General features: G+C 40.3%; 4 protein-coding genes across 8 annotated transcripts; 3 read left to right on the top strand and 1 right to left on the bottom strand.

The window, feature by feature from the left end:
* The first annotated feature begins 15,885 nt into the window (after positions 1–15,885).
* On the top strand, positions 15,886–33,443 carry ednraa (endothelin receptor type Aa). The gene is made up of 8 exons (XM_049571545.1): positions 15,886–16,153; positions 17,121–17,636; positions 19,395–19,522; positions 22,132–22,330; positions 25,780–25,932; positions 26,190–26,323; positions 26,510–26,618; positions 28,789–33,443. Exons 2-8 carry the CDS (start codon positions 17,166–17,168, stop codon positions 28,924–28,926), a joined length of 1,332 nt encoding a protein of 443 aa, XP_049427502.1. The 5' UTR covers positions 15,886–16,153; positions 17,121–17,165; the 3' UTR covers positions 28,927–33,443.
* A 4,894-nt stretch (positions 33,444–38,337) lies between these two features.
* Positions 38,338–44,707, top strand: tmem184c (transmembrane protein 184C). The gene is made up of 10 exons (XM_049571617.1): positions 38,338–38,925; positions 39,908–40,038; positions 40,122–40,158; positions 40,384–40,589; positions 41,489–41,563; positions 41,648–41,741; positions 41,874–41,986; positions 42,272–42,371; positions 42,551–42,722; positions 42,816–44,707. Exons 1-10 carry the CDS (start codon positions 38,809–38,811, stop codon positions 43,124–43,126), a joined length of 1,356 nt encoding a protein of 451 aa, XP_049427574.1. The 5' UTR covers positions 38,338–38,808; the 3' UTR covers positions 43,127–44,707.
* A 45-nt stretch (positions 44,708–44,752) lies between these two features.
* prmt9 (protein arginine methyltransferase 9) lies at positions 44,753–57,936 on the bottom strand. 2 transcript variants are annotated; one of them, XM_049571615.1, is made up of 13 exons: positions 57,524–57,936; positions 56,669–56,868; positions 56,384–56,532; positions 56,039–56,275; positions 55,683–55,850; positions 55,451–55,553; positions 54,851–54,960; positions 54,529–54,721; positions 52,479–52,662; positions 49,966–50,665; positions 49,610–49,763; positions 46,237–46,359; positions 44,753–45,419 (listed from the first exon to the last, which is right to left on the bottom strand). In XM_049571615.1, exons 2-13 carry the CDS (start codon positions 56,864–56,866, stop codon positions 45,177–45,179), a joined length of 2,562 nt encoding a protein of 853 aa, XP_049427572.1. In that variant the 5' UTR covers positions 56,867–56,868; positions 57,524–57,936; the 3' UTR covers positions 44,753–45,176. The 2 variants fall into 2 exon arrangements, with proteins under 2 accessions (XP_049427572.1, XP_049427573.1); XM_049571616.1 differs by lacking the exons at positions 56,384–56,532; positions 56,669–56,868; positions 57,524–57,936 and having other exon boundaries at positions 56,061–56,180.
* A 2,297-nt stretch (positions 57,937–60,233) lies between these two features.
* On the top strand, positions 60,234–120,735 carry arhgap10 (Rho GTPase activating protein 10). 4 transcript variants are annotated; one of them, XM_049571229.1, is made up of 23 exons: positions 60,234–60,840; positions 78,930–79,025; positions 79,300–79,361; positions 81,883–81,954; positions 82,190–82,291; positions 83,712–83,822; positions 84,009–84,113; positions 85,457–85,586; positions 86,077–86,183; positions 86,299–86,393; positions 87,513–87,594; positions 87,799–87,841; positions 87,951–88,019; positions 88,574–88,648; positions 93,199–93,283; positions 96,879–96,937; positions 98,558–98,663; positions 101,111–101,270; positions 103,764–103,905; positions 107,978–108,137; positions 115,158–115,259; positions 116,694–116,785; positions 119,112–120,734. In XM_049571229.1, the coding sequence occupies exons 1-23, from the start codon at positions 60,687–60,689 to the stop codon at positions 119,198–119,200; spliced, it is 2,298 nt and encodes a 765-aa protein (XP_049427186.1). In that variant the 5' UTR covers positions 60,234–60,686; the 3' UTR covers positions 119,201–120,734. The 4 variants fall into 4 exon arrangements, with proteins under 4 accessions (XP_049427186.1, XP_049427184.1, XP_049427188.1 ...); XM_049571227.1 differs by having other exon boundaries at positions 107,972–108,137; positions 119,112–120,733; XM_049571231.1 differs by lacking the exon at positions 116,694–116,785 and having other exon boundaries at positions 107,972–108,137; positions 119,112–120,735.
* The last annotated feature ends 6,517 nt before the right edge of the window (positions 120,736–127,252 follow it).

Raw genomic sequence — 127,252 nt, forward strand, 5'->3', positions numbered from 1 at the left:
TTTGATGTTGTTAGTTCAACAAGAAAAGATATAATCCAATTGTCTTCACTGGGACTATGTAACATGAGAGATTAACGAGGTTAAGAGTATCTTTGAAAAGTGTTATCTCAATTGTAAACCAGACTTTTAGAGAACAATTAGCTCCAAAGGGCAGTTATTACGTGGCTGTTCAGGTACTCCTTTGTTGTCACAGAGTTCTTTCTGCAATATATGCTTTGATGTTGATGAAATCCTGGTAGCTGATGATTGTGAGGATGTATTTTAGGTTTTAGGTGGTGCTGTGACTTGATGTACGTTGTATTTCATGCGAGATCATGTGGTAGGTTTTAGGGCTTTAACATATAATATTAGCACATTTATATTATTCTTTTTCATGTATTTCATTATGTTTTAAGTATCCTATGTTATTTTTGTGTGCTCTGTATTTCACCTCACTGCAAAATGGATTTTTTTTTCTATTATTGTTATCATTACTAATTTTTATTTATATTATTTTATCTTATTGTTTTTTATTATTTTTATTTAACAGATTTCTGGGTATTGTGCATCTTTTAGGAAATACTGTATCATTGCTACTGAACACTGAAAGATTTAAAATAAGATATATATTTTTTGCAATTACAAAAAAATATGTATTGTGTTGTGTGCCATATGTGTGTGAAGACTGTGTATACATTGTTTTAGCATTCACTAGCTGTTAATTCTTGCAATGACTCTCGTATGTTCTCTAATTTAAAACTGTGGTAGGCCAAAATCTGGAGGAGCAAAATTTAAAAAAAAAAACAACAGAATTTGAAAATACATCCTCCTCCTGCAGCTCTCCCCCTCCTCTGTCCTAAGCCCCTCACACCAGATGCCTCATACAGCACACACTTCATATAGTAACCCAGTGTTTCCTGTAAGGGACCGAGCTGGCAGACAAGAGGAGACTCAGGTGGTTTTCAAAAAAAAGGTTTTTATTTCACCCAAATACTGCAAAAAAAAAGGTACAAATGATAAATATATAACTAAAGTTCTGGGCCCATAAAAGAGGTCAAATAAACAAAACTCAACTGAAGCAACCTTAACACCACCAACAGACCTTACGAAGTGGACACAGTGGGGAACATATATACTGGCTGATCAGACCATTAAGACACAAGAGGGATGACAGACAGACAAACACTACCAACTAAGCAATAAATAACAAAACAGAATAATTCCCCCCAAAAAAGGTTAACTCAACTAAATTAACCAAACCAAAAATACCAAAACTAAATTTATAATAAAGAGAAACAAACAATATAACTAAACGGAAAAATAACAGTTTCTCCCTATGAGGTGGCAGGAATTGGTACGGCCCAATTGGCCACTTCCTGTATTTAATAGTTTCAGTTTCTGGGGCACATCCTTTGCTCAGGCGTGGCCAGATGTCCTTCAGGAGCAGCACCTCCACACTGGTAACTCAAGAAATGAAAATTAGAACAACTTAAAGAAACTAATGACTGTACAATAGTTAACCAAATGTGCGTGCTACAAATAGAAACTAATGTACTGTCAAAACTGTAAAATAAAATGAGTATGATGTATGAAACAAAATCCAATGTGTTGTCATTTATTTGTTTGTCATGTGAGATGTAATTAAGATTAGCTAAATGAGAGAAAAATGAACTACAAATGTAAAAGAAACCAAAGTGTGGGTGCCACCAGGGGACAGACCTTAACGCAGCTGTGTGGCTGCAAGTGCGGCCATCACATTTCCCATACACTGACTTATTTGATTTTATCTAACTGTAGAGTTACACACAGCGCATTCACTCAGCCCCTCCTTGCTCCGCTCTATCTCTCCACATTTATCAGACCATACATGAGACAGCTCAGATAGCAGCAGCTCGAATTCATTGCTGGATGTTACAGCAGGCTGGTGGCCAGTGGCAGCACCGGGTCTAACCTGTGTATTGGCAGCAATAGAAAGTTTGCTGATCCAGCGATGACTCTGGGCTGTCCAGTCCCTCAGTGCTGGAGCTTGGCTAATTGCGGTTGCTGACTGGGGGTCAGTCTCTAGAACTGTAGCCTGCTCTCCTCTCAGCACTGGCTAACTTCAGCTAGGCCTACATATATATGAACATGAAGCTGAAGCCTTTGGCTCTGGTTAGCAGCACCATCTCTGACATGATTCACCAACACTGACATGGGTTTTGTTTGTTTATTGTACTTTTTTGATAAGTCCGTCTTCCTGTTTTATGGATGCTTTGCAGCATAGGGGGTTGTTTCCAATGCCAGAATAGTAACTTTCTCTGCAGGATTCTCCATCACTGAATCAGGCTTTCACAGAAGGGATGTGCACACACATCTGTATTTGTAAAACAGCCAACAGGAGCATCCTCTCTCTGAAATAACCTGTGATTAGTGTTCTCTCAGACCACTCAAATTGCAATAAGCAGTTTACTATGGGATTTTTGCACAATGACGTCTAAAATTAGACTGCCTTCTCCAGCTTTGATGTCTTCCAAGTTTTGGGCTGCTTACACTATACTGCATGTATACTCTAAATCAGCTATAGCTGGCAGACTCATTAAATGGTTTATTTCACTTCAGGCTTGTCTTGGCACAGCGTTGTGTAAAATTAAGGCCATTAACAGACATTTTTGATAGTCTTTGACATTTCTGATAATCACAGTTTCACACACAGCAGCCCCTTCTTCTGGAAGAACAGCTAGTGTAAACAAACACAGGAAATGATGATGATGTCCGAGTATGCAGATGGTTTTCTGGAAGTCTGTTTCTGGCAGTCAGCTGGTTTTATGTCAGCAAAGTTGGCCTTTACAAGTCATTTGGGTGCTGACACACTGGTTGTCTGATGATACCTAATTCTTGTGTGAATATTCATAGATGGAAAAAAAAATTCTCAAGCTTGCTGCCGTCAGAATATTGTGAAACACTGATCATCAAGATACACATGCTACTCTATTATCAACCCCCCCCCCCCCCCCCCCCAATATGTGTTTGTTCACATATGAGCATGGTTTATGCTGTGTACACTTATCCATCATCGGTCTCTATCAACCCAGTAACCTCAACAAACATCTCTCAGAGAAACACACCCAGCAAAAGCACGGAGCCTGCTGTTAATAACCCGTGTCTGTAAACATACAGTAAGTCACTTGGTAGCCCTGCCCTGGCAAGCCTGGCAGTGCCCATTTCCTCAGCTTTGATCATCAAGAGCAGGAAACACAAGCCAATGTGGGAGGCATGGTCAGTGTTACTCTGAGACTACACTAAAACGGATTGCATGAGCGATACGTAAATAAGAAGGGAACCAACTCTTAGAAATTTTGGTACATAGCACAGCATGAAAACAGTGGAGGCAAAGGACAGAGTAGAAAATGAAGTATATACATTTTTACATTTTTACAATAGGCAACATCTTACAAAATATTTACAACATTTTTGCCACTAATGATTCATTTAAGGCTTGATAAATCATTTGTTAATGCTGCTTGAATCAATCATGATCAAAACTGTTCTTGCATTAACGGAGAACTTGCCAGGTTGTGAGCTCACATTTACAGTAAGAGGGAAACCCTATTGGTTGGTAAGTGTGTGATATTGTCTTGAGTTGGGTTGCGCCTAGTGATGAACCCACAGAAAACATTTACCATCATAGTTTCTTTTGTCACAAGTAAATGTTGTAGGGTCTTTCAGCTTGCTGTTTTGGTTTTCCACACTGCAACTTTACTGCTTTGGTAGTAAAGCTGCTTTTTGGAAGGGGAAGAGACCTCTGCAGATAATTTAGCTCCCAGTAAAAATCACCTGAATGTCTGGATCTTAAGTTACCAGGAAAAAAGTGATCAGCTTTTCAGTAATGTTTTTGGGTCATGAATATTCATATGTTTTAAGGTTTGTGAAACCTAATGCAGGCAATAAGGCTTTCATCCAAACCTGGCAATGCAAACGTTTTTATTTATGCATTGTAACATCTTATTGCAGATCTGGAAAGCATTATGAATGATTCAATAACTGCTAACTCAAGTCAGCAGAGAGGCAATTAAACCATTTCAAAGTATGCTATATTGAATCAAATAAATATACAAGCAATAATGTCAGATTTTCCCATCAGCTGCTGCTGCACATTAAAATGATCTTTTAGGTGTTGCGTTTCAGTTTGAAAACAAGCTTCCTGTTTTAATTGTCCACACAGGTGGGCCTCTGAGTATCCTTTGACCCTCAGGGCCGAATGAGGGTCCCATTATACAAGTCAAAGGTCAGTTTAGTGCTCGAGGCTAATTGATCTGAGCGGTGCTTAGATATGCATATCCCATGAATCACAGCAGTCACACCTAATCAGTCTGATTATCTGTGTATTTGAACATGCAGGGCCATCAGGGATTAACGTTTCTTTAGCGTTATAGATTTTGTGTTAAGTGTTTCTTAGCCTCATGCTTACGAATTAAACTGTGGGGCATTAAAAAATGTCACTTTGTTTAAGTCAGTGTGCGTAAAATGGTTAAACTGACATTTTTCTAAGCACAGGCCGGTACTAATAATTAGAAATATGTTTTACAAGGTATTCTGCACACACACACACACACACACACACACACACACAGATCACAAACACACAAATACACATTCAAGGCACATCTCATATGATATCTCAGCTTCTCATCAGAGACATAATCACTGCCAGATGGTGTCAGTCGTCTCCCCTCTAACCTTTGACTGCCCCTTCTCTTAGGCTCTTGCTCATGAACACAGGGGGAAAGATAAGGTCTGCGGAGTTTCTGTCCAGCCTGCTGGAGGAGTAAAACTCAGAAGGAGGTCATACAGTATGAAGGGCCAGATGAGGCCAGGAAATCCCTGTGGTCTGTTAATCAACATGGAGGGAAAAACAAAACAGAAAAACCAAAAGCAATGTATCATGCATGAAGGTCTTGCGAGATAACTACAGTTTGCAACACTGCAGCTGTTTGACAGCTTGATGACATGAGATGTCAATAAACATTTAGAAACACTGATTATCATCACAACACCGTCTGTGTATTCATTTCTGGTGTTTTCATCAAGAAAATTGTGATGAATCTGTGCTACAGTTCAACAGACCCAGACACACCAAACCGACTTCAGAGAACTAACTGCGATGAAAGTTACCTCACATTGCCTGTGTTTCAGCCAGAGAGTTGCACATGAACGCATCATAAAGACTTCAATCAATGTGCAACCAGCAGTTATATTCTGCACCAGCATGAGAGAAAATATCTCTACACACCAGCAGCTGCCATAGTCTGTAATCGTCATTCAAAAAGGGAAACAGGAAGACTGTTATGACACTAGTTAGCCAGTTAGCACATTAACAACATCATTCAATGTTGAAAGGACAGAGCATATTTAGCGTGCATCACTTAACAATAACACCAACCATTGGGAAACATTTCTGCTAAAGAGCTCAGTGGCTAAAGAAAAATAATCTTACCTTATGTAACAAGTTTGTTTTGGTCTCACTCCCTCTTGAGTTTAGCACTTTGTTTACTTTCCTCACTTTCATTTCCCTTCACTCATGCTAAGATGAACGGCCAATCAGAGTGATTTCATTCACCAATGGATTCTGCAGTCACATACACCAACTCAACATGCTAAATCAGTGGGTGGAAAAAAAGCAGACTTGTGCTACAGTGTGGGATGTACTGCAGCAACAAGGGCCGTGGATGTTCACCGACGGCCCAGCATCGACCAGTGGCTGACCGTTAGCTTGGTGTGTCCGGGCCTTTAAAGGATGGGTTTACATTATTCCATATTTTTTAAAGTTGTTAAAAAAATAAAATTGAAGTTCCATATAACAACAATATTTTTCTGATTTCTACACCCCTGTTTGTGGCACTCAAGCCCATTGGTTTATTGTTATCACAAATAGTTTTTTTTTTTTTTTAAAGCAAATGTATTGTACAGGTTATATGAGAGAAAAAACTAATTACTGCATGCAAATTGCAAAATATTTCAGTGGCTTTCTTTGCCAAAAAATTGAGACCACAAACAAGCAGTATATCCTTTAATTGTGTCTGACTACTTCTGACAGGTGCAAGCTATACAATGAGCATGTGCGTGCATGTGTGCATGTGTTAAAATTAGACTTTCCTGAATAGCTCAATTTGTATTGTAACACAACACAAAAATTTGATTACCATGTGGCGGGACTGTAGTGGCACTATTTCTGGCAGACCTTATCCTGAGGGGCGGCCTTAAGCATCTGGGGGTCCATTTCAAGATCTAATTCGGGGCCTTTGTAGGACTGTCATTGTCTGGTGCTTGTTCATCAGGAGGGTGTTACTGGCATGGAGACTTTAAGGGGTGGCCGAAATATATACTGTATAAGATTATTTAAATGCAAGAAATCACTTTAACTTCAATTTTTATTCGATTGAAAAAGCCCCCATGTTAAGGCATTTATATTTTAAAAAGCACATTATTGTGGCACATAAGTAAAGCATTGAACTGAAATACCAAAAGGTGGCATCACGTAGCCTAACATTTGGCCATGACAGATCATTAAATTATAGGCTATACATTACTATAAGTTATTCTAAAAACTAATCTAATGAGTTCAATTTGACAGCCCTAATATATATATATATGTATATATATATCTTCCCTACACTCCCCACACACACATTTAGCAAGGAAAAAAAGCCATCAGCAGTTTTTGTTTGTGGCCAGGAGAGGCTGTCGAGAAAGCTCAGAGCTGCTGTCTAGCGTTATCTCTTGCTGCATTCGCTTGCACTCAAACATCTAAGTTTAACTCTCGTAAATTTCTAAGGACCCAAGAAAGTGCAGTATTAAGTGCGAACTTTTGAGATCTGCAGGACATATTTATTAATAGTGCATTACAACTGCCAGAAGTTCGCATTGTATAGTGCATTGAGGGGGGACCCCTATTAACTGTCACACTATGGGATAATATGCTGGGTACAGCTCGCTCTGTCGCTCGCTTTAGTACATCCAAGAACAGATGAAGAAAGACAGACTGGAGATGTTGCATTGTAGCAAACTCAAAGATTTCAAGCATCAGCCCTTAATTTTGGAATAAACAATTTTGTTCCTGGATAGCTTTGATTCCATAAAATGTCTTTGCACCCAAATAATATGTATTCTCTAGCATTGCTTGGGGATGCAATGACAAATGTATTGTTCACATGTAAGTGCAGTGTCGAGCGTAAATTTGTTTGGATGAGCGATTCTTGCGAAAGCTGCAAGCAGCAATACTGGAGGCCAAGCAGTCAACCTATTCCAAACAGGCACGTTTTGACCTGTAATATATATCCAGCTGGCTGATGCAGCCTTAATATGGAGGGTTTTGAGCCCAAAGCATTTTGGCTGATGTGAACCATAGCAGTGTTAGTTCTGCTTCAGAACTTAAGTAATCTGGTATTTAACGTTATAATTTGAGGTCAAAAATAAAAGTTGTTCTAAGTGAAGCCCCATTAGTTTCAATTTACTCTTTAATGCTAAGAGGCATCACCTTGACTTTAACAGACTAATCTCAGTTCATTAGCTTTTACAACTGTTAAGTATTCATGTAAAGAAAAAGCATTGTATTCAGTAGTTGTATAAAGCAGCCTCAGTGAGTAATGCATATGGGCTGAATGCCCTACATCAAAGCAGAAAACAACACTGCAAGCAATCAAGGGGAATAAGTGGAGGGATTAAGTGTTCTGCAGCAGGGGGGGGGGGGGGGGGGGTTGGGAGTAAGGCAGGAGGCTGGTCCAATTAAAATAGCAACTGGTTATGATGGACAGTTGGGAACAGACTGGGAGGGAAGCATGCAGAGAGTAAGCGGACAGGAGGGCACCTTTTGACAAACTGCCATCACATGCTACATACACGTCAACTTAGTTGCCAATGTTGGACGAGAAAGCATTTTGTAAATCCCTCGGCCAACAGCAGCTAAAAACAGAGACATTCCAACTAACATTCATGTTTAATGTCCATGTTTCCTTTTCTGACAAAATTGCTTCCTAAAAACACTGCTCCAACCAAGCAGACGGATGCAATTATAAGGTGAAATACATTCAAACTGTTGCCTGATATCAGATCTTTATCAGGTAACAACCTCGAACAGAGCAACGTCTGGAAGTTCAAGGAAACCCCATCAGTCTCTCTTGACAGAGGTTTGTTATCTTCAGTATTTGGTCACTGGGTTTTCACAGCTGTGTTTACAAGTAGCATGCCACGTTCAAATTGTCCGCAGATGTTATTTAAATGCAACCTACCTGACGTAAAGGCTGCAAAGTGTTGACCATGGCTTCAGTGGCAGTTTGTGTTTTGGCGAGGCTCACAACGCAACATCCTCACACTTATTGGAAGTTTATACTGGACATACACAGAGATATCAGTGTTTAAAAAATACCACAGAAACATCCAAAACAGTCCTGCTTGCTGGTCTGACAGACATGGAGTTATAATTATGCTCCAGACATTTGGAGCATGCACTCATGGGCTCCCTGATAGGGGCAAGCAAAGTACGATGGGCTCAGACTCTTGCATTTATCAGCACATTTAGGGTCTGTCAGACAAGAGCCAGATTGTAAGCAGGAATGTGTCTCGGCTGTAAGTGCCATGTCAAAGACTGCACAAGCAGTTACCCTGTTGTCTGAGAGCTCTGTGAAAAGCGTGTGGATACTATACGCACTGGGTCTGTGTATTATAGCTACAGCTGTCAAAATAAATCATAATTCATCATTTTTGCAGGATGGATCACAAGGATTTTGCTCAGTAGAAATTGTTTTGCAATCATTATCCTCCCAGATGACAGCTTTTCACTTTACAGTTTTTAACTGATGCCATTGTGTCGCATCGCTGTATATTAAAGCTTCACCTTAAAGACTTGGTCACGTGTAATGATTCTGCTGGCAAAATTTCTTTGGTTGATACCTGTTAAATGTGTTAGCTACAAAACTATCATCTGAATGTCATAATTAACCTGGAAAAAAGTACATTAAAAGAATAGTATGAACATTTCAGAGACATGCTGGTGCTTTTAATACAGACTTAGATGAAGAGTTCAACAATCAGTTTCATCTCAGTGCCTTCAGCTAATAGACTGATCCAAGTTGTATTTATTCCAATCTCAAAACCAGCTGGCTATCATCTGATGACAATAAAAGTTTCTGGGATAAATAGCCAATATTTTGGAAGATCTGGAGTTATAGCGAACGGACATCCGGGCCAAGTCTTCCTCTTCATGCACCAGTCATTGCTTAAAGTTCGATAGACAACTAAACACAGGTCCGGACATTGTCACAACACAACATTGTCAGACAATACACAGCTAGCCCCAGATGTCACTATGATGTCAGAAAGACACTGGACTCTTATATTAGGCAGATGTTAAATTTTGGTTGGAATAAAAATTGGGTTGACGATATTCACGTTGTAGCTCTTAACATTATAGTGGCTTGCAGATGATGGTTTTCCATACCATACCACTAAATGTCATTACTCTATCTCAAGATGACATTGGCATGAGACGTTTGGTAAAAAGTGGGCTACAACATTTGTTTCTTCTTCTTTGTTGAATTTTTACAAACACGGTAAGACAGTACTAACACATCCCAACTTAGGGTTACAGCAACTTCTCTTCATTGTTAAGCACGAGGCATTCACTCTCTCTTGTGTATCATTCATACCTGTCCCATAGGAACCAATTAGCTCATAACCAAAGGGACGCATATCAGCATCAAATGCTATCAGTATTCTCCGTCAAATTGACATTGGCATTAGACGTTGTCCTGACATTGAATTTTGGTCACCTGACATCACAACCTAAATTCACCCAAGTATCAATATCTATCAAAGTTGGTGGCCAGCTGGGTAGGTTCCAAAACTGCACTTCAGTCAATGTGTTTTGCCTCTTTTAAAACCAACCAACCTGCTCAAATGTAATTGGTCAGTACTAATTGGATTACAAACGAAAATCACAACCACATTGCTAATGTTTGTTTGGCACACAAAGCTAAATCAGCCTTACAACCCTTGGCATTTTGCAAGATTAAACAGGCAAAACATTACTGCAATTTGTCTTAATCTCCCTACAAATGTTCCCGGTATTCAACCTGATGATGTTCAAACTGGCAGTCACACTCTCCCATTTATGCACCTCACCTCCTCCCTGATTTCAGTTGGGAGCGCTGATGCCAGTAAGGCTGAGTCATCCTTTGGAGATGGTTGAGTTTGGGAACTAAGGTGTCGTCTGTCTGTCTGGAATGCAGTTCAAGATATGAAGCAGCAAAATTTTTACGTCCTATAAGTGGAAAACGGCCCACAACGTACAAATGTACTTTCAGATGCCTGTCTCTGTTTTTCTGGCTCCTCAGGTGGAGAATTAAGTGAAATATCCCACAAAGACTCCATGGCAGCAGTTCAAATTCACCTTATTTGTTAAAGTAAAGCAAAATCTGTAATTTCTTTCTAAACACATTATACATGTCACAAAGCACTTGCTGAAACGTGGAAAAAAAAGTAAACTGTGTAATACTGCATTGTTGAGCTAGACTGTTAAACTGAGTTTTTCATCATTTATGTGTCCAGGATTTTTTGGGCAGGCCTGAAATCATGGCTCGATGATCCACTGGAGTCATATTTATCATAACCCTTCCCCTACTACATGAAAGCTATTGGTGTTGCGTTCATCCTGTGTGTGCGGGACAAGTTCCTGATGTTCCACAAGCTCTCTTAGCTCTTCCATTCTGAAAAATACATGAATAAAAATCTTTTATGTCACAATCACAGCTAACAGCTGACATGATGCAAGCTGCTGAACGAGAGACTGTTGCGACACAGTGGCTCTCACCTTCTTCAGTTTGGAGGTGTGTGCTGTGCTACCATAGACTGTGTGTGCTACTGGGGTAGCTGCTAACAAGAGTCTGTCACTGCATGGTGGATTGTTCTTCGGCTTGAGGTGTGCATGTTTCTGTGCTACAGGGTTAGCTGCAAACGAGTCTGTCACTGCATGGCGGCTTGCTCTTTGGCTTGGGGTGTGTGTGTTTCTGTACTACTGGGTTAGCTGCTGATGAGAGTGTCGCTGCATGGTGGCTCATTCTTCGGCTCGGGGTGTGTATGTCTCTGTGTGAGTTAGCTGCTAACGAGAGTCTGTAGCTGCATGGTAGCTCATTCTTGGCCTTGGGGTGTGTATGTTTCTGTGCTACTGAGGTAACTGCTAACAAGAGTCTGTCACTGCATCATGGCTTGTTCTTGGGCTTGGGCTGTGTATGTTTCTGTGATACTGGGTTAGCTGCTAACACGAATATGTCATTGCCTGGCAGCTTATTCTTCGGCTTGGGGTATATACTTCTGTGCTACTGAGTTAGCTGCTAGCGAGAGTCCGTCGCTGCACTGGGGCTTGTTCTTGGGCTGTGTATGTTACTGTACTACAGGGTTAGCTGCTAACAAGAGTCCCTCATTGTGTGGCGCTTGTTCTTCGGCTTAAGGTGCGTTTGTTTTTGTGCTACTGGGTTAGCTGCTAACAAGAGTCCCTCATTGTGTGGCGCTTGTTCTGTGACTTGGGTGTTTATGTTTCTGTGCTACTGGGTAAGCTGCTAACGGGACTCCGACGCTTCACAGTGGCTCATTCTTTGTTTCAGCTTCTTCAGCGGATTTCAACAATTTTGAAATCTAATATTATATATTTGGCTTTTTTTTTTTTCATTAAAATTTAGCTAGGTGTTTAATTTTGGAAAACACATTTTCCATGGTGAGACAAACTCAGAACATTTATTATATTTATTTATTATAACATTTGTTTTTCCCTACCTGGACTTTGAATGGCTGCTGAAGTGCCTTGTTTGTGCTCTGGATAAAAACCTATTGTGATCTTTGTTTTCAGTGAGCATACTTTCTCTTTTCATCTGAGTAAATGCAAGTCTGACACAGCAATGACATGATGTACATTGCTAGCATTGACCTTGTGTTGCACCACCAAACCTTTTATGTGTAATGAGAAGAGAAAAGACAGGAAAAATTATAACCAGAGACAATTTTGATTGTTTTTATGCATTCATTTTTAGGGTGTATGGTATTGACGAGTACAAAGTTCCAAAGATAACCAGCTGAGAGCTCCAGAAGCCCCATATTAGCTGTTTCTGCAGACTTATCACAGTTAAGTAGTTGTACCAAAGATAACCTCCTGTCAGTTGCCATAAACCATGCACCTTCAGATAACTCGAGGCCATTGAGAAGAAAGTTGCAGGAACTTTACAACAGCCATATTTTTCTCGAGAGCGCAGACTCCTCCACAGGCTCTTTTCATCTGATATCATCATCGCTGCTTTGACAAAGCTTCCCTTCCCCTAATTAAGATAGTCTGTAAATATTATATTGATTAATTTCAGATGAAGTCAAGTGCTGGCACTAATCAGGCTATTATGAAAATCCATCAAGACTCACATTTTCTTTTTCTCTCATGCTGCAACTTTTTGTTTGTGAGGAGCATATGTCCCAAATTAATAAAGCCAGGCAGTATACTGAACCCTCTTCCCTCTGTCACTGCTTGTCACAGTAGAATTGGCCTCAAACTTATTCTCTCCCTCTCTCTCTCCCTGTATCTATCGCCGTCTCTCTCTCTGTTCTTTCTGTTTTTGCGCAAGTGTCCCAGTTAAGAAATTGCTTACATCCCACTCAGTCTGGGGCTGGATTGAAATTTCCCATAGGGTATGTACCAATATGCAGAGAGCACACTTCGACAGATGCCATCAGAGAACAAGCATATGAATTACCAGGCAGCCTGCCATCTTTGAGTTCAGACAGAATGGCATTAATACCTGATTACGATCCAAACAACAACACAACAACAACATGAAAGCCAAAGCAACTGGGAGCAGGTAAAGGTTTCATCATTTATATATTAATGGATTTACTAACAAAGCCTCCACTACCCCCTCAAAAGTTAAAATGTCATAGAAGCTGCCAACAATCGAGGGACTTTGGAAAAAAAAAAGGGGGGGGCTGGTGGGGGTGTTAAGAAATCAGATGCCGTCAGCAAATCACGTTCCAATAAATTAAATATTCGCCACTGCTGACCATAACTAATTCAGAAGCCATGATAAATTCATGACTACAATTAAAGAAAACACGATCCCTTTAATTTTAAATGGCTGTAAATATTGGCATTACCCAATTAAGTCACTATTTGACTGTAGGAAAATTACCTGCAAATGAACCATAAACACTGAACCTACATGTTGTGGGAGGAAGCATAAAAGTTTTATTCAAAGTTAGAAAAAAACCTCACCTTTAGGCAAGGCACTGTTTTATAGGAAATATTTCATACAATTGTTACATTTAATATGAATTTAATGCATGATATACATAGAATCTAGAAATTATTTCTATTTTACAAAATGTTTCCTCTAAGTTTTGAGAGGTACGATGGCAAAATAACAAGATAATTCCGGCTGGTTCATGTAATTGAGGTTCAAGCTACATTACCTTTGCAAACCCTTCATTACAAAATACAATATATTTGCATTAAAAAGCTTTATATAAAAGTACTTGCATAACATGGTTAAAAGGAAAAAAAACTGATAAGAACAACAGTATTCATAGTTTCTTCACATTATCATTTAATTAATCCCTGACCTTAACCAATTCGCTTTTGTTTGGAAAGGCCCAGACACATCAAACCAACATCAAAGAACTAATGCCAATGAAGGCAAGCTGATGCATCACCTGTGACTCAGCCAGAAAGTTGCACATGAACACATCGCAAAGACCACAGCCAACAGCCAACCAGCATGTACGTTCTGCACCTGTAGGGTTAGGGTTAGGGTTAGGGTTAGGGGACCAGCAGGACGGATTTAAGACGCCAGTTAGCCAGTTAGCACATTAAAAGCACAACCCGATGTTGAAAGAACAAAGGACATTTACTGTGCACTAACAAACAATAACATAAACAATTACAAACAGCTTCTGCTAAAGAGCTCAGTGGCTAGACGATAAAAAACTCTTACCTTATATAACAAGTTTGTTTCGATCTTACGCCCTCTTGACTTTAGACTTTTGTTTGCATTCCTTACTTTTGTTTTTCTTCTTGTGCACTGAGCTAAATTGCCAAATCATTCACCGATGGGCTTTGTCATCTCTGACGACGTGTCAACATGCTGAATCTTTAGAGAAAACAATTGCAAAGGCTCAACAAGGGCTGACTATTGCCAATAGCATAGGACATATCTCAAAAACTAGGGTGACAGATGCTCACTGATGGCCTAACATTGACTAATGGCCAGCCGTCAGCTTGGAGTCAGGGCCCTAACCCTAACCAAACCTTGCCACAGCAAATGAGAAAACTGTGATATGAATTATTTTGTAATGGTCATATAGGTTTTGGAACGCACTGACATACAATGTAACCCCGATGATGGGGCAGCAGATCTAAGTGAAATAATTGGAAACACTGGTGGAAACACACCAAAACCTTTTGACAATGGTCGCAGGGACACAGTCAATTAGAGTGTGTTTATATTTGTGTATGTGTGTGTACTATGTGTGCATGTATTTACCCTGATTTCCCTTTCTTTCATCAGACAGTGATTCAGTGAGGATGCATCTCTGATCTGGTACATAACTCTACTCTCTGCTGTGGTGTGTAGATATTATTATATTGTCATGATTAAATGATACATCAGATTAATAACATTACATTTCTGTACATAACATTGTATTTTTTAAAATAAATATATTTTGAAATTAAATACAATTTAAGCTTAACTTTATTAAATTCTGATGAAAAAGCAAATCCCACAAAAAACACAAACTCAAAAAATCAATCAATCAGAGGACCACATTAAGGTTTTACACATATTAATCTATGTGTTTTGTTTAATGTTTACAGTAAAGAATTGCCATTTTAACAAATATGAACCAAATTACATCAGGCAAGAGTAATAACCTTTTTTTTTTAATTGAGTGGTTTTTCCCTTTAAGCAGTTGCTGTGTCAGCTCTTTGGCAGTGGGACAGACCGATCGTGGTGACGCTGATAGCCCTCTTCCTGCTCTCAGCGCACTTCACGATAAATGGTCCATTTTGGAATCCATAATGGACAGTGATGTAGGAGCACTCTTCTCTCTTGACACTGAACTGTCTTCTCTTGTTCAGGCATTAAGTCATCTCACAGAGCGCTGTCTGTTTGTGTTGTATGTTTGTTTTTTTCTGCATGTGAGGGAAAACAATTGATTGGATTTTCTAGGTTTTTCTCATTTTGTAATTTAGATGTTTGGTAATTGAAGGCAACACTTACTTAGACTTCACCACTTTTTCCCCACCTTACACTTAACCACACAGTGATTATCTACGTTTTACAGCTAATATAAAAGTTTATTACAACACTGCATTATGAGAAGGTGTGATGTGGTCCGGCCACCCACGCAGCAGTTACTCTGTAAAAGTAAAGGCAGGCTGATGGTTAGCTCCCACTTCCCATCTTAGTTTCCTGCCCCTCTCAAATGAGGGAAACACAACATCACAACATGGACACTGACTTCCCCGTGCCTCCCATCTAATCTCTGCTGCCTCTCGTGTGAGGAAACAGTTGCATGTAACGTATACAAGACATAATGTGAGTCAGAGAGGGACTGAAAGAGAAGGTAGGAGGGATTGAAGAAAGGGGGCAGATTGGAGGGGCGTTGGGCTCCCAGATGTCCTTGCACCCTGTGTCTGCGTGTGTGTGTGTGTGTGTGTGTGTGTGTGTGTGTGTGTGTGTGTGCCTTGGAGATGACTGTCAGCAGGCGGTGCCTCTGAGAGAGAGGAGAAGGAGGGGTGTGGGGGGTAAGTTTCCAAAGGGGGCCCAGTCTGTTACCAAAGGGAGGTGGAGATTTACTATCCCACCCAGTCAAAGTGTCTCACTGGTGCTCTGATACACACACACACATGTAGAGATACACACAACCTCACACATACACGCACACAACCACACACACTCAGACATACTGCAAACTCTCCACAGGAAACTCTGAGCCATAATGCGAAAGCACCTCAGAGCAGACGGGTGCATTGCTCAAACCAAGTGGGATACGCTGCGGCTTTGATAGTGCGTTAATTACTCATGTGATGTGATACAGATGTCTGGGGGCTTCAGCCGAAAGTTTGCCTGACGGTTTCCAAGGGGGCCAGGCAGACATTTTAGAAGCGGTAGGTGAAAACCAAATGTATTTATTATTTATGGATAGATCAGTTTGCGTGCTGTCACAGATCCCAGCAGTGTCATGCTGATGCTAAACTGTGATGCTACTTGAAGGGCTGGCTGCTAAATAGTTCTTTGTGTACTTGGTGACAGCTGGGACTTTGAACAGGAAGAACTCTGGGCTATAAGAGTTGCCGGTGCTGTGACATGATGAAAAGGGCTTCACTATCGATCTGACAGTTTGAAACTTTATCTGCTGTTTACTGGGAGTTTTGTGGAGTGAATTACTCTGATTTCGTCCAGGGAAGGAGGCAGTAAAGGTGAAGATACCTCTAAATTCACAACAATACACTAAGTCAAGAATCAAAAGATTGAGAAGAGAATCCAAGGTATAACTATAGTGTGTATTTTCTGATCCTCACCTGATTTATATTTTAACCTTTTATGCTTGCATTTAAAACTTTGTCTGGAAATCAGCCCTGCAGCACTTCTGTCATGTAAAAAAAAAGCTCTTTGTTTTGTGACCACATGTTTAAACCCTTCTAAATTAGAAACAGAGGGAGAATGCAAACCCACGCAAGGGGCTCATTGTGAAAACAGCACATGAAGCTTCACTGTGCGGCTGCAACATTATTGACACAAAGCCATATAACAGACAGCTCCCTCTTCCAGGGACGACTGAGAGCAAACAAGATGCCCAACGCACTCTGCTGATGCCTCCTCCTGAACTGTCTGACTCTAACTAGTCCTGGCATCTCCCATCTGTGCCCCCTTGGCAAAACCTTTTTGAAGTCTTGAAGGAGTTGTTAAACTTCCTCACCACTTTTTGAAAGGACAGTGATGCTGTTTAGCTGATGTATATTACTCCAATTTGGTTTGATTTTTAAGTAGGGGCAAAACACAGGACAAGTGAAAATGTTTTGTCTGAAAAATAACCAAATTTTCCTCTTGTTTTTTGATTTCTTCTCTCACCAGTGATATATTGGGACAGTCTTTCAATCAGTGAAATCAAAGCGCCAAATGTGCTCCATAATGGGCACCCCAGCTGTGCATATGTTGGTGCTAATGGCCTGTATGGCAGCCAGAGGAATGTGCCAGATAAACAGAGCCGAAACAGAGGAGGCTTCTCTCACAGGCTCCCTCGTCCACTCCACACGCCAGTCCCCAGGTTTCTACAGCACCATCAATCCCAGCACGGGGCCCGGCCTCGCTGATGCGCAAGCTGTAAGTTCTGGGAATGAAACTCTCACAAAGACGCCCATATCGCCTCCAATGTGCGAAAAATCGACCTCCGTTAACGACTATTTCAAGTACATCAACACCATCATATCCATCCATGTGTTTGTGATTGGCATCGTCGGCAACGCCACCCTGCTGAGGATTATATACCAGCACAAGTGCATGAGGAACGGGCCAAACGCCCTCATTGCCAGTCTGGCACTGGGGGACCTTATCTACATAATCGTCGATATACCCATCAATGTATACAAGGTACAGTTTTCACTCTGTTGGTGCATGCCTTCATTAAAGTCTTGACCCTATTGACAGGTCTGTGTTGATATGATGAAATGCAGCAACAATGGAGGTAATACGCAGAGACAGAGTGGAATAGTACAGACGGGAAAAAGGGGGAAGGGGGAGTGTGCAAATAGACGGGAAAGTGTAATCAGTCAGACGTCATTATCTCCCTCGTGTGGGCAGATTAGTGATGAGAGGAGCATGGATATGGCTGGCTTAAATAAACATGGGAATCAGGCTGTAGTCACACATGCCAGGGGCCTTGCATTGACCTCGGACATTAGTCAATGTCCCTTATCTAGAGGTTTAACCAAAAAAAAAGAAAAAGAAAAGAAAAAAAAACAACCCTGATAAATCACTTGTGGAATTTTGAACCCAGTTCTTCATTAAAGCCCCATCTGTAATGTTTTATCTAAATAAAAGTGAGGTTCAAAAGTTTAACTAATAATGTAGTGTAAATAAAATCAGTGTCAGCTTATTTTTAACATTACTGATGTAAACAAACCTGTAACAGCATCTGTGTAATAATTATCAGGGGATTCGAGAGAGCAATAACTGATTTTATTTTTGTGATTTCATTTTTGGTGTCTCACAACACTTTTGTTTACTTTTCAACTTTGGATTGTGCCTTTGGAATATGAAGTGTTTAATGATGATAAATTGGGGCTCCTGTCTTGGCTTGATTTATACCAATAAATAGTGTCACCCTTTGTATAATAACCAAGAATAATGGCAAAATGGGGTCATCAGTCAACTTGATCTCTCCAGTGCATTATGGGACGACAAATGAGAAAGCCACCTGGTTAGAATTAACTTGGGACTTTGAGGGCACAGTGACTCTGTGGTCTGAGCAACACATGTGCGAGAAAGAGACAAGTTCTTCCTGTGGCTTCAGCTTTGGGAAACGTGTTTAACGCAGGTCATGACGTATTGAAGGAAAAGTACTGCCCAGACCACTTTGATGGAAACAAAGGTCTCAGCTTGCATGGCCTTGACTTATTTTCTCAAGGGAAGTAATATTAGAAGAGGTTGTGGAAGTGGCTCTGAGTTACTAGTGACAACACAGTAAATTATCACTGAAGTTTGGTTCTACGTCTTGAGAGGCTGTGTGTTTGCACATGTACTGTATTTCAGGAGGGATGCAGGGGACACGTCAGGCTCAGTATTTAGAAGACGTGATTAGATTTGTTCCTCCCTAATAAAAACATTAAAGTTGCACAGGACTTTTATTTTGGCAAAATCAAAGACATTTACACTATAAATTGCTGCAGAAAAGTCACAAATTCACAACGGAACTATTCAAACGATTCATATCTAAAAAACTACATCCATGTGTTTGCAGGAGATGTGAAAGTTTTGCAAAAGTTGCGCAAAGTTTTATCAGCTGATGGGCTCCATATGGTCCGTGTCAGACTTAAATCACTCTGACGTTAAAGATGACGTTGAGAGGTCTTTGATGTGCCTCCATCTGCATGGAAATTGCCTTAAATAGATATTAACGATGGTCAGCGTGAATCCAGCAACAGAGCTGAGATTAATAGTCCCTTAAGAGTTGTAAAAGACAGAATATTTTATTAACATTAGCAAAGCCAAACTGTGATTCAGTGACAAATTATATTGATGTGAATGTTGTCAAATAAATGTTCTTACAAATGTGATTTAACTGCTGTTAGATAAGTGTTTGTGTCACAGTTACTGTATGTGCTTTCTTTGTTTGTTTTCTTTTTAAAGCTCCTGGCGTCAGGCTTTCCGTTTCACAACAGTGTTGTCGGCCTGTGTCTGTGTAAGCTGTTCCCCTTCCTGCAGAAAGCCTCTGTGGGCATCACTGTTCTCAACCTGTGTGCCCTCAGCGTGGACAGGTCAGTGCTTCCACTCTCCACACTGCGTTTTTACGTCACATCGAGAGCTGTGGCATGTGAAGGTCAGTTTTGGTGGGCCAGCAAAAAACTAAAGCAAAAATCCTGCTCATGTGTGTGCTGATATAAGTGAAACACAGGTATTTTTATCATAACAGGTTGTGTGCATATGTTTATGATGCTGAGTTCAATTAAGCAGGAATGTTAAAGTAGATTTTACGGGAATAATCCACTCTTTTTTTTTGGCTTGTTTTCTCATCCTCATAAAGAAGGTTTTATTGTGTTTATATCATTCCATAGAAACATATGAAAAGCAAGAACTTTCATGTAAGGTTACATGCTCTTGTGAAGCCAGCTTGACAGCTGAATGTTTCAGAGAACCCTTTTTCAAAGCAGATGCTGTTGCAGAAATTTTGAGGAGGCAGTCAAATCATTGGAAAAAAAGGAATTAAACAATTTTAATTTGGACGACTCGCCATGCCAGTTCATCCACAATAGGTTTTGTGCATGTTTATGATGTGGCGTTACATTACAACATGAAAGTTCAATTAGGTTTTAGGAGATTAATTTCTCTCTGAAACCAAACTTGAACTTATTTCTCATTCTCATTAAGGAGGTTTTATTTGTGTTTTTAGAAACATATGAAAAGCAGCAACTTTCCTGTAAGGTGACATTATCTTGTAAAGCCAGATTGATGCCTGGATGTTCCAAATATCTTTTTTCATAGCTGAAAAAGCAGATGCTGTTGCAGAAATTTTGAGGAGGCAGTCAAAATCATTGGAAAAAAGAAATTAAACAATTTTAATTTGGATGACTCACCTTGCCAGTTCATCCACAATAGATTTTATGAGGTGGCGTTCCATTAAACATGAATGTTAAATTAGATTTTAAGAAATTAATTTCTCTCTGAATGTTTTTGGACTTGTTTCTCATTCTCATAAAAGAGGTTTGTGTTTTTAGAAACATATGAAAAGCAGCAACTTTCCTGCGATTTTACACAGTATTGTGAAGCCAACATGAAGCCTGAATGTTCCAGATATCTTTTTTCATAGCTCAAAAAAAAAAAACAGATGCTGTTGCACAAAATTTGAGGAGGCATTCAAAATCACTGGAAAAAGGAAATTAAACAAAGTTAATGTGGCCAGTTCACCCATCCCTACTCAGAATAAGAGAGCATTGCTTTAAATTAATTTGTCTTAGATGTTTTCTAATATAATTTTGGTGATTATGAGTTGCAGAGATGAGTTAAGACAAAAAGATATGAATATTTTTGATTTGTTTGCAGTTTAATGACAAGCAGATCTGATTAGCCAAGGTGACGATCACTTTTGGGAAAGGTCGATACTTATTGTGCATCCTCACTGGGTCGTTATTTATCTCTCTGCTCCTCTGTTTGTTGCCTCGGTGCTCAAAACTTGTGTGGTGAGCTGTTTTAAGAGATGCTCTTTACTTCTCTAATGGAATTATAACAGTCATTTATTTTGCATGCACCATTAAGTGTATAAGTGATATATGCACTGTAAACTCTCAGTGTAATGTTAAGATTAAAAACATTACCTTGATAGCAAGTATCCTGACAACTTCTTTTTTAATAGAACCTTAATAGAAATTCCCCAATGAATAAATGATGAGCGTGAAGTGCTGGAGCTCAGTGTCATCTCACTTTGTGCACCAGACACAACTTTGGAGATAAGAGGCTCGCCTGCCTGCTCTGAACACTGTAGGCTCCAAGGTTCAACCAGGCAGACATTTTTAATGACCTCTAAAAAGACTGCAGTGCTGTAGAGTTGTGTTCAAGAGCAGATGCTCACCGTTTGTTTCCAGGAAATGTGTAGCATATTTCTGTGTGTATGTATTATGAAAGTACCCGGGTCTCTTTTGTATCTTTCCAATGTTGGAGGAAGAGAAAAAGGTGGATACATTACCACTTAGTGAAATATAAATGCCGCCATGTTGTTCAACAGAGAAATTCAAATGTGTCATGAAAAATATATTGTTTTTGCCATAAAATCTTGATGCAGGGTTTTACTAAAACATTTCGACAAGTGGTTTCCATTAATGAAACAAACAAGCAAACAAGTATTCAGTGCACAGGAAACACAAGCCAACAGACAGACCTCTCTGCCAACATGGGCCAGTCTGTTTGGAGGCTTCACAAAAATATAAATATTAGATATTTAAAATAAACAATTGATCATCTCTCCTCATTAATTCTTAACATTTTGATATTCTTTGCTGACTGAGCAGTTTGTTGTGTTTGGTGTGCTGCCATGCATAGAGAAAAGATTGTTAGCTTTGTCAGTCAGGAGAGACAAAGAAAACGATGACTTTACTGATTTCTATTTAATGATGGAGCGGTGACTGAGAACAACTGAACTCCTGCAGCCCTGTTTCAATTAATAAATAGGCTTTTTTTCATAACATAGTAATTGTGTTACACTCTTTACTTTCTAATTTCATTTAGAAAATTTGTATCCCAGGAGTGCTGTATCATAATCATTCCTGCTGCAGTAACTCACTATCTCCTAATCATATTACTTTAATCCAATCAATTTAATATGTCTCATCCATCTGTTATGCCTGGACCTCACTCCTGTGTCTGCCCCTCACAGGTACAGAGCTGTGGCATCCTGGAGCAGAGTTCAGGGAGTGGGCATCCCAATGCTTACAGTCGTGGAGATTGTAACTATTTGGTGGCTGTCGCTCATCCTGGCAGTACCGGAGGCTATTGTTTTCGACATGGTCACCTTCACCTACAAGAATGAAACTATGCGCACCTGCATGCTTAACCCAAAGTCTGACTTCATGGTGGTACGCTATCATCCGTTTTCTTATCGTTTTCGGATAAGAAAAATTGCTGTTTAGTAATTTTGTGTCCCAGTGTTTTGCTTGTATTAAGGCCAAGATGTGCTGTGTAGTACAGTGTGTCAAGGTGCTCACACAGAGGGTGGTTGAATTTTGCGTGAAAGAGACAAAATATTACTGGATTAATGAGATAGGGAATCCACCTGCATGAGAACTACTTAAAGTGACAGTATAAGTTCAGCTTAATCTTTCTAAGGAGCACATGTTGTTCGCTTGGAGTCAATCAGTGATTTTAATGGCATCCTGATGTGCTGTTTTGTTTATGGAGGCATGTATGTTTAGACCATGAATACAGCAGTAAAACTAAAATTACCCCTCATGGTTGTGTGCCTCCACGAACCAGTCAAGTTGCAGTTACAGTTTACACTTATCTCTGTCCTGGACTCACAAGTCAGTCTTTAGATGCTTTGCTTAACTAAAGACTGATGACTTTCTCCCTGATTTTGTGTTTAGATGGGCGGATACAATTTCAGAGTTCAAAAAAAACTCCCTACGTTGCAGAACCAATAGTAAATCTGCAGGGCGGTCCTTCGGTGGCTCACTGAACTCTTGTGCTTGTAATCATAGTCCCACTAGAACCACGTGTAGCGGTACAAAATGGCTCAGCCGCGCCCGCAGAAAACACCGTCAAAGTTAGTGGATGTTTGTCATGTTTGCGGCGACGCATTCTCGCCTTTTCACATCACTGTATCACCGTTTAGACTAATCCGATGTTTGTAAAGTCTATAAACACAATCATTGAACAAACATTACTATTTCTTAGCCGTTAGCGGTGTCTGTAATAGGTAATAACTCATTAAACAGTCCGTGAAAAAAATATCTTTTCCAGCGGATATCTTAGTTACAACATGACTGAGCTAGCAAAGCAGTTTTGTGTTGCTATGTGTGGTATTTATTCAGTTTTGGGAAATCACGATGTCTAGAAAGCATCAGTGGCTGCAGCTGACAGGGACAGTTAACACTAGCAGCAAAGCTAACATCAGGACGTCAACTGTTAAAAGCCTCCCGCTGTCAGATACGACATGAAACTACTCCAGTTAGCTCAATCATGTTGTAATTAAGACATCCGCTGGAAAAAATATTTTCTTCACGGATGAGCACACGTTTGATAAAACGGAGTTTAATCTCTCAGCATCCATTTTCAAGCTCTCTGTGTGTTTGATTCCTTGCGGACGAGAAAAGGGGGAGCGCACATTTCCGAGAAGGCGTGTTCTTTTCAAAAATGCAAGAGGTGTTGCTTTGTTGCCGGCCATTTTCGCCGGTGTGTTAAACACTCTTTAGAAAGGACTGTCCCCAGACTATCAGGAGGCGGAGATCTCTGATTGTCTGGTGGCGAGACTATCTCTGTCCAGACTCACATGTAGCTATGACAGTAGACAATGCTTCACATATGGATGTTGCTGCAAAGAAGCAACATATTCTAAAAGTGTAGAGTCTAGAGTCACCAATTCAGTATCTGACCTCCTGCTCCTGAATTATTGTGTTGAGTAATGGCCAAGAAACTGTTTTTGCAGAAATTATTATGATGTCACAGTGAATCTGACCTGTGACCTTTAGTATATAAAATACCATTACTTCATTTTTTTGTTCTATTAGACATTTGGGTAAAATTTTTCATAATTAGTGTATGAATTTTTGAGTTATGGCCAAAAACATGTTTGTGAGGTCACTGTGACCTTGACCTTTAAACACCATAATCTAATATGTCCGTCGTTAAGTCCAAGTGGACGTTTGTGCCAAATTTGAAGAAATTCCCCTAAGGTGTTCTTTGGACACCGCGTTCACAAGAACGGGACGTACGTACACACAGACTGATGGACACCCTGAACACATAATGCCTCAGCGCCGGAGACATAATAAATCACTTACAACATTTCCTGCTTGGGCAATAAATAATTAAATCCACAAGAAACTAATGCTTTTAGGTCCGGTGTGTATGATTTAGGAGTGTTTAATGGCTTCTAGTTGTGACGATTGCAGATTGCAACTAGCTGAAACTTCTCCTGGTTGGGGTTCCTTCAGTGTTCATCGTTTAGGAGGTTTTTATTGGGAGCCAAATTATCCACAGAAGTGTCTATCTAACCAAAACAAACAGGTGATAAAACCAGTAAAAACACTGAATGAAACAGTTTAACATAACAAATCAGTGTGTTTTTGACGTGGAGGGGCCACTAACTGCAGTGACTGACGCGAAAACACAAAAACACGATGGCCTTATCTGGAGCCAGCATTTGGTTTGTCTGTTCTGGGCTACCGTAGAAACATGTCGGTGCAACATAGCGGACTTTGTTGATGAGGACCCGCTCCTGTGTAGATATAAATGGCTCATTCTAAGCTAACGAAAACACAATGATTTTAGTCAAATTCCATTTTACCCTTAATCCTATACACTGGACCTTTAAGATGTACCCCATCCAAATTCCCCTTTCTAGCCATTTCACTGTGTGATTTTTGGTGTAGTATTGCTTTAAAAAATAAACCTGGTCTACTTACCCTCTCTCAGTGATTGTGGCCCTTTTACATCCTTGGAGCACATAATTGATTGCAGGCCAAGTGCAATTACTGAGACCTGAAATCTGGGGCCTCAAGCTGAGCCACATGTGCGTATCTATTCCATATGTACAAAACTGGAGTAATCCCTCTCTCGGATATCAGCAATACACTGCTGAGGTCTGAGCAAAATAAGCTTCTCAACAGCATTATTTATTAACAATGAAACAGCATATTTTCTTGTTTAAAATATATTCTTAACAAGGCCAAAGTTTGGAGTGCATCAGCAAACTTAAAGTTTTTTGCTGTCATGGAAATGACATAATTAGATCCAGTAAAAGTTTGTAGGGTTGTGAAATTGTGATATTTCTACAGAACATACTTACAATTTTTTTAAGAACCGCAGAGAGCCAGATGCACATGTGTGTAGCACTCACATGGACTGCAATGGCTCAGAAAACAGGGGTAGTCTGGATAAGATTCAGTTACACAAGCACAGATCCCTATTACTTGGGTCGTACCACGCAGGGAAAAGTAATTTCGGCTTTACTTCTATAGTACAATACAATATCACACATGATGTTTCGTTCAGACTTTAAAAACCCACATCAAAAGCAGCTGTCCAAAGTTAAAGGGAGATCCTCCCTCTGCAGATAGATGGAGGTCCAACAGAAGCAATTGGTGGAACATGGACAGTGACAGAAAAATGAACAGAAAGTTGTATTTTGTCCCCGGAAGTCTTAGATTCATCCGTAAAAAGGGGCAGGTCAGAGGAAGTGTGTGGGAGAGATCAATTGTGACTTGAAAAACTACAACCCTTCTTTTTTACATACAGGTTCACACCGTAATTCATGCACTTATTTTAGTTTAAATGTGCATTACTGTCTCACGTTTGTTTGCTGCAGTTCTATACGAAAGCAAAGGACTGGTGGCTGTTTGGCTTCTACTTTTGTGTACCGCTGCTCTGCACTGCTGTGTTCTACACTCTGATGACCTGCGAGATGCTCAACCACAGGAACGGCAGCCTTCGCATTGCCCTCAGCGAACACCTCAAACAGGTGGGACAAATATTAATACAGTAACAAGCCCCTAACTTTAATAAACCTACATAATGTCAGGTTTATTTCACTACAAGCACATGAACATTTGTGATGTGGCTTCATCATGTAACACAACGTTTTCATGGAGTGAGATGACTCCACAGTGGCTCAGTCAGCTCTGTTTATTCCATGGTTTTAACCTCTAATCCTCCATTACACAAACTTCGTCATCTCCTCTCTAACAGTGGAATGAAATCTGTTGTATCTCTCTGCAGAGGAGGGAGGTGGCCAAAGCCGTGTTCTGTCTCGTCCTCATCTTCGCCCTGTGCTGGTTTCCACTGCACCTCAGCAGGATCCTGAAGAAGATGCTTTACAGGCCAAAAGATAGAAAGCGCTGTGAGCTGTTCAAGTGAGTCACTGGAAGAATAAACCCTCTTAAACAGAGTATGCACATGTACACGACATGGCACTGAAACCTGAAACAAGGCAGATCCTGCCAGAAGTGTTTAACATTCAATGCTATGCCAAAAAAGGATTTAAATAGGCTCTGTGGTGCTCTATAAAAATAATTAAAATCAGATTCTTCTATTTTCAGTTTCCTGTTGGTCCTGGATCACCTCAGTATCAACCTTGTAACAATTAACTCCTGCATAAACCCCATTATCCTCTACTTTGTCAGCAAGAAGTTTAAAAACTGCTTCAAGGTATGGCACTCCCCTACAGCACATGGATGTTAATGAATGTAACACGCTCACACTTTATCTTTCTCTCTCACGCACACACTTCAGATTCAGTCTGGCCAGTAAAGCAAACAGTGAACTCAGGCTTTTTGTCCGTGACACAACAGAGCCTGTGATGGTGATGACATTCCATGAGCAACATGTAAAAGCAGCCCGGTGATTTATGTACTCACTTTGTAGGGCTGAGGTCACACGCTGCAAATGTCTGTCAAACGGACCTGGGCTGGAGATAAACCATGACTCAAGTTTGCACGTTAAAGGATTAAGGGAGGGTGGTGGGAGAGCAAATGAGAGAGTGACTGAACGTGTAGAAAAAAAATCCTTTGTAAATATTGCTGTGTTAAAGGAACAGTTCAACATTTGGGGAAACACATTTATTTGGTTTATTGATGAGAGTTAGTTGTGAAGATCTGGATCTAGAGTAGAACTCATATTTGTTGCCAACAGTAAATATCAAGCTATAACCATAAGCTGGTTAGCTTATGTCTCATTTCCACATAGCTCTGTGTACATATGTGAGTCAACCAGTGGTCTATTGATTCTGAGCAGAGCGTATGCACTGTGCTACAGGAAGTTAGCATAAAAACAAATTAGCTAACAGACTGATAAATGTAATACAGCAATATTTATGATTTTTGTTAGTAAAAAGTTTGATGGCATGCTTGGCTCAGGACCCCAGGAAGTGCACTGGGAATTGAAGCTGATTTTCATAGAGGCCAAAAGGTGGCATTACGACTCCCGGGTCCGTCACATGATGCAACTGGGCCCAGAAATACTTTTCCTATAGACTTAAATTCACAAAGAGATGTCTGTAAATCAGTGGATACATTTCTTTGAGCGTTTCAAGCCCCCTCTAACAACACATTCTCACTTCGACCTCAACATTTAACAGCGTTTGGTCATGGACTTTCCACATCCAGATACGATGTGAAAGGTACCCTGGGTGTGTTGGATGTTGACGTTCTGGGACATTGTGTCAAGCTCTGCCTGTTACATGCATTGCCCTCTTTCAAAATACACCGTTTTCACAGGAAATTTAAAGTTTACATTAAGTCTCTTTCAAAATAAACGCACTACATCAGTAAAACACTGCGAATTGACATTTTTCTTGTCTTCAACAACTAACGCACATGGTTGGGTTTAGGAAAAAAGAAGAGGGTTTGGCTTGATAACCTTACGGTATGCGAACACAGTTCTCCTGAGTGAAAGTCTGTGCTTCTTGTACCCATCTACCACCCCTCCCATCTGCCCTACTCGGACTTTCGTTGCCTTAACTTTCGTTTGTGTCCCACTGCACTTCCCCCTGATGCCGCCAAGCGCAATTTAACTATAATGGTGACCGGACACATATAATGCCGACATTTAAAGATGTCTTTTTCATCAGTCTCTGACATTGCAAGTCATTACCCAAGTGCCAGATTTCAGGGACTTCGCCGAGTGAGACTGTTCTGCCTTGAAATGATTCGTTTCACTATCAGAATTTGATCCATTCAGTCCAAAAACATTTGAAGAGCTATACACATCCTTTTATCCCAACTTAAGTTAGTGGAGCACTAAACCAGAGGTAGCCATCTTGGCCAGCGGAAGTCTCTTGTGCATTTGCGATATGGGCCCAAATACTGAAGCTGTGTTGATCATCTTGGTAATTTTATATGAGGCAGTTGAATGTTTCTGGCTTCATGCACCAATGAGCAACTTTCATAGGAATGAACAGGGTCGTGGGTCTAATTCTGTATCCAGGTCCCCTGGGCAATGCCAACTCCCACGTCAGCAAAACGAAACAAAACTGTGTGGAAATGAGGCTTTAGTTTTGCATAAAGACTGGAAGTCACTGCTGTTAATCAAGAAATATCTCTGTATAGAAGCGGAACTTTACATGTTGGCTTCAGCTTTTGTATTGAATTAACAAATGACATCTAATATTTTAATTAGTCAGTTTTAGAAGTACTAAAGACACAGCTAAGCGAGCAGTTTCCCCCTGATTTCAGTCCTTATGCTAAGCACCATCTCCTGGCTCCAGCTTCACATTAAACTGAGAAATATGACACAGATACCAATCTTTCCATCTAACCCTCTCTAAGTGTACAATATTGTTCCTGTAAAATGTTCTCTCTTTCTTCATATGTTCTTCAAGTCGTGTTTGTGCTGCTGGTGTTACTCTGACAACCAGCTGAGCAGCATCGGACCCATGAATGGTACCAGTATCCAGTGTAAGAGCCCCGAGCCCAACAACGTCCACACTGATCGCAGCATGAGGAAAGACAGCGACTGATCTCTCACCTGAGGACTATTTTCAAGCTCTCCCATATACCCAGCAGCTTTTAAAATACAACCAATGCTCATCCTAAAATATATACATCAAAAAGTACTTCAGACAATATACACATCCTTAGGACCACTGAAGCAACAAATGAGCCTGGCAGGGATGGATCAGGAACTGGAGATAAAAGGAACAAACAATGGATTTGGCGCACAACGCTCTGAAGTTTACCAAGCCTCTCAGCGGGCTAAACTTCCTAAGACAAACTCCTTGTATTCCCACACCCACGGACAGTGACGCTGTAGCGTGAGAGAAGAAGGGGGAGGGCGGGATGAGGAAGAGGAGAACTCTTTTCTACAGGATTCAGCTGAGCGGTGACTATAAATTACTCTCAATAAGTAGCAGAGCGTGCTATTCCTGTAAAGGGCAGCACTACTGGGAAGGATGCACGAAGCTGCAGGAAGGAAAAAGCAAACTGCTTGCTGTCAGAGGGAATGATGGGAGATGAGTATGCGCCGTCCCCAGGAGTTTGCTGCTCATTGACGGTGGAAAACAGGAAAGCATGTTACTGACTGCAGACAACAATTCATTCTCCATTAAACATGCGGGTGGTTGCACAGTGTATTTTACTCACACTCATTATTCATTAAGCTACTTTGTGGTATAATAAGAAGAATGTTTTGGAGTTTTTTCTTTTTCTAATTTAGTAGGAAAAGAGGGAAAATGTGTTTAAACAAAAAAATGCATCCTAAATTTAAAAAAAAAAACCCTTAAGGTCTGCTTAAGGTAATCATGATCCACATACTGCCAAACTTCTGGTTAGTAATCCAAAAATGACAGATTTCATAACAGAATCACGTACAGTGCCAGAATAAGCCAAAATACACTGGCACAAAACCAAGTACAGTGTTGTAGGTTTTAAAGCCGATAAGGTACAACTCTGTATTTACATACATGTCAAACAAATGATAAATATGAGGTAATGCATTACGGTAGGTCACCAAAATGGACGTGAATTTGATTTTTTTTAAACACTGTGAATTTCAACAGATATAATCAACTTATATAACCAGTGGAATATATTCAGTATGTAGGCCTATAGTGTCCACTTTTATAAAGTGTTATATTGCAGTTATAATAAGTATTTTATTCAGACAACATTACTTGTGTAATGACATAGGCAAATGAGTTTTTAATGGTGGCGATAAAAGCTCCAAATATTGAAGGAGTAGTTTAACATATTGGAAAACACCCTGATTGGCTTTCTTGCCGAGAATTAGATGAGCAAACTGACACCACAATAAATATACGCACAATGAATATTTGGATACAGCCATAGATTGTTAGCTTGGTTTAGAGTGAAGGCTGGAAACGGTTGAAACAGCCAGCCTGGCTCAGTCTGAAGATGACAAGATCCTTCTGCTAGCACTTTTAAAGCTCTCTAATTAACATGCTCTTTAAAGTTAGTTTAATCTGTATCAAAGTGCTAGAGTGACAGTTTTTAGGTTTTCCCTACTCACGATGCTCATAGGCTGACATTTTTCACATGTTGCGTTGCTGTCAGGCATATCATAGTAATGCTGTCACTCATGAGTGGCAGCCAGTGTTGGACTCTCTTTACAAAAGTAGTATTATTACTTAACTTATTAGTGTCTGCCCATCGTAAAGACTTGATATATTACGTTTCTGTTACACCCCACTAAATTGGTAGTATCATCCTTTCTCCTCAAAATTCAGGCTTGGCATTAGCACTTGTGCAAATGTCAGGGCAAAGTGCAGCTAAGGCTAGATAGCTTTCAAAAGATTTTTTTTATCTGGGGATCTTGTGTTGCCTTTGATTTTTTCCCCAATGATCGGTCTGAAAGATAGAGTCATGGCGGCAACATGTCATCCACCACAAAACCAAAATGCTAGAGTAACAATTTTTAGGTTTTGCTTGTTAGCCAGCAGCTAGGGTTTTCTTTTTTGCCCAGCTCACTGTGCTTATAGTTGGCATTTTTTAATTGTCGTGCCAATGTCAGGTGTATCGTGGTAATGCTGTCACTCACGAGCGGCAGCCAGTGTTGGACTTGTCCCACAGTAATTCGTCGCACTACTCGTTATATTACCTTTCTCTCACATCCCACAAAATCCTTTCTCCTCAAAATTCAGACTTAGCATGTGTGCCTTTGTAAATATCAGGGTAAAGTCCAGCTAAGTCTAGAAAGCTTTCAAAAGATTTTTTTTATCTGAGGATCTTTCGTTGCCTGCGATTTTCTTCCCCAATGATTTGTCTGAGTCAGTTGTGGAGATAGCCAACATTTTATCCACTGCATATCCAGTTACAAAGTTCATTAGCTCTTTGTTGTTTGTAGCCGGCAGCTGTCCGCAATTAAAATCCAGTTTGGGTTGTTTAGCCATTGCAGAGCTCCAGCCATCCGCTGCAGCCGAGGTAGGGTTTATCTCCACATGTGCTGTTGGTTGTAGGAGTTGTTTCAGACCTGGGCTGTGTTCCAAAAACAGTTTGAGTCGCCCTCGCTCACTTGCCCTCAGCCCTTGCTATGACGTCACACGGAGGCCACTTGGAGGGCGGAGGGAAAGTGGGCGGAGGGGGAGTGAAAGAGGTAAATGGAACACACCTGCCCTCGTTCACTCACAGGCCAGACAATCATGGATCAACCACATGTTGTTGGAGTAGCGCTATACTGCCTATTCCAAATCACACAAAATATACAGAGACTCATGTCATTAAGACGGAGACGAGGAAGATGAGCTACTGAATGAGGAGGGATTTAGAAATAAAAGCCTCCCTTCCCTCTTGTGGTCATAACGTAGGCTATATTTTTGATATATAGTCGCTTTTGAATATAGGTCGCATGGTCAGCCAAACTAGGAAAAAAACGCGACTTATGGTCCGGAAAATACGGTACATTAAAACCTTTAAAATTAGCACACAACAAAGAAGCAAGTAACAGAAATACATTCATATGCAATGCCACAGTAAGTTACAAACAAACTCACTCCCAGGCCAGCTTTGAGGCATTACTTTTGCCAGTAAAGAGAGCTTCATTTCTCATTCTGAGCTTTATGAGGAGCTCCGTCTCCTCATCAGACCCTGTAACAATATGGAAACAATCCCTTAATCACACAGAATGCACAACAAACGACGTGACATCAGAAAAATAAAATGCTATTTAGATACAAGTATTTTGCTTTCTTTTTCTTTTGTCTGTGACAAATAGCTTATATACTTACACTTGTAAACGGTGGGTTCTGCCATAACTGCCACGGACAGTCTAATTGCACAATTAAATACCGACCCGTGCTGGCTCCTTAATTCATTTTCTTCTTCTTTGGTGGTAAATAGACAGCAGCCAACGGTGTTTGAGGTTCATTATCACCACCGCATGGACATATTTTTCGTGCACCACTGCAATGCATTGTGGGTGATATACAGCTCTGGAGTGACCATCGTTGTTGACTCGATCACTCAGCCCTCAAGGGTCGATCTCACCAAATTCACTTCAGCTGTTTAGAGAAATGGAACAGCCCTTATGATGGCGGCGGGGATTCCCCCGAGGGCAAGTGCTGAGGGCAAGTGAGCGAGGGCGACTCAAACTGTTTTTGGAACGCAGCCCTGGTTTGAGGACGCAGCCCTGGTTTGAGGACGTGTTTTTGTACGTGTACCTAAAACAACAAAATCAATGTAATGACAATATTTCCACCTGCTGAATATATCAGTTCAATACAAAATGCGCCTTTCAGTTCTCAATATTTTACAGCACAGTTTGCGACCCTACGAACAGCTAACAGGCTGCGGAAATGACTGTAGCTAAAAAAAACAAACTAGATAGATAACATGTAAATTAATGAGCTTTAGAGCTGTTGACAGGTAGATTGTGTTGCCTTCAGACAGAGCCAAGCTGCTGCCCCCTGTTTCAGTCTTTAAGCTAAGATAAGCTAACTGGCTGCTGGCTGTACATTTATCAAGCAAACAAGAGAGTGGTGTCAATTTTCTCATCTGACTCTCACCAAGAACGTGAATGAGTCCATTTCTCAAAATGTCAGACTATTCTTTCTCTGTTAAAATCATATTCAGCTACCAAAAACTATACCGCTTTATACTATTTTATATGTGAATAGATGTAAACCTGTGTGTGTGTGACTGTTTGGTAGCATGTATGTGTGTGTGCGTGTGTGTGCTGTGTGTATAATTACTTGCACTTCTTTAGTTGGAGTGTTTTGCACACTTGTGTACAGAACAACAGACTGATATCTGTACAGTTTTACTTTACCACTATCCATCAGAGCAATTCATAATGGAATCCATATACTGTTTGTTGTCGTTGATGCTGCTGCTGCTGCTTAAACCAATAAATCAATTTCCATCTCCACTGTAAGAAGGTTTATTTCACTATTGTGCTAATATTGGTTTCTCCGGGAAGTCCGAGGGGGCCCCTTCTGTTTTTCATCTGCGTCTGTGAGAAAGAGGCGTCTGGGAGTGATTTGAAGCACACTGTGACCTGCTTGGCAACTGAGCCCTTAGGGTTGCTAATGTCAGCGGAGAGGATGTGAACAGCTCGGATGGTGGGAATCTGATACATAAAACTCACTTCTCATCTGTGTTGCCAAAAGAGGATAAAGGAAAGCAAAGTTTGACCGTTACTTATCTGTGCTTTAGTCATATATTAGCTCTGACATGGCAGGATTGTACATAATTCTCATGTAAACATTGTCATAATGGTTGTATATAATAAGAATTTGCTGAAAACTTTAATGTCACAAGCCTTTTTCCCCATTAAATAAAGCACTAGTTGTATCCCGACTGAGTCTGTGGCAACTTCCCACAATTCAGCGTCTACCAAAAGTCTCATTAACACAGGATTACGCCCTCTATACCTCTCAAAAAGAGACAGTTACCAGAGCAGTGTGATTCCATACGCAAAGTTGAAAAACACCCAAGACCAACAGAGCACTGCAGCAGTCGCGGCTTTATCGGATGTTGGTCTGTTATTTATTTCACTGGGTTGGTGATAAGTCTCAGCCAGGTCATAAACTTTATGAAACTGCTCCATAATCCTCATATGAAATCATGCCACAGACAGGTTCCAGTAACCCTGAAGAAATACAGAATTGCTCAAAACTTTGGTTGCACCACAGCTTTTTTTAAGGTTTAATGTATCAGAGAATTAAAAATAATTTATATTTACTGTGAAACATATTGGAACATAGTCATGCTTTCCTGGGAAGTGAGAGAGGGAGAATCAGAGAGTGTGAGAGAAAGTGAAAGGGAGAGCGAAGTGGAGCGGTTTTAGCTCTGTGGAATTTGGTGGGAACCTTGTTTCTTGCCAGCAGTGAATTGAATAAAGCTCAAAAACAAATAATAAAGGATCTCAAAGGTCCAAAGTGCCTCTCCATGCAGAGCTTATTCACATGTGGTTGGTGATTCAGCAAATATGTAAAAGACCAGTCAATGCTCATGACAAAGACGCCCCCAAACACCCTGCACTTATTATCTGATTATTATTATCTTGTAGATTTATTGCATTCATTACAAACAAGTACAACAACTTAGCTAACAAACAACAATAAATAACAAACTACTACTATACTATATATTAATATGATAAACTAATACTTCTCAAATACACTCCACTCCATAAACATAAATGCTGCAGCATGTTCTGACTGTGAAGACCACTCACTGATGAGCTAGATGGACTAAAGGTTGGTTTCCCTACAGACCAACCATTTTCCCCTTATATTTGATTTTTAAACCATTTTTTGCAGCCACCTGTGTCACCTATGGGAGGATCTGACTGCTAATTCAGACTTTCACTTCATTCTTTCTTTCTTCATTCTTACAATACAAGTCAATCTGCTCTCAATCATTCTTAAAAACATGTTTTTCTTTTCCTTTTTGTGAACTAAACTTCAAATGTCTGTATTTAATTCAATCTTTAAACACAACATATCATTTTCAGTCATTCTTGTGTTTGTAATACAGACTGGATATCATGAAAGCAGTGTTCTCTATTGTTTCAAATTAAAGAATTACAAGAGAATTAACAGCATCTTATTTAATTTACAGAAACACTTACTTGCTTGCCACAAAACCACACAGCCCATAATTACTGAATCCATTTTAACTGCATCAAAATAATTGAAAAAAGTTAACTAATTAATCAAAAATGAAACAGATACAGTGAGTATTCTGATTCCTGGTATCGGAGAAAGTGAAATCTGTCTCAGAATTGCTCAATTCCATATAAAATCCAAACATAATGACCCATAATGGCCCCAGCACTCCAGGGGCCCCAAAAGTCCCAGATTTACTCTATGTCGATTGGTTTGTGCTAAATTAACTGAAACCTTGTGTGGAATTATGCAGCACAGAAGCACAATATTAACTGACATGATAAGGACCTGCTCTTGAGTGTTAAAGAATGTCTGTGTGTGAAAATCTGATTTAAAGACCTTTGTTTGTGCCTATACTGTCATAACCAGCCTGTTACAACAAATTAATCAGAGGGAAACTGTAATATCAGTAGTGTAGAAAATGAATGAATAGGAGTAAGCAGCATAGGTGTTGTATTGCAATAGGTAAGACAACAAAAGCTATAAAGCTAAAACCATGTGAGAGAATAGGGGATTTCAACTGGTCTTTCTGCATGGGGCACATCAAGCCTTCAGATCCACACACTGCAGACAGAAAAAAAACTGAGCAACAAACAGTGAAAGCAAGCAGAGGGCCCAGCAGCTCCTATTTGCCCTGGGGCCTCCAAGCAGCTTAATCCGGCCATGAGCCTGCCGATATCCTAAAATTTTGTTATTGTCAACAAACCCCACAAAAATACCAAAATCTGAGAGGTCACAGATATATAGTTTCTAAAGGCTTAATAATATCCTGTGAACATGAGTCAAACAGAAGTAAACAATGTTGGGGACTGTTTTCAGCCCTGGATTTGGCGTCCTGGTGGTTATTTGCGGCAGCAGGACAGTACATGTTGTACTGACTCAAAATAAGCTGCTGCCTTACATTACAGTGTTTATAGTAATGTGGGAATGTGTGGCTCGTTGATGTATATTTAATAAGTTCTGGACAACAATGGAGGTCTATGGCACAGAGGAATAAGATACATCAGGCTTTGGATATCCTTTAAGAGACTCAGAGCTACAACACTTGTTTTTAAAGAACTGCTGTTCATGTTGTATGAGCTTCTTTGACGTCACCCTACTTCACTTATGTTGTTGTTCAGGAACAGATGAACTGAAGTGAACACCCTCAGTGAGCCTGAACATTTCCTGACACAAAGGCCTATGGCAGACGTATTAAGATAAATAAGTAATTGTTGAACAATTGCAGACTTGTGTATTCCTCTGACAAAGGAGGTGCACTTTGGCTGATACATTATATCGCAGGAATCAGACAGTGCGTCTCCTCCTTTGTTGTGCATTGATTATTATTATTCCTCAGACCTATCCATTCTGCTTATCCCGTCTGTGTGTTTCCTGCAAGGCGCATACTGTACGACGCACTTCACCCTACAGTTATGGCTACGATTCAACGAGACATAATGGACGCCACATCCTTTATGCTAAAATATGTTTTGGGTCTGATCAAACACAGCATATGTTTATCTACCCTGCCCTTACATGGCTGTACCCTGTTTGCCACTTTGCATGGCAATCCCTCCAAGCTATCCACCATGGCACTCGCTCGCACGACTTGTGGCAAAGACTATTTCTAATTCATAAAAGCCAAAAGGAGCGATTCAAAATTCATGAACAATCTGTCCTGCTACAACCAGTGATTTCTGTGACTGTGGGGCAGTGGAGACATGGAGGCAACAGAAAGGAAAGTTCTGCCTCCCCTCATTTTACAGGAAGACACACAGACACAAGTACACTCAAGCCTGTGCATGTACAAATGCATACAAGAGCAAAAGGTAAGAAAGAGGTTCAGATAGGCAACTACTTTGTTAAGGCAGGATTTAGATTGAACAAAATATATAGGATAACCATAAACAAAAACAGGACAAATTGCTAATGGAGTTCTGCATTCATGTGACAGATGCTTTTCTGAAGGGAGTGAACAATGGATAATGATTATTTTTGCTCCAAAAGCTGGAAAACTAACAGTTTTTTTCATTTAACATAAAACATTATTACATTTTGTTGTCATAACTGTTTATTATATTGAACATATTTAACTTTAAAAACAGGGATAGTTTGAAAAACATCTAAATATCCTGCATAAAATATAGATGCTGTGCTTCGTTCAAATTTATCTTTTTTAATGATGAAAATTAATGTAACAAATTAGGATTATTTTTATCATGGACTGATATGGCTCTTCTTGATTTCAGATATGGTGCAAACCATGCTGTTCAGCTATTATAGGCCTTTCTCACTGACAGCATTTTGACATTTCTCAGTAAGAAAAGCACAGATACTGTGTAAAGAACAAAATGAAAGCTGAAAATGAAAGGTATTGTGCATGTTGACTCAATGTTTTGGCTTACCGGGACATTTAAACAGAATGAATCCATCGTTGTTATTGGTATCACCTGTGTTTTCCACCCATAACAAGTCAAAATGTCTGCTGTGGAGAGGCACTATATGCATGCAGTTTTATTGACTTCATATTTATTGTATAATTGGTTGTATTGCACTTCAACAAATCACACATGCATTGCCATATGAAGCTGTTAACATATTATTTTCATTGTGTGTTTCAACTGGGGAAACTTAAATTTACAGATACTGAATGTCCTGCTGACATTCAAGTACAGTCTGTGCACTATCTCAGTCCAGAACTGCTTATCTTAGTCTTGGAATTTGAAAGAGTCCATCTGTGCAAACAAACTCAATATAGGAGAGGGAAAGAAGCAGAATTATCAAGATGCATTTGTCTGATATCTTGTACTTTAGTCCTAATTTGCAAGTATGGACAAACATAGATACTATGAGACAGAAAATTGCCCATACAACTACTATGGGTAGGTTACAAAGGCTAATTTAGGTGTCAGACATAATGAATAGTTTAGGAGGCACATATTCCTTGATAGGTTTGTCATTTTTATAGAGATGGGGGTAAAGTAGGTTAATTTATTTGCAAATTGAATCACTTGTAACCTACCAAATGCATTAACAGGCCACAAAAACCCTTTTCTACAAGGTCTGGGTTGCCTAAATGTGATCTATAAAACAGTGAATATGGTGACCAGTCTAACTCTACCACAACAAATTTAAAGTCTGGTATCCTGGTAATTGTTAATTCACATTGCCATCTGCTGGCCAAAGCACAGATCATGTGATCAATGAGAATGCAGAGCAACCAAACTAACTATAGCTGACGTTAGACTGGGAAGCAGTTAGTCTTCATTGATTGGTTAAACTGAGATAATCAGCCAATCAGATTCAAGACTGTAGGTGGGACTACATGTAAAGCGGACAGCAGGAAGTACACCCTCAACAACAATTACTTTTTCGGAAACTTTTACCAGCGTTAACCCAGTAAAAGCAATGTAAAGTGTACATTCATCTAACGAGTCGTTGGACATATAACTGAGGAGCTCAGCTTTATCTCGGTCGACAGTGAGACACTTTCAGCGGTTCAGACTGGTTCATCTTCTTTGTTTGTTTACATAATGAAAAGCTCCTAAGCTAACGTTAGCAACCTAGCTTGGTAGAACCGAGTCATATGAGCTGTTAATTATCCACAAGCTTTGTCCTCATGAATGAAACTTAACACTAGTGACAGAGCCCAACGAGCCTGGACATAAGTGACGCAGTGAGCCGGTGAAAGTGTAACAATGCGAAGCTAACGCTTAATGTGTCGAGCGTTGGTTAAATAGTGTTGTCACTGTACCTGCGGCGGTGTTTAAGGCCCTACAGCGTCTTCATGTCAAGATGCCTTGCTCCTGTGGGAACTGGAGAAGATGGATTAGGCCGCTGGTGGTTGTGCTGTACATATTGTTGCTGTTAGTCGTCCTGCCCCTGTGTATCTGGGAGCTGCAGAAGTCAGAGGTCAGTTCGAATAATCGATGAATCTGATTAATATGATGTCTGATGGTGATTCTAGGAGTTCTGTTGGTTTAACACAGTGGTGAAATGCAACTTAAAACACATGGTACTCAAGTGCATCAATAATTTTTTTAAAGGACTTGCATTTTACTTGATTTAAGTCATAGTAATTTAATGTTAATACATATTAATACTTATCTACATTTCAGAATTATGTATTCAGTTTCTTACTCTACTGCATTCATACTACTGCAGTAGGTACTCATTACATTTATAGAATCATACAAAGCATGTGACTCACTTTTTTTTAGGTGTCATGAATTACTCACCGCAGAACATTTCCTTATTATCAAATCATATGAGTTTGTTACTTGAGTCATACCCCCATAAATGAGAAAATCTGCTCTTGCACTTAGAATATTTCTGTTTTCAAATGAATCTTTTTTGCTATAATGAAGAGCCTTTCTTCACAATTCCAGTCCAGCACCCTGCCATCATTTCTAAAACCATCTTTGAACATGTTGATTACAATTATAAAGAGTTTGAAATGCTCCCACAGGGATATGAGATTTAAGTCAGTGGTTGCAGGTGCATGCATTAATATTACATACATATTGCATCATCGAAAAGTATTGTATTTCATGGCTCCAGAGGCTGGTGGGACATCATGATAAGAGTATGCACTCATAATATGATGTTAATTCTGCTACAGAAGAGACTTGATAATCAATATAATTACGTGGGGAAAAAAAGTGGATGTATTGATATCCAATTTCGTGCATCCTGCCTTTTTTATTTTATTTGTACAAAGTTGTATTGCTATATTATTTGAGTAAAGAATGTAAACTTCTAAACAGCTTCCACCCCTGACTTTAAATGTAGAGATGTTACATTCTGGGTCACCAAAATTCTAGCTTGCCAGACTTAAATGCACAACGAGGATAAATGTTAACTGTGTTGACTGTTTTCTTCCATGTAATGACAGGTTGGCACTCATAATAAAGCATGGTTCATCGCTGGGATATTTGTCTTCATGACCATACCCATATCATTATGGGGCATTCTCCAGCATCTGGTTCACTACACTCAGCCAGAGCTGCAGAAACCTATCATCAGGTAAAGATGTCATCAATCATGTCAGCCTTGAACAATAGTCTCAAACTGCTTGTTAATTGTATTTGTTTTTATTTTTTTTTTAGGATATTATGGATGGTCCCAATCTACAGCTTGGATAGTGTGAGTTGTGTATTATATAATCAAAGCCATTGTGCAACACCTACTGTATATTATGCATTGAATCCATATATATGTACATACAGAATTATGGACATTTAAATACAGGCAAAACCAGATCTTTGCTGCCATATCACCATTCACTGGAGACATTACCGTGAGCCGTACCATTGAGAGACTGCCTATATCCTCACTTTCCATGTAATCACTTTCTTTTTCCTGTTGCAGTGGATTGCATTGAAGTACCCTCGTATAGCAATTTATGTGGACACATGCAGAGAGTGCTACGAGGCCTATGTCATCTACAACTTCATGACCTTCTTGCTAAACTACCTGGAGAATCAGTACCCCAGCCTGGTGTCGATGCTGGAGGCCCAGGAGCAGCAGAAACACCTTCCCCCTCTTTGCTGCTGTCCGCCCTGGCCAATGGGAGAGTACGTTTCCTTTAAATTTAGATGATTTTTTACAATGAGGACTTGGCATGCATACAATCCATGTTGGGCCATACAGTAAGCGCAATCCATCCAACACTAGTCAAAGATTGGGTGTAAAGTGAATCACTGCTCACCATACTTTGACTCAAACATGTCAGCTTTATTGACTGTAATCATATTTTCTTACTTCAGTTGCTTTCAGTTGCTCACAATTAGAGGTCCAACTGAAATTCTACTAATACTAAGGATTTATCAGTGGTCTCAATTTTCTTGCATAAATGATGTATCACAACATTATCCCTCTGATATTTGATTTTAAAGAGCTGTTTACAGTTTTTAAGAAACGCAAAAAAAGTGACCTAAAAATAAAATAAAAGATGACAAGTTTGTTTCTTGAACTCGCCGTTTGTTTAAAACCATTGTCATATTGATGTAGAAGTATTTTTAGTACACAAATTAATGACAGTCACCAGCTTCAAATTAGACTCAGTCAGGCAACATCTGTAATTGATGAACAAGCCTGTGTCTTTTTTTTCCACGAGAGCCAGTTTGTTCTCCGAAACTGAAGGAGAACAAATTAATTAACATTTGCCTGAAGGTCAGCAGCATCAGTCCCATTTATTAACTTTTAATTTTATAATACTGCCCTAAAAATGTGACCCTTGACAGGATTGTTGTATTTTGCATGATGATATTTGCCATGGTTGAATAGTTGTTGAGGAAAATGAAGCACAGTGCTATGTTAAATGTTACATTTGTTTCATGGATCCACTCCACATTTCCGTTAGTGATTGGGTTTGATTTTAGATTCAGTAGCTTTTACTGATAAGAGCAAACTAGATGTTATTAAACTGATTTAATTCTAATTCAATTTATTTGCCATACATTTTTCTTTGCAGGGTTTTGCTGTTGAGATGCAAACTAGGAGTGTTGCAGTACACTGTTGTGAGACCCGTCACAACAGTGATTGCCTTGTAAGTAACCTCTGCTTGTCGCCCGCACTCGTCACAGCTTTTCGGTCACTATTTGTGTTGATGTATGTTTCTATCTCTTTGTAGGATCTGTCAGCTGTGTGGCGTGTATGATGAAGGCAACTTTAGTTCGAAAAATGCATGGACGTACCTGGTGATCTTCAACAATATGTCACAGCTGGTAATACTGCTGCTGTCTTTTATGAGTCTATATGTAATTTGCCTCAGTTAATGACTGTACAATACAGGTAACAGATGTAAAAAAAAATGTTACATCCTATCTTGAACTAGATTTCTCTTTGCCTTGATCTAGTTTGCCATGTACTGCCTGGTGCTGTTCTACAGGGCTCTGAGAGAGGAACTGAGTCCAATCAAACCAGTGGGCAAATTCCTATGCGTCAAAATGGTGGTGTTCGTCTCCTTCTGGTAATTCTCAGTGTTTTCAAACTAAGTGGCTGTTCTCCAGGGTGCCAGGTGATACAGGATAAACCACAGTAAACCAACAGGAAGTCAAAGTTCCATCGCACATTAAGATACCAGGATTGACACTGTTTTATTGACAGATGACTGAAATCTTGAACTTTGATTCCTTATTGTTTTTACCGTGCTTGTAAATACTGTATATGTTGAAGTATACCTGCAGTCTCCTGATCTACATAGATGATGGCATGTGGTAGCTACTGAGAATAGTTATTTTCTGAACTCTTCTAGGCAAGCTGTGTTTATTGCTTTGCTGGTGAAAGTGGGTGTTATCTCAGAGACGCGTACATGGGACTGGCAAAGTGTGGAGGCTGTAGCTACTGGGTTACAGGTAAGCTAAAGTGTATTTAATTAAGACATAACTGAGATGAGAATAAGTAGATGAGTTGAGTTTGATCTAAGCGACAGTTGATTTCATATAATATATATAAAACCATATGGTACCTGTTAGAACTTTACTTTATTAGCTTGAAACACAACCAGACACACCAAACTGTCCTGTTTCCTCAGGATTTCATCATCTGTGTGGAGATGTTTCTGGCAGCCATCGCCCATCACTTCAGCTTCACCTACAAGCCTTACATCCAGGAGGCTGAGGAGGGTTCTTGCTTTGACTCTTTCATGGCGATGTGGGACATCTCTGATGTCAGAGCAGACATTTCTGAGCAAGTCCGCAATGTTGGTAGGTGGAGTACTTGCACAGTTGTGTATTTGTGTCTCTGGTATATTCTCCAACATGGAGAAGCCGGTCAAGACTTTATGTTCTCATTCACAGGGAGAACAGTAATGGGTCGTCCGAGGAAGTCCTACTTTGGTGAGGCACAGAATGACGGTGAGCGGTCGGGCCTCCTCTCTTCAGCCTCCCAAGATGCCATCTCAGAGGTGGTGCAAAACCCCGTGTCACCCAAAGGTCAATACGAGGGCCTGGGCAGAACCCTCACACCGCACTCTCTGTCAGCCCCCGCTGGGCTGAGCTCAGCCCCGTGGGATGAAGGATATGAGGCTAGTGTTGAAGAGACCCAGGAAGAGGACAGGACCAACCAAACCAAAGAACCAACAGAAGGAGATCTCATCGTGATCACCTAGCCTATCGTTACGGCCGACGACATCACCCACAGACTACCAGACATGGTTGGGCAGGACCCAATTACAGCCTTGCCATATTTCTTCAAACATTTCTGGACTGATGAAACATTAAATAAACTGTTTCAAAGGGCACATCAAACAAGTGATAGTAGAAGTCTGCCAACAAATGCAAAACCAGATGGACCTCTCTGCCGGTGACAGCTCCAAGAATGTTCAGTGAAGTTATGGTACTAAATGACTCGCAGATATTGTCATACTTGGGAGCTCAGTTGGCTCGGCCAAAATGGGTATTAAGTCACTGTAATCGTGAAAGTCTTTTGGTCAATTTTAACGTGCATCCCAAAGAGCACACTAGTCGTGTTTCTTGAGATAAGACGCCAAATAATGCCTCCTAAAGTTTGAGCGAAGCTTCCATGTGTATCCTCTCCAGATTGGAAGTTATTACGCACTTTTTTTGGGTGTCATCTCAGTCATATCATGATCTCACGTGACAGATGGTTAAGGGAAATATGCAACTTTTAAAATACAAATGTTTTCTTTACTCTTTATCTTAGTTCGTAGTGATTTCACAGGACGTCGATTGAAGCAATTGTAAATCAAACTTTGATAGTAAAGCACATTAGATGTCCAGAATCACGTTTTGTTTGTTCCTAGCCTGTGTAAGATGTGTGAAAAGAGCCGAAGCAACAACTTTAATGGGATGCACAGTTAAGAAAAACAAATGAACATGGCACATGCTGAGAAATGTGTCCTAACTGACAGTGTGACATCACTACAGAATTAATATTAAAGGTCCAGTTTGTAGGATTTAGTGGCATCTCTTGGCAGAAATGGTATTTGATACTCATAATTTATGTTTCCTTAAGTACCTGAAAATAAGAATTGTGTTTTCATTACCTCCTCCACAGACGTTTCAGTTCTGCAACCTGACAGCTAGATGCCTTTAAATCATACCAACTGGACCTTTAATGTAATGTATTTCCTAAGGGTTATAACAAGTAGTATTAAGTATTAAAACAACATACACAGTTCAGTTACAATCAACACATTCTAGTGAATTCCCATCAATGCTTTACAGCATACAGCTCACTCTATCATGTTTAATAGAGATTTGTTCACTAGTCTTTTCAGATGCCTTGTTTCATGTGCTGTTGAACTCATGTATCCACTACATCAATTTAGCTTTTATATTCCAGGATCAGTTTTATTTGATGAGATGTTTCCAATTGTTTTAGCCTTTGTTTAGATAAAGTTACTTTGCAGCTGTTGCACCGAAGCCATTTACTTTTTACCCGCAGATTTTCTAAGCTCTTTCATCATCGTGACTTACATGGATTTGTGCAGGGGTATTGACATGTTTAATGTACCGTGTGAGATATCAGTTTGTGTCAGGGAAAAAATACAAATGAATCAGCAGTGTAATCTGCATCATGTCCAGCTAAAGAATGTTGCATTGCCTTACATTATTTTATTTTTTTTAAATTAAAACTGACAGGATTACATCAAAGCTGATGTAAATGGTACCACGTTTTAATTTAATTCCATCTCTGACAGTCTCTTCAATAAATCAGATTAACTACATTTTCTGGTTTCTTTTGTTTTTGCATTTATTAAGAAAATGTCACATTTATTGGTGGAAGTTTTTTTTAATTGATACTGACAAACAACTGCGCCCATGACCAAAAGACTACAATATTTATACAATATACTTACAAATACATTTATAAGTATAAATTATAGATGTCCTGTGATCTTATAGCACATTTTACAGATACAAATATGACTTGAAGGTGACTGCGATGACTCAGCTTTCCACTGATACTTACAAAGGTGTGGCTGGTGCAGGCTTCTACTAAATGTGTCTGGGAAAACTCTGAAGACAGGTGTAACATTTATGAAAAATTATACTGAAAAAGGCAAATCTGTAAATGATACAAGAAAAGGAATGCATAATACTTCATGCATTTCCCGATGTGTCAAAAGCCTCTATTCAATTGAGGCTTAAAATATACAGAAATGAAATTACTAGGGAAAACTACAGTGACAGAGATCATTGCTCCATCGGCCCAGGTGTGTTATCTATATGAGCCGACATGGAGATGGTGCTCTTGTGAAGCTTCACAGCGAGGCGGACCCAGTCTCCGGCCTGTACCTCCAGGGGCTGCTGCAGCACAACAGCAGCCTGCTTCCAGTGAGAGTTCTTGTTGAGGGTGCTGACACTGATCTCCTCATCCAGGTAGATGTGGTACCAGAAGGGAACTGCAGTTATTCTGCCTGTTGACGTAGCCTGAACCTGGGAAACAGAGATTATGGTTTAACATGATAATGAAAGATATACAGTACTATGCAGGATTTTTCTAAAAAAAAATTCCCTCTCTCATCACTTAGGACTCAGTACAAGTGTATGGCGGTATATTTATCTGCAGAGACTTTGCCTGTGTTTTCTTATTTTGTTATTTTTCTCTGTGTTCAGGATGTTAATGGGTGTGTGCCCCCTCAGCACTCTGGTGAGGCTGGGGCTATAAAAAAAATGTGGCGACAAGGGGCCAAACCGAAAGCAGTAAGGCATCCAAGAGACAAAGTGCGGAAAAAATGCAAATATAGCGAGGCAAAATGCCAAATGAGTGAATCTAGGGTTGACTTTTACTTTTGCTTTCACTGGCGGGCACGTTTACAAACTGTAACCGACAGTCCTGCATTATGTGCCTTTAACAGTATGTAAGAACAGTCAGCTACTAATATACAAGATGGTAATTCTTTTTAGTTCAACCCTGACTGTTAAGTTACTTTCAGTTTTTCCATTTTTATTATTATGTATGAAATTCAAAAAGTGGGTTTGTGCTGAGACCAAAAATAAAAAGTTCAGAGGGAAAGTAAAGTTTTAAGTTTGTCTAAGGGAGATGTGCACAGTAGGTATGACTCATTTCGAAGTTTTTGGTGCAGCATGATTGTGTACCAGAAGGTAGCTCAGGGAGTTTTTGGGGGATTTTCTATATTGGCAGAGTTAAAGCATGAATTCAAGTTTGAGCAACGTTAAAATGAGGTGTCACTTTTTAATCGACTTTATTTATATAAACGCCAATCATGTCAGCAGTGCTCATGAGGCTCACCTTTACTTCTCTGTTAGTGTAGTTTGCGGTGGAGTCCATTAGGTCAAGAACAAAGAGCTCCAAAGACTCACTGAGATGTCGGCACACCAGCGTGGAAAAGTCCAAAAACACATGGACCGGCACCTGAAGGACATAAAAGATAAACACAGTGTTGGCAGGACTGTCTGATGTTATCAATAAGGAACTATATGACGTGAAGACCAATAAAAGACCGGAGAGGAAGAGCTGCTCGGATATGTCAGCGATGTAACACAAAACAGGTGCTTCTGTTGCACAGCTTGGCAACCACTGTCCGCAAGATGAGGACTGGATTTCCGCCACAAAAATCAAGGCACATTTATTTACAAGTTAAGTACACCAAGTAAAAAGATGATTATTGTGGCTACATGATTTTCAAAGAAGACCAAAGTGTATTATATGTTGCTTGTACTAGTGAGCCTTGATTTATGTAACTTGATTTTTTTTTTGACAGACAGAGGAACTACACATCATGTTCGTTTATATTTGATACAGATTTTTACAAAAGCTTCATTACAGTGTATTAAAAATCATGCAGATGCTGACTCAAAGTTTTTGGCACTCCTTCTCCCACACCATTATTTATCCACATTAGGTTTTAATTCGTAGTGTCAGTGGATAATCACTCAATCACTGATTAATGCTCAGAAACTAATCTTCCACCTCAAACTCTTCAAAACTTGACAAACAGGCCGCAGTTTCAAGGCAGCACACGTAAAAGCTGAGGGAGAAACCAAAGTGGCAGCACAGAAAGTGTCACAGTTTCTTTTACTGCAGAACAAAAGAATCTTTCCTCCTCCCTGTCACAGTTGTGTAGACCTCGGAGCCCGCTGTTTGATGTGCTTGATGTAATGTATACTGATGGATTCAGGTAGGAATGTCCTGGGCCAAGCTGTGTGTTGTGTCTTGTGTGACAGTTGTGCTAGAAAAGTGCCCTCCACCGAGGGCTTCAAAGACAACATCTGTTAAAACAAACGACCGTCCCACGTGGGGCCTGTGAAATTAGAGCACAAACACGATGCTGGGAGAAAAAGATAATTTCCAGACCAAATAAAGAAAAAGAATTCAAAGGGATTTCAGAGCTTCTTTAACACAGCTGGAAAGCACACATCAAAGAGGAGTACACAACAGAAAACACAGTCCTGGACCTTAGTATTCCAAGTGAAATACCTTGTTCAACAAAAGACAACTCAAACATGGTGGGAGACAAAACAACTGGTTGCACGGCCTATCTTTGTTGTGCCTTTATAGTATTGCACTATGTGCCAATCATATTCAACAAAACCAACACATTTGCACCTAATGGTCAAACTTTAAATGTGAATGACGCAAGCTCACAAACACAACTAGCTTCATGTGAAAACTGGCCATATTGACTGTTGCATCAGGAACATGAGAGAGAATACAAAATATGAGTGGCCTGAGATGTACAAAAGGAAGATTCTGAAACTTCTGTTACGAAAACTGAAGAAGCTCTCAGCTTCACAATATGGTTCTCGTGTGCTTCAGTGTGTTTTCCTTAATTAGTTAACTTAAAAATACTGTTCAGTATCAACACATCATCAGCCTAGATATTCCTGGCAAAGCTGACCAAACTGCAGGAGTTTACATGCAGTACATCACATTTTATGCCATATTTTTAACGAGGTTTGTCCCTGTGCAGCAATAACTTCTAAAATGTTTGAATTTAAAAGTCATGCTTGACAAATAGGTATGACATTGCATTTCATAATCTGCACACGTGCAAAATCATCTTTCCCTTTGTTGCTCAAGATGGAACTTTCTCCATGAAAATAAAGAGAAGCAAGCACAAGATGTGATCTGGCAGCTTTTACTGATTGCCTCAGTAATGGTAGCCTACAGTTTTCAAAATTTAAAAATGCAGCATGGGTGAATAACAGTAATTTCTATAGGTTTCCTCAAGTTTGGCACCATATTGGCCAGTTAATGAAGGTAAGTAAACAAGAGTATGTGGATACTGTGATACTGAAAGTTTTCATAGAGGCTTACGTTTTGAACTCAAGTCAAAAAAAACATCTCAAGAATAGTATACAGATGAGTTCAGTTTCTTTTTTGTGTTAGTTTTTCTATGTTCATACCCATATTTACATTTACTTTATTTGTCCATTTTGGCTTCTGCATTACACACTGTAACACACTTTCATGTTACTTTCTGCTGTAACTGTGTCCTACAGAAGGCCTGGAAAGATAGGGCTATAAGCCCTCTGAGTATGATGAAGTTGTCTGACTAGACACTAAAATAACTAAATAAAAAAGAGAGAGAAAAAAAAAAAAGTAGCCTACATTTTTTGTTAGGCCAAGATAAAAAAAAAAGTAAGTAAAGAAACATACAGTTGTCAGTGGTATCTGATATTTGCTGAGACGAACTGGTTGCGTCTGGTTGCTATGATACGGAATATCTGCAGAAGTAAAATGCCTGCACAAGGTAGAGTTACTTGCTATGGATGAGGGGAGGCTAAAGCATGTGAGGAGAGAGGCTCGGCCTGCTGGTACATGTGGGCTCATGAGAGGAGACACATAAATAGGTATATATATATAGAAAGAGTACATTAACATATTTCTCCTCCATTGTTGTTGTTGTTGTTGTTGTTGTTTAGCACTATCTGAATTTGACAGTTGTCTTTATGGTATTTGTCCCGCCCCTCCTATGTTGTGATTGGAGAGCTGGGTGAAACGTGACAGTGACGAGTGCAGAGTTTTACCCAAAGTTAAACATTTTTTAACTCTTGGTGCTCAGAAAAAAACGCCAAGTGGGCAGTGTTTACTGCAGAACAGACCAGTCCTTTGTCATGTTGCTGGCGTTTGTAGTGTAGTGTAAATACTGGGTTCTCCCATTGCAGAGAATTTAACAAATATGCTGGTCTCAGGAAAAATGACTTGGCCCCTTAAGCCTTGTCGCCACTGAACACTTTCAGTATGGTACCTTTGAAATCAAAAATAACCCTTCAGACATGGTGCCTAGACACTAGGTCTGTTTAGCGTTACCACCACAAACAGTACTCTTAAATGTGGGCGGGGTTGTTGTCACTCACTGCTCCGTCCAGCACTCACTTTATTTCCTCATCACCAGTGACACAGATGGAGGTTTGCACCTCATTCATTGTCCACAGAATGGGGTTGCACGCTGACATTTTCAGAACAAAATAGAACAGGAAGGAGTGAGACCAAATTGGTGACAGTAAGGAACAGTTACATAGGTACCACCCACAACTTTTCACAGTGGAAACGCGTATCTAAGTGAACTGAACTGTACTGGACTGCTTGATGGAAACGTGGCTTTGGAGTCAAGTATGAATAAATAAGTCAACCTGGTAGCTCATGTGGGGATACTTACAGTGAACTGGTTGATGAAAGGAGCAATGTTGAATCCCAGTGTTGGCTCCTGACCCTGGACAGCACTTTCCAGCAGCAATGTTTCCGACTCCACCAGCATGCCGTGCACCACAATCTTTGCTGGGAAAATACGTCCTCCGTCCTCCAGCAGACACCTAATATGGGTCACAGACATGCATTTTACTCTATAATATATAAAAGCACTAAAATGATATTCAAAACACACAGGGCAAAATAAACAGACATGATACAGCCTTTCTGCATTCCCCACTCAGGCCTTTTTTATCCTTGAATATTTATTATCTCTATTTCATTTGTGCCTCCTTTTATTCTCTGGAGATATGTGTTAAGTTTTACCTGGCCAGTGAAGCTTTCTCCATCAGCTTCTGTCTAATGAGACCACAAGTCTCCACACAGTCCAGCATGATGGCGCTCCACAGCTTCTCCCTGGACGGCCTCTTCAGCATCCCCTGCTCATCCTCCATATGGTTGAGCCAGAACTCTAGATGCTGCTCTGGGACATTATTGGAGCGAGCCAGTCTCTTCAGGACTTCCTGTTGCTTGTTCTTTTCCACTGAGCTGTATGCTTTTACATGACCTTGGCTGGCCGCGATGAGGGAAAGCAGGGAGAAGCCCTCTGACACATCCAGGACATAGAGCAGGTCACTACAGTCTGCAGAGTCAGTGAGGTCAGACTGAACACCTGATCCTCGCTCTTTGTTTTGGCATTTCACCTTCAGCTGAGACATGAGTTTGGCCAGAGCGCTGCAGAAACTCTGATGGTAATCCTGATTGTTCAGGAGCGCCATTTCCGAACACTCCAGCATGCAGAAGTCTTTAGTTTGATTCTGGTCAGTCTGAAGACATGCTAGTGCGCTGCACAGTTCTGCCTCTGGGTTTAGATTTGAAACGGGGGTTCCAGAGTCCTGCAAATCTGGACGCTTGTCTAGACGGATTTCATGCCCGTCTCTCAGCACAGCGACACTGCAGAGCCTCAGGAAGGAATCTCTGCAGGAGACTTCGACAAGCAGCTCGTCTTGAGGTTTCAGGACAAAACCTGAAAAGAGTCAGAAGAAGAAAACACTCACTTGACCTGATTATACCGGAGCTGTGAGAATCTCAGTTAAGTTTTAGTACCAACTCAATGCACTGTAGCAAAGAAAACTAAGCACTGTCAAGTACTGAAAATGGCAATGAATGTCCGGTTAGATTTGTAATGCTGTTTACTTATTTTTAAATCAAATAGTTCCCGATTTAAATTAAAGTTAGACTCTTTTATTCAGGTTTAGGTTCAAAGTTTAACAGCTTCATGTATTTAACAACATTTAGAAAAGGTTATTGTAAAAAAACATCTTCATATTTCTCAAAATTAAGTATTAAAGTAAAAAGAGAACTTACGAAACACCTGAAATGATAAAAAAAAATGGAGATAAATAACGATAAAATTATTATTTTATGTCAAAATGCTAAGCTGACAGGGGTCTACGGATACAGAGTGTCATATGCTGTACAGCTTGTAAAACACTTTGAGGCAAATATGTGATTTGGGGGTTTTATAAATAAAACTGACTTCACAATTGAAACCATTTTAAAGGAGACACACTGAAGAAAAAGAAGGAGCTGCAGAGAGGGGAAAAAGGGAGAGTGAGCCCAACAGAGAAATGAGATTCAGGGGACCGGGTGCACAGAGAGAGGGGGAGAGGCGCCGAAAGGATTCCTACAGGAATAACATCTGTTCCGTGTCTTCATGTCAGCGTGCGGCTCGTCAGAGGCATTTGGGAAAAATGCATATTTATTGCCTATAAGAATTTCATGAACACTAAAGAGTGTCACAGGCGATCACGGCGCACACGTCACGGCGGCCGGGAAACGGATGTTGGTGATCACCGGGAAAGGTGGCGGCTCCCTTGACGCTGCCGTCGCCAATTAGCAGCGCGGTGAGATGCTGTTGAGCCCTGTCTGAGAGATGATGTACTGCAATGCCAACTGGAACATGTCACCTCGTGTCAGGGGCTGTTAACTTCACAGTGGCTCAGGATGACAGCAGTGTAAAGAATATGCAGTGCTCTTAGTGATATTTGGCACCTGAAAAGTATGATGTTTGACAAACAGCAATTTTATTTTTGGTGTAATAGCTGTATTTCAAGCTAAGACCATAACATTTTTAGTTATATTTATTTGTTACAGTAGTGTTTCCATTAATGGGTCTTCACAGTGTACTGTATGTTCTAAGATGTGATTTTTACACTGGCATATTGTGGACTTCAGTGATGATAATTAGGTGATTAGGTGATGTCTAATTTTTAAAACTTTCAAGGAGCTAAATCTTTATGTATTATCACTCTATCATCACAGTAAATTATTTTTACTATTCTCACATGTAGATCAACTAAAAAAAGTCATAAACTTGGGCCTGAAATTAACTGAGGGCTGATGTAAATAGTAGTTATGGTTATAAGCTGAAATCAAAGGTGTAGAGCTGGTTGATGAGTTGGGTGCACAACTAGGTAGATGGGTATGTTACTGAGGAGGATGAGGGTTTACTTTCCTATATATTCCAATAGCTTCTTAGCTGAAAGGTGGGTAACCCCCGATACTATCGTACATGTTTTCTGCAGATATCCCTGACATTATTTACCACATTTGTAAATGTTAAATACTGTATGTAGTCTGCAACACACTGCCCTCATCTGATGTAACATGGAAATGCAAGAAAAATCAGCATAGATAATATAAGCAGAAAATAAAATAAATAAAATGAACTAACGACGACTAAAGGACAATTCATTGGACATGCTGAACCAGAAGAGTAATGCTTAATAACTTAACACACAGAAATCAGTGTGACATATGTGTTTCTTGAATCTTACCCTTGGTGCTGTGGACAGGGTAGATGGCCTGCTCCCAGCATGTGTCCTCCTGGGGTCCAGTAGACAGACTGCTCTCCTCATCCAGGTGGAGCTGGAACCACACGGCCAGAGCGTCCAGCTCCCCCTCCTGAGTGACAGGCAGGCGAATCTGCTGAACCTCCCTGGAGCTCAGCCCCTCCAGCTCCTACAGGGTGCCAGATAGGGTTGTTACATGGATGTCAGCTACAATATCAAGCATAATGAAGTTTGGCTGTAGAGGGAAGTGAACAAAAAGTGCTATAAGGATCTAAAAATGTGATCAGATCTTAGAAGGTTTCATGTTGAAAAAGAAGTTGTGAACATTATTGTCCTCTGAGCATTTGATAGACAGTTTGGATGTTACTGTCCTGTGCCTTTTCATGCTCAACTTGGTTGTTTAAACTACAGTAGGTGTCTTTTATAAAAATAACTATTTGTCATATTTGCTGGATATTCTGTTAAAAATCAGGTCACTCCACCTAGTGCCTCTAATGGTGTTTGCAAGAATCCACCGTGCCTGAACAAAAAAAAACAACAATCTGAGTTAGAAGAAGTCTCTGACACAGTGTCAGTCACTGCTCATGCACGCTCTGCACTGCCAACAACAGCATACAATGCAAAACAAGTAAACAGATGAAGGCCATCGGTCTTCTTCTGTGTACTCGTCTTTGCCGTTTTGTTGCTGGTAGTTGTTTCTCAGCCACAGTGTTTGAAAAACTCCTCCAGAAGCCATGCACTGCAGATATTGAGCTTAGCTGAGTGAGGGCATGCCCAGCTGTGTTAGAGACTCCTTGGCTCTGATTGGTTGTTTTCATTTAGGTGCTGTGGATTCATGTAAGAGCTATTAGGAGCACTACCAGGATCCAGAGGAACCTGATTTCTTCACACAGATTAACTGTGTCATGTACTACTGTCTGACTATCATACTTGCTGAAACTGTTTCAGCAAGTATGGCAAAAAGTTATTTTTTATAAAAAGTTATCTACTGTAGCTTTAAGTCAGACGCTGAGAAGAGCTATGCAAAGATATGCATTTTACATTGTGTATAAATAACAGTAGCTTTCATAATTCACAAGTCTAATTCTACACCTGACGGGCTACCTGCTGTATTTTCATCCACACCAGTAACATCAATATGATATGAAATCTGGCCTGCCTGGCTGCTGCCAAGCACCAAGAACACACATCTCCGTCTCAAAGAGTTCACCACAGCCAGTGTTGTAAATGTACCTCTCTTTTGTGGCATTTTGTGAGTAAGCTGGAGATATTTAAAGAGTTTAAAAATCACAGTAAGTAAATAATACTCAAGGTCTGCTTATATTCTTACGGAAAAGCCCTCTGAAAGCCGAGGATTTAAAATGGTAACACCAATAGGATTTCCTGTGCTAGATGGTATCTCAACCCCTTGAATGGGAAAAGCAACACAAACAGAAACCATCCAAATGTGGAAGAATTTTATTATTTTTCCACCCCTGCTTATGATCATATTCTTGGGATTGAGATACAAACTGAAGACTGAAGACATAACTAAGTGAATCACACTCCCTTCTCTGCTAAAAGAGTTTGCCTCACTGATTGCCACGGTAAGTTTGTCTGATAGTTCCTACTGCACATGTGTGGATAAATATCAACTAATCATCCTACAGGTGCTGTGCGGGAGATAAACACGGTGCCTCCAATCTGTCAGGTACTCACTGGGAGCTAATGAATCAGGCAACAATCCCTGCAGGCCCGTAGCTAAATAATAAGTGGCCACTGATGAGCAATATTTTAGCCTGTGAGGCAGCCAATATGTTCATGTAATGGGACCAATAGAAATATGGTCAGCTAAATTAATCATTTTTCTCAGAGGTACATTATTCAGCTTGACTCACGGCGACAAGTACACATTGAATATTAGGATTTCTCACTTGGCTGAGTATCACACACAAAGACAAAAGTGAAGTTAAGTCAAAACACATTAAATAAATAGTAGCTGAAAAAATTTAGTTATCATAGTTTGACAGCACTTGTCTTTCCTATTTCTGCTCACCTGCACGTTGTTGAAATCTATGTTGAGGGCCATGAATGGCTCTGTGAGAGATTTATATCCCCCTGGCAGTCTGCTCAGTCTCTCTGTGGTGTACGGCTCCATGGAGTCGTCCGGCTCGGGGCTGCAGCTCACTGGGCTACGGAGCTCCCCGGCTGCAGCTAAGGACAGACTGCCCACCTCTGATACACAAAGCCTGTATGGAAAAACAAACAGCGCTCTAAGGACAGGTCCACACACTTGTGCTACTGCTCTGTTGTCCTGATACACATTATATCTGACACACAGCCTACTCAAAGAAGCCAGGTGGACTCCAGGGATTTACCTGTGATGCCTGCGGATCTCCAGGGACTCAACAGCCATACCAAACACAGTGGCTCCGGCGGGGATGACCCGTCCTGTCGCAGACTGCTCCTGGAACTCATTCTCACCTCTCTTTAGGACAAGAAAACGGCACATTAACATCCCTTTAATGGCACCAACATAACGTGAAAGTTAACCGGATACATTTACGTGTAAGCTGGTTACTGTGTGTGTCAAAAAGAGTGAAATGTCGCAACTCGTTCTGTAAACTTGGGTATCGTGGAAGTTGCCTGTTTGTCAGTGAGATCTGAACTTTGCTGGATGTTTAAAAAACCCAGGATGCTGGACGTTCCTTGAAATAAAAGTTGACAAGAAGGAGTGCCTTGAAGCCATCTTTAGTTTCATTCTCTGTGAGGCTAAAACTTTTTTTGACTCCTAGCCCACACACTGAATTGTGAAAAATTCACAATAGCTGTTTTTGGCATTTTCTAACCCTGTTGTCAGTGCCAAAACAGCAAAAGATTTTGGGCACCATGAACTCATAGAAACATTAATATTGCAGCGTGGCAACTGGAGAACAGAAGTTCTGTTTTTTGTGTTTGTGTTTAATAATTGAAGTTACCTGTGGAGGGAGCAGGAGGTGGTGCCAGGCATGAATGAGACTCTCTATTATGCCCTCTCCAAATAATCCTGCATCTACCGTCTCTGTCACCACCAAGGATACCCTAAGAAAAATAAACATTGAATGGAGAAGCAGGAAGAAAAATTAGTGAGTACTTATAACAGCATTAACAGAAATAAAGGTTGTGTGCTTGTAGCATCAATGCAAAATATCTTTTGGTATAAACTTGCACCTGTGTGGGATGTCCTTTGGCACCTCCATCTCCAGAGACTTCATATGGACGATCTTTATGCTACCATCCATCCCATTAGCAGTCAGTACCTCACAGGCCAATTCATACATTGTCTTCGACAGCTCGCAGGCGTACACCTCAGCAGCTCCTGCATTCTTTGCACACATACTTCACACAGAGAAACAGGAAATCAGACCAACAAAACCCACACGTTAAAACACGGATCCTACTCTAGTTGTAGCGACTGCTGTACCACCAAGTGTGGTTGATAAGGACCGAGCTCTAACTTACAAATAAACTACACTCCGCAACGTAAAAAATAGAGAGTTTCCAAGTTCGCATGGAAAATATCTCACCCAAGGATCCCAGTGCCAGTACCTATGTCAAGTACAGTGTTGCAGCCGCTATGCACAGCCTTCTGAATAGCTTGCTGGTACTTCTGGTTCCTCTCGTGGTCGTTAAGCATTAAGAAATGCCAGCGCTCCACCAGCCAGTTGGCCACACGGTAGAAGTTCTCTCTAGCCTCTGGATAGTCTGGTCTCAGCTTCAAGGCTTTATGGAAATGACCCGCTGCTTCATCTCTGAAGCCCATCCTGGATAAGAAAGGGAGACCCACAATATTGTCAAACACAGCATAAAGCAAAAAATTGCATAAATAATGCCCTACATATTGATAGCATTTATGCAGATGAGGATGATACCTGAACAGGTGTTCGCCCATGCTGTTCAGGATGACCTCATCAGCAGGAAACAGCTCCAGCGCTTGTTCGTAACAGTCAAAGAGGTCCTGAATGCGACCCACAGAGTCCAGCTCCTCTGTCCATTTGAAGAGAGTGAACCTGAAGGACTCCTAAAAGGAAGATGTCACAAATCCAGCTCCAAAATTAAACACCTTTTCAGACTGTATGATTGTGGTTATGCATAGACAATATTTGACAGTGCATGTACGCAGACGGGGTTGTCAGAGTAGTGTAAACAGTCATTACCCTCGCAAAGTCCTTAAACATAGGTGCAAGATTCAGGACCAGAAGGTAGTGCACAAATGCAGTCCCATAATCTTGGTTGAAGAGGCACTGCTGGGCGCTTTCTAGGGAGCTAGAGACCAGCTCGTTCCTGGCAGGGTCCTCTCTTCGTCGCCTGCGGGTCCTCCTGCCATGCTTTGGCTTTGCACTGGCATTAGGCATCGCTTTTAAGACAAAAAGGAGAGTCTGTTAGTTAATGATAATGTCTGATATTACGAATTAATGCCACTTTTAATAAGGCAATCAGGTTCCACATATGACTCTGTGCTGTAATGTATGGCTGTAGACTGAGTGATATAATTAAAAAACTAAATCAACAACAAGCCAGCTTTGTTGTTTCTTGGTCATAATCATGACATGTGACCTCATGATTATGTAGGCAAAATTTTGGTTGACTCAGAGGGTCTTATATTTTTTTAATTACCCATACATATTTTTGTTATGCCAAAATATAATTAATCTATTTTTATTTTCCTGGAAATGGGCACCCATATTAACAACAATAATCATAAAAATAACGTCAACTTAAAAAGGAAATATGCCATAGTAAGAAATAAGTAGCAATAAGTAATCCAGTGTTGATAAAATAAACGTTGACAGTAATACTTTAAACAAAATGCTAAATACTCATGGGTGCAGAGCCTCTATGAAATCGTGAAATATGCTGGCAATCTCAAGCGCTCTGTGGGCATGATTTGCACGCGTGCAATTAAAAAAACAATCACAACTGATTGTGCCCCCCCCCCCCCCAAACTTGTCATCAGATCTGCACCCATGTAAATACTTTAAAAGCATTTCTGATCATTTAACTCGACTTACCGTCTGTTGTTTTATATCACGGGTTGGGAATTATGGGATGGAGACACACAGAAAATATCACTGCCTTTTAGCTACGGTGATAATTTTCCAAATACACGAACGTTAACATCACGGCCGTTAGCATCGTTGCAGGCGGTCCGTCCTCTAACAGCATCCCAGCGTTAGCTTACATGCTAAAAGCTGCTCGACAGCCGCTGCGATACTTTAACTGCTTGTCAAAACATGACCGTTACTGTTTAAATCAACGTTACAACGGCTGGACGTTGATTAGAGCGTAATGCACATTTCTGCTAACGTTTAACAAGGAATGAGTCCGCGCGCTAAAAAAGCCGGTCAGAAACATGTAACGATGCAAGGTTCCGCATGCGCAATTGTGAATAATGTTTATCGTATAAGTGGTTATGAGCAAGACGCGTCAACTATAAAGAACATGGTGAATAATATTATTCGTATTTATTTAATAATAACGCCACGGTAAATGTTCCCGCCTCAGATTAGCCTCTGGTGGAACCAATGACGGACGAATCTTGAAGCACAGTCAAAGAGTACAAAAAAGAAAGATAGTTCCCACCCATACAAACCCTTACAGAGAACATGAAGGGAGCGTTCATAAAATGAATGAATACACATGATTTCATACTTTTGTTGTGTATGTGGTATTCCTGTAGGTTAATCCCTTTAGTGCTCATTATATTTTCACATTCAAAATGACTCCTTATTGTTATTGCCTATGGTTTTTCATTCATGTTTGTGAGGTTTTTGATGGTAGCCTTCTCCACTTGCTGCTTGTGATGATTTGCCTGAGGGGGGCTGAAGCACAGAACTTTTGTAGAATTTATGCAGCAGGTTTTAGTCCCCTGTGAAAGGTACTGAGATGGCTTCTGGTGTTCTTGATGGTTTATCTTGTTTGTTGACCCTGAGTAGAGCCACTATAGGTACTGAAGGATTCATATGGGCTTGATACTGCACTGCAGCTGAGAGATCACTTTTGATTATTCTTTGGAGGGCCTCCCCTTTTCTGTTGTATTTCCCTTGCCTTGCTGTAAGCCTTTACTTAGCAGTCCCCAGAGCTGTACTAATGAGGATCCCATTTTGTGACACTTCTGCAGCCTATTGTTTGTTTCACACAGTTTGTGCAGCCTCATGTACTTACACTTTATGCATCATGTAATTACTTATCGTGTTCATACTTTTTCTTTCATATTGCAGATTTAACTGAATTTATTTTATACTTCTCTATATGCTGTAATTAACATGTAGGCCTGTGTCTCTGCTTGTGTTTCCAGTGTTATCCTCACCATTCTGTTAGCCGCAGCTTCTGCCTCTCATGTATTATCAGAATGAATGACAAGTAAATGAATGAATGACAATAAATAAAAAAAACTTGGGCTCCATTCAATACACGCTGACTGTGAAGTTTTTAGATAGCATGTCACTCTCTGTTTTAATGTGGCGTCATGCTTAACTCTGATATGCAGTCATTTAAATCTTGCTTTAACAACCACATGTGAAACTTAGACGTCTAAAAGGTGAATCTCTTCAGCCAAATTTAGCTTTAGCAACTGACTAGAAGTTGTGGAAATTAACTCAGTACAATTATTCAGTTAGTGTACCTCGGTCTAATTTTGAGGATTTTTTTTTTTTTAAATTTTCAGCCACTTCATCCTTACTTCTGCTTTACCATATTTCAGATAGAAATATTAAACTTTTCATTCCACTACATTTATTTTACAACTGTAAAAGTTACTTTACAAATAAAGATTTCAAACACAAAACATATCATGATGATGTGTTTTGTGTTTGATGAAACAGACCATGAACAATAGAAATTGCACATTTACCACTACAACAATAAATTCCTGCTTACATATTAATGTATTACTAATAATGATGAATGCATATAATATATAATAACACAACACTCTCACTGTGCAATAAGCATATTAAATACTTCTGTTTTTATATACTTTTAGATATTTTTTTTCCTACCAATCAAATGGCCGTAAAGCCTACTATTTAATATTCAGTCATTGATATTTTAAATGTAACACTTCAACTTATAATGGAGTATTTGAAAAAAACAAAATAAAAAAAACACGATCCTGTTATTTGTAATCAAAACATGTCAGTAGAGGAGGATGAAGTTTCTGGATATTTTGGTCGTAAGTAATAAATCTTTATTGAAAAATTCTCATAAGGCCAGCCAAACATAATATCAGAGAACATGGGCATGAAACTGAATAGAAGAAGAAGAAAGAAAAAAAAGATTCGTCAGCCAAAATAAATAAAGGAAAAAATACTTGACGGAAAATATCATTTTTAGGGTCTGTTTGTACATTTCTACACAGTTGAGTAGTGCATTTGCATATTTAAAGTTAATACATTTCAGGGATTTGCAGTACATCAAATTATATTACAACAGAAAATTCTAAAAAAGCTTTAAAGATGGGTGATGTTTTCATGGATTTAGCTTTGTGCATACAGTATTTGGCCATAATGACAGATTTTCTTGTCTTTCTTTCATAACTACTCCCTAAATTACACCTACATGTGCACTGAGTGTTGGTACATTCTTTTGTTTAGATAATTTTCTATTTTTTCCGCCGAAATAGTTGGGAATGACCACAATAACCAGATCAGGTCTCATTCTGCAGCGAAGCGAAGCCGGAAGTGGATCGCACTGAACCATCTCGCAGCGGCTACATAGTCTTCGGTATAAGTTTTGCTACACGCACACAGATGTCAGCAGAGTTTCTCAATCTGTCACTTCGGTAGGTGGAGTACGTTTGATGAGGGAAGGAAAAACTGGACACAGCCACCATGCCTTTCTGACAACTCCCGTGAGCCGACTTCCGATGAACACTTCACCCGTTAGCGTGTTGCTCTCACCTTCCAACCGTCATACCTGTTAGCTGCTCTTTGCGTGATTTGACAACTGTGGAACAACACCCATGCGCCTGTGTCAGAAGTTACAATGCTAACCCCCGTTAGCTGCTGCTGCTGCTGCTGCTGCTTCACGTAGCTATGCTTTGACTTGAAGCTGCCATCGAAAAGAGCGGTAAATTGACTGTAACGGCTGGTTTAGTTTTTATTCTACGAAGTTAAGCGTCAGTTTGAGCAGTTTCCCCGTTGTTGCACGCGAAGCTATCAATCTGTGACAGACATGGGACTACACCCGCTGGAATTCAGTGAATGCTATCTGGACAGCCCCCTCTTCAGGGAGAAAATCAAGGCACACGAAGCAGAGCTGGACAAGACCAACAGATTTATCAAAGAGCTGTACAAAGATGGGAAGAACCTCATCAATGCAACCAAGCGTAAGTTGATTTTAAAGTTGTTTAATGGCTGTGTTCAGTCACAGGAGTCATGCACATGCCCTGGGGAGAGTATGGGGGTCTTCATGTTGGGACAGCTTCTTCCTCAGGTTGCCAATAACTATGCTTTCCATTTGGTTGTGTTATAAATGCATAAATCAGCCATCTAATGCACCAACCAATGCACCAATGGTCAAATGATATGAGGCTGTAATGATAACCAGATCAAGGCGTTGCCTCTCTTATCTGCCCTAATCCTGCTTTCTCTTTTATTTTTTGTTTTGATGACATGTATTCATATTTAAGCCTGCACCAATAGACCCTTAGTTTCCTTTTAATAACCCTCCTGCTGTATTTGCCCTCAGTCACACACCTCTACTGGGTTAAAATGATTAGATTACTATCTGTTTGAACTCTAGTCTTGTGGGCTGGGCTTGTGTGCAAGGTGCTCACAGCCAGACTTCAGCACACAGTCATCAGAAAATGGCCTGCTGTCACTGTGTGTAGTTGGAAAATCCCTAAGTCTCCCAATGCAGTGTTTTATGACTGCATTAAATCAACATGTTGTTAATCACATCCAGTTGCTGGAAGATTCGTTGCAGTTACAAAGCATCTATCCACTGTCAAAGCACTTCAGTCTAGTGTGAATGTAGTTTTGACACTTTTTTTTTTTTAAACGCATGATTGCTAATATTCTGGTATCAGTGCTGTGTTGTTGACAGATAGGCTTCAGGCTGTTCCAGCTGCTGCAGCACACTATCAGTTATTGCTTCGGACTGTCACACAGCATGTTTTTGTACTCTAAAAACCTCCAAACAGACTCAGTTCATCACTTTTGTTTTAATGCTGCGTGTTAGTCACCCATGTTTGTCTTTCATTTTGCTTTTAGGACAGCCTAAAGTCTTCAAGGTGCTGGCGAGTTTGCATAACAGTCTTAGTTAATGCTGACCTCACAGTGCCAAACTCTTGCAGCAGATTTTTATCAGCACATACATGGTTTGGAAACAGTTTCGCACTGAAGAGTTAAAATCTCCAGCAACCAGGCCTGTCACGATACCTAGTTATCGACTTAAAGAGGCCAGCAAAATATTGTCAAGGTCACGTCCATAGAGCGTGCAGTGTTGCCTCTGTGTTTACATGTACATTTGTTACCACAATAATGTCACCAACGTGATGCTGGAATAAACAACAGGGTTTTCCCATCCATCATAACACTAAGGTGCAACACTTAAGCATTTTATTTTACAGAGAAATGGTTTGAAAATGACGATAATATCACAATAATATCGTCCGCTAAAAGCTGTTATCGTCACAGCAACACTTGTAGTAAGAACAATTCTTCTGTCAGACCATCGAATTTCAGCTTGTATCCTTCATCAGGCTCCAGGCCAGGGTCCAGAACATATTTCTCTGTACCTAACACCTGAAAAACATCTAAAAAATGTGCATTGCCATGGTGAGTTCAACAATATTTCTCCACTTGAGGCATATTCATTCTGAAGTTGTGGTCGTGAAGGGATTCAGCACCTGTTTGCAACATATTTAAGTATCCAAATGAAGCAGTAGTAGTAGTATTTAAATGCCTCATGTGTCAGGGAAACTACTCCATTGTTGACACCAGGCATGATGGATCTGTGGATTCAGGCTGTCTATGCACGTCACCCCTGCTATAGATTCAGTCTTGCTCTTACAGCAGCTAACATGAGCTGCTGTAGCTCCCTCTGCGTCACACTGTCCTCCTGTACTGTAAATTACTGTCGTACTGGACTGTTGTTTGCATAGTTGTTGTACCTGTTAGCCACCGCTCTCCTCTGACCTCTCTCATCATGGTGAATATTCCCCCAAAACTTTAACTCTTTCAAATATGTAAACTTTAGATCGATTAGTTTATGTATAACTCTGAGGAAGGCAGTTGTTTTGAAGCTACATGATCATACCATGTGTTCAGTATTACCTAAATAACATACTTAAAAGCACCCTGACCTTGTCCTCATGCTTTCTTTCTACTCATGTTTCATTTACCTGCTTTGACTTACAGTCGGGAGACTACATGCCACTGTCTTGAGCCCCATTTTTTACAGCCACGTGGAGTTACCAGGGGAACTCCCACACAGCACCATGGTGAACTCTGGTATTCACTGGTGCCCACAGATAAGTTGATACTGATGCTCTGCCATGGTGGTGTAAATTGATCCGCGATATCCTGTTTCGGGGGGGCATGTCATGTCTTGTGTTTCATGCCTTAAATGACTGTGGCTAAAGTATACGTCACTTTTTTATGACAACATAGTGACGTGTATCAGATATCAGGGCTGTTAACCCTCATTAGTTCTATGATAGCCTCTTGCCTCTGAGAATATGGCAAGAAATAGGGAACCGTGGTCATACCCTTCCTCTGGGAGTAGTGCAAAGTCAGTTGAAATTTCAGGAAGGAACTGACGGTCATGTACGTATGTACTGACATTTATGAAGTGCTCTCATTTTATTTTGCTCAGCCAGTGGAGACCATTTTGGAAAATGTGACTTCTTCTAGATGTCTGTTTTTGAGATTGTTTAATCACTGTAACCATTAAGTGTTTACTCTATAGAGCAACTTAAACATTACCCACATGCCACAGGAAAATAATAAAATATTTATGCCCATGGCCTGGCTGTTTTTGATGTTGTCAGTAAAAACAATACAACACTATTTACAAAGGGTTTTTTCTCCTTTGATATTTAATTTAAGGTGAGGCTGATAAATCCAAACTGGGCTGAACTGCTGTCAACTGTTTATGTTTGAGTAACGTTCATATTGAAGGTAGAGCTGAAAGAATAAGTCAATCAGTGGAAAACTAATCTGCTTCACTGTTAATAATCGATCAAAGTAATTTTATAAGGTCCCACATTGTAAGAAGTGTTTAAATGAAGGAGGTATAGGTGCTATCAATACTGGGAAAAATCAAAACTCTCAATCCACAGAGAAATGCACACAGTCTGCATTCAGAAACTGTGCCTTAAAACGAGCCGTCAGGACTTAAGTGAAATTGTGATGTCACGACTATACAATGAAAAGTAAGAAACTGCTGCTTTAGTGTGATGTGGAAGACCCAGAATTGCTGACCAATCATAGCAGACTTGGCTTATTTATGAGGGGGGGCTTACAAAGATAGGCGCTAAAACAGAGTGATTTGGACAGAGGTTGAATACAGGTATATTCAGGCAGACAGCAGGGTTTCCCACACATTCATTTATAGAAAATCAAAATGTGGCAGCCCGCCATGATTAAAGCGTCTGCCGCCACATTTTGATTTTCTATTTTTGGAGCTGGAATTTTGATAAGGTTCGCTATTGGAATACCGCTTGGTTATTGATTGCTCTACATTCCAGTTTATAAACATGTTCTAGTAGAAACTTTAAAGTATGACCTTGAAAATGAGCATAATATGGGAGCTTGAAGGAAAAATGCCTAGGCATTTGCTGGTTCTAGCATCTCAAATGTCCTGCTTTTCTAAAGGCTCTGACACACCAAGCCAACAGTCGCTGTTAGGCAAGCGGTGTGTCCCACAACCGTTGGCCCTTATCGACCCTTGCCAGCTTTTTTTCCCCAGATGATTTAGCATGTTAAATCAGTGTTGGAGACTAGGGTTGTCATAAGTATCAATACTCTGAAAAGTATCGATACTCAAATGCTGTATCTGGATACAATACTAATTTACAAAAGTATCGATACTAACAGTGCATGCCACGGGACCGCGCGACGGGTCCGACGGACATGCGCTGTGCAGGCAGCGTCTGGCAGGCACAGAGCTCTCGCTGCAACCCAGCTTGTTGTCGTTGCTGTGCATGCATGCACACATTTCTGTTGCTGTAATATGGCCAGCGCGGCTGCAGGAGGATCAGAGCAGCCAGTTTTGGTCAAAAATGATAAAGGAAAAAGTGCTTTTTGGAAATATTTAGTGAAGTGAACACAGCACTCTGCAGACGGCAGGTACAGCCCCTCCCCTCACTAGCAGCTGAGCAGCTGGTGTTGCCAGCATCAAACTAAAATATAACTTCTAACGTTAATGTGGGAGCTAAGCAGAAAACTTTATCAGTCATGCCCGTCTGTAACATTAATAGACAATGTTAGTTTAACAGGACAACACAATTATGTGTGTCTGAAAAGTTATGTTAACTGTAAAGTCACAGATTGAAGCTGAAAAAACGTTTGGTTTCTCCCGTAACCCCTGGTTCTCTGATCACATAGCGAGGTAGAAAAAGGAGCATCCTGAGCCTAAACTACCAACTCTATTTGATCAGCAACGAAAACATGGTGCCAATTCACCAGAAGCACAGAAAATAAACAGGGCTGTAGATAAATACATTTGTATGGACAGGTCTTGTTTCTGGTTGTTATTTATTTTGGGGAGATTATTTGTTGTTATCATTGATGTTACTGTTCTGATCTTTATTTAAAAAATGACATGCCTCTTAATTTTTTGCTGCTGTATCGAAAATGGTATCGAGTATTGAATATTTTCCTGGGTATCGATATCGAGTTTGAAATTTTAGTATCGTGACAACTCTATTGGAGACAGTGGTGCCCATCAGTGAATGAAAATCACTCTGATTGGCAGTTCAGTTCAGTGCACAAGAAGAGAAACAGAAGTGAGGAAAGTAAACAAACCGCTAAAGTCAAGAGGGAGTTAGATCAAAACAAACTTGTTACATAGGGTAAGATTATTTTTCTTTAGCCATTGAGCTTTTTAGCAGAAATGTTTTGTTTGTTGTTGTTCTCTGGTGTACTGTAAATATTCTTTTTTCTTTTAACATTGGATTGGTTTGTTACGTGCCAACTAGTGTGCCAACTAGTGTTCCTGTTTCCGTTTTTGAATGACGAATACAGACTACTGCCATCCGCTGGTGTGGAGAGTTATTTGGTGTGGAGAGTTATTTGTTATGTTCATGTGCAACTTTTTGGCTGAGACACAGGTGACATGAGGTGAAGCAACAGTTGTATTACGCTGCTGCTATTTTTGGTGTAGTGTGTCTGGGCCTTTAGTGTTATATGGTAGTAAACTTGATATTTTTGAGTTTTTTGTTGTTAGTAGAAAAATAAGTCATCTTTGGCTCAAGGAACATGTGACCAAACAGTTGACAATAATAAGATAATCTAATTGTTAGCTGCAGCCTGAGTTACTTGTGTAACCCGTGTGGTCCCACATGTAGAAAACAGATGAAATCTTGCACCTTTCACATCATGATCACAATTTTCAATTTTGATTTCTATTACAAATGACTAAGTCTTGATTTTAATTGCAGGGTTTTACCCTGGTAATCAAATGCAATGTGGGCTGGCGTTGTAGGGATTAAAGTTTGTATTAATTATTTTCTATAAATAATAAGATTCTTAAACCAAATTTAATGGCTATTTCTGCAGTCTTCTGTTTTCTTGTTTTGTTATCTTCTGTTTTCAGACATTGTTTAGGCACAGTGGTGGTAGTCATGTTTATAGTAGTTATATAGTACTACAGTACATATAGTATGTTACATAATAGCTAAAGCTCAATTTTAAGTAAGTGTTAAAGTAACAGTGTTGTGTGTTTACACACTGTGGGTAGAGCTCAGTGCCATCCTTGCTCTTAGTATTGAGCCATTACTCTGATAATCTTGTCTCATGAGAATGTGACCCTGTGTTTTGTTCTCCTCGTCATAGCAATCATGCAGAATCACCCATAATTTTCTTTCCTCCTAAATCTGCCTTGTTTGTGGTTTGCAGCTCTGAAGCTCAGACAGTTGTTTTTGATGAGTGGAGTTGATTTGGGGACGCTAAGCTGTGTAATCCGCTCTGTGTATGATATTCACACCATAATATCTAACACTCAGTGGTGTCGTTAACATGGTTGATCGAGTGTTCTGTAGTAAACACTGACAGACAGTCTTGATTACAACTTATAGTAAACACAGTGGATTAAAAAGGTGTATGACAAACTGCTCTACTTTATGTTTGACCTCAGAATGATCTGCTGTTTGGACTGTCCAAAAGACAATTGATGAACTCCACATCCCATTCCCTTCTCAGCCTGTCAGTGACTGGGAGGATGTCCCATGACGGAAAGTCCTTGGTTCTGGGAGGAAACCTTGTAGTGGGGCCCCGGGCCAGAGAGCCATGACATGGAAGTGCCAACTAGAGGAGCAACATGCAGATGTGCTTCTGTTTCGGAGGGTTTCCTCCACAGGAACTGTGTCCTGTCTGTACCCTCTTAACCACCGTTCACTGTTGTCCTTAGCAGTTGTATTGGTTTCTCATTTGTGGGAGGAAATATGAACTCCCAATTCCTGAATTTCTTTCACTTTATTAGTGTCATAGTGTTTCTTGGATGTTTTGTCATTGCTGCAATCATTAGAAAAGTGAAGTTGGACAGAGTTGCTGGGGGTCAATCATTGTCACTTCCACAGCTGGACTTCCTCTGGTGAGTTGACCATTTGGCTCATAAAGCAAAATACATATTTTTTCTCTCTTCACTCTCAATTCCACAAACCCAGCCATGTGAAGGTCTTTTTTTTCTCATTGGCAGACAGGTTTAAGAGTAGCCTGCCATGGTGTGCTTTGGCTCACTGCTGCTCTCTGTAATCACATTACTGACTCTGCCAAAGAGCCACATCACAATCTTTCATTAAAATCGCATTAGCACAAGACGTGAAGTCATGTGGGAGGAACGCTTTTTTTTATCTCTTACTCCAGAGAGAATAAGACCTACTATAAAAATGATGCTTGATAGCACAACTATGCATTTTGGGCTCCTTTTTTGGTGCAAGCAAAGTGTTGAGAACTATTTGAAGCACCTTTGACTGCATGATAGCTTTTTGGATAGGAGACGCAGATGCTTGTATATCTTTCATCAGCCACTTGGTCAATATTGACAGGATAGTGCTTGGCACAGCCTCACCCTACAGACTTGTTCTGAGGATCAGGAAGTCATGAATGAAGTAATGCCTGCTCTGTGGGCAGGGAGTTGGGGGCAAGAGAGGTTGTGGGAGGGGATGGGTGGGCAGGCTCTGTTGAGGGCAAAGGTGGGAGGCGAGTGTGGAGCAGGGATTCGGACTGGAAAAGATGGGAGAGTGGAACAGGAAGGACTGTGGAAAGGCACAGTATGTAAACGCTGGCTGCTGTTTGAGGGCCTGGACCAGGCAAGCTCTGACCTAAGTGGCACATCTGATGTGACTGTAGAAATCATAACAAACATCACCGCAACAGGCGCCAATGACAATACACTGTGGTCATCTTCAGTGGCCGAACTTTGACATATACATACCTTTTCTGGTCTGTTTTGGAGAAAACTTTTGCAGCAGCAGTCAGAACATACAATGTTGAGTTTCCTGCTTTAAGACTTACAGTAAGTAGAAAGCGAGTTTAGATAATTAGGCATAATATTTATTGTAATATGGCAATAACTACTTCATCATATGAGCATGACTGTAATTAAGGAAACAGTGGGACAATGTTGGAAGAGACAGACAAGTATAAAACGTTATATAAAAGGCCAGTGTCACAGTAGCCTAAGGTTGTAAGCATAGAGGAGGCAAATTCACCTCAGGAGGATTCACAGTAAAAACAGTCTAAAACTGTACATTTTAAACCAATTGGAAAACACATGGACAGAGTGTCAAGCCAATCCTTGTTGGAAAACCTGTGTCCTATTGTCATCTCAAGCAGTTACCTATTTAAATTACAGCTGAATCAAACACTTTGGAAACTAGAATTATGTGTAAATAACAATGGAAACTATATTTTAATGTCAAATGCAAACATATTTATGATTTTCAAGGTGAAATTGTGTCTGTTCCTGAATCAATAAAGGAAATAAACTATTTTATGGGACACACATACCTTTATTGTTCATCATGCTTTAGAAACTGAGGAAGACGTAAAGTAAAAATGTCTATCAGCGTCCTGCAGTTCACATGCAGATATTAATGAGTGTCTGTTTTGTCTGTTTTGTCTGTTCAATATCTTTAAACATGGTCACAGTAAGCATTCATTGTTATATCAGAGAGCTGTGTTCTGGTCAGGGTGGAAAAAACTCTGTCACAGAATTTTACATGATGTGGGCAACACATTGTTTAACTTGCTCCTGAAACCTGTTAGTCTAGTCATCCAGTGGGCCGAATTGGACCCTTCAGCGGGATGGTTCTGGCCCACAGGCCATATGTTTGACACCCCTGAAGTAGAGCCTAACTGATTAATCCATTAGTTGTCAGCTATTAAATTAGTCGCCAACTAAATCTGATAATCAGTTAATTGGTTCAAGTAGTTTTTTAAAGAAAAAAACAAGTAAATTCTCAGATTCCAGCTTCTTAAATGTGAATATTTTCTTCACTCCTTTATGACAGTACACTAAATATATTTGGGTTGTGGACAAAACAAGACATTGGAGGATGTTTTCTTGGGCTTTTGGAAATTTTATTGCCATTTTTAGAGACCAAAAAGCGTATCAATTAATCAAGAAAATAATTGACAAATTAATCGACAACACTAAGAACCGTAGTGTTTGATGGTTGATGATTGGTTGATATAAAATATGTTGAACATAAAACATAAAATAAAAAACATAAAAACATAACATGTTGATATAAAATTGTTAAAAAGTTTAAGTTGGACGCTTATTATTAACCTTTGTACTACCATGCATGACAAAATAATCTTAACTCAACGGTGGACATTTAAAAAATCATAATTAAAACTAGGAAGTTTATCCACATATGTGATTTCTTGCTGATCTGTTGCTGTCTGGTTGTGACAGTGGTCATAGTGACAGTGGTTACAACAAAGCCACTTCTGCTTTGGACTGTGGTGCTCCATAAAAACCAGAGCCCTTTGATTCAGTCCCCTCCCCATTGTGTCATCTTTGTTTTCCTTCCCACCTCCTCTGAACAGCGGCATTACTGTTTATGTCACAATTTAGGCTTTTTTTCCCCCATGTTTTTCCTATTACAGAACAATCTGGCCCGTAACGTCAGATATATGTAAGGTGGGGTCTGCATGACTCACACGCTGAAGCCAGTAGACTGGGGTCTCTGGCTTTCTGCAGAGAAACTAGCCAAGTTTGACAGTTCCCAGGTTTGCTCTGAAATGCCTTGCTTTAAAAGGCAAAAAGCAGGAGAAGCCTTTGGCTTGGACTTGTGTGCCCTAGTGTGTGTGGTATTTCTATCCTGTGATAGTTCGTTCCTCCAGGACAGCAGCTATCATTTCAATCTGTTATGCAGACCTCTCATCTGACACTTTTGTTTATTGCTCCGCTGATTGTATCCAGTTGATCTATGCTGTTTTAACTTCAATTGACACTGCACAGGGACCCGAATGCTGCCGCTGTTTTTTCCTCCTCTCGATGTTGCCTGCTGTCGATTAACTCTGGAGCTTCATGTAACTGGATAACATTCATTCTTCATGTTTTATGTAATCACGTCCACACAGCTTGGCCTCGTATATCCTCATATTAGCTGTCCACCCTGCGCTGAGTTAAACATGCATGCAGCCTGTGTAATCAGATTGTGGATGGGTGTGATCTGTGCACCATGCTCACATATGGCTCCAATAAAGGGCTTGCAAATCTATCTATTGACATCACTGTTCTTGGAGTACACACTAATTGTCCACAGTGACCTGAGCCTTGATGCTGTCTTTGCTGGGGAAAAAAGATACTCTTAATATTCTAATAAATGCAACACTAAAATGTACATGACTCAAATTCACTGAAGATTTATCTCTGGATAATAAAAGAGGCCAACACATTTAATTGAAAGCAAAGTATGAGTTGGTGTGTACATCATAAAGAGATGCCAAAGCGCTGCAACATTCAACAACCCTATTAAATTCCTGCATTTATGATGTTCTGCAATGGGGCAGTAAAAAGAGCTCTTATCACACCTCGAAGAACGCTCGAATTGCATTGATTTTTACTGTCATCATCCCATCAGCTCTTCATTATCTTTTACAATGCAGTGACATTGGACACCGCTCTGACTTCGCGTCAGACACGATACAGTGTGGCGAGGCTTTGTTAAGGTGTGTCAAGGTTCAGTGTAATGTTGACAAAACATGTTTTTACTATGTGGGAGAGCAGCTGAACTTTCCACTCTACATTCATGTGTGTTTTGAGATCATTTGAGCGCTGCAGTTGACCAACAGCGACTCCATAAGGGTCACTGATCACCCATTAGAGAGGGTGAGAATTCAGGTTTAAGTTATGATGTGTGTTTTCAATGCTTCATTTCACAATATAACTCGTTACAGGACTCCACACACTACTGCTACCAATATCAACAACAACATGTGCTTGCTATTTATAACATAAACACCTGTTGTAGCTGAAGCTTCATTCTTTTACGGCGTGCAGGTGGAAAATATGTACAAGTGAAAAAAGTACTGCAAACAAAGCCAAACAAAGCAGAACCAAAATCACTAGAAAAGGCATGAGTAGTAGAGACGTGGTATGAGGATGAAATAAAACGATATACAACCTCTAAAATTGCTTTTCTATAAAAGGTTGAAAGCAGGGATTTAAAAAATGACAGACTCATCTTCCCCACGTTCCTCTGGCAGACTGCTTCAAAGCACAGAGAGCCGCCGACTGCAGGAACCTGGTCACTCTTAGTTTCAAGCCTGGATATGAGGGTCAGTACAAGGTCAAACAAGGACTATTGTGTTACAACAATCAAAGTAAATGTTATATTTCCAAAATGATGTCACTATGATGGGGTATAGTGATGGAAAACAGCAAGGAGCCTAGCTTTGAGTTGAATTGTAAATTGAAAGGCACCAAGGGCTGAGGAAGGAACATCCAGTCCCAACATAAAAATGATTCAGGGATGTTAGTGGTAGTGCCTTTTTTTTTTTTTAGCCTCTCGGGGGTAGTGGAACAACCTATAAACACAATATTTACATATAATTTTCAGCAGCGTGTCATGCCAAATAATGTGCCGAAAGACGCTAAGCTTAACTGGTGATACCTGTTTGTGAGAGTGTCACTACAATTGATAGGGCTGAGTATTGCTACATGATACCTTTTAAAGCAGCCAGCCACGTACAAATTCTGGACCTGGGGCCAATCGTGGCCCACGGAACAATTTAAATGTGCCCTGTTTTGTTGCTCAGAGTATTCTATATGTGGCCCACCACACAATATTTGTTCATCAAACAAGTTCACTTTGCATTATTTCTGTTTACCTCACGATGGCAGGACGTTCATGCAGTTAGTAATAGGAACTACACAGCTGTAACTATTGTGTTTTCATAAACAAACAGTAAACAAGAGAACAAATGGTTACCTGACAGCAGACATTCACTGCAAGGTAGCAGACATGGCCACAGCAAAGAAGCGTAAAGTCGTTAGCAAAGGCCGCCACTTTCAGGAGCAGTGAAAAGTTAAAAAGAAAAAGTTAGAAATACTTTCTCAGTGAAAGATGAAACGGTCATGCTTGCCTCATTTGTGGGGGATTTTGTTTTTGATGCGAGAAGCATTTGACCCCCAGGTATTTTCACATTATCTAATCTGGCCCCCATTCAAAAAAAGTTTGGACCCTCTTGAAGGTATCAACCAAAATAACCCAGTACCAAGTTGTATCAGAACGTCTCCAGTCAAATAATACCCTTGATCCTTTTTGCACTGGGGGTCTGATCCCAGACCGTCCTGACTGTCTGCAGGATCAGGAAACTTTCTGTTGCAGCCATCTCCGTAGCTGTTCTCCTCCCGGGGAACAGTCGGTTCAACTTCTGCGTGGTTAGCACAAGCTAACACAGCAGCAACAGCTAGCATCTCAGATAACTCTGTTGTAAAACCCATTAATAACCGTTAGCTGTGTGATGTTAACAGTTAGCCCTGTCACTGTGTGCGTGCAGCCAGGTGGACCTCACAACTGTCTACTACACGGAGCTCACATTCCCACAGCAGCAGCTACAACCCAAACAGTCTTTAGTGTGTAGAAGTTGCGCACACATTTAGCCAGCCAAGATGCCATCAAAACATTCAAAGTTATGGCTATGCTACACGTTACTCCATCCACATGATGGGTATCAAATTAAATACTGTATTGTTATTGGTATCACTTTTTTTAACTTGAATTGTATTGCTTTTTTGTAATTTGTTATCACAGAACAAACATAAAAACAAAAGTGGCGTGTCACTGAGGTAAATTACACATAAGGCGTTACTGTACTTATCCTAGTGGTCACCTGAAACACATGTTTGCCATGACCATCAAGAGATTTGGTGTCTCTGCGCTGGGCCATATATTCAGTTCATTTGGACCATTTTTTTGTGAATTCTGATTTTTGGAGTCTCAGTAAATGAGTCTTTCCATGTCATATATCTCCTCAACAATGTCTTTCCAGTCACTAAGAAAAGGAGGATCCTCTTTGTGCCATTTCCTGGTAATAGCCTTCATCATTGCTGCTGAAAGGATTTAGATTAATCCTTACGTTGAACAGATTCTTTTGTCAGGTTGCTTAGGTATAAGACCTCCCATGTGTTCGGTATTGCATATCCCAATATAACCTTAAGTTCAATCCGGTATTGGTTTCACTTTAAGGTTACTGGTATCATAATTTTTGAAATGGTACTCACCCCTCTCACGTTACGTATGGACATTTTACCCAATGTGGATGAAATTAAAACAATTGATTAGTGCCGCCAATAATATTATGTATCTCAAACCTTCCCCTAACCAGAATGGCATTATCAGAACCAGCTTTTGCAGTCAGCTGTGTCAGCAGGGATGAAGAGGTTTTTAGTTTGCTCGGCTAGAACATCTTGCTAGAGTGGTGAGCTTTGAAATGAGGTTCATACAGGATTTAACATGATTAAAGGTATATTTGTTTGACTATACTATTAGTGGCCTGTTTCCATGCTGATAAAGCTATGCTGTTTCATAAAAAAATGTATACTTACAACACACCTTAAAACACTCTTACCACATTGTGTGACTGTTGGACAATAAAAAACACCAGCAGTGTTGAATTATGATCACATTGCTTCCGTCAGTAGGCCCTAAGTTGTATATTCATAGATAAAGCCTGCCAGTTTGAATCTAGTAGAGGTATAAGATGCTAGATCCAATGAAAAGTATGTCTTGCCTCTATGCTGCTTACTGAGCATATCAAATTATAGAGTTTGTGATAGACCACACCAATATAGGATTGTTTGTGCTGTCTGCAGTCATTCCATGTGCTGCAAATTAAGGACTATGGTCTACACCAGAGTGACCAGAATCACCTTTTATGGACCTGCACACCCTGGTCTGGAGTTTAGCCGTCTGTCTGTGTGGCTTGGATTTCTCTTAGATTCTACTGTAACTTTAAAGAAAATTGCCATGTTCAGCATAGCAAGTGTTTGCTCCCAAAATAATGACCTGACAGGCTTATATTTGCCATACCTTTATTTTGAAAATAATGCCCGTAACCCATACTTACATACTCCCACATAGCAGTTCATCAGGTTGTGTTTACACTAGTTTGAAGTCACCTCTGTGACAGAAACATGTTAGCCAAAAAGTGAAAAGCTTTTAATGTATTCAGAGGTGTATTAGTAGAAAGAGCTCCAAATTTATTTGGTGTGGCTGACATGAGTTTATAATATAACTTTTCCACTCTAAACTATTCTAGTCTAATGAATTCTCGCAGTAAGTCACATCTGATTATAAGTTGATTTTAGTAAGGCCATCCCATAATACTCCTTCCCCCTCTGACCTCACCAAAATACTGTCTTTAAAGAGGTGCCTGGGACGGAGGACTCAACGTTCTGCTGCTATTGTTTGTCAGAGTTTCTTAATGTTGCTTGTGCAGTGGCCTGTTTTTGTTTACCATGTCTCTGAGGGAAAGACAAATGTAGACCCACTCCAGCCTTGATTAATGATCTAAAGTTAGGCCTGCTCAGTGTCTTGCAGGAGTACATGAGCCAAGAAATGAGCTATTAGCAGCCATAAACAAATTATGAATCCTTTTGTTTTGCCCACTGTCATTAGAGTATATTTGCGACATTCCTGTGGATTAAAAGCTGTATCTGATTTGTAATTTTACTCGTGACTCAGCCTGCGTTTTGTGTGCTCATTTCTTTTTGCTGTTTAAACTTTTAATTTCTTAAACACAACAATTACTTCACCCACAAGTAAAGAAAGAACATTTCCTCCAAGTGCTATATTAAGACCCACTCAAAGAACAAACAATTGTAAATACTGCAATACACAAGCTGTCCCATTGTCTGCTCTGTATCCCTTAGCTTCCTGCAGTTTGACGATTTATACAAATTGGTCAAAGGAATCAACCGCAGGTGTTTGGTCGCCCCACATTTCCTTGTGTGTTTTGGGATCGTAAAGATTTGAGACTGAGCTGAAGAGCAACCAGCAGTGGATTTCAAACTGTTTGAAATAAATTGTCGAGGCAGAAGCTATGCCCTTTGTGCCAGGCTCAGGCAGACATTGTCCAACACCTCTCACATGTTTGGGCTTTGGGCCCTGCTGTAGATTTAATCCATAGCATGTGTACACACACACACTGCTCAGAGGACCTGGAGTGTATATGTAGCAGGTTAGCCATAGATAGAAATTAAAGAGACATAGCAAACAGCTCAAATAAATGAATTTAAAACTGACTTCTTTTTAAAGGTAGGATCTGGAGGATTTTCAAAGTAAACAAAATATAGACATATACAAATGAAATCCTGCTTAATCATCACCTATAGACTTCTACTCATGTGTGGTAGTGACTCTGTTTGCAGAGCTCCTGCCCTTTAACGGTATTTTGATGCTTTTGTGAGCTCAGACCGGTTCTGGGCGGAGATTTCCCCAGCCAATGAGAGAGCGCAGGTGCCGTGCCCGAGCGTGCACCAGCGCGAACCTTGCCTGAACCTCTTCTGTGAAGCCTTCTTCCATACCTCCGGGCTCCGTACACCCAGGAGAGTTGAGTCTGATAGGAGGGGCCAAATTTGAATGTGTGTTTACAAACATTATCTGGAAAATCCTCCAGACACTACCTTTAACTATCTATGTATGTTCTTGTAATCATTCTTATTATCATGACATTTTACTTTTATCTATCGATGACTAATCGACTATAAAAAATAATCGGTGACTATTTTAGTAGTCGACTGATCGGTTTGAGTCATTCATAGAAAGTACTATAAAAGTACCCCAAAATACTCTTATTGCAGCTTCTTATGTTCAAATATTGGCAGCTTTACACTGGCGTGAGTACGAAACAAGACATTAGATGACATAATTTTGGGGTTTGGGAGAGACAGGCCGACATTTTTCAACATTTTTACACATTTATTGATAAAATGATTAGTTGACTAATTGAAGAAATAATCAACAGATTAAAATAATCGTTAGTTGCAGCCCTGTTAACCAATGACAGGGTTCCTGTGGTGCAATGGTTGTGGAAAATCTTGTTTTCCAGGCCTGAAAAAGTCATGGTATTAGTAAAGATCATTGAAAGTTTTGGAAAAGTCATGGAATTTTGTTGTGCATAATGAAATTAATTGCTACGGTAATTTTCCGGGGATAACCTTTCATACATTGTAACATAACTGCAAGTGTATTTCCTGTAAGATAGCCGTTGACATAATGTAGCTTTAATATGCCGATTAGGACACAATATATTGTTTAAGCATCAACATTGTGTTGCGCAATCGTCGCATTGCAGGAAGTGTAATGTCAAGTGAGACAAATCAACATAAACAACTTATTTGCTGCTTGATAAGAAAGGAAAACTCGCACTGTTCTCATATTCCATGACAAATATTGACCAGGCCTTCCCCTTTAAGAAAGGTTACATGTATATGTGACATAGTGCAGCGATGTTTGTTATGTAAAGTGAGACTCTGCTGCGTGTGTGTGTGTGTGTGTGTGTGTGTAGAAAAGTGCCGAAACCCATCAGGCAAGTGCCACAGACACAGTGAAGCGCGTGGTTTTGTGAAATGGAAACTTTATTATGGGTCCTTAAAAAGTCATGGAAATTTTTTGTAGTTTTGACCGTGAAAATTTGCGGGAACCCTGCAGTGAGATTCGATTATTTTAAAGAGGTTGTGAACTGCAACAATGAAAGAGCAATACTCTGTATTTAGCCTACCACTGAAGTATTTTCCTTTGTCACATAGCTTTGTTGGTCAGACATAATTAGCATTTTGAAAACATTTTGGCTCTGGAAAATAATGATGGATATTTCTCAGTATAATTAGCAGTTTTTACACCAGAAAAAAAAAGACAATTTAGAATATTTTCTGAAATGAGTCAGTCAAAATGTGAGTCAGTCAAAAATAATCATTAGTTGCAGCTCCACATTCCGGCCAGCTCTCGAGTGCTTTTGTAGCAGTTACAGATGCTTGGCAGTCACAGCTCTAGTCAGTGGTGAAGCTCAGTTGATTGTTCCCTATAGAGTCCCAACTATCTGCCAAATCTAATGACACTGCTCCTCTCAGCATACTGCTCACAGCTCCGGTCTTAAAATACCCTCGCTGCATTCTGTCATGCTTCCCGAGGGGACTACCATGGGTCAGAGATCCCACCTCGGGGAATCTCTTCACTGTTTGGAAATAGATTTGGTTTGCTGTGTTAACTGATGTGCAGGGGTGTAATGGAGGGGGGGATTTAAACTGCATTTATCCACCTCTCATATCTTAAAATTGTTTTAATGCAGATTTAATGCAGCAGCAACAAGATTATTGTTAATTGTTCTTGTGCCAGTCTCATAAGAAATTGTAAGAGCAGGATGGGTGTATGTATTTGTTATATTGCTCAGCATTTTCCTTGATTAATGAAATATTAATGCTGTTTTAGATTATTAGGGCTGGGCAGTACATTGTAATATGAGATTTACTGACATTAAGTTTGCATGTTTTATAAGTCATCAGTGCCATATATGTACATTTGCACAATGTAGTTACATATTACACCTGCAGTACAAAGGACTTTGCACTTTTAACCAAATGAGAATAGACTTTAATTAAAAAAAGCCCATACTAACCATTTTTGTCGTTGCTATAATGCTGGTTTAATGTAAGCAATGACTAACGGTAACTTTTATGAAACTAACTTTGTCATATTTGCTGAAACTGTCACTATATTCTTAAAGAAATACATGACACAGATAGACTTTGAGAAATAAAGAGTCCCTCCTGCAACCTCAAACTTCCAATCAGAGCCGAGGAGTCTCTAATGCAGCTGTCAATCATGTCAGTCACTGTTTGTGTGCAGTCAAAGTGTCAAACTCGGCAGCCCTGATCAAATATGAATCAAGATCCTGTAACTGCGTTTCCTATTTCTCGCCTCAAATGCCTGGTTTGACAGTTTGATTGGAGTTCACGGGCAGTGATTGACATGATTGACAGCTGTGTTAGAGACTCCTTGGCTTTGACAGGTTGCTTTCATTCATGTGTGGTAATGCCCTTAGAAGCGCTACAAGACAATAGAGTAGGCAGATGATCTGTCTCACTTATTGCTGTGTGAATATAGTGCCAGTTAAAGCACATACGATCCGTTTTTTTTTTTCTCTCTTCTAAGAGTTACCAACCGCAGCTTTTAAAGTGACTGACATTATCTTTCATAACCGTTTCTTCAGCTGAAAAAGCTTAACACTGTCATATATCTTGAAAACTAGAAACTGATATGATACTTTGCGTGTACTGAACAACTTGTGGGTTTACTATCAGCTTGTCTCTGTGGCTACCCAGCATTCCGGTTGCACATTGGTGTCATACTGTTTCCTCGCTCTTTATTTGTGCAAGCTATGATCGGCACACACATGATTCAGTGTTAGATGACTAAATATAGTTTGCTCTATATTTTGGCATGTGCGAACCTGTGGTACCTGCCCTCCTGGTGTGCTAGGGTTTGAGGTGCAACAGGATGTAGCAGGCTGTAGACAAACAGGATGTTTGCAAAGTGGTTAACTCTGCGTGATGCATCAAACAGATCTTCTTTTCATGATGGCTTATATTGTGTAACATTTTTCCAAATGTTTCGTCAGGACAGTTAAACTTGTAGATCTGAAAAACACACAGTATAATCATATTCAGCATTCTGCCTCCTTTTAAATGCACTTTTTTTTAATGGTTTCTATATTTGAAACTTTCTTTCAGAGCTTGGGATGGCACAGCGAAAGTTTGCACAGTGCCTGGGCGAGTTTCAGTTTGAGTACATCGGTGATGCAAAGACTGATGATGAACGATGTATTGGTAAGTGTGGGTTTGTCTCCTCACATGATGGAAACTAACCACTAATTTTGTTGCCACCACGCAGACACGCACTGTAAATGTTTGTTTATGGTTCTTTCTCCACCAGTCATTTGAGAGCAGCTTTTGGTGTGTGCACCTGTGGTGGGAACAGCTGTTAATCATCATGTTTTCAGGCTGTGCGTGCGTGCGTGCGTGCATGCGTGCGTGCGTGCGTGTGTGTGTGAGAGAGGCAGACTGATTGCATTTATTACTGTGTTTGATTTTTTTTCTTCAGATGAGTCTTTGCAAGAGTTCTCCTCATTCCTCAAGAACCTCGAAGACCAAAGAGAGCTGATGGTGAGAACAACCAGTCAGAACCTGCTTAAAACCCAGGGGAAATACCTGTGTGTCTGTGTGTCCGTGTGGTGTATTGTACTTGACTTGTTTAACTTTGTACGGTGCACCGTGTGCATTTCCAACCAGCCTACACCTTTCGCTGCCCATATTTGGTGCTTGCATCTATTAATGTCCGACTCTGTCATCCACCAGAGATCCAGACAGGCACTCATAATATAATTTTCTCCAACGTACAGTGTGGCCACAGCATCCAGCAGGCAGAGCAAACCAGCTCCCTAGTGGGTGGATACGTATTGATAGTGTTCACACAGTTCCTGCCCACGTGCCTGTCTAAGGGTCACTGCCACAGCACCTGCCTGGGAGTGGCTGTAGAGAGGATGGGATCCAATTTATTACAGCCAGGCTTTAAATACCAAGACAGATTCACATAAGCTACTACTGGCAGCAAGGTCCGCAACAATACAGCCCATTATGAGACACCACCATAAAACTAGCTTCTACATCAGGCTGCGTCATTAAAGTTGCTCATATATAAACCACAAAAGGACAGTGGTTTATAAACTGCTATTGTAATACTTGACAATAGCAGTGGTTTATAAACTGCTATTGTCAAGTATTAAAAGTGTCACTCTACTACGCACAATTATGTAATAAGACAGAGGTGATAAAGTTATGTATTTTTTTTATTGGGATTGATTTTGATTTTAGTTTTTGTTTTTATTTCAGTTTACTTTCCAGCGTGAGTGTGCTCGTTTCAGTTTATTTTTTATTGTTTAAAAATCTTTATTTTAAGTTTTGCTTTTTTAGTTTAAATATAAGTTTTAGTTTTAGTTTTTTTTTTTAAATTATTTTTACAGGGGGAATATATGTCAGGGGCAAGATTTAAGAAGTTAAAAATAGGTATTACAATACAAACAAAACACTTTGTGAAGGCAGTTGATTCAAAGTCATGTAGACATCCCTGTCTGATTGAATGAATAACTTTATTTCAAACCAAAATAAATAAAAAAAAACACAATGAAAAAACAAGATAACAGTGTCTGAAAAGGAGTAGGTAGAAGTTAAACTTACATGTCCCCACCCTTTTCTTACATTTCTTCTTTTACCCCATATATTATTTCAGCAAATTCCCAAATATGTTTACAAATAATATACAAGTATCCCCAGTCTATTTACCACCAATTAAATAAATAAGTAATAAACCCAGATTATTTACAGTCCACCAACAAGTGTTACAAAATAAACATGCTCTCCTCTAACACAGCTTTTCCTCATTTGTATATCTGCCAAAAATATATATTTTTTAAATTAATTTACACAATACACAGACTCCTCTTAGTTGTATGAAGACAGTGTTTTTTAAAATTAAATTCTGCTCTTAAATTGTAACCCACCCCCCTGTCACAAAATATTTTTTTAATGTTGCCTGGAAGTAAATTATTCATTGCTTTAAACATGATTATTGCAGTTTTAAATATGACCAGGCTCAATAAACATGCAATAATGCCTCCTCTTACTTCCTATTTTGACACATTTTTTTCTTGGATTTTTTATAATTTTTTTAAATTTTTTTTTTTTTTTTCGACAGCAGTTTACAAAGCAAAGCATAAATTATGATAAACAAAGTAATTTCTCCTGCTGTTCAAAATTTTCACAATTATTTTTATTATTTTTATTTTATTTTAGTTAGTTTTGTTGATAGACAATATTTTTTCAGTTGGTAGTTGTTGTTTTTTCTGAAGTCTAGTTCTTATCTTTATTCCTGTTAACCAAAGGGCTTTTCCCCCACATAGTTTCAGTTTTTAGTTTATTTTAAATGAACTATAATAACCTTGGTACAGAGATGATGCGCCATCTGGTCCTGTAATTTGTTTGTGACCTCTGAATATTATATAATAGATATACTTGTCAAAGTTCCTCATTTGAAGACTTATTTTAATTTAAGCAGTAGGCTTCATGGCCAGTTTTTAAAAAAAAAAATAGATTCACAATAAAAACATATTAAAAAAAAAATCCCTCTTCTTTGGACAGGGACGCATAACGTTCCGTCTGCGACTTTCTATTGAAGAGCCATTGAGTTGTAATGTCTGTCTGTAGTGTCTGAGGTTAGGGAGTGGGCCCATCATCAGTAGCTGACTGAGATGACTGTTTTAGCGCCTGGCTGAGACCATAATGGTAAACACTCAGCTTGGCTCAACGCTGCTCAGCACAGTGGGATGACATCACAGTGCAAAGTGAGGAAAAGGAGGAGGATGGGCATGCAGGCACAGACACGTCCTGCAGCCAACATAGTAGAAGCTGGAGGAATGAGGAAAAATACACTGACTTTATGAGCTCATTATTGGAAGACAGAGATACATTTAGAATAATAGTTATGTCATGTGAGTTATGTAATTTAGTACCAGCGGCCACTCTTCACTGGAGTCACTCAATACTGGAAAATGTTGTGTCATATGAAATGTCAATGGGGTTTGTCAGTGAGTTGAGCAGTAATGAAAGCCTTGTTCTGGCTTCTGTCTAGATGAGAAACATCACAGAAACCTTAATGAAACCTTTGGAGAAGTTCAGGAAAGATCATCTTGGTATAGTAAGGGTAACGTATGATACTTTATTTCCTCTCCCTACTATGTGTAGCAGCTCTTAGTTGATCTGCCTGTATGCTTAGTGCACCCTAATGATTGTTAAAAAATCCATATCTTACAGCTGACTGCTAATGGCATATGAATTGCACTACACACACTGCACATGGCTTTGATTCCATTGTCCCCAGAATAATCTAGTATCTTGTTCTCCTTATGTTTCCGCTCCTTTCACCATACCCTCTGAAGGCGGAAAGAAAGAAGTATGAGAAAGAAACAGAGAAATACTACAGCTCCCTGGAAAAGCTTCTGAACATGTCAGCAAAGAAGAAAGAGCCACAGCTACAAGAGGTATTTATCCTCGCCTGAACTTCCCAACAGATATGTGACATGCAGAGTAGCAATTTGTGATGACAGCGAAACGGATGGAAAAGGGTATTTTGCTTGTGTTGAGATTCCCTGTTTTGGGTTTTTTTTTCTGCCGTTGGTGTCGTGGGGGAAGAGCCTTTGCTGCAAAGCCTGTTGGACCATGTGAGTTTCCACTGACATGCCTCGCAGCAACAGTTTTCCTGGCTTGTTTGGAAAGGAAATGTGTGCTCACTTGTACTGTACGACCAAGGTCAAACCCGGTTGCTGCAGTTTGGGGGATGTGTTACAGTAGTGTGACATGGACATTTTAGATTGTGGAGAATTTAGCAACACTGAACAAGGTTTCTGTCTTCTTGGCTTTGCAATGCCATGTAGCCATTTAAGGCTTACCCATATGTTGTATACACCAACCAGAGAGGACACTTGAAGTTGTTGACATTATGACTGCAGGCTGTTCTGTTCTCTGCGATTCTTTTTGATACAAGGGTCTGTGGTACCAACACTGATTTCTATCAGACTTGAATAAATAGACCCACTGATTCCTTCACAGCCATAAGAGTCATGAGTCAACACTGCATCAGTTTTTTAAGCCCACTCAGTGAACAGTTGCATGTGTAATGAAAAGCAGCATGTGAGCTTAGATTTTACTCATTTCAAAGTTGACAAAATAAATGTTACTTATCAGTAGCTGACATTTAGTAGGCAAGGATGTTAGTCAGTAATCTTACTGTATTAAAAAGATATATCACGTGTCACGCTTAAAGATGCTTTAATTGTGTTACATTGCAAATGTTGGTTCACTAATGTATATATATACTGTGTTTATAGTGTTACTATAGTGTTAGTTCTAGCTGTAATTCTGGGGCACACAGTGGTTAGTGTTGTCGCCTCACAGTGAAAAGGAAACAAGTCTCCCCCGGCCGGCTGGCTGGCTGCGGCTTTTTTTCTTTATCTGTGTTTAAATTTCCCCTCTGGTTACTCTGGTTCCTTCCCACTGTCCAAAAACATGAAGGTCGCTGTTTATTAACTAGAAACTCAAGCTGCCCATAGGTTTAAGTTTAAGTGGGTCATCTGTCAATACTTGTAATCTCAGAAGAGGAATCCCTCCTCTGTTGTACTTCCTTAGGGTTTGACAGTGTAGAGAGGGTTGTATGTTGTTCGGATTTTACAGCCCTTTGAGACAAACTTGTTATTTTGGGATATATAAATTAACTTGATTTGAAAATCATCAGTTTTTGATGGAGCACTAACCAACGTCAGTATCCCCTGTGTAAGAATATGATGCCATATAAAGAAAAACCTCAAATTACACTGCATCAGAGGGATCAAAATGTTTCTGCTCTGCTTCCATGCGTCCGTCCGTCTCTATAATCATCAAGGTGTGTGTTCTCCACCTCCACAGGCAGACATCCAGGTGGAAACCATGAGGCAGCACTTTCAGGAGGAGTCACTGGACTATGTGTGCAAACTGCAGGAAATCCAAGAGAGAAAGAAGTTTGAGTGTGTGGAGCCGGTGAGTGACTCACCTCAGTGGCTTGGCAGCACTGACGTGGCATATTGGTCATATTAACAAAAGCAAAGGGCAATATAAGGTGTCACATGGGGTCAAGTGATGCATGATGTTGTTATGAGTTTCAGTTTCAGCTGTAGACTCTTTAGATTAACATCTCTGTGTCTTCCTGTGCTGTGATCTTTTTAGATGCTGGCCTTCTTTCAGACCGTCTTCACCTTTTACCACCAGGGCTTCGAGCTCGCCAAGGACTTTGACCATTATAAAAGAGCACTGCAGATCAATATTCAGAATGTAAGAAGTATTAATGTTTGATTATTTTATTTAAAATGTGGATAAGGATGATTCTTACCATGACAACATTTGTATGTATGCAATGTGTGTTCTTTTTATCCCCAGTGAGTAGAAAAGTTCTGAGCGTGAGGAACTGTATTACCTATTTTTTTTGCCTCATAAGTTATCTGAAACATATTGTAGTGTACTGTTTAACTGTAAAATGAGAAAGTTTGTGACCTGGCTGCTATTTCGGATACAGTTGATGGAAGTACCAAGCACCACCTACCGGCAGGGACAGTAGTTTATGAAACTAACTTTATTACATATTTGCTGAAATGTCACTGTGTTTTGAAAAAAATATACTAACAGATAATCTGTGAGAAAATTGGTTTACCCCTGCCCTCCTACTGTCTCTAATGGCATTCGCTAGAATCAACCGTCAGCACACCACAAACATCCAATCAGAGCAGAGCAGTCTCTAATGCAGCTGTGAGTCATGTCAGTTACTGTTAATGTGCATTCAAACTGTGAGACTAAGCAGCATTGATCAAAACTGAATCAAGATTCTGTAACTACGTTGCCTATTTCTCGCCTCGAAAGTTCTGAGAAACATATTTTAGTGTACTGTTTAGCTGTAAAATGAGAAAGTTTGTGACCCGGCCACCATGTTATAAACAGTTGACGGAAGAACCAAGCACCGCCCACTGGCTGGGGCAAACTCTCTAATTTTACAGCTAAACAGTGCACTGAAATATGTTTGTGAAAACATTTGAGGTAAGAAATAGGCGATGCAGTAACAGAATCTTGGTCTATATTTGATCAGCACTGCCTAGTTTAAACGCAGCTTGACCGCAGTGCATGAGCTGTGATTGACATGATTGACAGCTGTGTTAGAGACTTCTCGGCTCAGACTGGTTGTCTTCATTCACATGTCATAAGGCCAGTGTTACAAGGCAATAGAGTAGGCAGAGGAGAATGACTTTTTTCCCCCACAGATTATCTGTGTCATTTATTGCTGTGTGAATATAGTGAAAGTGAAAATGTCGTCAGATGCAAGTCCAGTATTTAATTGCCTTTTTGTCTTGATTAGGCCACCCACTCCTGAGCAATATCTGGCTCTGCTCCATGTTTCACTTCTTGAGCCACTTGTTAACTTCATACCACTGTCAATTTGTTTTCTTATTCTGCAGTGCCATTCATTGCAGCCTTATCTCGGTTTCATTTTTAGTTTCATTTTTACCCCCTTTAGTTAAAAGGGTTCCCAAGGGAAGCTCATAACTTTTGATTAGCAGTGACCTCTCGTTAGGAAAGCACCAGGAAGTGACTTCCTGGAATGTGTGTTTGCTTCCTCTCCCTCTCAGACAAGGAGTCGATTTGAGGGCGCGCGGTCGGAGGTGTACGAGCTGATGAAGAGGATAAGGGAGGCACCTCAAGAATACAGGCAGACCAGCCCTATCAGTTATGAAGGCTACCTCTATGTACAGGAAAAACGTAAGAGCTTTATATAATTCAAATGTGTTTTTGATATGGGGTGTCATATTGCACCCATTCATAAGGCACACTGCTGTGAGGAAACGTAGTCGAGGCAAGAATGCATGACAAGCTCTCCATAAATACTCTGTCCAGTGTCATGGTCTAAAGGGCACTTTTATGGATTTCCTTCAACTCCTGTAAAAGTGTGTAAGAGGAGTAGTTTTGCCACATATTAAAACACGACTTGAGGGTTGTTCTCTGTATCTACTGTAGGTTGTCAGTGACATTATCTAAAGGGTTGTTGGGCAGGAAAAGTATTCTCTTTCGTTTCTATTATGAACAAAACATGGAGGATAAAATGCATATTTTAAGCAGCAGCAGCAGCAGCAGTGATGCAATGTGATGCACCTGTGAAATGTTGCTGAGCTGACACATATAGTCAATGCAGACATCCTCTCTATACTATGACACTATATTGAACATATGTGTCATGCCCTTGTTTCTGCAGGGCCACCTCCCTTTGGTTCAAGCTGGGTCAAGCGCTACTGCACATTTGTCAAAGAGCAGAAAATCCTACACATGGTGACCTTCGACCACAGATCTGGTGGCAAGCAGGTGAGTAGTCATAGACCACATAGAATTGGGTTATTAAATGCCATGCCGTTTTTCTCTACCACTTTCACTGTGCAGTCTTTCACCTTTCAAAGTTTTGTTGTTGTTTTGTTTTCAGGGTGAAATGGAGTCTGTCACGCTCAAATCCTGCCTCCGCAAAACGACAGACATGTTGGACAGGAGGTTCTGCCTAGAGCTCGACATAACAGATCGGTACATCTTCACCTTACTCACGCTGTAATGATATTGTGTTTGTCGTCGCAGGTATCATTTTACATTATGTCATAAGTGACACAGTTACTTTTTTCCTGGATGACTCTTGCTGGAACACAATGTGAAATATTCTCCTGTGTCTTGTAGGTGAGCAGCCACAGAGCACGTAGATTATCTGCTGTGTTATTCCACATTAACAGTTTTGCTAAGGATCTTAGCTCCACACACTTGCTGATTACAGTTTAGCTTGTTGCTCTATGTGTTTTTGGATCGCAGAGGGCAGGACAGCAGGATTTGTGTTGGAGGGCTGCCCTCACACACTTAGCTGGGAGGATTTGTCACACCCTGCTGTGCACTCCTGTAATAGATATCACATTTTGTCACACAACTTAACTCTGCCCTGCCCTTTTTCTGTAGTATTAATAGAAGAGCAATACTCCAGATTTAGTATGGAAATTCGAGTCCAAACACCCATTCTGATTGGGATGAGTAACTTGATATCCATCTGGTCCCACGTGACTGTAGATCTCTGAAACCAGCTGGGATGACTAATAGTTGCTCATATCTGTAGTTACTACAAATCCAAGGTGCAAGTGTCCTTGGCAGAGGGTGTTTTTTCTTTTTGTTTTAATGATAGCTAAGCACACTTTTGTTTTTGATTTTATTCCCTTGTTTGCAACAACAGAGCAACTATACATACGCACATACACAAAATGGCATTCACAGTTGTCCACAGCCAATCTAGAGTGTAATTTGGTTTGAATAATAATTAGTTACGAAAGGGTACACCGTTTTAGCATGTTCATGTATGTCAGAAATGGTTGTCATGTCCTTAAATTTTTTTCCTGTAGAGCCACCCAGCTTACACTTATTTTTTTCTAGTGTAAAAGACTCATAAGTTCTCCAGCCCACTGGACATGAGTGGGAGAGGGCTCTTGCTTCCACCCCATAAGTACAAGGCTTCTAGCAATTAAGGAAGCAAAAGCAATAGCATTTGAGTAATGTCTGGTTACAAAACACATTTGATGTTTCATATTGACATTGACATCCCCCTAATGCCTCGCTGCGCTGTACCTCTGAGGCTTCTCCTAATGCTGATGTGGTATGGCTCTCTTTCAGGCCAGGCACGGTGCTAACAGTACAGGCTCTGTCAGAGGATGACCACAAGTTTTGGATGCAGGCCATGGGTGGGAAGGAACCTGTGAGTCAGCCGCCTGTACTGTGTCATCATCTACCGCTCACACTTGGCTTATGTAGCCCCACTATATTCTGTTTAGCTGCCATCTTATAGAAAACCATCCTTTTTAGTTTAATATACTTCCATTATATATATATATATATATATATATATATATATATATATTGTTTATACTGTACATATATATATTTTCTATATTTTCTACAGATTGGACACTATCTTGGGAGGACTTTCTCTAAAGAAAGAGGAAGTAAGTAGTCGAGCTGTAGCAGACTTTGTATCTGTAAACCAATATTATAAAGTTTATTGAGCGCAATGCTTCACCACATTTCAAGTTTTTTTTTTTCCTCCACCTGCAGTTGATGCCCAGCTGGATGATGTGGGTTTGAGTTTTATGAAGAACTCCATCAGCGCCATAGAGACCAGAGGTGAGCTTCAGATGTGTAAATATGGAAAGGCTCAGTTGAGAGAATTACAAGGTGAATTATTAAACATGAAAAGTGGCAGATGGGTTGCAGGTAACATGGGTGCAGTGTCTGTATATGTACACAAGGGGGCAGACTTGCTCCAATATTGAAACAGAAAGGCTGCCTGGCAGGTACTGCAGGCGGTGTGTACTGTAGATAATACTGATGCCTTTCATTGCGTAGCTCTGAAGTTCTTATTAATTTTCTCCAGTCCTCACATGCTTATCTGACCTCTTTTGCAATCAGAGCCACTTTTGGTCTAGTCATTCTCAACGGGACAAATGTTTCTTTATGCAAGTAGTTATCTATTTCACTGAATTTGGTGCAGATTGCACTGCCAAATTCATGTACCTGCGGCATAGTCTCCACATAAATGTACAGGGTTGTTGTGTGTGTATAATATTCTGTCCTTATTCTTGTTTGCTTTGTTTGTTCTTTTCCCTGTAAAGCATTTTGCAACGTCATTAAGAAAAGTGCTGTTCAAATAAAGTTTCCTTAATGTTATTACTTATCAGGTATTAATGACCAAGGCCTGTACAGAGTTGTCGGGGTGAGCTCCAAGGTCCAGAAGCTCCTCTCATTAATGATCGGTAAGTTAAAGTCTGTTCTTTTCCTTTCTGCTCTGGAAATGTATTTCTGTGCAGAGGGTTTCTGGTAGGAGCTGAATAAAGTTAAAATTTTAATTTATATGCTACTGCACTATCTCTGTGATATTAGGTTGCCCCCAGTTAGCAGAATGTGCTGACGTAATGAATGTGTCTGTCGGGGCGATATTAAAAAAGATAGTGATTGACAATCGGCCCATGACTCAGCCTATCATAGCCTGTCTAAAGTGCAACAAGTGAAGGGGTGTATCTTTGCCTCGCCTCATTTCAGTTTTATATCCCCCAGACAACCAGACAGGGTCCCTCCCATCCACGTCCTTGCACTTTTTGGCTTTTGCTTCATTAACACCCCACTAAAACCGCCTCTTATGTGCTCATGGCTCACTCAGTCCGTCAGTCGCCTTTATGCCTCGCACTTGTCTTGAACCCCTTTCACTCAACTCCCTTTCTATAGAGCTTGTCCTCTGTCCTTTCCATTGCTCCCCGTCTGCTCTCTGGTTTCCTGCCGTCTCCAGCAGACACCAGCTCACTTTCAGCTCTGTGTTCAGAATGACAACAAACTCAGGCAGCCGCCAGCCTGTCTCAGCTTCCTCTCCAAAACCTTCCAGCCTCGCAACCTGCCGACTCATGCTGTAGACTCCATTAACACTCAGCTGCGGCACTCTGAGAAGTTTCTTTAAAGCCTGGATATAGTAAAATAAGCGTTTGTCCGTGGGCTTGACATTCCACATGCTGTTGTGAATGAGAGGGAAATATAGATATTACCTGCACATAAATGTCTGCAAATGTTGGTTTACTGATATTTTCATTTAGATACCTAGAATCTTACTTATACTTTATACATGCAATGACAGAGGTAGTACTACTTCTACACAAACCAACACATTCACAAACATTTCATGCATACAACAGTTCACAGTGAGTGGGTGAAGCGAGCTTTAAACCCTGAAGAAAGACTTCGGATCCTCCCACTCCTCCTCCTTTTCATCTCTCACCCACCGACATGGCCAGGGTCCAATCAGAGAGGACAGAGTGATAGAAAATGAGTCTCCCATCATATTACAGTACAAACAAAGAGAGCAGCACCTATTGAATGTCAGGCAACAATATAACAGGAAGAAGACTGTAAAAGTGAGCTGCGTTCTGTCTCTGACCTGTCCATCGTACAGCATGTGGCAGGGGAGAGCGTGATGTTGGTTGGGATATGGCTATCACTGTTGCTGAGTTAGACTTCTTGGTTCTATAGATATTATTGCAGAGGGAGGCAAAATTTGAGGAATGCTGTGAGATGTTTCCAAAGCAACACTCAATACATTCCCCATTTTCATGTTCTAAGGTGGAAATGACCATTAATCTATCAAACACAGGATCATATTGGCCTGTTTATTCCAGAGAGCTGACCAGATGCTTAAAAGGTTAATGTTGCAACCTTGTGTTGTGGCTAGCGGGCTCGCCTCTTTGAGTTCAGTTCAGACTGGGTCAGCCAGGGCCCTCTAGACTGGTGGTTTTGAACTTGAGGGTCAGGACTCCCACTAAGGGTCAGGTTATGCTAGAACAAAACTGGTTTGCACAATGTGTTGTCAATCAAATGTATTTGTAGTTTTGCCAAATAGCTGCATGAAGAGGGAGTGAGGAGCGGTCGTCTTAGAGAGGGGAGAAACTCTTTTTTTTTTTAAATTTTGTAATCTATATTTCCAACTGTCAACATACATAGTCACAAGGAGAAAATGTATTTCAAATAAATTAATTAATCTCCCCCTCTTTAGCACAGGCTGGTTGGCGTGAAACGCATCACTCTGGTGCAACTGTGCAGGAAAGTCATCACAGACACCTGACGCCAAAATTCTGATATACTGACAATATACAGAGAGCTTGCCGTAGCGGCAATGGGCTCAATCAGCGTTTGGTAAGAGCTTGAATGTAACGGATGTTCATTTACATACAGAAATCCCACACCCTAGCTTTAAATATAACAGCGTACATTTTCAGAAAGTCCTTTCTGGAAGACATTCATAGTGTTGCACTCTGTTGTTAACATTAAAAAAGGACAGAAATAGATGTGCAAAGAAGGAGAAAAGAGTGTTAGAGAGAGAAGTTCAAACTCTGGCTACTTTCTCACCTCCACACTGCTCGACAATCACAGCGCGAGGCGGCCAAAAGTATCGGAAAGTTACAGTAATGGTCAGACACAGCCCCCCTAATCTTACGTTGGGGGCAAACAGGAAGCTTAAGGGGTCACGAGATGATCAAAAAGATAGAAGAGAAATTAAAAGTGAAAGTGGTCATAACATAGGAAGGGTGCAGCCAGTGATGAGGGTGGGGCTGCAAGCAGACGTGACTTCTTCTTAAGGAACAACAAGCCAAAAATGTTGGGAACCACACAAGGCTGTTAAGCAGACACATTTGCTAACTCTCTCCTCCTTTTACCTGTTGGCATCCACCCTGCATCTTCTCCTTTCTTTCAATTTTGGTACCATTTATCACATATCCATATGTTGCATCAATGACACTGAAAATTTCTACACCTCATTGTTTATTTGGGTTAAGGTCAACACCATAGAATTTAAAAGTAGTGGAGGTAGCTATGGTGATGTCCCCTATTGGTTTGTGGCCTCCCATTTTAAAGCATTGAGTTTGGCATTACGGCTGTTGCCATCTTGCTATTTGTGTGACCATATTTTAGTGAGAGGCTGGAGCTGTGGAGGAGTGAGGGGTGGATCTGGCTATCTATTGGCAGACAACCTGTCACTCAAAGTGGCCTGTCTGTACTTATACTTGGCTTTTTTTTTTCAGCCCCAGAGGTTGCTGCATGGCCAGTACATGATAATTGGTTAAAGTTATCTCTCATTTTTAAAATATGTGATGGTCAGGACATTTTTTTAAGTTAAAGAGACAGCACACAAAATCAAACACATTTTTCCTCTTACCTGTAGTGTTATATTTCATCCTAGATTCTTTTGGTGTGAGTTGCCGAGTGTTGGAAATATCTGTCGTTGCCTTCTCTTGAATATAATGGAACTAGATGGCACTCAGCTTGTGGTGCTCAGAGCACACAAAAAAAAACATTTGAAAAACTCAACAGCAATTTACTGGTCTTCCATAATCCACCCCACTGAAGAAAAGACGATTTCAAGAGTTTCCTTGAGCTAGCTAACATTACAGCTCAGCTGAGGAGGACACCATTAAAGTTTACATCATGCACTATCACAAGCACAAGCCTCTCGTCGTATGGGTAGAGGCATGGTTCCTTCTGCGCTGTGATACGGTTTGCGGGTGTAGGTCAATAGAAAGAAACCACTTCCTACATGAAACTGCTCACAACAAGGTCTGTTGATTGTCTAGACTTGATTAACCAGGTCATGATTTCTTGAAAGAGACAGTTGCTGAGTTTCAAATGTATTTTTTGGTGTTTTGAGCACCACAAGCTGAATGCCAGCTAGTTTCATTACATTCAAGAGAAGGCAGACATCTCAGTGGGCGATATCTCCAACGCTCAAAACAATCTAGACTGATAAACAGCACTGCAGGTATGAGGAAAAATATGTATTTTTGATCTGTCCCTTTAACAGACCTTGCTTTCATAATGGATTTATATGGCAAAATGTTTTTCTGCATCCCGGGGTATCATGGGAACTACAGTTCTAACTTTAGCTACTATGCTATAGTCACCATGCAGTGCGGTTATGTCCCCAAGGGCTTTATGTAGATAACTTAGATTAAATAACAAAGAATTATATCTTTGAACTTGCTGCTGCTTTGTGGTCAGCAGTTTCATAATCAATGCTACTTCTACTGCTACTGCCAAAAATATATATGTGTCCTTGACCTAACAAAGTCCAAGTCTGTTTGTGTAAGAGCAGACCACAGAGCCTGTGCAGACCCCATCAATCTCTACTCATACATACTCACTGAGGCACAGCTTTGGCTACAAACACTCTTCAAAAGCATTTGCTTTCAGAGGTTGATGTTGGACAGGCCATTTTGTGGACAGAGCAGGCAGAGAAACACACAGTCCTCCTGGCCGCAGTGCTTAGATGAAATCAGAAACATCAATTTCCACGTAACGCAGACCACCTACCTCCCACGAAGCTAAAGTGGCCTGAGCCCTGTACAGTGTATGTGCCTGACTCACAACACTTCACTGACACATTGCACTTCCCCATCCTCTGTAATTCATCAGAGGTTACTTAAGGTGTGACTAAAGCCCCCTGAATTTTCAGCACAACACAGCCCTGGAGTCCCTGTGGAGCCAGTGAAGTAGTGAGGGATTAATTAAACTTGTAATGAGTATAGAACCAGCAGCCCTCTACAGAAGCTGTAACTTCCTTCCATATCCACTGGGGCTAGACCCGACCCCCAAGGCTGGTAGCACTGCTTTTATCCTCACATGGCTAATTACAAGTTACATATTTATATTACATATTTTGACTTTCTAGACTCTTTGGCTGCTTAATGCAATAACAATACTTAGCTGGTGCTTTGTGTTATCTCAGTCAATGACTTTTCCAGTAAGAATATGATTGTGATTCATTCAGATGAGAAGAGCAACGAAGTGGATCTGTCTACCAATGACGACTGGGATGTTAAGACAATAACGAGTGCACTGAAGCTTTATCTCAGGTAAGAATCAGTGAGATGGAAGACACACAGACACATAAACTAATGTAAACCATCAGCTGTAAAACAATCAATGAGCCAGTCGATAGAAAATTAATTGGCAACTAATTTTATCGTCAATGAATTGTTTGTGAAAATGACAAGAATATTCACTGTTTCCTGCTTCTCAAATGTGAAGATTTGATTCTTTACTTTGTTAAATATGATTGCAAACTAAGTATCTTTGGTTTACAGCATTTGCCGCTAGCGCACTGTTAATTTCTATATAATTGGTACATGAAACCAAAATCTCTCTACTGTATGTCCGTGGTTTGAAATTACCCGGATGATGAGCACTGCCTTCACATCATCAGGCCCACAGAGCCCGCGCACTTGAGACTTAGGGCCGCCTAGCACGGCCTAGCGCAGCTGAGTGGTCAACTTCCACCTGCCAAGCGGCTGACTTCCAGTTTAGCACTCGGCTAACTTGAATGGGGATAAAATAATTTAATCTTATGGCTCTTTTAGACTTTATAAATATTATCAGACTGAATGGATTAAATCTTGATAGTGGAAGGAGTCATTTCACGAATGGTTGTGATGCCCCAAAAAAATCATCCACTGATTTTTAGACGTCTCTTTCCCAATGTAAGTCTGTGGGAAAAAGCCTTTGTGGGACCAATGGCATCATATGACGAACCTCGGAAATTGCAATACCACTTTTTGACCACTTTGAAAATTGGCTTCAAAGCCTTGGGCACCTCCTGGGGGGCCTGGTTTCTACCCAGTAAGCATTGATGATGTTGCCAATACGCTAATAATCTCTTTTGATTACTTAAACTCTTACTGTCACTCACAACAAAACGATTTGGTTAAACCTCCTTTCTGAGTAATGTGACCCCTGAACTAGGTCGAGGCAATATATCAGTATCAAATCATGATATGAGACTAGATATCTTAATAGATATCATAATATTCTCAGTCTTGTATTTCCTTGGTTTTAAAGGCTTCATTACAATTAAGTGATGTAATATTCTGAACTTTCCAGACACCAATAGTCAACCCTACAACATCGATATCAAAGTATTTGGTCAAAAATATTGTGATCTCCATATCACCCAGCCATACCCTGAACACACTGGAGATGCAAGTTTAGTTGTCCTTGTATAGACACATTCAAACGGAGGATGTGACATAACTTGACAAGTCCAGAAACACCTGAATCTGGATTGATCATTTCTGAATCATAAACCACCAAACTGTATTATTCAGAGCTGCCATGTGTCTAAGCAAATCCTTCTCTGACCTGAGAGAACCCCAGCGGTTAATGCAACATTTTCTTTCTCTCTTTTGATGAATACGATCGAGCCTCTGTTCACTTGCATGTGAAACATTGAATCCATTGTTGTCTCTGTCTTTTATAAAAACGAGTTAATTATGCAAAGTGCCTTTGCATAATTAACTCCTTGAGAGGTCACATTGCTTACTGTATGCCTGTTCCACATTCACCAACTCCTTCCTGGTTGACAGATAGTGTGGGTGAAGTTCAAAGATTAAAAATGTAGCAGGGTTGCAAGAAGCTGAGGCAGTTTTTATTTGAATGCCAATTTGTTTTTGTAAACATGTGCGGTTAGCAATAAATTGAGTTGGCTTTGCTGATTTAAATGAAAGCAAAGTTGTGTACTCTGAGTTTGGACTTTGCCTGTTGTCCTTACCAAGAAATACTCACAAGAAACTGATACTTAGATATTTAAACAATTAAATGTCAAATTGAAAAAGCAAAATATTAATTATGATCAAACTGTTGTCAGCTACTTTTTCAGTCATTGGTAACAGTTTAATTGACAGTGATAAAAATATCAAAGCTGTTGATGTTCTGTTTAATTTCCCCTTTTATTTTCACTACTATTAATTAAAAGGCGGGTCCATCTGGGTTCTTTTCTGTGTTTTTCAAGTGGAAACTCCCGCTCAAAATATGGTGACATAGGTTACAGAGCAGATTTTGCTGATAGTGTAAGCACAGAGAGTCAGAAGAGAGTTAGCTTGGATGATTTAAGCTTTGAAGTGGAACATGGTGCTATTAAACCTTTATGTAACCAGGTAAAGACAAACAGAGATTCAATGTGAAACTGCATTTGTACTGTATAAACACATTAATAGATCACCAGTTAGTGTACCTATATTTAGATGGTGGTCAGTATGCTCCCAGTTTGGAGAAGCAGACGGGAGTACTGGGGCATAAAAGCAAAACAGTGTAGCCTACTGCCATGTACGCCACGTTAATGCAGCCCTGACAATCACACAATAACACAAGCAAACTAACCGATGAGCTGCAGTGATAACTAGTAACTTAGTGTGGTCTGCAAAGTAAAATTACTGTTATCAAAGGATTCTGGTGGGTGTGTACAGGAGCAGCAGTAAAACACATTTTATCCTGCTGAAAGAAGGACCACCTCAGCGAAATCAACATCAGTTTAAGTGTACGCTATCTTAACGTTATTTTAAGGCTGCACCTTGCTGTCAGACAGCCCTTTCCAACAAAGAACTGAAGCTGTTATCTCTGCTCTCTTCAGAGTCACCAGACTCCTTTGACAGAAACAGTAATTTTACCTCAGCACACAGGAAGCTGGTGGTCTGTTGCCAACGTGATCGGTTAGTTTGTTTGTTATTGTATGACTTTTGGAACCAAACTAACTTTGGTTTATATGTAGGACAACTTCGTGCACAAACCTACGTCAGGTCCGTGGCAAAAAAAGATTTTAGAAGGGGCCTGGGGTAATAGCATTTTGAGACTGAAACATACATACTTAGACCAAAATTTGAACTGTCAGATTTGAATACATCAGGGACAGGACTGGAAAGCTTTCAGAATGACATAAAAATCTAAATAAATAAATACATAGAATAAAAATACGATACGATATGATACAATACGATACAATAGAGGCGCCCTTTAATGTGCCACAATGAAATCTTTAAAGTGGTTTTTCATGTAATTTTAAGTGTTCACTACAGCATAGGAGTTAGACTATTACCCATCAAGTATTCTGATCAGGATGTAAATGACAAGGCTAACGTTGTGTTGTGATGGGCTGATTTTAAGCTTTAACCTTTTCAAGGAAGCAGTTTGTAACAGTTTGTGGGCTGTGGGACCAATAACCTTCTCTCGTTTCAACTCCCAGCGTAAAGGAGAGCCTCGCTGTGTTTTGTCAGGCAACCCTCACCGCAACATTTAGTCATTTTTAAACGCTGTTTAAGCTAACACAGCATATCCATATTGTTATGCTATATTAAACCATGCTGAGTGTTGCTCTGACTTGTCTTTTACTTTGTGTCTGGCCTGCTGGAATAAAGCAGGGTCAATCTCCTCAGTTTCCTCTGAGGCTAAGTACCTTTGGCCGCTGGCCAGCTGCAGTGTGAAAGTACCTTCAGATGAACTTGGTTATCTCAACGTGTGCACCATCTAATTCCATCCCCTGGCCCGGCCACATTAATCATTGCTGTGTGCAGACCCTATAAAACAGTGTGCCGGCTATTTCTGTCCCCCCCCTCGCTCACTTCAACTCTCTGCCTCTAACCCCCCCCACCCTTCTCTCTTTCTCTCACTATCTCTGTGAAGGAGCCTTCCTGAGCCGTTGATGACCTATGGACTTTACAAAGAGTTTATTAGCCCTGCGAGTAAGTTTGATCACCTCTTCTACCACCACTTAATCTGAGTAAAGACTATAATCAAACAACAGTGTACACATGTGTTGTATCAGTCTGACATGGACATCACTTCAGGCTCTGGGGTCCAATGGTTTGTTCTCCTTTGGTGAGTTATTGAAAACATGCAGTCAAGTGAAAAACAGTGAAATTACTTTTATTAACTCTTTGGAACCTTTTTACTAATTCTTTTAAGTGGCTAATAGTGGTCAGTCCTCTTAAGTAAAGTGTTCATAGTCTGAAAGCTATTGGTCTGTGTATGCCCTGAATGCTGATGAGGATGCATCCACAGCTGTCCTCATCCTTAGACTTTTAAAACACTTGACAAGGGTCTCAGCGTTTAACGCTCTACCTTTATGTCCTCTTACTTACATCCAGAAATTTGCACTGCTATATATAAGGACACTCTTGTCTTGTGTTTTAATATCTATTGCCGACTGCCAGTGAATACAGTCTTCCCACTCCAGTGGCCCAAAAAACCTTTGAGCCGACTTTGGCTTAGACATACATTTTTGACATTTCAGCCTGTTTTACAACACTGCCATTCAAGAATCCCATGTGAGCTTACTGCCCATCTCCATCTAATTTCCACCTGTTTTAACTTGCTACTAAAAATGTGTGGCCAAATAAGCCATTAAAGGTTAAAGCTAAAAGGTTTTAAATGATAAATATGCTGTAATTTGCATGCCCTCTAAGGGTCCGGTGAGTGACCTTGAGCAGCAGAAAGACATGCTTTTTTTTAATTCGCCCACGTAACATCATTTATGTGGGGAATGTTTTTAAAGCAAGCCAAACTTGAATCTTATTACAACAAGTGCTATAATTGGATCAGGTTGACATTTTTATCAGGCGCTCGCAATGCCCTCATAACGAGGGGGAAAAAATGGATTAGCAACGAATATTTTTTTGATGGATGACAGCATCCATAAGCAGCTTTTTTCCATGTTTAAATCCTTGTCGTTCCCATAGTAATGATATTTTGTGTGTGTGTGTGTGTGTGTGTGTGTGTCGGTGTGTGTCGGTGTGTGGGCGGTCAGATGCCCATGTGTGAGGAAATGTTTAAGAGATGATCTTGGGGGGTTTTAACACAACCCTTTTATACGGTAGCGACAGTAACGTAAAGCTATCTCCTTCGCCAGCATAGTGGGCCCTGCTGCCAAATTCTGGGAGGCTTCAAACCATATATCACTTTCACACCTCTTCTTCACTTATTTAAACTGGGATGTATCATCCTCCAGTCTTTATACTTGAGGGGTATAGCCTCCGATCATTGTGTCCTTAAAGGTCTGCTGACTTTTGCTCCATTATTAGTTTTCCAGAATGTATCCAAATTGTGTTTTAGGACTTTTAAAGTAGAAGAGAGTTTATTTCTTCCACAAAGTGACTTTTATTTGGTGTCTGTACTTTATAAACTCTGATTGTGAACTGCTCAGATCAACGCTGTATGTAGTGTATCATCATCTCTTTAAATTTGCTGCCTGCTAATGTTGTACAGTATTCGATCGCAGCTGTGTTGGCTCTTTGCCACCTGAGGAGCACAGAGAAAACCTTGTAGTTTAATGCCGGTGCATGGCTGCTTCTGCATTTGAACAGAGGGCGGTAGTCCAGAGTCTCGCATCCAAGCCGTCCACTGCCTGGTCCACAAACTACCGGAGAGGAATCGACAAGTCCTCGGGCTGCTCATGAAGCATCTGGCCAAGTGAGTCTTCATAGTTACTTGGTCATAGTTCACCCAATCTCCACCCCCTCTCTCTCTCAGTTCTCTCTTTCTGCTCTTCCTGTCTGTCTCCTCATTCTCACTCCACATGCTTTTTTCTCTCTCTCTCCCTCACTCCCACGTTCTTCACTCCCCCTTCCCTGCTGTCACTCTATCTCCTCTCTGTCTACTCAGTGACTGCTGGGTAAGAAAATTGATGCCGCTAGCATCTTAACATTTTTTTTCGGGGGGGTGGGGGGGGCTTTTCATAGGTCATTTTAGGAAGAATTGTGTAGCCTGCCGTACCTGTTCAGCATGCCGTTGTGCAGCCCACCAGTGAAGTGAAATGAAATGGACCTCTCAAATTAAGCCCTCTCTTGAGATTACTCTATGGATAGACCACTATTGTGCATCACTCCATTTGTGAGATTAGATGGGAAGAAAGATTTAAGAAATAATGTTAGCTAACATTACAAGGTTTTACCTCAGCAAGCTTTTTATAAACTAAATATGAGCAAATTGAAGATAAGTAAATAATCCCTCTTCCCTGAGGCAGTGAAAGTCTGGTGGATCTTATTTCATAGAAACCCGCTGCAGAATCAGGCTCTGGTAAAAAGGCAGCGCTATTGAAATTGAATTTGGATTATCCAGCGTGAAATTCTCCAGACTGGAGAGACTCGAATATTTTTCTGAAGTTGGCGTGTGTGCATGTCCTGCAGGGGAAGGAAGCAAAGCCAGAATTTCACACTCCTATCTGAAATGGTTTCAGAGATGTTATAAATGTGAGTTGTCACCAATGTTTTTGTCTTCAAAGGCATCCTTTGAAGCTATTTAAACTGTCTCTCTGCAGATGCACTGCATATCATCATATTTTGAGTGTGAAATCTCTTCACCTGTCCGTATAACTTTTTTTTTTCAAATTGAGTTTTTTTTTCCTCCACTTTTTTTGACCTCCGAAGATAAAGTTTCATCTGCTGAAGGTGTTTCATCTGCTGAATAAAACTTATCATTCCCCCATATCGAATGTCATTACCGTGTTGTTAAAATAACCAGAATAGCCACAGCCAGAAGTATTCATAGTTGTTGCTGGAATTGATAAGGAAAGCCTTATCAGTCGCATGTGTGCAACTTCAAAAAGTCTAGATGCACAAATCTCTCATTTTTGATTTAATGTTATATTCAGTGCAGAGAACTATAAATGCCAAACTGTACATGCAGGACAATTTAATGTTTGGACTGAAGGGTACTGGCAAGGATTTGCTACAGCTTACTGTTGTTGGCAAAAAATGTAAATGTCAGAAGATGTGCTAAAATCCCCCATTTTTAGTTGTCATTCTATCTCAGAATGCAGTGGCTGCTTTATGTATTCGCAGGTTTCAGGGCATCTGTGACAAAATTTTGGATCATCAAGAAAAACAAGAAAACTAAGAAGTGATACACCGACTCAGAAAGATCAAGAAAGGGTTTAAAGTGATCCCTAAAGATAGCAACATCTCATCGTATGCTTGCTCATTGAGGAATTATGTATTATAGGAAGAAACAATACATACTTCAGGGTTTCCTGCAGTGCTTTTTAGCAGAAGTGGGCCACCTTGCCTAAAACAAAGACCACCTCTCTTTTGTATATAATTGAGTTGCAGTTGAAATAATACTCACCCTTTGCAGTTTCACCGGTGGTTTCTGAGGTGGACACTATGTCATAGTTTCTTGCTGGTAAAGTTGCATAACCAGCCATCGTGGGTCACAAGAATGTTGGTACACTTGGAAGAACAATACAGCTATTTATCCATTATGTGAAGAAAAATGGGTGCAGCACAGTGATTTATCATATGCTAGCTCACATGATTGCACAATTATTCATGGGTAACAGTGTGCCTAACATTAATGTTTTGTGCTGTAAATTAAATTATGTTTATAAAAAGGCCAATATATCTTTGCTAATAATTTGTTGGCTTTATAATAATGTGTATTTTCAGACACAATTTAATTGAATAAAGAATAAGATTAAAACTGAAATTACCAAGCAATAATTTGGCAGCCCCCCTTTCGAACTTTAAGGACTGCCCAGGGGTTGCGGACCAGCCATTGAAGACCCAGGAACTAGACTGATCATGAGACCAGAAGCTGCAAGACCTCTTTAAACAGTTTGCATGGGGAAAACCTGTACTGTGTGTCAAGGGTGTTTTTAAGGCAGCTAGCGAGCCATACTTGACATTTGTTTGCCCATATACTTAACTTTTATTTCCATTTTCTAAAACCTTTTTTTTTTAAAGTAGCAACTCATTACAGTTAAAGTACAATTTTGCCCTGTTTCTTTGTTCATATTTAATCTATCCCTTTTTCTATCAAGTGTTCAGTGGTTTGTCACTTTAATATGGTTTTATTTTGTTCTAAGATGAGTTAGTGAGTTGGATTGAAACATATTTAATGCGAGTTGTTATCTTCCTCAGTGTGGCGGCTCACAGTAAACAGAATCTGATGACTGTGGCCAACCTGGGCGTGGTGTTTGGCCCCACATTAATGAGGCCACAGGAGGAGACTGTCGCTGCCATCATGGATCTCAAGTTCCAGAACATTGTGGTGGAGATCCTCATTGAACACCACGAAAAGGTAACACTCAATACTTGGATTTGCCAGACACACGGTGCAGTATTGACTGTATTATCACAAAGTAATACACATAAAACTGAACACTCCAGGAGACGGGAAGTGTCTACTCATAGCAGTGTATCCTGCAGTGGAAGTAATTAGTTCCATATATGTAAGAATAGAGAAAAAGTCTTTTGTGTTATGTTTTATTTTCTTTCAAAATGTCTCTTTTTTGATGCTTTACTGCTCTGACTGCACATCAATGATCCACTCTGTCTGTGCAACATTTTGTGTGTAATTGGGTTTCCACTTGCCATCCAGAACTGCATTTATTAAAAGCGAGGCACCCCAGGCAACACGAGGCACAATGACAACACCAAATCAAATCTGAATCAGGTGACATGACATCAGTAAGCAGCACACAGCACCTTTGTGTTTATCTACCTGGGTGGCGTGTAATTACTTGATACCCAAGGATAATAATGTGCGAGCGAAGCAAAAGATCTAATGTTTGGAAGTCCTGGTCTCTTGGCACTGAGCGCTTTCTTACTATTGTTTGCAAGGTTTGTTTTTTTTTTTCTCTTAAGTTTCGATTTGGCAGTTTCTGTTGGCAGAGAAGTGCACATACTTTACTGTACCTGACACCAGAATTTCATTTGGGCAGAGTCTCAATTAGGGTGTATGTGAAGCTCTTCTCAGCTGTGTTTCCTGTTTGTTAAGGCTGTTTAAACTCGTACATACTCAAATAAAAATCTTACCAGATCCACCTTAGATTCAGCCTCTTTAAGCAAATGCTCCAGCAATGAAAATGCATCATATTAAATAATGGGTCCTTACTGGGCTGTCTGTCGTATCACATTTATTGCTCGCTCTACAAAATAATGAGCAGAAATAAAGTTCTCAGATAATGAGACTTGTACCACATTTAACTTGAACCCTTAGGACAGTGCACCCCTTCACCCAGTTGTTAAGGTGCAGAGGAGCTGGACAGCAGTTTAATATCCAGTCTTTTATGTGGCCAATAGGGGGAGCCCTAAGTGCTCCAACCAGGATTGAACACATTGCATTCTGTTCATTTTCAAAAGGCTGATTATTCTGTAGATTTATCATATACGTTTTATTATATTTGGAAGGTCCTTTGCCTGCCTAAATGAATGTATTTTGCATATGAGTTGTTTCATAACCTGCAGTTCACGGGATCATGTAATCTCCCCAGAATGTCATTAATCGGTGTCAATCCTCAAAGGGGGATAATTGTCCGTGTCAAAAGAGAAAAAGGTTTTGAGATTAGTTTTCTAATCTGTTTTGAGCAGCACTGCACTCTACATAGGATCAGATGAAACCAGGAGCTTTTAGTTTTTTATTTTTATTTATTTATTTTTTATCCTTAAGCTTCATTAGATTGAAGATGATGGGCATTGTGTGAATAATAGCTCCACCCAAGCTCACAAATCTAAAATGGGGTGTGAAAGAATACAGAGGTCTGGTGAAAACCAGTGGGGTATACAAATGTGCAAAAACAACACCAGCAACACAGTGTACACTGCTAGTCGCTGAGACTACCCAGAGGTATCCAACACCGTCCAGGTGATAAAGGATGTAGTGTTAGAATGCAGCAAGAGCATTTTGGAAAGTACAGCGTGTTAGAGCAGGGGAAAAGTTGAGCAGACAGACAGACAGGCATTAACTTCCCTCACAGCTTAGTCCCACTCCAGACTGTTGATACCCCCAGATACCAACAGTAGACTCTGTTTTACATTCACCTCCATCTGCAGAGAGAGGCGAGAGGGAGAGAGGGAGGCAGCAGAAACTCTCAGCCATATCAGATTTCTCACTTTTTCTATCTGCCTTTCTCCTACAAACTTTCTCTCTCATGCCCCCTCCTCCCTGTCTGCCTCTCTCGTTCACACTCTGTCTCACTTTCTCTGCCACTTTCTCTCTCTCTCCTCCCTTCCCTACCTCCCTCCTCTCCTCGTCTGTGATCCTTTCTGCGGCTCTGCTGAGACTTCCTCTCCTCTGCAGCCCTATTCTCTTTTAACTCCACATCTGAAGTTTATATGTAAACACGGCCCGGTGTAAACAGGCTGCGCCAGTTGGCCAGCCCTCCTCGAGCCCAAGTCCTGTTTATTTTACTCTCCACTCTTTCAGAGAGTGGGTCAATTTCTCCGAGGAGAAATGTCACCTTAACTCAGACCCAGATTTCTGGACGGGATGTGATTGCGTTGCATGTGGAGCTGCTCTTGTTTATTTTGGCACAAACAAAATCTTCTCACATGCAGTTTTTAGGGTCCAATCAATGAGCTGCTCGGCTCTCCCTAGGAGCACATGCTGTGGCTGCAAATGGCCTTTTCCATTCATCTACCACTACATAGGGCTTCCGAGTTTCAAAACCCCTTCACTAAGTGAGGTCAGTTGAGGACATGCTGCTGCTACTGCTGCTGCTCGACACTCTGAGTATCTGCACTGTATGTTTAGGCTTGGTTGAGACTTACTGTATTCACATTGTGCATTCAGATCTTTGCAGATGCTCCGGAGTCATGCCCTCTTTCACCTGCTGCCCCAGTATTCTCTGCTCCCACAAGGCAGTCCAAGAAGCTGAGTCGACAGAATCGGCCTCTGGCTGTCTACAATCCACAAGCCCTAGACATTCAGAATGGTAAGAGACATACACGTGTGCACCTGCATATTTTCACACCTCTAGATATCTTAAAGGAACTCAACTAGGCAAAAGACTTATAAGATCAGTCTAAGATTGTTGTATGATCATTATACAAATGTACAAAACGAATTAGGATGATTTTATAAACCTTAGTAATAAGCCTCTTTAGATGTAAACTACCTTCGTAATTCAGAGAGTATGCAACTCACATTTTCATTTCATCATTTACAGAGCCCAACATGTATCAGGGTTAAATTTGTGTAATCATTTGTGTGCGCTAATTACTAATTCATGCTTAAATAACTTGCTTGCCCGAACTTGTAATATCTGTTTTTGAAATAATAGTGCACACAAATGAACAGATCATAAACAACCTGTTTCCCTGTAAAAAAAAAAAAAAAAAAAAAAAAGGGGGGGGGGGGGATAAATATTAAAGATTAGATTTGTTATCCATATGTATGCTAGCCTGATAGTCAGCCATTTTGTTTTGCGTCATCATTTCATCCCAACTTTGTGTTCCTGTTAGCCACATCTTGCCGGAAAGGGGGGGATTTGTTTCGTTTTGCTTTAAGCAATCAGCAAGTGACATATCCATTTAACCGTTGTCATTTTCAGTCCATACGGAAGCTGCAGTTAGAATTGCTGCAAGTATTTTGCTTAACTCTTTTTTTTCTTACAGAGATAAAAGAAATCTGTGGCTTTGTTAGTTTTTTATATCTGCAAGTCCATGCTATTTTCCTGCAAGATGTAGCTGCAGAGTTAAGAAGCTGTTTTCATGTTTTCTGTACAGCAACGTTAATATAGCTAACACTAATGGAAATTAGTGCCAATTAAAATGCATTTCTAGCCAAAAGACAGACATGACAGTTATGTTACATAACTTGCTAACGCGCAACACGCGTACCTTGTGTTTAGAGAGTGCGGAAAATTTAAATCTCACCTGGAAGGAAACATTTATGATTTTAGTCGCATGTAGAAAATGGGGTAGCGTCTTGTGGCCAGAGTGAGTATTACAACAGCAAACACTCGAAAAAAATCACCTAACAAAACTTTTTCACAGGTGAAAAAAAGCATCAAGAAACGTAGAAAGATTATTCTGGCAAAACTTTTCATTACGCCCATTCTAAGTTAATAAGCGGAGATCAGACTTAGAAAATGTATCACCAGAGGTTTCTATTTCTCACTCGCCTCTCAGGGCTTTCATACTCAAAGTATATCAAAGCACAAATTTAGGGTAAATCAAGGATATGAATTGGCAATCTGCATTAACAAGTTTTGAAGTTTAGATCACAACTAAGGAGTTTTTGTGCGCTGATTAACAAAACACACTCAGTTGCCAGTTTTATTAGGTACACCTCATTTGTATCAATGAGAGGGTGCTAAATAACAAACACCTCTCTGTATAACACAAGACAGTTCACAGCACCTCAAACTGCATCTTCCAAGATGATCATAAATTTGAATCAACGCCTCTCCAACAAAGTTTTAAAAGACTGAACATTATAACCTCATAAAGGTCGGATTTGCTGCATGGCTGCTGCATTAGACTGCATTAGTGTAGTTTTAGCTAGTTGTACCTAATAAACTGGCGACTGAGTGAACCCTTGATTCCTGCCGGGCTCACTCACTCAGTCACTCACTGAGGATTAGCTTGTCTGTTCCCTAGTGACCACTTTGAACCATAGCAGTGTCTACAGATGACACACTGAACTCAGTCACCTCATCTCTGTGTTACTATGTGGAGAGATTTGCATCTCTGACTTTGTGTGCCCTTGCTTTTTTGTTTTTCTATAAAATGCCTAAAATAAACTTTCGTTTCCTCTAATGAAATGGGGGGTCATGATGGGGGCCTTGTGACCCCAAACGATCTAACTTTAGCAATTTCTGATCCAGGGCCAGTCAAATCCCTTCCCCGCCATTACAAAAGGAATCCAAATCTGCTTACCAGATTGCCTCTCTTTACCTCCCTCATGGCAGCTTTTAGCATGGGGTAGTTTAATATCAGGGATGAAAGGCGTAATCCTTTTTTAACCTTTGTGTCTTTTATATGAGTCCTACATAATGGTTTTAAACTTTGTTGTCTCCGCGTTCAGCGGGTGAAAGCAAATTTTAAAATGATGAAATGGGCTAGAGAAGAGTGTTTATGTGCACCTGTGGGTCTACCTGTGATGCTGCATGTGTCTAATGTACCTGCAGACAAGACAACATACCATGCATTAATTGGAGTTTGTTTTAGGGAGCCTTACAGTAAGTACAGTGTAGGAGAACAATGCAGACACATTATGACTTTTAGTTAAGGTTTTCAGAACAGTTGTTTATTTGTTATGGGTTTGCTTGAACCTGCAATATCTGGTTTTTGTTTTTGGCTAACTGGGTGCAGCAGAAACAAGAGCACACTTATAAATTGATATGACGAGCTTGTTGGCAAATAGTAGCTAATTCACACATTCAGCAGTTACGGATCAACATTATTATTCATTTGTAGTCATGTTTCTGGCTCTGATTGTGGTCTCTACCAACTTCTGAGAGTAGTATCTGGCTCTTCAGTTGCTGCATGCTCCACTGTGTTCACCAGCTAGTCATCTGTCTGCTCTTTGGTGCTGAGCAGGTAGTGAACACAGGGGATTTTTAGAGCGTTGTCATTGAACAGTTGCCAGCTGCAGCCAAAAAAAATGAACCGAAACAGAAAAAATCTGAGCTGGACAGATAACAATGAGCTAAAAGTCACTATAAAGCTTAATGCTGAGGGGAGCTTTAGATTTGGGTGATAGTTTTCTGTAGTTTCATCACTATAAGCAACCCGTTTCGCTATGTGTTCACATTGTTATTAGCTACGTTTTTATTATATAACTATCAAGAAAAAGATGTGACATTTCCAGCAAGAGCTACAGTACAAAGTCCCTGACAAAAGGACATAAAACCAAGAAATTCACAGAGCAAAGTGAAATACAGACATTAAAGCTGTTAATGTCTTTCTCATCTCATGTTACATCTGTAAATATTCCATGTTAAATGATTATTAAAGGGACAGTTCACCCCCAAATAAAATTGTTTTCCCTCTCACCTGTGGTGCTGTTTATCAGTCGAGATAGTTTTGGTGGTAATTACATAGTGTTGGAGATATCGTCTGTACAGATGTCTGCCTGCTCTTAGATATCGTCATTAATGTTTCCATCTCGCACTGTCACAAGCAGGCGACTCTTGTCCTTGAGTAGATGCAATTTCTGTGCAGTCATATGGTTGGCGGTTGTAGTTTGGTAGAAAGAAACGAGTTCCTATATGAAATTGCTCACAACAAGGTCTGTGGATTATCTTGAGTGCATCTAGCTCCATTATATTCAAGAGAAGGTAGACATTTCTATGGCTGTTATCTCCAACACCCGGCTGACAAATGGCACTACAGGTAAGAGGGAAATTATGTAGAAGTAAATGAATGAGTTTAATTCCATTAGGGTTGATATTGCAGGGTAAACAAAACACAACAAGCGAATTATACAATACATAAGACCAGTGATGTCGTGGTTGCATACATGGTCCACCCAGAATGTAAAAATACTGTGATTAGATATGGTAATGATTAGGCCATAAGCTCAGCACCAGTTCAGTTTTACTTTGATATGTGTTTGCTGGGAAAAAAAAGGAAGGAGAAATGGTCCAAACAAACTATATATTTTTTTAACATTAACAGCAGTTGCTTCCGTGCCTCTTCCATCTCCCAAAAGCAGGATCTTTACTTGACAGTAAAATTGAAATAAAAGAGCTTGGATCTCCCCAGTGTTTCTTAGGTTCCTGTCTATGACTGCAGAAGTGTATTATTATGAACAATACAAACTTGGTTGTAAGTCTCGCCTGTTTTGACAGCAGTTTGATTCATAAAATCCCCTGTTGATGCAGCATTGCCTTATGTATTGATAAATTATTCAGCTGTTTTATCAGGCAAGCTATCATCAGTACACTGGAATAGGCTGAATCTCCTACTGTAGAATAAACTTAATCAAATGATGTAAGTAATTAAAACAAATGCTTTTTTGTTTGTTTGTTTGTTTGTTTGCTTTCTTCTAAGTGTCAGCAGTGGGAGATAGTTCCAGTCTAGCTACAGATGAGACATCAATGGGCAGCAATGAGTCTGTATCATCCCAGTCATCGTCAGCCTCGGCTTCAGAGGTGCCAACAGAGAAGAGCGAGCATGTCCCACTTAGTGCCACCCTCAGCTCAGGCAGCAACTCCAGGTGAGTGGTTCACTATTGAAGTCCTAGATCAATATGTGACTGTGCAACTATTGATTGTGAGCAGAGTAGAGCCATGAATGAATTGGTATGGTTTAGATTCATGGATTGCAAATGGAATGGAAATATTGGAATGAAATATTTTCACAGTATCCACAGTTAAAGATATACTGTGCAGGATTTTCCTAACAAAATGTATAGACTCATACAGAAGTTATCCCTCTCAATCATCACTTATGACAAGGGTTGGGTTTCATTTGGGTTTTTTCTGACACCAGTGCTTAAACAATACTTTTAAAATGGTACCGGTGCCTGAACTGATACTTGTTTTCAAAATGAAGTGCAAAACAAAGGTCGATGTGAATTTTTATTTATTACCTCTCAACAGTTGAAAGTATACTAAAATACATAAATATGAATGAATATAAAACACTTTTAACAAATTCACGACACATTCACATAATACATAAAAACCTAACCCAACTACAATAATTTGACACTAATTAACCATTACAGTTATTCATTCATTTATTTTCCGTATCTGTTTATTTTGTTGGGGGTCACTGGGGGTCTGGAGCCTATCCCAGCTGACCGGGCCGGGAGGCAGGGTACACACTGGACAGGTCGCCAGACTATCACAGGGCTGACACATAGAGACAGACAACCAATCACGCTCACATTCACACCTACGGACAATTTAGTGTCACCAGTTAACCTGATGTACATGTCTTTGGACTGTGGGAGGAAGCTGGAGTACCCGGAAAAACCCAGACTGACACAGGGAAAACATGAAAACTCCGCACAGAAGGCCTCTCCCACCCAATTGTTGAACCAGGAACCCTCTTGCTGTGAGCTGACAAGGCTAACCACTGCACCACCATACCGCCTATCTGCCACAGTACTAATAACAGCAAAATAAATTCTGAGTTGTGGTCCAGATTTGTCCCACTAACTCAGGAGAGACTCAGCAGCCAGACATTTCTCCATTATCTGTTTATGAGCAGCTGACATTGTCACCACAGTGAGAATAGCTGGTCCACCTTAACAGTCCACCTCAAGTAAGTTTGGTCAGGTTCCAATGGGAGCTAACCTCTCGCTAACTTCGGGGCTAATCCCATTCACTTTAATCAGCAGGTGGCAAGACACAAGGAACTTGGCTTGAGTCTTGAGGAGTTATAGCATTTATTCACTGACAAACTGCACACACATTCCTCATTCATGTATTTAACCTCATAGTATCTGCTTTAGTTGCTGCAGCGTCACTGTTAAGCATCACTCTCACACACACGCACTCTCTCCTTCTGTCTCGCCACACACTTGCCATGCACACAATCTGGAACCGAAATGAGGCACCAAAATCTGCGGTGTGATTCAGTCAGGTCGGTTCTGGTTGTATAGGGTTTCAGTACCTAACCCTACTTGTGACTCACTAAAAGTGTGCGACTCTGCCCTCTTTTATGTGCTTAAAACATTCATGGGCGTGTACCCCTGCACTCAGGCGAGGTCAAGGCTGTATAAAAAGTTAGCGACTAGGTGCCAGACCATGAGCAGCAGGCATCCTAGAGACACAGTGCTGCATATATGCAAATCGAGCAAGACAAAATACCAAACGAGAGTGAATCCGACGTTTTTAGCTTTTGCTGATGAGCAGACAGTAACTAGCAATCCTGCATAGTGTACCTTTAATGTTGTTTAGAGGCTAAATTACTGCTTTGTGTTTAGAGTCCTTAACTCCATCAGATCATTGATATCACACTGACGTGCATGGTCACTAGTGTTTCGTCCGAGCATGTTGTAATTAGCTGGTTTTTAGCCTGATAATCAGACATTTCATTTCAATTCATTCATTCGCTACATGAGTCACTGAACATATTGAAGATGTGGGCGGAGGCTCATAGGTTTGGAACTAAGCTACACACAGCTGTGACTTCAAGCAAGAGCACTTTCACTACACAGGCAAAGTACAACTGCAGTATGAAGCCATTTCTTTATTGTGGGGATCATTAGTTTTTATGTGGTTACATTCTGTGATGGCATAATCATCGTTATTGTGATTATATGAGTGACAGTAGTAATGCTCAGAGTGTTACTGGCAATCTAATTTGTGTTAGGAGGGAATTTGATTGAGATTTTTGGTAACTTTAATGATGACCTGAACTGCTAGTTAGTTTGTTATGTTTCCTGTTGCAGCAGAATAAAATGTTGAGTAAATTCTCCCTACAATAACAATCAGCACACACGAATAAAAGCCTGAAAATAGTCTCTCTTAAATCTTGTTCCCTCTTCCCCGGGAGATTATTAAATCGGAAATGCATCTTGCCCTCATTGTAGAATGACTGGTTGAATAAATTTTTACTCCTGTATAGCATCACAGCAGTTACACAGCGCTGCACTGTGTGGTTGCGGCACAGTTCCATGTCTTCCACCCTGATAAAGAGTATTTAGCAAAGAGAAACTATTATTAACAAACAAGAATCGATTTTTGAACATTGTGAATTGACTCAGAATTGCAGCTATAAGCATCTCAATTCTTGAATCCTTTCGAGTTGATACAGAATGAGACAATAGATTAATCGATAGTGGAATTAATGTACTGGATGGAAAATGCTTCAACAGTTTGGTGCTCTGCCTCTTTCTGGCTTCTCCTTTCTGTCCTCACTCTCTCTACTAAGTCCTTGGTCCTTTTTGTTGTTTCCAGCCCATGGCTTGTCTTGAATGCTGATGTGAGAGATGAATTATTGGGTTATGCTGCAGATGTTAGACTCTCTGCTGTGTCATGTCTACAGATTCACCTTGAAATAGACTTTTTCCTCATTCACTGTCCCCTTCTCCTTCTCCATCAGCTGAAAAGAGCTGTAAAATAAAAAACAAATCCACCTCACAACTTGACAGAGGACAATGTGATTCCTTTCTCACTTTGACCTCTGTGGGTATGTGCCCACCTGCGTGTGTAGGCATGTGTGTATCAAGCGATTTCTCTAAGTTGCAGGATTAGATAGACAAGGCTCCACAGTATTTTACTTATGTAACCAACTCCTTTTTTTTTTTTTTTTTTTTCTTTTTTCCCCTGCGGGTTTTTTTTTGCACTTTCCCACATATGTGGCATCATGTTGGAGGACGGAAGGAGCAACCAGGAGGAGGTCGTAAATCTCAGCTCTTATTTGTTTGGGAGACAGGTGGCCGTGCGTTGGCCGTGTAAATCGTATTGACATTGGGGAGATATTCATCTTGTTTACCCTTATAGCCGCAGCCCCTGTCCCTTTATGAAGACTTGCGCCATATGTCACAGGGTGTCGCCCTGGCTTTGTTCGCTCATAAATCTTAGCATGTGAGATGGTGGAGACCTGTTAGCACAGCACCTCTCTGGCCTGGAACCCAGGGATTCGGCTTCAGTCCTCGCCAAAAGGAGCAGTGGGGAAGGTAACTGTTAGATTACTTCCAGCCACTCTCAGAAATGTATTATCTGCACTCTGGTGTGCTCAGAAGTGCACCTGGAAAACAGCACATTTTAGTTGGTTTCCTGCAGGATGGCTGCAGCGAAATCTGCCTGGTCATACACAAATGCATCCTGACTCACTATATCATGCAATGACTCTATGTGGACTGTGGCATGATTTATCATCTCTGTCATTTTCGATGTCTTGCCTCATTTCTCCTCTTCTCCCTAAATTCAGTCACAGCTTCTCCCAGTGGTACTGTTGCCTCAAGTCCTGCCCAATGAGGTTACATTTTTTGGCCACTTTGCCTTCCTCTCCCCCTGCCCTACCTCCAGCCCTCTATGCTTCTCGCTGGCAGACAGCTGCGGATCATAAAATGGTGGATCAGAGCTTATTTCCTGCCCACCCAAACTGGCGGTGGCTGGGCGGGCAGTTTGGCTGTAGGTTTGATCCCACTTTCTACTAGAAACACTATTAAATCCTACCACTGCCCTTCTTCCTTTAATAGAAAGACCGTTGATAGCCCTGATCATCCCCGTGTTAGCTTCACGCCAGGATCAACAAGGCCTGGATGCTGGAGGGTGAAATTCCTGCAGTAATGAGAAACAGCAGTCCACTCTTGTTGATGAATTTCACTGTGCTACTAACCTGGCAGTGTGTGATAATCGGCGATAACCCCAATTGTTAAGATAATAAACTAAGAAACCTTCAGTTGCAGCTCACTTTGGAATTTGATGCTTTTTTATGTATATTTATGTCAATTCCCTTGCATATTATGATATACAGGATATGCCTATAAAATTCCTCACAACATGATATACTTAAACTTGTCACTAATAAACTTGTTACACCCAAACCAGCATCTCGAGAGGGATTTTCATGCGGGCCTCACATACAGTGAATTTTCCCCATTTACTGTATTTAATCATGTTTACAGAAGAAGCTTAGCTAGGCCTGTGATGGGTGAAAACAACGGATGAGCAATTCAAAGCTTGATGCTATTTTTGTTGAAGAGAAATGGCAAACGATTTCCCTCGGTTTGGCTTAGCTATAATTGTGAAAGCAATTTTGGGATGAATCCATTTACCTCTGGTACATTTAACAAGTTTCTAGGGCAGCCATGTGGCATTCACTGATTTCCCCCAACTGTTTATTCTATAATTATTTAGATATCTGTTTATTTAAAAGATCTTCACAGATCTGTATAATCCTCTTTCAACTGGAAAAAAGCAGCGAGATATGTTAACTTTTCTTTATGTGCGTGCATGCATTTGATTTTATGGCATTCAGGTGTTTTGTGTGTACCTGAGTGGGTTCACCTGCAGGTGGGTGAAATGTTGGTGCTCCTCTGCTCTCCCTTCTTTTGGCTGTGACCCAGGCAGACAGTGGTTGTGCCTGGGCCCAGGTTAATGAGTGGATTTGCTGCACTGCAGCGCACTATCCCCCCATGCTGATGTGGAGCAGCTGAGCACCACAGTGGCCCCACACTGCTGCAGAGCTATAAATCACCCACAGTCAGGCCAGACCCGAACGGAACAGCCACCGCTGGGGATGGACAAGCGCACTGAGAGCGAGGCAGGGGAAGAAATGGAGGGAGAAAGCGATGCAGAGGAGGGAATGAAAGCATGAGCCCGGTGCTGAGTGCTCACCTATGTCCACACAAGATCCCCTACCATGTTCCCCCCTTAAGGCCGTCTCACTCTCTCCCTTCCACCAGTGCCAACGTAACCACTATTCACAACATCCTCTCAACCTCCAGCCCCTCCCCAGCTGCTCCCTCTAATTGCCTTTATTAACGTCTCTATGGGAGCGGCAGCTAGGAGCAATTTGCTCATTATGTACTGTATTAGCACTGGCCCTGGGGCAGGCATGGAACACAGAGGGATGCCTGGCTTAGACTCCTGCTCTCCTCTGCTCTACTCTGCCTTTACCAGGACCCCTACCTCCATCCTGTAGGTCGACCATAGACTCGTTGGCCCTTAACAGCAGCCAGTGTAAAGCACAGCTACAACTGTAAAAGATAAAGCTTATGGTGATAGTGTGGGAGTGTTATTGTTTGACTTAACACATACAGAAGTTAAAAACATTCCTGTAGGAACTGAAGGTGCATGTATGGGTGACAAATTAAAGGAAAAAGCAGCATAAAGTGGGCCACCATAAACCTTCTGATCAGCTTCAACACACTGGCATAGATTCTACAAATATCTGGAACATGAAGACCATTTTTCCAAAAGATATTCCATCATTTGGTGCTTTAATGTATTAATATTACTTTACATTCAGAAGTATAATTATTTTATCAATGGGGTTCACTCTCAGGTTTGAATTACAATTTGACTTCTGGTTGTTCTCAGAACACAAAAGCAAACAACTGGCCCGTGTATGAATATTCCTCCTGAATTCAGACGTTATGTTTAATTCATGATTGTTTGCATCCCTCATTCTGAATCCACCCTGTTGGCGTTTCACAGATACAGTCAATCCCAATTATTTCGCCTGAGAAGTTGCTGTTAGTCTGGCCTGTTTACTTTAGACAGGCTGACAGGTTAGGGTTGAGTCAGTTAATCTTACAATGATGTTCCTAGTTTGCTTGCGTTATGCAGCACAAGAAGTCTCAAAATTGTGAAGGTCGAATATATGTCTGTGTTTGAGTTTCAATTTTAGACCTACAGATAAATAAATCAAAGTTGCTCTTGATGACTACCTTTCAGATTAATATAGGACCACTGTCGAGAGTCAGTCCTCTCGAAGGGGCTTTTTGGCAGATGGAGTGGAATGGATTATTTGATTTATGGAAGCCTGTTGTCCTTGTTATTGGAATGAATGTACAGCCTGCACACATGAGAATTCAAAGTGCGAGTCTCTCTGCGTATAGCTGCTGCATAGCAGAGTGAAATAAAATGGAATAGTCATTCCTTTTTTGTCAAGTTTGATGTGTGATATATCATCAAACTATCATTTCTATGCTACACGTTGATGTTTTCTCACGACTCTACTTGACCTAAGTTTGCAGTGATTTCATTTATCTTCATCTCCGATTGTGTAATTTCTTAACTTGACAGTCTTCTCGTGACATCTGGAGTCAGCTAGTTAAAATTATGGTTGTGGATGGTGTCGAAATCTGCCACTCGCAAACCTCGCTACACCCCGGTGCAATTTTTGTTTTGAATTCCCACTCTCACAAGTGCTGGATTGGTGTAGAAATGTATTCTCACCTTGTCTCCATAACAACAGGTTGCTCAATTTAGCTTACCTGTTGCTCTGATACCACCACTTTCAGTAGTTGCTACCAATACTAAACAATCTAACACTTGACAATGCTGCATCTGTTTGTCGTGGCAAACATCTCACCTTCTCCGCTTTGCTAAAAATCCAACAGTTTCAGCATTTTTTAACATGAGGGCCACCTTCTTGCTGCCTTCTGTGTGTTTTCTTCAGTTTTCTATCAAAAAGACATGGTGGTAGTTGAGGGGAAAACGCATGCTACAGTCAGTTCAGGGCAAATATGCTGTGTTTTCAGTCAATATACAGCACCATAGGATCTGTGGTGAATAAGGTTTTTTTTTTTTTTTTTTTTAATCTGCAGGGCCCCCACAGCAGGAGCCTCCTGGTCCAGCACTGGAGCCTCAGGAGAAAGCCAACCTGCTTCCACCACCGCTGCCTCTGAAAAAGACAAGCCAGAGGAGAGGTGAGACAGTGTCTCCCTCTCTTTCAACTATTTGCCTATTTTCCTCCCAACTGGATTTAATAATTGCAGTTGACTACTTTTTTCCCCTCTCTTTATCTCTGTTTCGTTTAGTCATTTTCACACTCACATATTGGCTAAATGTCACACTCTGGGATTCTTTCACTCTCTCAGTTTTCCCTCACTTGCTCCATTACTCGCTTGCTCGTCTTATCTTGCATGTTCACTCAACAGAATCACCAACTCCCTCACTCGTCTAACATCTACTTGCGGTCTTGCACATCAATATTTTCCCTGACTTTCTCTTAATGCAACACAAGTATTGCCTGTAGCAGGGGCAGCAACCTTCTCCCCTTTCAGTCGAGCCCCAGATACACACACAGGTATCTGAGCGAAGCGGATGGGACCGCGTATTCAGGCTGCCCATTACACTGATCTATTGCTCTGCTTGCTTGAGACTAAATGATGAATTCATTTTCAGTGCTTTCAGATGTTACCGAGGAAATTGTAAACAGCTCGGTCATTCTGTGGGCAATCCATTAATGTTACTTTCATAGAAATACAAATCCTCATTTTTTCCAAATGCGGTTCCACGAGAGTGCATTCTTCCGATTCTGAATTCAGAAACTCGGCTGAACATTGTTGTATTGACAACTCTGTGACCACAAACTTTTTTTTTCAGTTTGTATATCTTCTTTCTCCTCTCTCATCCTACATTGTTGCTGCTCGGCAGAAAGAATATGAAATATTTATCAGGGCATCGTGTGTTGAAGGCACAATTTCTACATGGTAATGTTGCTGGCATTTGAGATAGCGGTTTGCAATGGTGGGCAAAACAACCTTTCTGTGGAAAACGTTTTTTATGTTTTCCGAAGCGCAATGGCATAAATACGCCTTTTTACTAACGTTTTCAGAGCGATGAATATGGCTTCTTTGACGGCGCTCTTTTACATCAAACTGATTTAAAATGCAGCTTCTAAGCTCACAAATGTGGATTTAAAAGCTGAAGCACCGTGGAGAGAGATTTCTATTCTACCTCTGTTTGTGTGCAAACCTACTTTAGAATCCCCCCGCCACTTTTTAATTATCTCACCATAGATGGTTGTCTGCTGTGCGGACCTGGTGTGTGCTTGCCTTTTCAGCTGCACAAAACCTGCTACAAACAGCGCTGCATCTCATTGTGTTTGTGCATGTACACGGGTGCACGTGGGTCTGTTTTGACTCACACGCTAGTCTGTCTAGACTGGAGATAGGGCAAGACAAGAGTGTGTAGCAGCCCGGATTCTCTCTTAGTACTTTTGCTTATATTCCAGCCTGGCCCATTTCTGCTGTTTCAGGCTAGTGAGTGAATGAACAAGCAGGCCTCGGGCCCAGATTGAACTGTGCGGTAATCCTCCCCAAAGCTCCGCCAGCTCACTGATTGCCTTCATTTTTCAGTGTCACCAGCAGGAAAGCCAAGGCAGTGTACCCATGTGAGGCTGAGCACGACTCTGAGCTCTCCTTCCAGGTCGGCGCAATATTCAACGCCGGTAAGTGTTATCGCCTACACCAGTCGCTCACTCAGAACCAGCCCTGGCATATTGGATTTGGAGGAAAACCGAACACCCAATCTGATCTTCAATCGAACAGAGAGATGAGACGAGGAGAAGGAGAACGGGGAGGGAGGGCGAGGGAGGGGGGCAGGAGACACAGATTTGCTCTTCAGTGTGTCTGGAAGAGGCTCGACTGAGCTTTAATCACTCTCAGAGGAAATGAGGATTTTGTAGTTGTTTTTTTTTTTTGTTTTTGTTTTTTTTTGCCTTTTTTGGTTAGACACAGATACTATAGATATGCTATGGTTTTAACTGAGAAATGTGGGGATGTCTTTGATAAGATCCCACAGTGCTTTGCACTTTCTTGTTTTTGTTTTTTTTTCCTGCTTAAAAGGTGAGATCACATCTTTTTTGACATTGTTAGCCTCCACTGTCCTGCAGATATAACCAATGTGATCCATCAAAGGTCTAATGATCAAAAATTAGAATCTAAATGTCAAAATCTGACAACTTTCATTAATGAATAAGGATAAGACAAACTGAAACCTCGCCTTAACCTCTATCTACTCTACATACCATATTTCTTGTTATGTTGCTTGCACATTAAAACATCAATATTTGATTGTTGGTTGAAAGAGTTCATGCCAGGATAAATGCCTACAATGGCAAAATGTAATTTACTAGAAAGTCGATTTCCAACTCATATTATCTGAATAATAATAAACATAAAATTAATTTTCAAAGCTAAATTAGGTTATGTTCCAGAGGCCATTCTCTTTATCTGAATTTTAATTTTGAAGTTTTGCTTAGTGAAAGTATGACTGAATGATCTCAACTTAAATCTTCACTTCCACATGCAGAATTTGGAAGGTTTCAGTATAGTTTTGCTCATAGTCTGTCTTTCCGTCATCTCGTGAACAGGCTTCAAATGAAGAGACAGCCATGCAACATAAATATTATACGATGAGGCTCTCCTTAACTAAACATCTGCAGTATCTAGAGGACCCTTGACATTTTGCATATTTTGCTGCACTGTTCAGTTATTTCTAAATGTATTTGCCTTTTTTTTTTTTTTTTTGGCCTGAGCTATGTGCATAACAAATGTGCAAAAGGTCAAGAGGTCTGAATGCTTGAGCAAACACTGTACATACAGTTTGTCTAAAGAAAAATAAATCATCATATGTCTATGTTTCCTTTTCTTAAAGGTGCAGTCTGTAATAATTGTTGGCTTGGTTTGGTTTAACTGTGTCATAAAACAATTTCTATATGACATCGTCAGTGTTAACGTGGACATAACTACAACAAAACAGATAAGGTTCTTAATTGTACTTATTAGAAAAGTGCAGTGAATGTTGACAGAGGTTGTCCTTCCATTTAAGGACATGCATTAGCTTTATTATGTGTTGACTAAAGAATGAAATATATAATCTACATCTGACGATAAAACCCCTAAAAATAGCAGTAAAAACAATTGATGTTATTGTGCTTGGATAGGAGTGGGGTTGTTTGTTTATCAGCTGTCTCTCAGTTTGATGAGGACGAGCTGATGTTTAAACACCTTTAACAACGTCAGAAAACATTAATAATGCACAATGAGTTGTTTTGTTGTGGTTGCCCTTCTATTAGGACCTGTCAGTCAATTTAGGAGTAAAAGCACGTTTGAATCCCGCTTTGAATTTTAGTGGCGGGTCAACTCTTTTGATTACACCTGTATAAAAGACTCGGCTTTTAAGTTCCTTGTTCATTTTGTATTTAATTAACACACAATACAATCTCGGTAAACACATTTCTTTGTGTCCTGTGACATGTTACACGAAAAAAAAAAAAGAAGCATTGAATTAGTTTATGTCTTGATTTTGCCTCACAAGTTCTAACTGACAATATATCCATGCAATAGCTGACTTGCGAATGCACTCAAAATTTTAAATTGGCTCACTTTGTTGGCAAATCATGAATCCTGGGAGGATTTTGAGAAGGCATGCCACAGAAATGTTCTGTGCCTTGACACATCTGTCATAACTAAACGGTTTGCGAGAGCTCCGCTTTGCTGCTGAGGTTAAGCTCATGGTGAAATTCTAGAAAAATGGGATCCAAAAACAGACTTGAGATGTACAGTAGAGATAAAAATGACTCACAGTGGAGTTTAGTGTAACCTCGTAATCACTGTATCCTCTGCAGACCTGCGCTCTGTTTGCTCTGACATATGCACCATACACGCGCTCTATACTCAACGGAGGCTCTGTGTCCTCTGTCTGTCCCCCACCCTCACCCTCCCTGTGCTGTTGTACCCCTCCCCCGGTGACGTTGTGTCCTCTTCCTGCAGTGACCCAGTCGAGAGAGCCAGGATGGCTGGAGGGGGAGCTGGAGGGAAAGAGGGGCCTCATCCCTGAAAACTATGTGGAGATGCTGTAGCCCCCCGAATGGAAAATATTTATGGACAAGCTATGACCTCCACCAGGAAAAAATATGCGGAGATGCATGTGCCTCCACTCTCCACCATAGAGCCTTTTTTATCCAAACCCCTGAATTCTCTCAAGCAAGTGACAATATGTTATTACTGGTGGAACATTGTTGATACACAAGTATGTGCATTTTTAGGCAATTTTGTGATGCATGTGCAAGAAATGTTTCTTTGATTTTACTTTGGTCGAGTATACACATGGATTTCAGCATCACAGAATGGGTTTGCACTTACAATATTCTGCTGTGTACAGAGATGCTGTAGCCTCTAAACATCCAGGTAACTTTGTAGCAGCACCAGAGAATGTGTGTCTTTCTATCCAACGCCTCACGCTCTCCTCCAGTTATACATGGTATCCATGAGCTCCCCAAGTCACAGAACCATCCTCCGAAACCACAAGGATGAACGTCAGCACTCAAGTCACTGCTACCAGTTTTCGTTCAGACATTTTGCACCAAATCCAGCAGCTTTAGATCCTCTTGACAATGATGCATAGTTTGTTTTCAGCTTTTAAAAAAGATTAAAGATACTGTACTTACCGTGCCTTAACCGTCAGAACACCTAGTGTAGATGTATGTACGGGTATGTGTGAAAATGAGTGTTACTGCTTTCACTTTTAAAATGTTTTTGCATTTCTTGTCCTTTAAAAAAAAATTTTGGATATTCAAAATGAGGCACATCGCTATTGTAATTTTATTTTATTTAATTGGCACATTCATTGATTGCATGACTTTTGAATTTTAACTACACTCTGTACTGTCTTGTTCTTGGTGCACTCCTTTACAGAAACACAGCAAAACGCCTCTTTGATGACCGAGGAGCCTCTCGTGTTTAACACTAGCGTCAGACAGAGTCAGACAGAGGTAACTTTAAACAGATAGCGATTGAAACCAAGTGTTTTTCCTGTTAAACGTTCTGTTTGTTGTTTGTTTTTAAGCTTATTTTTAACGTTGCTCAGTTCGTTTTCTGAGTATAGAAATGAGACACTCCCACAAAGTTGAAATTTTAAGTTGAGCTTTATTTTATCTTCAGTGATTGGAAATCCGTTTTATCATCAGTAACACCACAATATGCAGTATTTCAAAGTTTTACATCCAGTCAGTGTATATAACCTAAACATTGAAAGAGTTTTAAGTGCCAAGTATGTTTTACAGGTCTCCGTTAAGTGATGGACATGTTTTCACTCGGATTGGTTTTAGTATGTTCACATGTCCTATTACAATTCATCCCTCAGCTGTTCAACATGACACTTTAATTTCTCTGAGAGCTTTGGTTCAGCAGACTGTGTTTTCAGTTGCGCTAATTTAAGACATTGATTTATGATGTTTGTAAAGGGCCTTGTCTTCTTTCATTTTTATATACCTTTGGGTATCCTCTTGATCAATGTTAAACAAATAAAGATTTTTTTTTTTCGTTCTTTACTGTATTATGTATTCTTGGATGAAATAAATGTGGTTAATGCTAATTTAAAACAGATTGAAGTCTTATCAAAGCATTTATTTAATAGTCAAACAATCTTATTCCAGGCACTGATTTTATGTACAGTAGTTCCATTAAACGCATTAGACAGCGAGACATTTGTTTTCCAAAATTAGACTGAAATATCAACTCCAGGGACGCAAGAAAATTAAGGAAAGCACTGCAGCCGCTTTTATGGGCACATTTTGTTGACTGAGAGATATAATAACTGTCAAATTTGTATTTGGGGAAATTCACCAATGTGAAATCTAGCACTCTGTCTAATTTTGTGATGACTCATCTATTGTGTCACTGAGAAGGCCCACAGTTTCCCACAGAGTCTAAGAATAAAGTGACTGGTGAAATGAGGATTCATTCTGCAGCCTGCACAGTTACAGTGGGCCATGTAGTGTAATGTTAGCCTTCCTCTTTATATTGACCTGCGCTGGTCCATCGGACTAAAAGCCACTTCCAAAATAACTTTCCAAAAGAGGATTTAAAAATAGATGCTAATCTTTCACAGAGGAAAACACACACTAATTTACCTCCCTGATCCATTAACATCTCAGCCTCACGCATGTTAATTCTTAGACTACATCTGTGTAATTAATTAACACGCCAAATGGCCTCCAGACCGGGAGTGTTGGCCTCAGTTATATAATTACCGACAGTCCACCACCACACTTAGACCTCCAGTTAGTGTGTGGCTGCGCTATTTAGAAGCATAAACACACACATATTTAGTCTGCTTTGAAAATACCAAGGGTTGGAGCTGTGGTTTCAGTGCGACACATATGTCCAGCAGCTCCCTGAAGCAATGCAATGATTACATAATGAAATGAGGCAGAGCTAATGAGATGGGCAAAAATATTTCCCCCCACTATCACCCCCACCACCATCCACCACTACCACTATCCACCCCCGGGGCCCTTCATCATCATCTTCCCTGTGCCAGAATACTGCTGAATCATAGAGACATCCACCCTGCCTGCCTCTCACTCTGCTTTGGACTGTCTGTCAGAGAGCGTGCCATGTTGCTCTATCTGCCTTCCTTTTTCTTCTGCCTACCTGTCTGCGTCTCAGGAGGATTTTAAAATCTGTCTCTCTCCTCCTCTCCTCTCCTCCTTGCCTTCATTCATTTTCCTTTTTCCTCTTCTGCTCCTCAGTCAGTGCTCCACTTCTTCTTTGGTCTAAATGTAATTTGTTTATCCACTTATTTATCTTTCCTCCTAAATGTGTGAATATGACTCAGTGGACATTTGTAATCTGCCTGTGTGTTGTCTTAAAGCAGTAGTTTTCAACCGTTTCCTTGTGAAGGATCTCTGAATTGATACACATTAGGTCATTGACCTCCATTTGATAAGATCTGGCTTCAGGAACCTCCATCTGAAAATATTTTGGTTGTTAGATATGATTAAGATCCGAATTCTTTACTTGTCAGCTACAGCTGAGGAGATCACCGTGGAGGAAGTTAAACCTATGATCAGAATAGTCACTATTACGACAAAGGCCATAGGTTCTTTTTCAACATTTGAGGACACACACATGAAGCGAAGGTTCAGGGGGTCCTTCTCCAAGAAAATCTGAGCATCAAACACATAATTTCCTGCGTTCTTGTGTGCCTTTTCTGCATCAGTATATGGAAATGTCATGCAAATGTCATGGTACTTTTGTTTCAACTTGGCATAGTTGCTTCATCTTTCTGTTTTATGGCAGATAACAACCATTGTAGACAACCATGGCTTTTAATGTTGCATGTCTTCCTAAGACCCTGTGTCCTCATTTGAGGACTTCACATGTCAGCTTTACTTTGGGTGTACTTCATTCTACTTAACTTTGACCTATTGTCCTCATTGATGGACACATTTTTGTCCCATCTATTGGCCCTGGTGGAGCAATGAAAAGACGATCAAATTGGACTATATAGAGGAAGTACAAGATTTCCATCAGTGGGGCATCAGTAGCGTAGTGGATAGTGCCGGCGCCCCATGTACAGAGGCGATGCCTCGCTGCAGTGGTTGCAGGTTCAACTCCAGCTTGTGACCATTTGCTGCATGTCACCCCCCGCTCTCTCTCTCTCTCTCTCACCACATTTCACTCTGTCCTGTACATTTAAGGCAAAAGCCCAGAAAAATTATCCAAAAAAAAAGAAAAGATTTCCATCGGTGAACATGTGGAAGGATCATTTGCACAATACACTAATCCATGTAAAAACAAGATGGCAGTCACCTCTGCCAAATCAGTCTTTAGCTAATCTCAACACTAAATGGGCAAAGTCCAAAACCTGCTCATGTTTTACTGATGAAAACTTGTTTATTTATGATAAATAATGTTTGTAGTTTGATACGGACACTGTTAATTTGGAAGTACTCGTTTGAGGACTTAATTATTGTTGACGATGTTTAGTTTTTTATACTTACCAGGTCCTATTGATCCCAAATAGCTAGGAGAAATTAGAAATGCAAACCAAACTAAAGAGCGGGTCGTAAGAGGATATTGCAGCCCCTCTACTTTACCAAAGGCAGTGTTGCATCTATGAGTGGAGTTCTAGCAGTACATTGTGGTCACATGTATAGTGAATTAAATAAACCTGCCTGGAACTCCCCAGGGACCCCTGGGGGTCACTGAATCTTTGGTAAAGAATCACTGTCTTAAAGGAATACTTCACCTGCAAACTAATCATTTGTGTATTGATAATACACACCGTTTTACTTTGACTTTAGGAAGAAAACTTTGCTTTTCTCACATGCCTTCACAATAAACAAAGAATAAAAAACGGAAAGGATCCACGTTTAACAGCCAAACCAAACATCTGTTTACAAACTCTCCCACAACTCGCGCAGTATAATCCAAGTTTAATTTATCCAGTTATTTGCTCAGTACTTCCCAAATGTGCATTTTCAATGAAACCTGACTTATTCAAAACACTTCCACATGAACAGTCTCACACAGGGAGGAGTAGCGCAACTCGGGAAGTGCTGGCATTTGAATGTACACACTCTCCCAGGTGCACTTTTCATATAAGTGGAAATAGTAGTAACAACTGAGCGAAAATCCATGTGTATGGGAAGTACTAAGCATACAATTGGCTAAATGAGACCTGTGTTATACTGCATGAGTTGTGTGAGTGTTACAGTTTTCTCAGTTTTCAGATTCTGTGTTGACTGTGGTGGCATGTTAGAAAAACAAACTTCATGCATCCAACGTAACGGGCTGATTAAATTAACTGCGAAAGATAATTTTGTGGGCGAAGTATTCCTTTGATATCACTTGAGACTGAGGTTGTGTTACCTGTGTTGATGTCTGTGTCTCTGCAGGTGTTATGCATCAGCGTCTATCAGTCTGGGATACGATATAGACATCGGTGTCGCCATGTCAGTATAGACTAGGTGTAGGTGTGTTTGACTAAAAACCCAGATGGATGTTTTCATTTCTCATTTCCCAGAGTCCTGGCTTTGTGCCAGCTGTCCTCTGCCTCCCATGACGCAGTGTCCTTCAGCCCCCAAAACATAGTCCAGCACCGTGACTCAGCTCAGATCAAAGCCTACAGCAGTTTACCTCTAACAATGAGCGAACGGCTGAACCGAGTGTCACAGATGTGTCTGAGTTTCCTGAGCGTGTGCGTCTGGAGGTAACACTAAGTTAATACATTCCTGTGTCTTCATCTGGTTCCTTCACAGTGCAAAGCCTTCTGAAATGTAATCATAATAAGGCTTGATGTATTATTGGGGGTGAAAACTGAGTGGAAATTTGGAGAAAAGTGAATTTCAAACATAAATGAGAGAATGTGGAGGGAAAAAGAAAACCTCAGCTCAGAGAGTGGGCCACAGAAGCTGCCATGTGCGCGGGCGCAGCCGTGAAATCAGCCTGATCCAATAGATTCTGTTTATCTGGCACGACTACAAGTGAAAGCAATTGGAAATCTGGGGGAGATTTGGAGAAGGCTGTGGATTCGGAGAGAGAGAGAAAAAAAATGAGCAAAAAAGTAATACTGTCTGCTCTACAGTCTGGCAAAGCAGGCGTGTTTTCAGATCAGCCTTTAACAAGGTTAATGGTGATTTTTCTCCACAGGCGCCGTTTTACTGTAAAAGCCTCATCCTCGCACGCTTTATCTCTGTCATTTTTACTCTCTTCTCTTTCCGTTCCTCTTTGTTCTCTTCATCTCCTCTCCCTGTGACTGCCGTACCTGCTGCTGCTCCACATCATTTCTGTTTTTCCATGCTAACTCTGTGTTTTTTGGCTCATTATCCTCCCCAGCCACCAAATGCAGCTGTTTCGAATTCACCCAGATCAAACAGCCCATTTTTTAGGGCACGTTTCCCCAGCTCCTGTCTCATGGTACGATTTTCACCGCGCACACACATTCACACCACACATTCACATATACATACACAAACAACAATTACATCAAATGATCAATTTAACAGTTTTATTAGAATCTTGCAATAGTTTTGCAAACACAAGTATGGCAATATCTGCATCAAGATATACAGTAGTAACTGGTTTTATTGGTTTATGGTGAAGGATGTCTACTGTATGTTTACTGGATAGTTGCTGAGAAATATTGTACAAAGCATCTGAGTAAAAAGTCATTTTTGGAATTGGAAAAAAAAAGCATTTTGTATATATTCATATATTAATAAGAAATGCACTGCCATGGCTGTGGAGATATGGCTTAGTCTCTCTACACCCGATTCATCACCGTGAACAGAAAATGGCAATGACGTGACTCCACATACAGTGACGCGATAATGTACTGTGTACCAACACATTCTGAGTCATTCATGCCTAAAAGGAGTTTATTTAGGAGGAGACAGGTTTGATGATAACGTTGCTCCCTCGAGTAGAGGGAAAGGTTTTTTTGTTTTGTTTGTTTGTTTGTTTGTTTTGCAGTGGGTGTTGATTGAGGACCAGTAAATAAACAGTTCATTAATGTTGTTCCGTTAAAGGAATAGTTTGACATTTTGGGAAACAAATTTATTTGCTTTCTTGTGGAGGATTAGACGAGAAGATTGATACTACTCTCATGTGCGTATGGTGGATATGACGCTGCCTGTGACACACTCTCACTCCCAACAGACGCTCTAGGTACCCCTCCAGTGTCAGTTTTGGATGCTCAGGGACGGTGTGTCAATGTACGCTTGTTACGTTCCTGTGTATTTTAAAAATAAACTTCCATTTTCACAGTAAACGTACAGTTTTTCCTTATTGAATGCACTTTGTTTTTAGCTTTAGGCCAGTGGTTCCCAACTGTTCCAGCTACAGGGTCCAGATTTCTCCTTAGTCATTAGTTCAAGGTCCACACAGCTTAATATGTTCAGTGTCATACTTTCGTTTGGCCATGTTGTCAAGCTAGTTTGCTGTCTCTGTCAAGCAGCTGTTCGTTGGTCAGTCAATCTACAGCAGCAAACGGCACTTCAAAATTAAAGCTCTGTGCTGGAAATTCACTGTACTTCAAAATAAAGTGTGTTTTTTACAAACTTAAGTTGAGAGTCACTTGTGGCCCATTCAGAATGGACCCGTGACCCACTTTTGGACCACGACCCACCATTTGGGAACCACTGGTTAGATGACAAGCATGCGGTCAGGTTTAGAAACATTGCTAACGTAATGTAACATCACATATGTCACGTGACATACATCACTAGTGCAGTATGCTACACAAACTGGCACACTATGTTGTTATTAAAATAATAGACTTTGTTTCAGATGTGAAATGAAAAGTGGTCTCCTGGGTAAAAGTCATGAGTTTGTTGGACCCATTGTACATCAATGCAGACCTTCTTGCTCTTTATACTACAGCAGTTGCTCAGAGCATTAAAAAATGCTGCCAACCTATGCGTCTCATACTTCTGCTAAAGGGTACCCCTGTGCATCCGTATCTGACGGCAAGGCCGGTATTTGTCGAGTTGAGAGTAAGACAGTGTTGGAAGCTACAGGCATGAGATGCCTAGCTTAGCTTAGTTTAGCTTAGCATAAAGCTTGGAAATACAAAAGCAGTTTGCCTGGATTTGAACAAAGTTAACAAAATCTGCTAGATGGCACCTCTACAGCTCTGTAATTAGCACGTTATATATATATGTGTATATATACACATATATATATATATATATATATATATATATATATATGTATATGTATATATACATATATATATATATATATATGTATATGTATATTATATGCTCATTTACAAAAACAGAATTAAAAATGACAAGTTGTGGTTTTACAGGGGGTTATATGCTAGATTAATTCTAGGCCAAGCACAGTGACTTCCTGTGATAGCACATTGATTTAACAGTCTGACACATAACCTCCCCATAAAACTACAACTTGTCATCTTAACACTACGCATAAGAGAAACGAGAAATATGTTAACTATTGAGCTTGAGAGGTGCTGGTAGGCTAACCGTTTCCTCCTGCTTCCAGGCTTTATGCGAAGCTAAGCTAAGCTAACAGTCTCCGATCTGTAGCTTCATATTCACCCGACAGACATGAGAGTGGTGTCAAACTTCTTATTTTACTTTCAGCAAGAAAATGAGTAA

The sequence above is a fragment of the Epinephelus fuscoguttatus genome, linkage group LG3 (assembly GCF_011397635.1).
Source record: "Epinephelus fuscoguttatus linkage group LG3, E.fuscoguttatus.final_Chr_v1".
Classification (NCBI taxonomy): Eukaryota; Metazoa; Chordata; class Actinopteri; order Perciformes; family Serranidae; genus Epinephelus; species Epinephelus fuscoguttatus.

What these genes read in the sequence shown, in the direction of transcription:
- ednraa (XM_049571545.1), top strand. Translation starts at nt 17,166, where the DNA reads ATGTGCTCCATAATGGGCACCCCAGCTGTGCATATGTTGGTGCTAATG. An exon ending in TACCCATCAATGTATACAAG is followed by an intron (nt 17,637 to 19,394) that starts GTACAGTTTTCA and finishes TTCTTTTTAAAG; the next exon opens with CTCCTGGCGTCAGGCTTTCC. An exon ending in TCAGCGAACACCTCAAACAG is followed by an intron (nt 25,933 to 26,189) that starts GTGGGACAAATA and finishes ATCTCTCTGCAG; the next exon opens with AGGAGGGAGGTGGCCAAAGC.
- tmem184c (XM_049571617.1), top strand. Translation starts at nt 38,809, where the DNA reads ATGCCTTGCTCCTGTGGGAACTGGAGAAGATGGATTAGGCCGCTGGTG. An exon ending in CAATCTACAGCTTGGATAGT is followed by an intron (nt 40,159 to 40,383) that starts GTGAGTTGTGTA and finishes TTCCTGTTGCAG; the next exon opens with TGGATTGCATTGAAGTACCC. An exon ending in TGAGCAAGTCCGCAATGTTG is followed by an intron (nt 42,723 to 42,815) that starts GTAGGTGGAGTA and finishes TCTCATTCACAG; the next exon opens with GGAGAACAGTAATGGGTCGT.
- prmt9 (XM_049571615.1), bottom strand. Translation starts at nt 56,866, where the DNA reads ATGCCTAATGCCAGTGCAAAGCCAAAGCATGGCAGGAGGACCCGCAGG. An exon ending in CCCTGTCCACAGCACCAAGG is followed by an intron (nt 50,666 to 52,478) that starts GTAAGATTCAAG and finishes GACTCTTTTCAG; the next exon opens with GTTTTGTCCTGAAACCTCAA. An exon ending in ACACTAACAGAGAAGTAAAG is followed by an intron (nt 45,420 to 46,236) that starts GTGAGCCTCATG and finishes TCTGTTTCCCAG; the next exon opens with GTTCAGGCTACGTCAACAGG.
- arhgap10 (XM_049571227.1), top strand. Translation starts at nt 60,687, where the DNA reads ATGGGACTACACCCGCTGGAATTCAGTGAATGCTATCTGGACAGCCCC. An exon ending in GAGCTCGACATAACAGATCG is followed by an intron (nt 86,394 to 87,512) that starts GTACATCTTCAC and finishes GCTCTCTTTCAG; the next exon opens with GCCAGGCACGGTGCTAACAG. An exon ending in CTCATGAAGCATCTGGCCAA is followed by an intron (nt 98,664 to 101,110) that starts GTGAGTCTTCAT and finishes TATCTTCCTCAG; the next exon opens with TGTGGCGGCTCACAGTAAAC.